Below are 144,179 nucleotides of genomic sequence, written 5' to 3' on the forward strand. Positions count from 1 at the left end.
TAGTCAGTGGCATCAGATGATGCACATGGTCCTCTGCAGAAATTGCACCCCCCTAGACGCCGGGCTCACCTGAGGATCCACTGAGTGCAGCAGGGACTGCCCTCACCCAGTCGGCCATGGCCTCGAGTGGCTTTGCAAAACACCCTCTGTGAGGCTTGGCTCCGTGATTGGCACAGACAGAGAGACAGACAGACACACTCTGCTACACACCTATACCTACACCCTGGGCAAGGATGCCAGAGGACAGAACAGAAAAGGACTCCTTTTCATCTGGCAGCCTTCTGACTCCAGGGAAGCAACTCTGAGCCACGACCTGCTGTTTCCTTGGCAACTGAGGCCTCAAAATAAACAGGATTCTGCTCAGACGGGCCAGTAGTCCATTCGGTTCAGCCATTTGCCCCAAGACAAACCACGCTAAAATAACACCCGGGATAGTTGCTGCCACTGTCTGCTGTCTCAGCCTCCCTCCCCTGCTGGCCGATACCTCTGTGTTCCCGGGCCACTGCTGCTAGCTGTCCAGAGTGGGGGGCACTTAGGGCTCTATGCACGCTTCTGTGCGGGGGGCTGTCTAGAGGCAGGTCCCCTGTGCTGATAAACAAGGCCAGGGAAAGTCCTGGAGGCTGACGTCCTCAGGCCCCCACGCTGCCTCCCTGCCTCCCACACAGCCCTGCGGACTGGTAGCCTGGAGACGGACCAGCAACTTGGTGTGCATGCCACGGCCCATTCTCTCTCCTCACACAGCGTCAGTCAGAGAGAGGGCGCTGGCTTGAGGCTGCCAGGGAAGCACTGCAGCGCAGTGACAGTGACAGACACAGCAGAGGACGCCAAGCGCATTCCCTCTCCCCTTGGAGGGAGACAGGCAGAGCCCTCAGCCTACAAGCTCTAAGGTAAGAATATCAGGTTTCTGTTCTGGGGAACAAGAGCAGGTTACATCGAGATCTGAGGGTGTGTGTGTGTGTGTGTGTGTGTGTGTGTGTCCATCCGAGTGCAAGTATAAAGCTCCATGCAGAGGGAAGAAAAAAGGAAACACTTAAGGCAGTAGGTGTTTTAGGCAGATACCTCTGCAAAGAGCACTCCTGCAAGGGAGCACCCGGAGGCTCACCTCTGGCTGGGTTTAAACCGTGGCTCTGGGGAAAGGGCCTGTGGGTGGCCCAGGCGCCTAGGAATAGGACTTGGAGTTCAGAGACTGTAAAAAACGATCCTGCACCAGGCTGCCCCATTATCTTCATTCCCCCACTGCCAGCCCGATGAGGACTGGAGGGGGCAGAATGTTCTCATTTACTTCAAGTGCTGGATGCGGCCCCTGCGGTTGGCAGAAGCCGAAGGCGGTGGCCTTCTTAAGTGGCTGGCAGTCTCCTGCTGGGTCACACTCACCCCCTGGGGGAGCCTGGAAAATCAGCTGCCTCGGAGAGCTCCTCCACTCAGTGGGAGCCTTCGATTTTAACCACCATTTGCATATAAAAGGTCAGATGGCAAGGTGGGCTTATCTGCATATGTTTTGATAGGGTGGTATTCCGATGGCCCCTGGGTTACTTCTTACCTGACCTTCTGACCTCCTCTGAAAAGTGCATCCTCATCTGGGTGCCCTTCCAGATAGACCCTGGCAGAGAAGGAGCCGGCGCAGATGGGCACATTTCTCTGGCACTTAGGCCAGGCCACACCCACATCACTATTACATGACAAAAGTATGCAAGGCTTCCAGACCGGATTGCTGGAAAAATTCAGACCTCTGGGTGCCAGGGTGGGAATTCCAGACATTTAATCAAGTGCCTGGTTTTCAGAGACCCAAGAGGGCAGGCGCCCACCTTATCTCTCCTCTCAAGTCCAAAGAGCACCCTCTGCCTCAGCAGAAGGCGGACAGTGTGCTTTCTCCAGCCCTTTATACCCACCCCGCCCCTCTGCTGTGCTTTGTGCTTCGGGACTGGCACCCTCCCTTCCATTTGCTACAGGGATTTGATTGTTTATGATTTAGCTCCGCAAACACCAGCAGGAGGACGCGAGCATTGGGCAGAGAGTGAGCCAGGCTCCGCGTGGGGATGAGCCAGCCCGAGGCTGGCAAACGGGTGAAAAGGCATGGGCCTGGCTCTGTGGAGTAGGGTCTGGCACAGGGCTGGCTGCTGTTTACTGGGGCCATTTGTGCGAATGGGTATGGATTTTGGTTGAGACTGTGATTCACAGTCACTAATTCCCTTTTCCTTTGTTTTCTTTATGTTGGTCATTGAGGGCTTCCAAGGAAAGTCCCCTTTAGAGACTGTGTATCTGAAGGCAAGATCACCAACTGTGCTGCTGGGGGCGGCGGGTGGACACAGGGCGACTTTCTCCTGTTGAGCCTGCCTTTCTCAGCAGGGGTACCTGGATTTGCACGTGAAGGCTAGTTGATTAAAGGCAAAGTCAATACATGAAAAATGAAGGGAGAAAACACTGAGTTTCTTGCAAACTCCCTCGCGAACCTGGGGTACACTTGCAGAGGTGTGGCTTGCCTGGTTCAGAAAAAGGAAGCGGAATTCAGCGGATTAAGCAGTTTGACTTTATAGTAGCACCAACCATGGTGATCCTATTTTCAGTGACAATGGCGTATGGACATCCATATGCTCCTCCCACACCTGGCAAAAGGACAGACATCTGATCCCAGGACAGAGTGTGTGCTTGTTCACAAGGCTGACATGTATGCTGTGGGCCCTGAATAAACTGTTAGGGGTCGTGGAGCAGCCAGCCCTGCTGAGCCGGCCTCCAGGACGAGGGTTCCTGCAGAGTGGAAGGCACACGCCTTCTACCTCATCTAATAGACACGTCAGGCTAATGAATACCCCTTGGAGTAAGATACTGGAAAAGTAACGTGCAGTTGTTTGTGCCACAGGCATACCCTGGTTTAGGTAAATCTAACACCTATACATGACACATAAATTGTACGCGAACGAGTATTTTTCCTTAAGAAAGGATCTGCTAATCAATAGATGTTTATTGGTTACGGACAGAGTATTGCATTTCAAGACGTGACAGGATCCAGCCCACTCAACCATAGAGAAGGGAGGGGAACTACCTGGGAGGGCAGGTAACAGAGAATCAGCCTGGGCTGGCAGAGTGTTCAACTCCGGTGGGAAGTAAAGGTGTCCAAGATACAAGAGGAAGGACAGGCACCGGCCCGATGGCCCACAGGGAGAGAAGAGGAAGGGCGGGAATAGAAATTACTTTGATTCCTAAATTTCACTATTTAAGGAAGGCAACATAATATAGTGGCTGAGAGCATAGATTTTGCAGCCAGGCTCCCAGAGGTTCAAAATCAGACACTGCCACTTACTAGTTCTGGGACCTTGTGCCTCAGTTTCCTCATCTGTAAAATAAGATACCAGCCATGTTGTTGAGAGGATCAACTGCATAATACTCTTAACACAGAGCCTCGTGTATAGAGAGTCCTATGTGAGTATTTGCTATTATTATCTATTATTATCACTACTGAAAGGTGAGTTCTGAAAAGGCTGCCCAGAGGTTGATTTGTTGCAAATTCCAAAGTAACATCTATTGAGTGGCCACTAGTGCCATATTTTGGACAGCGTGGAGGAGTCCTTGCTTTGTGTGGGGTTTTGCTTGTGTTTCTAAATATCCAGAAACAGAAGAGCTTCTGTGCTGGTTACTAGTGTTTCTTGAGACCCAGGCACTGTGCTTGGCTTTACACGTGTGACCTTGCCAAATTCTCTTAACAACCTAGGAAAGAGGGGGTGTTGCAGCTGCAGGATTTGAGGCGTGGGGGGACTGAACCATCTGCCGGAGGCTGCGGGTATCCGAGCCCAGCGCCACAGCAGGCTGTGCTCCTAACCGGTATGCCACCTGTGTTTTGGGTGTCTTGAGAGGCAGGTGGAGTTTGGTCACAGGGATTCAACACAAGGCGGTGTTTGAAGATCTAGAAAGCAGGCCAGGGTTTCAAAGCTCTGCCAGGAGACGCAGGACCCCAGCTTGGCCCACAGGCACAATCTCCACCTTGAGGACCTATGGCCTTTGGGACCCGGGCTTCAGAAACAAGGCATGAATGCAGGCATGGAGGACAAGGTGGGCCCGAGGTCTTCCCGGACCCGGTGCCTAACAGCAGAGACAGAGGCACAGACAGTGCTGGGCCTGGGCTCCATACACCCTCAGGCCTGAGGTCACGGGTCATCTTGAGCTAAGCGTGAGGTCAAGACCAGGTGGACTGCAGTTGTGGAGAGAGGAAAAATGGACAATCCGGAACTTAGTGTCTGGGTGCAGTGAAGTTTACAGGGATGTAAAAGACTTGATTTGTCAATGTGATCCCCTGAAATAGAACATTTAAAATGTGACTAACAGAAATTTGTTTTATGTATAATTGCTCAAGACCACCTCCCTGACTTCATCCAAGAAGGTGAGCCCACCTTCCACCAGGACTGTGTGGATGTGGGGGGTCACTAATGAACAGGACTCCTCTCTGCCCCTCCAGGGCCTGTGGTCTGGGCCGGGGTTTCCAAGCTTTCATGTGCGTAAGCATCACACGGGAGCTTGTTAAAACATTGGGGGTCTGAGTCCTGCTTACAGAAGTCCTGCATCAGCCGGGTTCCTGAGGGACACAGGATCCTGCTTTTCCTGGTTAGGCCCAGGTGGTTCTGATGTTTTGGTCCACAGGCCACCATTGTAAACGCCCGGGTCTGACATTCATTCTGGTCCCCTTGTCGTCATCACTGTTAATGAGAACACAGAGTCTTGTGGCCTGAATCAATAGCAACTAGTCTCTTCTTTGTCATCACCTTCATCCTAAGTTACCATTTTCCTTGGATGGGGCCTCTGCTTGTGATAATGACAGCGACAGGGCACCTACTGCGTGCTGAGTTACCGTGTACCTGGCACAGCGCTGAGCCCGTCATGCATGCTCTTCTCTCATTCAGTCTTCACCGCCGTCCTGGGAGTTAGGTGCTATTGTTATCTGCATTTTACATGTGAGGGGAAAGGCCCCACTGCTAGTTAGTGGCGGGTCTGGGAGGTGCACTCAGGACTGGCAGATGACCGGAGCACAGGCATGTAACCTCTAGCCTGGCCTATGAGAGGATTTTCGCTCTTTGTCCATTCAACCCTTCCTTCTCACCCTTGGCTGTTTCTCCAGTTCACATTCCTAACTTGCCCTCCCCCGTTCCCAGACTCCCATACAATTTCTCCAGGAGGTGTTTATTCCCAGTGCTTCCCTACTTATATCTGACTCAGGGTTCGTGGAAAAAGGGTTCGGGCAACGGGCAGGTGGAAGGTAGCTGTCATGGGTTGTATGACAGCCCCCTCAAGTTCACGTGTAGAAGTCCTATCCCCCAGTATTTAAAAATGTGACTTATTTGGAGATAGCTCTTTACAGAGGTAATCACATTTAAATGAGGTCATCGGGGTGGGCCCTAATCCAAGATGAGTGGTGTCCTTATGAAAAGGGGAAATTGGGACACAGAGACAAAGATAGAGGGAAGACAACGTGAAGAGACAAAGGGAGATGATGGATCTACAAGCCAAGGGGAGACGCCTGGCACAGAGTCTTCCCTCACAGCCCTCGGAAGGAGCCAGCCCTGCCGACGCCCTGACTTTGGCCTTCTGGCCTCCACGACTGTGAGAGAACAAGTTCTACTGTTTAAGCCACCAGTCTGCAGAATGTGTTATGGCAGCCCCAGCAAACTACTACTGTAGAGACCAGAGTCTTTTTTTTTTTTTTTTTTTTTTTGGCTTAAATAGTGTTCTTGGGAGCCGCAGGCAGGCCCAAGGCCTAGGAAGGAAGAAGGAATAAGTAGAAAGGATGAAGAGGGAGGAGGGAAGGGCAAGGAAAGAAAAAAGAAGGCAGGAAGAGACATAAGAGAGTGAGCAGGGTCTGGATACTTGGGGGCCATTTGTGACCTCTTCAGGCCTGTTCAGTTATGTTGTGGGGCACCTCCTGTGTGCCAGGGAGCGTGCTAAACTCGGGGCTGCAACAGGGCCTGGAACCCTGAGTCATGACTGGCATAAAAGTGAGAGGCTCAATGGGGATACCGATACCAGTCACACAACAGCTCAGCTGAGCGGTCCCCTGCAAGCGCACGCAGAGTGCCAGGCCCAGCCAGGGGCTCTGGCAAAGCTCCAGTGAGGAGGGGACACTTGGGTTGAGATCTGGAGGGTCAGCAGGCATCAGGGTGAAGGCAGAGTGTTTCGGGTGGAGGAAAGAGTATGTGCAAAGGTCACATGGTGTGAGGAATTGTGGCACTGCCGAGGAAGACAGGCGTGTGGTGGAGGGAGGGGGATTCAGAGCCCTAGGGGCAGGTGAGGGCCCGACCATGGTCGCTACATTTAGGTCCTTAAGCTGAGAGCCATAGAAGGCCAGAGAAGGAAGCCATCCGATATAGGGCAAACTCTCACTCCAACAAAGGCTACGTTGGCATACATATGCCGATGGTGCCAGCCAGCAATGGGCCAGCCCTGAAGCAAGACGTCAGGTTTCTTGAGCCCACAATCCTGCATAAACTCACGCATTCCTGCAACAACTCTAGGACACAGGTGCCACATTACAGGTGCCAGCGGGCTGCCTTGCCTTTAGGGAGTGAAGTGCTAGGCCACTTCCCAAATAGTGTTCCAGCCATGGTCTCCCCTCAATCAACCATGTTGTGTTTGCCATGGCCCCACTGGGAAGGGCCTATAAAGAGGGCCCGTTCTCTCCAGTCCGAGAGGTTAATCAGCAAGCTTGGCCCCAGGCCTGGCTCAGACTGGCGCTGACCCCGCAGCCCCTTCTTTGAGAGAGTCCTTGTGGACGAGCCTCCCCTTTGCCTGCTGTACTTCAGCTAAAGCTGCAGGGGCGGGTGTGCATTCAGGAGGCTAGTTACTCAGCAGGGCTGTCGGGAACAACACGGAGTGAAGTTGCAAAGGAGAATGAGGTGAGGTCAGGAGGCCCAGGTGGACCCCTTGTCCGCACCAGGGGTGAACGTGGGCACAGGCAGGTGGGAAAGCGGGCAGACAGTGCTGAAAGAGGGAGAGGAAAAGACCTGGAGCCAAATTTTGATCCATGCATAATTATACACCAGATGCAGCAAAGAGGCCTGAGGCTGGATGCCGGTGCAGGGTCGGGGGTGGGGCTCCAGCTTGGTGTCCACACCCCTCCCCGGTCCCTCCACTACCAGACACACACCACACCCACCGCTGGGAGGCTTCCCTTCAACGCAGAATGCTGTCGGTGTGATCCCTGTGTGCGTCCTGGTGTAAAACCGAACGTCTTTGCCGCACATCCTGACTTCTACAAAGAGAATTCCCTTCCTTTTTCTCTGAGCAGAGGGACTGCATTTGGCTAACCAAGGATGAGTGAGTTCTTGGGGCAAGTGGGGCACATGCTGGAGAAAAGACTTTGAGGAAGGCGGCAGCCCGAGGCCGCCTGGGGAGCGCGGTCCCCGACTCCCGCTCCTGTCACACCGCCCCGCCCGCGCTAGCTGCCCTGGCCTCTTCTCCGTCCCCCTGCTGCCCCACGTCCTTCCCTGCCTCTTGGACTGTGCCGTCCCTGTTCCACCGGCCTGGGTGGCTTCCCCCCAGTTCTTTCATCCCCATCCCTCTCAATTCCTCAGTGTGTTTCTTTCTGGCTACTTCCTACCTTATCTGTTTCCAGCACTCATCCCAAGCTGTAGCTCTCTTGTCAGTTTTTAAAAACCTGCTATTACCCATTCTCCCCACTAGAATGTGAGCCTCATGAGGGCAAGACCTTGTCTGCCTTGTGCCCTGCTGTGTTCCCAGTGCCTAGGACAGAGCTGGGCCACACAGTAGGTGCTCCAGAAATAATTGTGCGATGAATGAACGAGTGAATCATTTGATCTTGGGAGTGGCAAAGCCAAGACCAAGGACAGCAGTGGGACCGCCCACCCTCTGTTGCTCCTCAGAGCTCTAGAAAAAGGCCCGGGACATCTGAAAGCCGAGCTGACAAGTTTCCATCAAGGACCTCTGACTCTGGCTCAGGTGGGCAGGCCCCTCAGAGTCCCCAGGACCCCCTGTACGTGTCAGATTCTCTGGCTTACTCCTTATTCTCATCCCTCCAGAGGGCTTCCTTTGGGAGTCTGGGAAAATCGGCCTAGTTGTCTTTATGCATGCTGAGAGACGAAGGACTGGTTTCCTGAAAGTCACCTTTCTTCTCCAAAATGTGGCAGATGCGCATCAAAGGCAAACAAGCAGTGTCAGGCGCCCAGCAGGGAGATGTGGGCCCTGGCACCCATGGGGGCAGACAGCAGCTCGCCTCCGCCTCCACCACCAGTCAGCTGGGAGTGGCGGAGGCGGTCGGCATTGATTAATCAATGTGTGCAAAGTGCTGCACGGATACCTCTGAGGATACAGAGAGCTTCTAGAAAATGAGGCCTTTTTGTCCTTCCTCAGAATCTTCGTCAGAATGGAGAAATGGCAACGGGGAGGGGAAGCTGAGAACGAATGTTACTGTCTGGAGTTTACAGAGCAAGCACGCAGCCCCAAGGAGAGAGAGTGCGCCCCTGGTCCAGAGGCACAGGCGGAGGCGGCCCAGGCCTCTCCAGTGATTGGGCGATGTGTATAGGAACAAAGCCTTCCTCCTTAAAAGCCTCCACTTTTTTTGGGGGGGGGTGTTTGAGGTGATGATGGAGGTGCAGGTGGGCTGCAGAATGGTTTCTTCCCACGGACAAAACCTCCACTCGGTTGGCCAGGCCTGTCCTGGGTGGCTTTGCCGAGGGTTCAGGAAGCAGCAGCCTAAGTTCCTTGGAAAGACAGGTGACACGGGACACGGAGAAGTCTCCTGACAGTTCCGACTCTGACCCCTCCCGCATTACCCTGTCTGGTTTCAGAGTGGCAGTGTGTGGTATGGACGGCAGGGCAGCGCAGAGGCTGAGCGTGTGGACTCCGGGGCGAGACCGGGCTTGAATTCTGGCTCTGACACTCGATAGCTCCACTGCCCTGGCCAAGCTGCACAGCCTCTCTGCTTCTGTAGAACAGGGGTAATGTGGCACCTGTATCCTAGAGCTGCTGACAGGAATGCGTGAGTTTATACAGGTGGACTCCATAGTGCCTGCAGGTGTTATGTTATATCATCAGCGTTAGCTGTCGCTGTCCCATAGGGTTGGTTTAAGAATTTAGTGAGATAAGACGTGTAAAGATCCCCAAATTTTTTAGGATACAATGCATAGCACATAGTATTTCCTCATAAAGTATTAATTATTATTCCCACTGATAAGCTGTGCAGTCTGGCCAAAGTCTTTTGGAAGCCTATACAAGGATGCATTTGGAAAAAAAAAAAAGAAAAGAAAAGAAAAAAAAGAAGGTCCTGTGGTATGAAGGTCACCTGCTGCCCTGCTGTTCCCTGGTCAGTCTTTTTTATTCCGGGGGACAGTTATCAGCCTGTGCTTTTTCAGCACTTAAAATCCTCACGTCAGGAACCTAGAACCTGCCAAGGAAGCAAAAGTCCCTAAAGGAGTTTCAGCGCAGAACAGACACAAGCTCCCGGGGCAGCGGTTAAACTGCAGGCTTTCCAACCAACAAGTCAAGAACAGTGAGCTTCGGGCTCCTTTTGCTCCGTTCACAAAATACCTTGGGGATTCCCACCTGTCAGGAGGAGCAGCTCTTTGGAGTAAGGGCTCCTCGAAAATTCTTCCCCAGGGCCCCTGGCCCTAGGGTTTGAGTTTCAATCGTTTGAGAGCTGACTGCAGGGACCAGAGGGGTGGCCTGCTGCCGCCTGGCTGTGAAGCGCGGGCCGGCTTGCCTTCAGGCTGCCGGCTCCGCCCTGCTCGCCCCAGGTGACCTGGGGGAAGACATGGGTCCTCTCCTGCTTCGGTTTCCTCCTCCGCAAGAGAGCTCCTCTCCGGGGGTGGAGGAGGTTCATTAAGGCTGGTGAGAAAGCTCCAGCTGTCTCCCTCCGGACACTTATTTCCTCCCCTTCCCTGTGGCCCTCCTGCCCATTCCGTAGCTGTGGATTAGAGAAAAACTCAGAGGTGACCGCTGTTCCAGGGGTTTGTGACTCTTCCCTTGCTCCAGGTGACCATGAGCACATCCCCTGGCTTCTGGAGCAGCACGGAAAGCTGCGTGGGACGGGGTCCGGGTCACAGTCTGGAGGAGGGGGTGCGGGCAGCCCGTCGAGCAGGCCCGCCCCCTCCGTGCGCCGCCAGGGTCAGGCTCAGGCTCAGGCTCAGGCTCACAGCCTGCTCTCGGACCCTCGGCCTGCTGCTCTCCTGGGTCGTCACACCTCTTACTAAGGTCTGAAGGTAGATGGCCTCCCATCAAGGTGGTGGGCCCCTGACTGACCCACTGCGACCCTTCCCAGATGCCTCCCCATCTCCCACTGAGACCTGAGGCTTAAGTACGCAGCTGGTTCTGGGTGGATCCAAGTACAGACAGTGCAACTGGGGGGAGCCCGTTTCCAAGACGATGACTGAGTTGTTTCTAGTGACCCATGGACCTGACCCTCCCGCCTTCCACTGCCCTAGAATTGAGCCAAGCCTTTGGAAGGCGGCTACACCTTGGGATGTCTGGCTGGGGCCCTCCTGGGGTGGGAGGCTCGGGTCCCACGCTGGGATGGGCCCTGGGCAAGGTCAGGGGCAGGCTCAGCCAGAGCGGCCTCATTGCCTCTGTGTTACCTCCTGACCTTTCCCTCTTCTTCCGACGGCATGGTAGTCAGACGTGGGTGTGGAGGCCCCTGCTTTCGGAATTGTAAAGAACATCTCTTTTTAAAACAGATCTAAACACATCTGACACTCGTCAGACTATTGCAGCCCCAAAGTCAGTATTTTCCCCCAGTCAGGTTCCCTGCCCTTCCTGGCCAGTCCCACATCCTGCTGGGCCTGCGTTGGCCGCTCATGTTTCTCATTATCTCTCCCCCATCCTCTTCAAAGGCTTCTCACTCCAGCCAGGGGGTTTATTTTTAAACTTGCACAGTAATGCTAGGGCTGAGCAGGACACACTGCCCACATTCACGGGCAACTGGGCTGCCTGGAAAAGCAGCCCCCTTTTTCGGAGATTTCCTTTCTTCCTCCCTCCCTCCTTCCCTTCCTTTCGTATTTATCAGGCACCTTCTCCATGAGGGGTCCTGCCTGAGAATACGAAAACAAAGGGACAGATATTGTCCCTGACCCCGAGGAGCTTACATTCTAATGGGGCAGGGGAGTGGGGACAGAGCGCGCACGCACTCACACACACGTATACAAAGTAAGCCAACAAAGAAAGAAAGAAAATAAGTAGAAATTGTGATAAGATCTATTCTATAAAGGAAATAGACAAGGCACGGGAACAAGAGAAGCTGTTAGAAATTAGGTAGAGAGAGAAAGCCTCTCTAAGGTGACATAGCAGTGGAGACCAGAAGAATGAGGGACACCATGCATGTGAAGAGGAGGGGTGAAGACTATCTGCGGAGGGAAGAACACCTGCTGAGGCCCAGGAGTGGACAAGAGCTTGTGTGTTCTGGAATCCAACGGAAGGACACCTTACGCAGCGCGAACAAGGGAGGAAGGGTCAAGATGAGGGCGGAGAGACATGCAAAGGCCCGATCACGCACAGTCCTGCAGTCTTGAAAAGAGTTCGGGCTTCATTCTGAGTGCAGTGAAAAGCCATGGGGGCGACTGGAATCCAGAGGCGACATGCAGTGATTGACATTTTAAGGCCTTCATTTGGTCTCGAGTGGAGAACTGACTCTAAGCGGGGCAGGAGGAAGGCCGGGTGCAAGTTAGGAGGCCCCGGAGCCACGCAGAGGGCAGAGGACAGGGGCTGAGGCGGGAGAGCGGCAGTGCCACAGCGAGAAATAGTCCGGCTTGCTGGGGAATCAGCCTGCTACTCGAGCTCACAGAACAGTCTCCCACACTCACAGACGGAACAGAACACCAAGGCCCAAAGTCACGGAGTTGCTCAGTATAAGCCATAGAGCCTGGATATCCAACTGCCAATAACTAGTCATGTTTATTAGGTTTCCAAATGCAATCAAGTAAGTTCTTGTCCAACACTGGCTCCTGAGATTTTCTGAAAGGTGTATAAACACTCCAGTCTCGCTTTGAACCGCAGCAGGTCTCTCTGTCCTTTACAGCTCTGGCTGGGAGACGGGGCCCAATGGCTGTGACTGAGTGATCTCACTACCCGTGCAACTCAAAGGTGTCTTTATCTGCCTGAATGACCTGAACGGTGGTCCCTGCTCTCCAAGAGAAATACAACTGCGTTATTACTCATTGGGAGAAAAGAGATAGAAAACAAAATAGTACAGCAGTGTAGCCATTCCACACAGAGTAATAACAGTAATAGCTATTATTTGTTGTGTACTTCAAGGCTCTTTACTTCAAGTGACCCATTGCATCCTCCAAAGAGCTGATGAGGTAGACCCCACTCTTAACCCTTTACACGGATGACGGAGCTGAGGCCGAGAGGGAGGTGAAGGGGTGCGCAGGGGTGACGGTGGCAGTCGGGGCTCGGAGGCTGGGCGGCCTCCACTGTCTGCTGTGACCATGGCTATGTTTTTAAAACTGTGTAGAAAATGACCTGAAGGAGATCATCCAACATGTTAGCAGAGCAGGGATTGAGTACATTTCATTTTTGGTTTAAGTTTTTTAATGCTTTGACTACACCATGCTTGATATATAGTGGATACCCCAAAACTATTTGTTTAATGGCACTGTTGAGTTAATGAGTATGTATTACTTGTTTTTATATAATTAAGCAATATTACATTATAGGGAATATAAGTAACAACAGAAAATAAAATTTAAGAAATTTTAATAAAATATTATCTATCAAACAAAAATAATCATTGTTAAAATGTTGGTAGTACTGATGTATTTTCCAGTTTTTTTCCTTTGTGTTTATATCTGTGTACCTATCTATGCATATGTGTACATATTAAAAAATGGGATCATGCTGTATTTATACACTTGTACTTACTTTCTCACTGAGCAATATATCATGGGCAGTTTCCATTTTTCTAAAATAGAAATTTTAATAGTGGCAGCACATTCCACTATAGTGTATTTAAAATGTCCTCTGTTATTGGATGTTCAGTTTGTGGTCACTGTTATTAATAATGCTGCACTGGACATCCTTCCACAAATCATTTATGCATAGCTGTATCACTATCAAAGAGGAAAGAGCATTATACAATATATGAAATACAGAAAGCAGAAAAACACTTATTTTTAGGGCTCTTCTGGGTAGGCCAACCAGCATGTTTCTTGCATCTACCCTTTAGAATCACCTAAAGCTTAGGAGATGTCATTTAGAATCCTTCCCACTTTCTCCTGTCCTTGTCATTTCTTACCTTTCAAATATATTTTTGGTGCAATTCTGCCACGGTGGAAGGAAGTTCAGGAAAATCCCAGTTGTGGCTAAAATAGGGGTGCTGAAGATGCACAGCTGGGTTTAAATTCCAGTCCTGCCCCTAAGAAGCTATGTGATCCCAGGCAAGTTCATTTTTCTGAGCCTCAGTTTCCCCTTGTGTAAAGAGCACACACTTCAGAGGTACAGCTCTGCTGAGCATCTGCCCAGCACGGAACAGATGCTCAGAAAATGGTGATTGTGCTACCGTTATGAAGGTGAAGGAAGGCTTTCCACACAAGCTTGGTGCTTTGGAAAAAATCTCCCTCCCAACCTACATTGTAGGATCCAAGGAAAATGAATTTAAAAATCACTCAACAGATTCTCTGGCTATATTACCTTTGTGCATGTGCGCAGTGAAGTCTAAAGTGTTAAAAAACAATTAAGTCTTTTCTTTCTTGCCAAGAACCAGTTTTGTTGGAGTAGAGATACTATATTTAAATTCTGTTGTTCACAGCTGCACAAGAAATGTAGCCTTTCTTTCCATGTAGCCAGCTGTGTTTTATAACTGTCTATCCTAAAATAAAAACAAAGCAGGCAAAAAAAGCAGGACTGTCTACATCAATTCTAAACTGCTCTCTGTTTTATTTAACAAAATAGAAACTATATTACCCCAGAAACAGAGACCACAGAAGGAGCCAATCTGACTCATGTATTGTATACTATTCATCAATAGACTCACTGCTAGCACATAGTAGGTGTTCACTGAACCATGTTGACTACATTTCTTGAATATGTTTTCCTTACAAACAGCAAGGATGGAAAAATAAATCAGTATATTCATTTAATCTAAATACTGTCAGAGTCTGTTCAGAGGGTCAGAAAAAGATGTTGGTGATTAAATGAACAGATGCCTTTTGAGTTTATAAGTTGAGTGTTGTTGGCAAAATTCTTCCTCCTAAGTCATGGCTCTTGAAATACGTTTATGATCCCAGTGGAACGGTGCGGGTATTTCTCTAAACCGCCATCATGGGGAGCCCGTATGATAAAGTGCTTCCGACAGCGAGGGCAGGTTTTTCCATTTTGTCTAACTATGGAAAATGTTCAGAAAAACCTGAGTTTCTGTGTAATAGTGTTTCAGAATGGCTCTAGAAGTCACAGATAACGGATCTGATTGTTGGGTTGAAGGCAACCCAACGCTGGGCCAAGATATTAATTACAGGGAAAACCCCTGAAGTTAAAGGACTATAAGAATCCCCTGTAACTTCCAAAGACATCACTGGAAGTGGCAGAACCGCCAGCATCTATTGCTTTTTGGTCTTTTTTCTTCATATGCTTGCTCATGCTGGTTAGTGCCTTCTGTGTATAAGAGATCATGCTAAGGAGGTTAAAAGATGAAATCTGTTCTCTGCTTTCCTGTTGTCATAAGCTAGTAGAGGAAAGAAACAAGCCAACAACTCAGTGGAATCTTGGGGAGAATGAAATAACTGCTAGGTAAAGTGCCGCACTATGAGCGCCTGCAGGAAGCGGGGAACCGTCTTAGAGGAGAGCCCGTGGAGAGCTTTGCAGTGGGGGCAGCATTTGGGGTAGGCCTTGAAGGATAAGCGGAGTTTCGGAGTAGACATTGGAAGGGAAGCGGCTGCCAGGCGGCGAGGGAGGGAAGGACACAGGTGGAGGCCAGGCTTTTCTGACCTGACTTGGGGTCACTGAAATGCTCTGCTAAGGACTTGGGGCTTAACGCCAGGGAAGCAATGGTAGGTTTCTGATCATGGAAGTGTTGGTGCAGATCTTCCGGCATGAATGCTGATCCTGGACCTTTGAGGCTCTAGTTTCCTGCCGCTTCTCCTCTAAGACAGCCGGCTGCACTGGGGACCTCTGGGAATGGGGGTGCCCCCCGGGGTGGCTGCCTCTGTCCACCTGGCTCTTCAGGCTCCTAGTTGGTCTCCCTTGAGGATTTCATCTCTTCCTCAGCTCTGATGCTCCCGCATCTGCCTCCAACTCTGGTTTCTCTCCACAGCTCTGATTTGTTGTGTGCCCGCCTCTCAGCTGCATGTTGTTGGGTGACCCTCACCTCAGACGCAGCTGCTCCATCGTGAGCTCAGGCTGTGCTCTGCCGAGTGGGCTTCTTCTGGTTATGTCTGTTCTCTCAGCGAATGGCCTCTCCATCCATCCGTCCCTCTGCTTTCCCCACACATGCCCAAGCTGGCTCTGGATATTCGTTTGCTAAATACACGTCATTTGCCAAATCCTCCTCATTCTCCTCCCCAAGGGATTTAGCCCCCTCCTCTCCCTTTGACTCTCATGTCTCTGGTTTAGGATCCGTTGTCTGTTTCACTTTAACAAGCCTTCACTGAGCACGAGGGACGGTGCTGGGATGTAACAGTGCAGAGGAAGCAGAGGCCCGAGTGCCGTCTAGTGAAGAAGGCAACACTGGGCAAGGCCGTGAAGATGGATGATGTTTTCAGAGACGGAGACACGGAGCTCTGAGCCCCTCAGCCTCTGTGCTGCTCCTGTGGCCCTCCTCCCCCCACCCCAAACCAAGACCTTCCTATACAATAGGACCAGAAGCATCTTCCAAATCCCTTCTCAAAATCTTCGCTGAGTCCCCGCAGCTTGCAGATAAAAGGCTAAACTCAGTGGGGTGGCACCACTCCAGGCCCTTCGTGATCAGACTCTAAACCGGCGCGCGCCAACTGACGCTGTGCACCCACAGGGCCCTCCCCGGCTGCGCCAGCCACGGGCTAGGAGGAGACTGTGCCTGCCCGCGCCCGGGTCTTGGTTCAAGCTGTCCCTTTATTCCACGTCCACAGGTGTGCAGCCTGTGTGTCCATGTGGCTGAGCTGCCACAGCTCCTACCAAAGCCTCCTGGACCCCTTCTTCCCTGGCCTTTGTCACCTCCACTTATCACAGCACTTTTCACAGTCTGCCTCATTTATGATTTGCTTATCACCCTTCCTCAAGGACAGGGAGCTTTTCTTATTTGTCCGGAATAAGCATAACAACAAAAATAATAGCTAAAATTCTCAGATGCTTCATATAAGCCAGGCACCATGCTAAGTGCTTTCCTGCAGTTGCTTCATTGCATCCTTATGACAAACACATGGTGGGGGGGGGGGTGACTACCACTGACCTCATTTTACAGGCGAAGTCACTAAAGCTCAGTCCGGGGAATGGACATTCCGGAGCCACGTCCATGAAGCCTGGCTTCAGAACCCATGCCTTTGACTGCAATTCCCCTCTTTCCCCTCCTGTGTCTTGTCCGGTCCCTCGCACTTACAGTCTTTAATGGGAGCGGCTCAATGAAATAAATGGGGACAGTGAAGCCCAGAGCAGCCCCCTCAGGGCCAAACTGCAGATCACAATTACTGAGATCTGGCACATGCAGGATGCTTGGCAGCCACTTGTTTTCTTACACATATTAACTAGGAAACAGGGGCAGTTTCTGAAGGCCAGCTAAACATTTCAGACTGAGCCAGTGGCGAAGCGTGAGATGGAGGCCTGTTGAATCCAGATTGATTTCCTCCGATTTGGTCTGGGTGGCGGCACGCCTCATTCACCAGGCGTCCAAAGCAGAAAACTTTCCTTTCCCTCACAGCCGCTGCCTCTCTGTCTGAGCCCGTGAGGAGCTATTTAACGAGGGGAACACCCTCTCCCCGCCTCGCTGGATGGGACCTGTTCGTTTCCTTCAGGAAGAAAAGTGGTGTGGAGCCCAGGCCCTCCCCGCAGGCCTGCCCTGCTCTGCTCCAGACAGACCTGCCTTTGTGAGCTCGGCGGGGCAGGCCCTCTGCGGCATCCCAGGGAGGTGGGAGAGGGGCCAGAGGGGAAAGCTGGGACAGGGAGGCTGGCAAAGGGAAAGGGCTGGTTGTCCAGGGGACTGTGCCCAGGCAGCCACCGCAGGGCAGCCAGGGTGCTTCCTCCATTCCTTTCTGGGCATGCACGAGGCAGGAGCTATGCCCGGAGAGCCGGGAGGAGGGGTTCCAAAGCCTGACTGCATCCTGATGGAGCCCCCCCACCCCAGAAAAAAACTAGCAGTGTGGGATATTTGCTAGTAGGAGGACGCCCACTCCTGCCCGCCGACTGCCTCTCCCCAGTGGCCTGGGAGGAATGACAAGGGGTGGCCTTTCCTCTCTTGATTTCTTCACTTGGCTGGAGTTTGACTTGTCTTGCTGTCAGGCAGATATCTTTATAGGCCACTTTGTCATCCACACCCTGGCTTAAATGCCACACATTGTTCTCTGGATGTGTCAAAGGGTATTCAGGCAGGCAGGTGGACAGACCGATAATTCTGTCAGTGTGGGGGATCCTTACACACCGTGCTTTCTGCCCTCGTAGTTAACGGCGCCCTGACGGTGCTGCTCTCCGTGAAATCTTGCACTCACTCATCCAGCACATTGCATCATGTCCTTAAGATGTTTAGCTGAGTAGAAATGAGTTTTGGGGAAGCTGAGATTTTTTTTGGCATGCTTTAGGCCGTGAGAGTCTTTCGGTTGTGTTACAAACCCAGCTGCAAGTCCTAGTACCAGAGCTTCCCTGAGGGGCAGGGCCCAGATGCTGCTCCTGATCCGGCCCCGCGAGACCAGACCTCGAGGGTGAGCCAGCAGAGTTCCAGGTGAAAGTCTGGGCTTTGCTGACCCTGGGTTGGATGTGGCAGGACAGTTAAAAAAAGGTGACAGAGGCAGGTAGCAGAAGGGGGTCTCACCTCAAAAGAGAAAGGTTTGCTAGACCTGGGGAAAAGTCATGGGCTCCACCTTCGGTGCTCACGACATAAAGAGAACAATTAGCACTTGAGGACAGAGTTGGCCAAGCCCATTTAACCGTGAGACTCTGCAGCCTCCCCAGAGGAACAGCCTGTCCCCTGGGCTTGCAGAAGAAGGCTGGGCACTGCCGTCAGGACCACGGAGAGCTTTGGATGGGAAAGACTGAGGGGAATCTGAAGACTCGGCAAGGCTGTGGGTGTGTGAGTCGTTAATGTTATAAACATAAAGCTTGACTGATTTGGATACACAGACTTGTTAGGTAGAGGTAAGGGGCTTTGAGAAAAATATGCTGTTTGCATTTAGGTCACTTGTGTGTACAGGGGACTCCAGCAAGGACAAAGGCAGAAGGCTGGGTGAAGTGATCAAGGGCACGAGAGGAAGCTAGAAGATGAAGGGACAGAGAAAAGCCTTCTTGGGGGAAGTCTTGGGCCGTTAATTGCTTGAGAAAACCCCAGCCAGGGTTTGTGGTCGCCTTTTCCAGGGGAAGTGAGCCAGCCCTCTTTCCAAGGTAAATAGAGCCTGAGGTAATAGGTCCAGAGCCCTGAGGAGGAAAGTGCTGGGCGGATGGAAAGCTAGATTGGAAAGGGGGATCGCAGGGTGTGGGGGGGGGGTGCGTACGGACAGGGGAGGGGGCCGAGGTGAGGCAGTGGGAGGGCAGGAGAGCCGCTCTGGGCCCTGAGCTCCTTGCTCACTGAGAGTCTGAGATGGATGCTTTATGGTGGGGCTCCCGAGGCATTGCGGGAATGACACCATCCCATTTTTTAGAAAATGTAATCTTGTTATATAAAGTAATCTTGTTATTTAATTATTTGTATCATCATCATTTAATGTTTATACAATGCAGCATCATACTAACTAAGCAATTTATATAACTTCATCTCATTTAGCCTCCCAATAACCAAGTGAGCATAGGCCATATTGTTATCCCCTCGCAGAGGAGAGGAAAACGAGAGTCAAAGTGGTGGCCTCGCCCCGCGCAGGTCTCACAGTGAGCAGTGGGCTTGCCCTCAGCGGGGTCAACTCCAGGGCCCGGCTCCTGCCCCCCAGGGAAAAGGCCTAAAGAGCAGGAGGAAACCCCACACGTGGACTGAGCCACGCATCTGGCGCAGGAAATGCACCCACACAGCACCTCAGCTGCCACTTACTGGATGTCTACTTCCACATTCTATCAAATCTGAGATGCCATACATTGTAAGATATATATATCATCATTCTATGTATCACTTAAGCATTAAGAAAAATATGCTGCACATTCTGGTTTCAGAGATGTTAAAATACCAAGAGAAAAGCGCCTCTGAGGCCTGGTGAGCTATTTTAAGTGTCACACTGTGCTAGGAGGTCTGCCTCTGCTACCTCATTCCCTTCCGGCAATAGCCCTTGCTTCTTGCCCCCAACATAGAGATGAGGACGCGGGGCTCAGAGCAGCAGCCCGTGCCCGTGGTCAGTGACACAGAGCTAGGGAGCTCAGAGCCTGGATCTGTCCTTGGCACTGTCCTGCACCAAGATCCCTGTCCGCAACCACAGTGCCACTGAAGGAGATGGGACGCCTTTGTCATTTGTTCCTTTTCAGGGGGCAGCCAGCTGGGCAAAGCAGAAACCCAATGCAGGCACTTGACTTCCAGAAAAAAATAAAACCTTGCCTTGTTCCTCTCTCCATGGCCTTATCCGTGGCTGCGCTCTGGGTCTCCAGCTCCCCCCGAGCTGGGGGCGTACATCCTCTGGCTACCAGTCTAGGACGATCCTTTCAGCTAGGCCCATTCCTTTGCGAGTTCGTAAGCCTCCTCACCCTGGGGTCATTTCTGACCCATTTCTCCCCTGTCCAAACTCTAGTTGGTGATTTGTGCCAAATTCTGTAACATCCTCCTTGACCCTGAACTTTATTCTTCCCACATCTTCCTTGCCTCCTCCCATTTCTTAACTCTTTGGCCTCACCCTGCCTTGCTCAAGGGCCTTCTTTGTGCATTAATCACTTCCGAGCCCCGTTTCACACCTCCTCCTTGTCAAAGACTTTCTAGAATCCTTGCGTGTTAAAATGAAGATAGGGGGCAAACGAGAAGGAATGAGGAGGTTGTTTGTGTGGGAAAAGTCAACTTTCTTGCTTTAATTTTTAACCTCAAGGTCTCGTCACCCACCGTGGGCTCTGGGTCCCCAAGCCAGCCTCTTGGTCTTCAACTGATGTCATCACCGCACCTCTCGCCCTCTGTCTTGACCTCTTGGCTCCCCTTCCCATGGTTTCCCATCATGCAGCAGGCAGTTGTGCTTTAATAAGATCTTCCTCATCTCTTGGAAACACCCTGCTCCCTCCCCTTCCAGCCACTGAGTCACTCTTTCCCTCTGTATCTCTCCTCAAAGACTCCCCAGCACTTGAGATGGAGGATGGTGCATGGCACTTCTCCCTTTCCCGATATCGCTCCCCGCTTCAGCAAGAAATTAAAATCACAACTTGGAAATGCCTCCTAACCGGCCAAACCATTCTATTGGAACACGCCCATTTTCTTTTCTTTTTCTTCCTAATGACCCTTCTTCTGCCTCATCTTCTATCCTTCACAATATCTCTCCTTTTTCTTTGTGTGACTGTCTCTGCTCAGCCTAACTTCCCACAACACCCCACTACGGGAATTTTAACAAAATTCCCACTTTCAGCCTGTGTAAACTTTTACCAAATGTTCCTTTTCAGTGTTTGATCAAAGTGCTAATCCTGCTCAGTAGTGGTTTCCTTTGCTCTAAGTTCCCCCCAGGCAGATGTGTCTGCTTCATTCATGCCTTTCACACACTGGTATTGCTGGGCTTGTGTGTCCTTTTGGGATGGGAGCTCCACGAAGGCACCCATTCAACATGCACTTACTGAGGCCCTACTGTGTGCCGGCCTGTGTTAAGCATGATGGATAGAATAATAAACACAACAAAAATCCCCGCTCTCTTGGAGCTTACCGTCTGGTGGAAAATGACTGTAGAGAAAACCACTAAACTGGTGTCTAGCCACCTAGTCCTGGACTCTAATAAGTGTGTTGGAGAAAATCTTGAAATGACTAAAAGTTAAATTCATATTTGTCCTAGAAGTGCTAAGAAACTGGGAAGGAGTCAGAGAATGAGATGAGAACATTTTTAACTGCTTTACTAAGATATAGTTCACGTATCATAAAATCTACCCATTTAAAGTGTACAATTAAAAGACCTTTACTATATTCACAGAGCTGTACAACTGTTTTTCTTAATTTTTTAGTTTTTGCATTTTTTAGAGAAAGGGGAAGGGAAGGAGAAAGGAGAGGAACATTGATCGGTTGCCTCCCGCATGCCCTGACCAAGGACCAAACCCGCAAACCCAGCCCTGTGTCCTGACTGGGAATCTAACGGGCGACCTTTCACTTTGTAGGATGACACCCAGCCAGCTGAGCCACACTGGTGAGGGCAACAACTCTTGCCACTATCTATTTTTAAGACATTTTCATCATGCTAAAAAACCCCACACCCATTAAGCAGTCACTCCTCATTCCCTCCTTTCCCAGCACCTGGCAACCATTAATTTACTTTTTATCTCTATGGATTTGCCCTTCTGAACATTCCATATAAAGGATCCATACACTATATAGTGTTTTGTGACCAGCTTCTCTCACATAGCATAATGCTTTCGAGGTTCATCCATGCTATAGCATGTTACCAGTACTTCATTGCTTTCTATAACCGAGTAACATTCCATTGTATGGATATACCACATTTTGCTTATCCATTGATGGTCATTTGAGTTGTTTCTATCTCTTGGCTATTATGAATACTGTTGCTATGAACATTAGTGCTCTGTTTTTGTATGATGTTTTCATTTCTTTTGGGTATATCCTTAGGAGTGGGATTGTTGGGTCATGTGGTAACTCCATGGATAACCATTTGAGAACCTCCCAAACTATTATCTGTAGTGGCTGCCCCAATTTTACATTACCACCAGCAGCCTGAGGGCTCTGATTTCCCCACATCCTGGTTGACACTGGTTATGATCCGTCTTTTGATTATAGCCATCTTAGTGGATGTGAAGTGGTATCTCACTGTGGTTTTGATCTGCATTTTCTTGATGGCTGATGATGCTGACCATCTTTTCACGTGCCAATGACAATATCTGCATTATGTTTATGAGGCAGTTATTGACTTGGCCCCCAGCACAGGTGCTCAGTAACAGATGCTGAATGAGCATAATTAAGAATGAAGCAAAGAAAAGTGCCTTGAAGGACACTGGTTCCATCAGTTATGACAGGGCTGGAGAGGGAATGGCTGCATGAGGGAGAGTATTTTGCAAATATGAAGCAATGTATTTTGATCCCTTCCACCCCATCCTGCTGCCTTTAAACCATGTTCCACTTGGAACCGCCCTTCCTAGAGGCTGGGACAGGAGGCCTGTCGCCTGGAGCCAGAGAAGGAAAGGGAACACAGAATAAAAGGAGAAGACAGTGGGCTCAACCACCGAGATTTGCGGAGAGAAGATTTGTGAAATTGCTCGAGCTCCCCTTTAACATAGTGAGGGCTAGTCGGCAGTCGGGCTGTGAGTTTCTACCACTGCGCAGGGCATCTGAGGGCAGGGCGCCTGGCCCTGCAACATGGGGAGCCCCAGGGGACGGGGAGCGCGGATGGGTGTGATCTGAGGGCACGTGGACGAGGCTGTACTCTGGAGCTCCTGCCCTCCCTGTGCGATGCCGACATCGAGGCTGAGAAGAGAGCCAGAGGCCATTGTGGGTGACCCTGCAGCGGGGCCAGGGCAGAGCTGTGTGGGGAAGCAGAGACCCACAGGGGCCCTCGGCCAGCAAGTGCTGGTCAGCCAAGGAGCCGCCCTGGGCCCTGACCAAGCCACAAGACCTCAACTTGAGCCATAAAGGCCACAGATGGGCAGCTGCAGGGCAGGCAAAGGGCTCCACACTAAGACCTCGGGCCCCAGAGGCTGCTGAGTGAGGGGCCTGACTCCTTCAGTGGGAGGTTGAGTCACCCACTCCCTGCACAGCGAGATGAGAGTCAAGAGGAGCAGGAAGGGCAGCTGGAGATGGAGGGACCTCAAAGGCTGGGCAGGACCAAACAGACATTATTTCGTGCACTGAAGCTGTTTCTCAGCTCCCTAAGACATGAGGTGTCAGGAAGCCCATGTTACAGCTGGGCAAAGAGAAACTACAGCCATGCCGGGTGAGAAAACGGGCGTCCCCACACCGGGGCCTGCTTACGGCTGGTCAGCGCAGCAGTGAACTAGCCCAACACAGGGCGGTGGGAGCAGGGTCGTGGCCGCACCCTGGCCTGATAGTGTTGCCGTGTCTGCATCCACTTCCCGGGCCTGCTCTGGAGCCAAGGAGCATCTGGGTAAGAGAATGTCTCCCCTTTAGCCAGAAAAACAGCTCAAAGTCCAAGTCCTCTGTCATCTTTGGCTATAATTTTTTAAAGAAGCATTTGGAGGCCTTTGAATGGGCCAGGCTCAAGGAATATCACTGCTCTACCAGTGGCACTGGCTGCTGTGTGAGCCCTTACTTTCTTTCAGGTGCTGTGCTCACACTTATATGTGTCATTAAATCTTCCCAACCACCCTCTGTTGTTAGTCATGTTTTATAGACAAACCAAGCACTTAGTGAAGGCTCCCAGGACCTTCTGGTCAGACCAGCATATGAGCACAGTGAGCTAGCTGCAGAGGCTGGGTACTTAAGCACAGTGTCCTCTGCCTTTCATTTTTCCTGCCTAAGATGTCCCCTTAGAACTGAAGCAAGATCTGGCTAAGAGCTATTTATTGAAGCCAAATATTTAAATGTTATTATTCTATATTTATAAAAAAAATACTGCCATTTCACAATAAGAATGGTTAAATAGAAAAATGACATGTAGCAAAGTGGTTGGAAACCTGAGTTACAACTCTTTTCAGCCAGTCTTCCCCCAGCACAAGCCAACTCCTGCAAACGCAGGGCCTCAGCTTTGTTGGTTCTGTAATTGTCCCCTAAAGACATCACACCCAGATTGGCCCAAAGCAGTGAGCTCCCACTCACCCATCCATTGGCCAACCTACTTATCTACCTACCCATCCACTCACTCATCCATCCACCCACCCATCCATCCACCCATCCATCCATCCATCCATCTACCCATCCACCCATCCATCCACTCATCCATTCATCCATCCATCCATCCACCAACCCATCCACCCACCTATCCATGCATCCATCGATCCATCGCTCGATCGATCGATCCATCCAGCCATCCACTTTTTCATGTCACAATTATTGAGCCTATCACATGCCAGGCACCAGGGACCCAAATAAACAGGACAGTTTCTTCCTTTGAGAAACTCACAGTCGAGAGAGAAGCACCCCCAGAAAACAACATACAGAGGTGCTAGGCAGTGGCTCTGCATGCGTGGAGTGAGAGTAGATAGAGAAAGGGAATGAAGATAGCTTGTTGTGAGAGGAGGGATTTTGCCTGGAATGAACTACCCAGAACTCTGGACCTCCTTTTCCTTCAGGTCTCACCTTAAATGTCATCTCTTCAAGGCATCTTGCCAGACAGTTATTCTAAAGTTGGCTTTGCTCTTTATTCTCTGTCTTGGTTTCTTGATATTGAACTTTTCTTTCTTTGTCCTTTAATTCACGTGTATGGTCTATAACGTCCCAGGTACAATATGGTCCCATTAGGACAGTGACCACAACGTTTTTCACAAAAGTATCCCCAAGGCCTGACATAGGGTGGGTGTTCTGTTTGTTAACTGAATGAATGAAGGTTTGTGCTTTGGCAAGGAGGCAGTGAAGAATAATGAAGGACGCTTGAGCAAGAATGAGACGTGATCAGATTTGGGGCTTGGAAGGACAAGGCTGGAGTTGTTGTGGATGAAGTAAGAGGAATAAGCTACAGGGAATAAGAAGCAATTGCCTTGGATAGGGATCAAGATTTTGTTGGGCAGACTCAAGACATTGATGGTAGAGAAATAAAGGAATAAAAATGTAAGGAGTATTTAGGTCAGGTCATTAGGAGATGCCTGTGGTAGTGATGGAAAGGGAATATGACTAAGGTCTGTAGTTTGGGTTACTTGGTAACCACTGTCCTATCATTAATTAAGGCAGATATGTTCTGGGACTTGGGAGACTTGGGTAGAACCTGAGGCAGACAAGGCATCCAGGGAGACGAGGAAAGCACCGACATCACTGAGCAAACACCTAGGCCAGGCCCCTGAGGGATGCTGGCCTTCAGAGGGTGCCTAAAGGAAATGCCAGGACAGGATGCCAATCAAGGGTGGTTAAAGAGAAAAAAGGCGACCCAGAAGCCAGCACTACTGTTGAAACCAGATAGAGGAGGACAGTCTAGAATGGGATTAAAAGCACGAAAGTCCACAAGAGAGAGGAGCTATGGAAATCCTAGGCCAGGCTTCCTCTCATCTCCAGCCAAGTGGGAAGGTAGGTGCCATGGGCCAGATATTCTGGTGGCTAAAGAGAAGCCAGACAGTGGGGGTTTTAGGTGAAATCTCCCAAATGGTAAATGCCAAATCAATTCAGAACAACCATGACCAACGGTGGCTCCAGCCAGCCACCTCTGGCCATATCTGGTTCCTAGGTCCCAAGTGTGCAACCTTGGTTTTGACAGAGACCACGGGCTAGCCTTCCCAAGGGCAGTTTTGGTGGAAGGAGGAGGACAGGGGCTGGGGACTGGCTTCCTTTTGGACGCTGGGCCAAGCCAAGCTGAGAGTGGGGTGGGAACAAGGGTATGTGTGTGTGTTGGGTGGGCGGTGGTTCTGCAGGTGAGGGATTTAGCAAGTTTAGGGGCTGAAGGGAAAGACTGAGTACATTCAAAAGGCTTTAAAGGTGTTACTGATTTTTTCCCTTTCCATTAGAAATATAGCTGCAATCTATTTTCACCCACCATTTTACCCCTCTCCAGAGGTAATCATTTTTTTCAGATCTCTATCTACATGTCCACATATACATACGTAATTTTTAAAATCAGTTACAGAATAATCCCATACATATTGTTACAGAGCTTCTTTTCTCCCCACTCATCTATGCACATGTACATCTAGCTCTTTTTTATGGCTGCGTGGCATTCGCTTGGCTGTATAATTTATTTTCTCATTCCATTACTGATGCAACATCGTTTCCAAATTACTGTTATTGCAGACAGTGCTGCCGTGAACCTCACACATTGATCTCTGGGCACTGGTGTGGGTGCTTCCACAGGACAAATTCTTCACACTGGACCCGCCAGTCAAGGGTGATGTTTTCCCAAAGGACTTGTAGAATTTGCCTGCCCTTCCCTCAAGCCTGCGAATGAAAATGCAGGGAAGAGCTATGTCCAAGGAGGCTTGTAAACCGAAAACAAGGCTTTACAGTATCTCCACCTGACAAATATACAGGGTGGGGCCCAAGAAGGTTGACAGTTGTGAATGCATGAAACATATTTGTTGTGTTATTATTTATTAATTAGTGTATTATTTTCCATATGAACAACCATAAACCAACTTTCGCCCTACCCTGTACTTTCGGACCACGACAGACCGTAGGCAGCAAAACTGCAGGTAAGGGGAGACGACTTGCCCATATCTGAGCTGAACGTGAACTACATATCTGAGCTGGTGGTCGCGGCCTAATTAGTCCTTCAAGGAAGCGGACATTCCATGTGAGCGCGGCTGTCATGCCTGAGCCCTGCGATGGAGGGGAGGACCTGATGCCAAATGTGTTTAGATTTATGTAAAACGTTTAAAACCACACGTATTCCATCTAAACCTTTTAATACTAATCTAACTACATGGTCCACTTGCAATATACACAGTGGGGCAAAAGTAGTTTTATAGTTGTTCTTCTGGAGAATAATACAAAAGTTAGTAAATAATGAACTCTGTGTTTCACGTACTCACAAGTGTAAACCTGCTTTTGCCCCACCCTGTACCACTTTCTTTTTAATCAAGACGTTGTGGGTAGGACCGTATTTATTCATAGGTAACTCTTACTCATTAACCTGCTAACCGTGGAACAAATACAGATAACTCGAGAGAGAAAAGTTCCACCTGCACCCTCCTTTGGGCATCCATCTTCTAGGCCTGGCGTCGACATTTGGAGGAGAATCTGATTCCCGAGGGCCCCCATGAACAGCTAAAGCCACGCTGCGGGAAATTTGTTCACAGATTTCAGGGAGACCGAAGGCTGAAGTCCATTAAATTTTTTAAAAACATGATTATTCTCCTGGGATTCGGTATTTAACCTGTGAAATCACCAACTTAATTAAATTTTCAGAAGTTCATTCTTTGTCACAGAGCGGGAAAAACCCTCCGTCTTTCCTACAGAGAACACAAAAACCTGCGGGAGAAACAAGGAGGTGAAAACGGGCTCCCCGCAGGAGCCGGGCTTCCACCGCGGGCGACACATTGAGCCCAGCGCGCCCTCTTCTGGACCCGGGCTCCGCTGCACCTGCGGAGGGGCAGGACTAGCCTGATTTTCAGTGTTCAGAAAGCTGCTCCAGTTCTAACGTCAGCACATCTTTGAGTTTCTTCGGCCTTAGGCGCTGAAACCTTAAGATGTTCTTTTTCAATATTTGTGCTATATTTTCAGGTTACGTAGAACTGTGTCTCCTCTTAAAAAATGATTCCTTTGGTTACTATTTTTAAAAAATACCCTCCTTCGATCTAAGTCACTGGTTTCCAATTAAGTTGGTTAACTGTGGGGAATGCATTCATGATTTTGGAGAAGCAGGCACTAGGTCTAGAAGCCAAAGGAGGAGGCAAACAGTTCCACAGGTGCTTACCCCATGTATTTGAGCAAAATGTGTTTAAGACTGAAGGGTTCCGTTTCAGTCTAGAAAGCTGTCAGAACCTTAAACCTGCCTCATGTTTTCCCCATTCATTCAGTAAATATTTGCTGAGCACCTATTACATGCCAGGGAGAGTGCTAGGAGCAGGGTCACAATAGGGAACAAGATGAGGATAGTGTTACTTTAACGCATCATGTGTGATAACTGGATGGTGTTTTTATTGCAAAATGCCTGGAAGCTTAAGAGCATCATAATGGGTTACTGGAGCCTCAATAATGTGCTTTCAAATTACCTGTTAATCTATCATGTCCTGCCACCATTAAATTTAACTAGGTTAATCCTCTCAACTCTGAAATAGCTTCTTTCTAACTTCTTAAAAGGGGCTATTCAATCCTCCAAGAAACACGTTCATAGTCTGTTAGGATAGGGAGGAGAAGGCAGGATGAAAGAAAACAGCTTTTCCAAATAACTGCCTGTTTTGCTTGGAGCCAGGGTGGGCAGAGCCGAGGCTGGGCCTGCTGAGATGTGGCAGCCTGCGGCCACCTGGCCCCGGCTCCCTGCCCCCCACTGAGGGAGTGCACGCCAGGCCTGGAGCCCACAGCGCACGCCTCACCCTGCTCATCCTCCAGACGGAAGAGAAGCCCCCTTCTCTCTCTTTCTCATTCAGGGGCGTGAGCTATTTGACAGGCACGGGGGCATCGGAAGGTCCTGAAAAAGGACAGCACCAAAGAGGGCCTGCTTCCTGCGACAAGGTCCTAACTTTTGCGGAGCTGAAGGCAGCAACGACAGCACCAGGGAGTGAGCCAGGCAAGGTCATCCGAGACAGATAAGGGATGACGCAAGGCCACGGGCTGCAAGGAGCCAAGTTCCAGCACAGCTTCCAGTGAGGTCCACTGGTTATTTACACCCTCTCTGACTTCTACTAAACTTCAAATGAACCTCAGAGAGGCAAACTGACTTTCTTCCTCATTTCTCTTGGATTTATAACTGTAACATGATGCTTCTTTGGGGAAGTCATGGGTCTTGCTAGTCTGCTATCCAAAGTATATGTCAACTTGGCCTTTTAAAAATGCTAATCTTTCTCTGAAATCACTCCTAATTTCCAAAGGGATGGTTTCGAACAACTGTATTTTATGGGCTCACTCCATCAAAAGTTCTAAACATTCAGGTTCTCTTTACCCAGTTACGCTGTTCAATTAAATCCAGTTCATTTGATTCAACTCAGCAAATATTTACTGAGCTGAGCACTGAGTTAGAAAAAGATCTGGGCACTGCCTTCAGGAAATTCACAGACCAAGGGATGAGACGGGTGAATAAATAAATCATTTCAGTCCAGTGTGCTAAGTGCAATGACAGAGTCGTGTACAAAGCAGCACTTTCTAGTCTCTGTTCTCATGGAGTTATGGTCTGGGAAAAGAGCCAGATGTTACTCGGAAAATTGCACAAATAAAAGTAGAACTTAAGCTCTGACCAGTGCCATGGAAGACAGGCAGGGGGCGCCATCTGAGCTTGGACAGAGCATCTGGCCCTGGGTCCAGCAGGGCATCCCTGAAGAAGCTGCAGTTGTGATCCGAAAGGTGGATCAGGGCGAATTAGCTGTAGGGTAGAGGGAACAACGGTCCAGGCAGAGGGGAGAGTGTGTGCAAAGGAGCTGTGGCAGGAGAGCACAGAGTATATCCAAGGGACCAGAGCAAAGCTGGGCCAGAGCTGGGACTGGAGGGGGAGTGTGGGGTGGCTGGGCCAGAGAGGTCAGCATGGCCACATCCCACGTCAGGCCTAGTCAGCCATGGCCTTCACATCTGTGTGCTCATTTCCTGTCTGTGTCAAGGGGATCAGAGCATCGTCTACCTTGTAGGAATGAGTGGATTCCTTTAGCACTTAGGGGAGTGAGCTGTATCGGCTGCTATAATTATCATCCTCATCATCTCCCCAGGATGAGTCTGCAAATGAGGACCACGCTGGCCCAGGCCGGACATTTCTTTTTAACTCTTCACACCGACCATGTGGACACAATTCCACAGACGTCTCAGAGGCCACAAAAATTAGCATAAACTCCTGTAAGAGTAACCACTGGCTTTCGGGAGACATTCTGAATGAATGACCAGCTGGGCTGCTGACCACAAGTCTCAAAAACAACCACCAAGGCTTTATTCCCAAGTACCCAGAAAAAACCGAGACAGAGGAAGGAGGACAAGGCCTCCCGAGAGAAGGCTGTCTATAAATGGAAAATTACACTGGGAGAAAACAAATCTTATTTGATGTGGACCCATTTTTGACTCTGTCTGGAAATCCAGGGCAGAAGGAAGTGGAGGGGACAGGGAGTGAGCAGGTGTGCCCAGGCCGCGGCCGCCTGCCCAGGGACTGGGGTGCTCTGCCCCCAGGGTGAGGAGGAAGGGCCGCGGCCAGCTGCCCAGGCGCCCACCTCGGGCCAGACACCGAACAGACCCAGCCACTCCTGGGCTGCTTCTGGCCTGTGACACGCGCCCAGGATCCAAATGCTGGCCCACGGCTGAGAGAGGGAGCAGGGAGCTAGGGTGGGGACAGGCAACATGGGAGGAGCTTCGGGGGGAGTCTGGAGAGGGGGCTGGCACTCCTGGGGCAGTTCTGTTGTCATAGTACTGAGTGAAGTACCCTATCTAGTGAACGGGGAAACGTGGGCTTAGAAATCAATCAGTACTCTCTCCTGAGCAACTTAGAGACTCTTTTACCCTTGGCCTTTAGTTCCAGTTCTACAACCCATCTCATTGCCTAATATTTTTCATTCAAAAAAAAAAAAAAGTGACCTTACCATTTAAATGGCTCTCCTTCAAAAATAGTAACAATAATAAGGGGTAACATTTGGTGACATGTTTTCACCTTGTGCCAAACACAGCTGAGAAGCTTCCTGGCAGGGTATAGCCCCAATACTCAGACCCGGACTCAGAATGTCTGGGTTTGAACCCCAGACCAATCCCTTCCTGGATCTGTGCCCATGAGCAATTACTTAACCCCCCTGGGCTTCGGTTTCCTCATCTGTAAAACAGGGATGGTCACAGTACCTGCACCACAGGGTCCAGGGAGAACTAGACGAGGTGGCTCAGAAAGAGGCACTCGGTACAGTGCCCGGTCTCGAGCACTTACTAAGCCTTCCTGATGAACATTATTACGGATTTTCTCATCTGTGCTACCCGTGACCGCTGCACTACAGCCCAGGAGACTGAGGCTAAAGAAAGGTTACATGTCCAAACAATGGAATATTATTCAGTGATAAAAATAAATGAGCTCTCAAGCCATGAAAAGCCATGGAGGAAGCTTAAATGCATATTACTAAATGAAAGAAGACAATCTGAGAAGGCTACTATATGATTCCACCTGTATGACATTCTGGAAAAGATGACACTATGAAGGCAGTAAAAAGATCAGTGGTTGCCAGGGGTTGGGGTGGTGGGGAGGGGGAACAGGTGGAGCACAGAGGCTTTTGGGGCCATGAAAATACACTGTATGATGCGACAATGGTACATACATGTCATTCTACACTTTTCCAGATCCTTAGAATGTACACCACCAAGAGTGAACCCTGCTGTAAAGGAGGGACTGGGGCTGATTATAATGTGTCAGTATAGGCTTATCAATTATAATAAATACACCACTTTGGTGGGGGTGTTGCTAATGGGGGAGGCTGTCCACGTGTGGGGCAGGGGGCAAATGGGGGCTCTCTGCACCTTCCTCTTCATTTTGCTGTGAACCTAGAACTGCTCTAAAAAAAAAAGGTCTATTAATTTTTTTAGAGGTTAAGTGACACAGCAGCTGAGAGGCAGCGCTGGGACTCAGAGCTTGCTGTGTACGAGCTCAGAGCCAGGGGTCTCGCCCGCTGACCTCAGCTGCAGGGAGACAGTCAGGCTCCCATGGGCTGACGCAAGTCACAGAAAGGAAGCAGGCTGAGACTCAGGAGGAAAGCCCCTGGACGCTCCGGGTTACCCTGGTGCATTCACGGGTCTGCAGGCGGCCCCCAACCCTGGCAGCGGCTCCCTTCCGCCTCTGGCCCCTGGCCTCCCTGAGCCCCTGGCCCCGGCCCGATGACGGTGTTTATGGGACGGAGGTGTGGGCTGCTGCTCCACGGCCCCTCCACTCACACACACTCAGCTTCTCAGCGGGGACAACCCGGGCTGGGTGCCCGCTAGGAATGCATGTGTGTGTGTTCAACTATAATACATATTTACACTTTAAAATGTTGGTCCTTCTGACTCAGCCTGCCTAACCCCAACAACGTGGGAAATCCCTATTTTCCCCTTTAATTGATTTCACAACCTGCATCTTGTAGCCGATTGTATGTGTTGATCATATTTTCCCATGAGAAGAATAGAGTGACTGAGGGCTACGTATTTAAGATCTCTATCAATAATGTGATACTAAAACAAAACCCAGTTCCTATAAACATTTGTCATAGTTTCAGACAATGAGGTTATGAGCCAAACTCTAAAATGTTTATGCATTGATTATAAAGGGGCTGAACAATAGCCATTGTAAGCTCATCTTCACTACCACTGTCTTCGTTTAGTGGCCACATAAGAAGTTTCACATTTTGTAGGTCATCTGTCTTAAGTAATTTGATCCTCGCAGAATCTTTGAGGTGGTTAGTATTATATCATTATTTTGTAGATGAGGAAACTGAAGCTCTGAGAGGTTATGTGACTTCCCACAGGCACACAGCCACTAAATAGTGGACTCCATAGACTGTTTTTTTTAATTGCCCTGCTCACTTTGCTGAACTTTTGAACCTTTTGCATGTGTTATCTTGAGGAATCCCATGGATCCCCTCTCCCTCCTACTTTAAATATCAAGCCTAACACAGTACCTGGCAGAGGGGTGCTGTCAATCAAAAGCATTCTCCATCCCTCCCCCTGCACACTCTTTCCTCCACCATCTATCTGCAACCTGCTCAGCCCATATCCCCTCTCAGGAGGAATCATCTGTCAGCTTAGGAGGACTTACCTGGGGAGGTTTGTTACAGTATGGATTCAGCAGGGCTGAGGCAGAGCCTAGGGACATGCATTTTATAACAACTATACGATGTAATTCTGATTTTGGTGTTCCTTGGGTCATATTCTGAGAAACACAGCGTATGTGGGTTTTTAAAGAAAATCCATTTTTCTTACTTAAAACACCTGTTAAAAATTCATGTTGTAAAGAAAAGCAGAAAGTTCAAAAGAGTGGACAGTGAAAAGCATATCCCTCCATGTGCAGGGGTATTTATGGCCTAAATTTGGATAACAGTGAAAAGCTAAAGCTAACATAAACGTCCATCCCCATAGAATATAGGCAAATAAAGTGTAGGGAGTCTTGGTCAAGTTAGAACTTACTTATAGAATGTACTTATATAACAAATATTACAGGTGTATCAAAATGGATAATCTCAAATATGATGTTGTGTGAATAAAAGCAAATTGCAGAACTACATGTACAGCCACACTGTTTATGTCTCTTGCACACACTCACACTCCAGTAGTATGTATGGATATAGAATGTTATGAAAAAGTGGAACTTCAACTTTCTCTCTAATGTTTTATTTCTTTTCTACAAAAAAAAAAAAAAACAACCCTGAACTGAATCTGAGAAAATGTTAACATTTGTTAAATCTAGGTAGAGTGCACACAGGTATGTCTTACTATTTCTCTTTTGTTTTTCTTAAGTACCCGTCTGGGTCAGTTGCCACATTAACAAGCTCAGACATCTAATCTGATTCTCCCCTACCTTCTCCAGGACCTGGTCTTAGCAATTAAATTGTCTTCTGATCTTCATTTTATCCAGTCTCTCTTTCCCTGTAGGTTTCTTCTTGTTGACAAACATCCTTAGGTCTCTCATTCCAGAAAATTCTCCATTCTCCAATTCTCTCCATTCCTACTTTCCCAAATCACGATTGTTCCCTTGGTATGACCCAGCCCTTCCTGGGAGGGCGGTGTGGACTCACTGCCTTCAGCTCTCCATCACTGACTCAAGCCTACCCTTCCCTCCCCAGCTTCCCCATCCACCCATCCGTGGGAGCAGAACTCAGTCATCATTTCTTGATCTTTAGGTCTTTGGACTTTTCTTCAGAATTTGATACTCTTGCTTGCCCCTTTCTTGACCTTGTAGGCTGCTCTGACTTTTGTAAGCATTCTTTATCAGTCTTCCTTTTCTCCTTCAATTCAGCATCCCTTCTCTCACACCCGTGACAGGGGTCCCCAGCGCCAACCAATTCTGTCTTCTCTTCTCTTCATAGGTGACCTCGCCAAGCCCCTGGTCCAACCTCAATGAGCATCTTGGTGAAGATGCTCATTTCCTCTTGAGTTTCTCTTTCTGTGGCTTCAGAACCACATTCCCAACTCTGAGGGACACACCCACCTCAATGTCCTGCAGATGTAGCAGCCTCAACCTGCCACATTCTTCAGGAATTCTGTATTTCTGCTACGTCAGTGCTTCTCAAATATGAATATGAATCACTTGAGGCATCTTGTTAAACTGCAGGTTCTGGTTCTGGAAGTCTGGGGTGAGGCCTGAGATTCTACATTTCTAACAAGTACCTGGGTGATGTCTATGCTGCTGGTCCAAGGATCCCACATCGGGTAGCAATGTGCTAGAGAGATTTCCATGCTCTAGATCAAGGGATCTTAACTCTGTCTACAGTCAGAACCACCTAGGGATTGCACTAATTATAGCATGGTTTTAAAAATGCACATATGGCTAGGCAAAACGGTATGGCGGTTCCTCAAAATATTAAGAATAGAGTTACCATATGACCCAGCAATTCCTCTTCTGGTTATCTACCCAAAAAACTCAAATATCTATTTGCAAAGATATATGCACCCCCAATGTTCATTGCTGCATTATTCACAGTGGCTAAGACATAGAGATAACCAAAGTGTCCTTCGATAGAAGGTTAGATAAAGATGATGCGATACAGATACCCTATGGAATATTACTCGGCAATATGGAAAGGTGAAATACTTATTTGCAACAACATGGATGAACCTTGAGAATATTATGCTGAGCAAAATAAGTTAGTCAGAAAAAGGTAAAACCATATGATTTCACTCGTGTGTGGCATATAAAACTGAAACTCATGGACACAGAGAACAGTATGGCGGCTACCAGAGGGAAGGGGTGGGGAGTAATAAAGGGTGAAGGGGGTCAAATTCACGGTGACAGAAGATGGTGTGACTTTGGGTGGTGGGAACACAATGCTATATACAGATCAGGTATCATAGAAATGTACACGGGAAACTCTAATGATCCTATTAACCAATGTCACCCAATACACTTAATAAAAAAAATAAAGTAAAATACCACAAATAAATCTGAGGAATTCTCTGGCATCTTGCTGTTTGTATTGCTGGACAACTTAGATTTCATTTATCAGCCTGTTGAACTGTTCCTTTTTCAGAAACATAGATACGACCCCCAAATATTCTGATACCCTTCTTTTTCACTGTTGTGGCTCACTGAATTAAAGCGGCTCAATTTGATACAACAAATTTAATGTCCTTTCCTTTAAGAATTAACTCATCTTTCTGGGCTTGAGTTACTGAACAAGCAATGCCTGACCTCGTCTGAACCCTGCAGACCTATTTTTGCCCCAAGAAATTTCTGATTTCAACAAGAAGATCGTTCTCCTAAATGAGGACGTTAAGGGGAAGTGAGCATACACAGGCCTCATCTTGTCACAGAGGCCCAGGGTCACACCCTTGACCATGTTCTGTCCACGGCTGCAGATGGTACAAACGGTAGCCAGCTCCTTCCTACCTTCCCCCCACTCATCAGCTGGAGCCCCTTCTTTGTCCCTCCACGGAGTCTGAGTTCTGCAGCGGTGTGCTTGCAGTCCTTCCGCAGGGCGCCTCTGGGACCCTTCACATTAACTGCATAGCCCCTCAGAATGACACTGGCATTTTCTGGAATGTCGACAGTCTGACGCTGAGAGGTCTTCGTCCTTGCAGCAGATGCAGCAAAGCTTATCTTCATATTTTTAAACTGACTGACTCTCTGTATGGTGTTATTTGGCATAAATCAACAAAAGAGTATTGGTGGGGTTGGGGCAAAGAAGACCAAACCAAAAAAAATGTGTACATGGTAAGAAAAAAAAAAATTCCCCCCCTTTTTTTTCCTGGTCTCAACCCAGATAAATGAATCAGAATTTCTGGGTGTGTGGCTCAGGCACCTGCGTTCCGTAAATAACTACTGAGTTTCCATTGGCTAGGATTGTGCTAAAGGATAAAGAGATGGTAGTAAATAAGACAAAGCCCTTGTGGAGCTTACATGCTACTAGAAGTCGTGGTGATAAGATAGGAAAATAAACAAATATTGGAGAGCATTTCAGGCAAGCGCGTAAAGGAAAAATTTGAGTTCTGAGATAGAGGAAAACTGAGAAGGGGCAACTTTTGTTAGGATGGGCAGGAAAGATCCTTCTGCGGAGGGGACATCTGAGCTGGGAGGTGAGCCATGTGGGGATGGGCACACAACAAGGGTCTAAGGGAAGAGAGGCATTTCAGGCTGAAGGGTCCGTGTTTCAGGCAGAGGAAGCAGCAAATGCATCGAGGCTGAGCAGGCCCATGCATGGTGAGATCAAGGAAGAGAAAGGAAGACAATGGTGTAGGTGGAGCACAAAGAGCAAGGGAGGAGAGGTGTGAGATGCGGCCGCGGGGAAGCCGGGGCCTGAGCACGCAGGACACAGGAATGGGGGCATGTGAAGAATAAGATGGTTACAAATAAGGCACCATATTTTAATGGGAGTTCCCAGGAGGCACAAAGCGTTGATGATGGCGATATTGGGAAAGGAAGGGTTACCTGAGATGGTTTGTAGACATGATTTATGGTCTCAAAAGGCCAGGATTAGCACTTACGCTGGACAGAGGGCACCATATGGGTAAGGATCAGAGTTGGTAAAATGCAATGTGAGAACTGGAAACAGTACACTTTCACTTAAGGATAACATATATAATGAGTTCATGGAAGGGGGATGTGAGGCTGGAACGATAATTTATAGCCAGATCTTCTAACACACTTCCTGTTCAACATCTCCACATGGCCCAAAATGAACCGCCGATTCCTGCTCCCCAGCTCCCCAGCTTTTCTTTCTCAAATATTTCAAAACTTAGAAAATGTCCCCAGTGCCTCAGCCCCCAGGCAGAGAAGTCATTCTTTCTCTCGCCTTCACTTCACCCCCTTCAATTCATCAACAAGTTCTATTTGTTCTATCTCCAAAACGTATCTTCAGTCCAGCCCCTTCTGTCTTCTCTGTTACTGCCGCTCCGTTCCAAACCACCATCATTCCCGGCCTGTCTCCTTGTTTTCACTTTTGCCCCCTTCAGCAGAGTGCTTACGTCAGATTACACCCCTGGTTTGCTTAAACCCTTCTAGTGGCTTCCCGTTGCTCTATCCACAGGAAGCCTGTGATTTACTTTTCCCATAACCTTATGGTAGGTACTATTATTTAACCCATTTTGCATATGAGAAACTTCAGGGTCAGGGAGGTTGAGTAACTTATACTCAGGGCAACAGAGCTTGTTGGTGGAAGAGCCAGGATTCAGACCCAGGACCATCGGCTGCCAAAGTCTGTGTTCATAACCACTATTTTATGCCACATTCTGTTAGTGACAAGGGACATTTTCTACCACTATGCCTGCTGTAGGGTCAGAAACTCGATGTCTTTCAATGCCCCCGGAAGAGCAAGGTGCTGGGCGACGAGCTGATTCGCAGGCGCTGTGACGGAGCTGTCTGCCCGGGCTGTGAGCACTCAGCGGCGGCGATGCTCTCTAGTCACCGCCAGGAATACTCACTCCATTGTGTCGGGCCCGCCTAAGTGTTGTTTTATTGTCTGCCCTTCTCCGTGAGTAATGCCGCTTTCCATTTTAAGCTGGGAGCTCCGGGAGATGACCACGCTATAAGCCAGGGGTTAAAGCTAAGTGCTGCCTGGGGGATTACTCACTCACTTCAAGACGTGGCCGACCTCACACCCTCCCACTCAAGACGCTGCTGGAATATCTTATTCCTTGCCAAAGAATAAAGGAAATCTGGTTTCCCTGGAATCAGACTAGGAATGACGCCAGGTTATCAAAACGCTGGCGAGTTAGCTGGTTTTCCGAGTGGAACTGTTGTGGTTGTGCATTCTTCCATCTAACGTTTGCAGAGGGCCTACTATGTGCCAGGCACTCTACTCCACGATGGATATAATGCAGTGATCAAGACGGCCTGAGGGTGCTAACAGTCTAGGGGAGGATAAGCAGGCAATTATAATAAAATGTTATAACCAGTGTAACAGATGATACGCCATGGAAGCTCCGCGGGTTTGGGGAACCAACAGCTGTAGGATTTATGCCAAAGTTGGTATGAAGAACAAAGAGGGAGGTTTCTTAATTATAAACAGCCAAAACTGACTCTGACTGATATAAGCAAAAAGAGGATTTAGAGACACTGGGGTTGCCGACAGAATCACTGGGGTGGTGTGGTGGCCTAGCATCATGCTGTAGGAACAATCCAGCCAGACCAAGGCGCGCGCGCGCGTGTGTGTGTGTATGTGTGTGTGTGTGTGTGTGTGTGTGTGTGTGTGTGTTGCGGGGGTGAGTAGCCCTCAAAAGTGGGAGGGGGCTTCAGATGCTGGGCAAAGGGATGACAAACGTCCAGGACAGCAGGTAGAAGCAGGGAAGGTGGGGAGGAGAAGGCTGTCTCAGCATGACCTAAGATGTTCTGAGTCAGCAAGCCCAAAAGGAGCAGCTTAAAGAGAGCGCTGACTTACTGGGGCCAGCAGCCTGGGGCCGGCAGCCTGGTTCCCAGGAGCATCCTCGGTGAGTGCGGTTCGCTGCTCGGGCAGAGACTTCGAGGCCTCTGCGGGGAAACACGCCTTGTGCCAGCAGGTAAGTAGGAAGCCTTCCCTTCCATTTGAGTGTTCCTGAGGCCCTTCTGCAAGGCCATTGTTCTGGGTATGGCTTGAGATTACAGAGTATCCTCTAAGTCAGAAGAAATGTTCTCTGCCAAGTAGCTGGGAAGGATGGTCAGGATAAGTCAGTGGGGTAATGGTCATAGCTGTGCTCACATGTGCTTACAGGCATTAGTTCATTTAATCCTCATAATAAGCCTGTTAGTTTACAGTTGAACAGAAGGAGGCACAAAGATTAGAAATGACTTGGCCAAGAGCCAACGGTTAGCAAATTGCAGAGCTGGGATGCAAATGCAGACATACTTCATTGTAACCAAGGGTCTGGTGACAGAAGACAAGAAGAAGTGAGGATCAGATTTAAAAAAAAAAAAAAAAGGCCATCACATAAGAGAAACTTTATTTTTTCTCTGCTGAGTACAAAATAAGGATTGGAAGCTTAATCCCTTAGCCATTGCCTCCCTCATGGGTACCATTTTGAATCTCAAGGTCAGCTGTTGCTCCCTTCTGAGAAATGTTCCAGCTTTATCCAAGGAGAAGAAGCTATCTTTCCCTAGAGGGACAGTTGAGTGAGAAACTTTTAGCATGAACTCAAGGTATGAACTCTAGGCTGCAGCAAGAGGTATGCACAGTATTTTTTAATGGATTTTTAAAATAAGAATTTTTCTAACTATACAACTAATACATGCTACTTATAAAACTTAGGGAAATACTGAAAAATATAAAGAAGAAAACAAAAAAATCATTGTAATGTTATCACCCAATGATGGTTGTTACCCAACGACATTTTGGGGGAGAGGGTTGTAATCTGTAGTCTCTTTTTGCAATGCATATGTATAGGAATCATCTTTTAAAATCACAGTTTTTAATATCTTAAATGATTTTTTTTGTCTTAATTTCATCACTCTCCTCAAGGGAGAATTTTATCACAGTATTCAACTTTGCAATTTACTAAAAGAGTATCCACAGGGTAGCGCCCAAAAGGGAATGAAAGCGCACTTGTCCAGCCGAGGGGTCAGATGACGCGCCGCTCCCTGGCAGGCGCCGGATACAGTGCATGTGCCTGGTTCTTTAAGGAGGACTTGGTGTTTCATTATTTATTAATATCTCCAGCTGGTAACATTACCTGAAAAATGTTGAACATAATGATTAACCTAATCAGGCAACCCTTTATTTATTGGGAGACGTTTACTCCACAATCTATCACATGGATGATATGCAGATCACAGCGATGTTAAGCAGACAAAAAGTAGAAGAGCCATTTCTGTGGCTGAGCGCCAAGTGGAATCTTAGTTCTGATCCCGCTTCCCCTCCTCTGGCCTGGGGGACCCCATCTCATTCCACGCCCCGGTCAAAAGGCAGTGCAAAGTCCTGTGGTCCAACACATGCAGCGACTTGGCTTTCTCCAGAAAGGAAGCAGCCCGGACTTCACAGCCCCTTGGAGCTCCTCCTCCGCAGACCAGGTGGCTCAGGCCAGCGCAAGGCTAGGTCTGTGTAGTCCCTGCTGCCGTCAACTCTCGGCACATCCAGTGCCACTCCATCTCCTTTCGTCTTCCCAACTCATCAGAACAAATTCCTACCAGTTCAGGAGCCCCTGTATTTTCTCTGTGCTGCCCAGACATCTGTTTCGTGTTGGGAGTCCGGGGCCGGTCAAGTGCTTGCACAATGCAGCTGGATTTGCTGATGTAAACAGTTACTTGCATGTGAGTTTTCTGACCTTGAAACAGCCCCTAAGAGCTATACTCAAGCCTCCAGCAGGACTTTACTCCCAGCCCAAGAGGATAAGGAAAATGAACCTGAATTTAGTTAATAAGTTACAGCCAAGAGGAAAGCAAAGCACCTGGTTCCTCTCTTTCCTTCCAGGTCTTCACAGAATCCTTTTCTTACTGGGCCATTCCTCATCCTAAACTGAGGTGAAGTCACTGCCAAGTGCATCCACGTGGTGACCCGGGAAGCCAAGGGGCCACAGCTGATGCTCTCCCTGACGCCCGTAGTTCAGAGCCTCTTCCTGCCCTTGCTTTTTTCCTTTGTTCTCTCACGCTTCTTCAGATTTTATCTTTACTTTCAAAAGTATATAGTTAAACAATACATTAGTGTCTATTTTAAAAATTAATAACCTCCAGCCTCACTTTCTACTTTTTAGCTCCAATAGACCATTTGCAAACAACAAAAGTAAATGATCATTCAGATTAAAACACCTCCTCACACTTCTTTCGTCTGTGAAAATGAGAATAACAGTATCTATGTTGAAGTGCTGGTATATAAAATCAGGGGCTGACATCAGAGAAGTACTTAATATGACATACAGATAAATTAGATTTAATTAGTTATATAACTTTTTTATTTAAAAAATTTCATAATATAGTTTATTTTGATCCTATTTCTTTCTACAATTACCTTCTGTGGCAAATGATACTGGTTTTATAGTCTCTGTGGTGATACTGCTTCCATTTGCTATGAATTCTGGATTGAACACTGATTCAATTTTTAAAATACCAATTAAAAGTAACAAAAAAGACATTGTAGCTGCATAGACCTAGATTACTCAGGATAAAACATTCTGTGTACAGAGAAAATAAACTCCCTTCAAAGAAAGAAAGTGACAGAGGAAACCCCAACCAAATCCCAAATCAAGAAACTGACCAGACAGACAGCAGAAATCTCAGAGCAAAGATGAACTTCGGTGGCAGAGTTTTGGACAGAGCGTGCAAGGTGATTTTCAACGGCTTTTTACCACCACTGACCCAAATAGCCAAATGCCCAGCTGGTCCTCCCTGCCTTGCCTTCTTTTTGCACCCCCACAACTTCCTTCCCTTATCTGGACCCCTCCCCCGAGAAAGCCTTGAGGCATTCAACATGCTCCCCTAGCACCACCCACGTGCAGGTCTCCTGCAAGAGTTCTATGCTCCAAAGCTATCACTCCCGCACCCCGCATCAAAACTGTTTTAAAAGTAGGTATATTTACAAAGTATTGGCCAGGAATCTTATTCAATTTGATAAATGTCGACAAATATTCACTGAGCATCTACTAAGTGCAAGGCAGAGTGTGTGTCGATGGGGAAAGGGAATGTGTAAGATCCAAGCCCTGCCCTTGAGGAGTTGAGAATTCACTAGTGGGGCCAACCAGAGAGTGTAAATGACTAATTACAGGAGGAAACAACAGCTTGGCTTGGTAAGATCAGGACAGGTTCGGAATGGAGGCACTGCTGGTCCTCGGAGAAGCATCTGTCCTTTAATAAATTGCATTAACTTTTGCGGGCCCCGAAATGCTGGATTAATCTGAGTCCCCTGCCTGTTCTGGGCTAACAAATAGAAGATGTTTAGACAGCCTGACGCTTCTCCCCTGAAACGTGTCAGCTCCTTGTCCTTGTTCATGAAGACCAGGCCATCTCCTCCAGCTGGTGAGGGGGACTTGGGAGCATGTGGCCCTGCACAGCCCCCTGAACCCACCTGCTGAATTCCTGCTTGTCCCCAAGGTCTCAGCTCAATGTCACTTCCTCAGAGACGCCCCCCTGGCCACACCCCAGTGCCGGGCGCTCTCCTCCTCCCGCCACCGCTGACTTCTGTCTGTCCGACTTCAACAGAAAGATGCAGGAATTGGCTCAATTTCACATTTTCCTATTCAGCTGTTGACTTTTTTAAAACTTAAAAATAGACTATGAAAACAGGGGCTTTGCTTTTTTCTGTTTGCCTCAGTGCCTGATAAATAATAGTATTTAATAACTATTTGTTGAAAGGATTAATGAATAATAATATACTGAGTCAACCTCATTTCTTCCCTACTCTCTTCATCTCTCTGGTCTGCTTGTTGGTTTTGTGGGGAGGGATAGATGGCTTTAGCAATATATAGAATTAATTTGGGGTTGATTTAATCAATCAAAATACTCATACCTGGGTTTGGTATGACAACTGGCAAATTAGTATAGTTTCTCCGGCTTCGGTTCCTAGGGGGACTTCTAAGTGTAGAGCTGCCTTTTCAGCAAAACCAGTAAGCTGCATAGCACGGCATGGATCAGCACTCCCCGCCCATCTCCTCTCCCCTCTACATATACTTGGTAAGCACATTTTATGTACCAGGCCTGTGCAGGACACTGGAAGGAAAAATGGGCGAGGGCTCTGCCCTAATGGAGCAAAGTCAAGGGGGAGGAACAGTGCAGTAAGAGCTCCAGTGAAATACAGGGGAGTGACGGGCAGCAGGCCGGGTCTTGGGCCCAGACCTGGGGCCGGCAGGCACGGCAGTCTTGTCTGAGTGAACCTGAGGTGAAGTGTGAAGGAGAAGTAGGAACATCCTGGGGGCTGAGAGGGGACTGGCGGCAATACTGGCAAAGAGAGGTCCAGGCCGAGGGAAAAGCAAGTGCAGAGGTCTGGAGAGGAGAGCAAACCTGGCGCATTTGCAGATGGGTTCAGTCTCCTTACAGACCACTGATGGAGTCGATGCCAGGGAACTCTTGGGCCTTCTTACTCAATACTAAGGCCAGGAGAGCCTGGGGCAGCGTGGGCACTGGCTGCGCCTCAGGCAATGGCTGGACTATAAGCTCCATGGCAGTGAGACTCTGTAGGCTTTGTTCACCATGGGAGAACAGGCACAGGAACATAGATTCTTAACAACCATTTGTTGAGCGAATGAATGAAGTGCCCTGAAAATGACCTCAGCCTCCTCCTCTGGCATCACCAAGCCCCACCAAATCACAGACCAGGAGGCAGACGAAAGGCCACTGTTCCTCACCCCCCACCCCTCCTGGGTGTCTGACCTGCCCTCCAGCCTCCCACGGATGACACGCCTTGTAGGTTTTAGAGAGTATAGTAGCATGACTCGGAAATTCAGTTCTTAAGGTCAGACGCAGGCAGCTGAGGGACAGACGATCTGTCCAGTCATCTGGTGAGTCAGGACAGGATGGAGAAGAGCAGGGACAAGAGTCCCAGTGCCCAGCCCGGCGGGCCAGGCAGAGAGGAACTCTGGCTCCATAGCACTACTTGTCATCTACTAAGTCACATGGTGCCTCACTGCCAAATCTGCTACTGAAAATTAACAAGCCCCATATTCCCAAAGTGGCACTCTCTCACCTGGGAATTCTATTTCCTGGCATATTTGGTGGTGGAATTTTTAACACCAAGTTTAAATTCTTGGTACTGTGCACTGGCTAAATGCTGCTGACTCCCTCAGAGAAGGCTAGTGAGTCCAAGATACCCTGGCCGGCCACGAGGAGTGGACGCCACATTTGGCCTGCACCCACATTTACCATCCTAAGTAAGGCCCTGCTACCTTTACAGGGACCAGTGCCTCTAGTTTCCTGCTCCTGCCTCTCCTCCCTTCACTCAGTAGCCAGAGGGACATTTTAAAAATGAAAATCTGACCACGTCTCACCCCAGCCTGCACTGCCCAGTGGTTTTCCACAGTCCTATAGACAAAGGCCTACAGGGCTCTGCATGAAATGACCCTCCAGTGTCTCCAACAATTGCTCTCTCTCCTCATCCCTGGTGGATTCTTTTCAGTCCCCCCAAAGAAACATGCTCTTCCTGGGCCCAGGACCTTTGCACATGCTCTTTCTGATTAACTTCTCCCTCTTAAGAAAATGTAAATGTCCCTTCCTCCAGGAAGTCTTCCCATCTTCCAGACTCCTCAGGTCACCTATTATCTGGCTCCCATGGTGTCCTGGATTTAGGTTCTGTAACATTCCATTCACTGGAAATCCATTTTATGGTGCGTCTTCCCTGCTAGAATGTGAACTTCAAGAGGACCTCATCGAGTCTGTCCTGTTCTCTCTGCTATATTCCTCACATCTGGCACATAGTAAGTGCTCATTAAATATGTGTCAAGTGAATGAATAAGTACTCAAATTTTTGAACAGCTTGGAACAAGTTTACAATAAAATAAGAGGCAGAGAGAAACAGAAACATAACAGAACCTCATTGAATTCTGAGCCATATGACCTTCCTACCCTGGAGGCCTGATTCTATCTTATTATGGGCTCATATACTGTGATTAGGCGCCAGTTAACTCTTCAGAACTAGCCTCTAGCTTAGTTTAGAGGAAAGTGGGCCTTTCCAACAGGCGCCACCATAAAGAGCACACCAGAGCCTCAGAGCCACACAAATTAAGTCAAGACACGGTGACAGGCCTGCAGGAGGCCGCGCCCTCTCTCTACAGAGACAGGAAGCCCTCCGGCCCCAGCCGCACACACAGCGGGACAGGGCGAGGGGCCTGGAGCCTGCGCTCACTGCACCTCAACCTGTTTTATTTCCTTCCCCCCAGCAGGGACAAACAATAATTCAGTAAAGGAAATATGAGTAATGGAAAGAAAGAGAAAAAAAATAAACATATCAAAATGGGCAGTGTCCCCGGGCCACTGCTTTTAAAGAAAACAAGGAGGGTAGATTTGGAGAGATTTCAGTGACTTTGCTAAAAGGAGAAAAATAATCAAGCTGGTCCTTCCCTTCCAGGCTGAATTCCTCTCCTCTCTCTTGATATAGAAAGAAAAGGTTACCCAGACCAGGGGCCGGTGCACTCTGGTGTGCCCCAGGGTCCCCTAGGAGACTTGCTGAGGCCGCAGGTGGCAGCCCCACCCCAAACCCCATGCTTGTAATACTGACAAGCAGTGCACAGCCTAGATGCTCAATGATAGGGGATTAGTTATCACAGCGTCCCACGTCCACATAGTGTGCTCCTGTGCAGCCACTGCAAATGGAGGTGTGGATTTATGTTTACCTACGAGGGAAAAAATCCTAGTGTACTGAATAAAGTCAGGTTATAAATGATCAGATTGTCAAGGAATATATAATATATATTGTGCAATGAGCCGTTTGCTCAGGTGTTGACCTATCAGTGGGGGGACAATCTCAGAACAGGATTCTGAGCCTGCCCAGATAAATGTCGCTGGGAGGCCGACTAATGAGGGAGGCACCTCAGAGCAGATAAAATTCCTCTGCAGTGTTTGCCCTGCGGAAAGAGGCCCTTTCACAGGAAGATGGTCAAGTCTCGTCTATTTTTGCAACAGCATTTCAAGTGGTTAGTGGACTTATTTCCTGTGGTTCTCAGGAATCCTGCAGCAGCCTCTCAGGAGGATGTTGGTGATAGGGAAGAGGGACTTCATGAGTGAGAATCAATAATTATCTCTATATTTGCTCCACTTTTTTCTATAAAAATAATCTAGGGGAAAAACACACACTTTAGAGGAGCAAAGTTCATTATGACAGAGAGCAGAACGGGACACGGAAGTAAGTCTCCCAGTGTGTGGCTGCGTCCTTAGGTCATGATTTTACAAGCTGAAGGCTGACTTACTCACTCATGCCCTTCCCTCCCTCATTCATTCAACAGACGTTGGCGCATCATCTCTGTGCCAGGCAGGGTTAGGGACTGGGGAGACGATGGTGACTAAACATGGCTCTGTCCTCCAGGCATTTCCAGCCTAGTGAGGGAGAGAGACATCAAGTTCACACATGGATGGGTATTTATTTATTGCAAATGATTGGGCACATAACAGTTTGTATGGAGGAAGCTTTGTATGGCTAAGACCACAGTGGACCAAGGATCTGAGAGGAGAGAGCGAGGCAGGAGTGCAGTGGGCAACAGGAGGGAGTGACGGGAGGTAAGGCTGGGCCACACGGGGTCTTGTAGGCCATGGGCAGGGTTATGAAAATGGAAAGCCACAGAAGGTTTTAAAGTCGGGCGTGACCAATCTGAGGTAGGTTTTTCAAAATCCCTCTGGCTTTGTGTCTAATGAGTGCAGGGAGCCACGTACAAAAGAGAGGCCATTTCAGAAGGTAAGCCCGGAGCTGACGGTGGACTGCGCTGCTGCTGGCCACTCAAGTTGATGAGTATGTCAACTTGATAGCCCGCGACTAGAGTCGAAGGGTTCAGTTTTGAGAGGTGAGAGAAACTTGGACTAGTTAAAAGGGCTGGGACTAGGCTGGGATGAGGGATGTACTTTCTTCTGATGCAAAATTTACTCAGAAATCAAGATGAATAACATTTCAATGCAGTATTTTTTAAAAGTCACATTTCATGCAAAAAACCCCATGATAACAAAATATCAATTTTTTTAAAGATTTGCTTACGTTTAGAGAGAGAGGTTGTCTCTCGTGCACTCCCAGCTGGGGACTTGGCCTGCAACCCAGGCATGTGCCCTGACTGGGAATGGAACCAGTGACCCTTTGGTTTGCAAGCCAGCACTCAATCCACTGAGCCACACCAGCCAGGGCAAAATATCATTCTTTTTTTTTTAAAAAAAGACAGGATCAGTAACAGTGTTGGGCCAAGCCATATAAGGAGTCTGAGGCAAAAGGAAAAAATCAGTAGTATTCAAAATTTGGGTATTTTGTTCCTTTCCTCACTCTTGTCCTGGCCTGCTGGCCCTGCCCACCTGTAACATGAAGAGGCCACTATGTAACCCTCTGCTCTGAAAACAGATACTATGGAAAGAATGCTGGTGACACAAATCATCACAAATCTTTTCTCCATATCTGGAGGCTCTGAAAAAGAAGGTGCATAACAGTTGCTCCATAAATATTTCTGATAATAGTGTTAATGGCTAGCATTTGTCAGGCACTTACTATGCCAGGTACCTTGCCAAGAGCTGTTAAATATAGTGATCTCATTTGAGCCTTACAACAATCCTGTGAGGGGGGTGGGTGTATTATTACCCCTGTTTTACTATGCCTGGTATATATTTGATTAGCATTTAGTAAATAATGGAAGAAAAAAAGGATAGATCAAGAGAAGGGAAACTAAGAGAAAAAAAAGCGGCAGGCTTCCCACGATTCCTTATCTGCACTATGTGGGTGACCAGTCGTTCCAACCCTTTTCCCTGGGAAACACAATTCTCAGCCAAACACTATTCCCCAAACTTAAAAGGATCTGCCGAAGATGGAAAATAACCTTAAATATCACCTTTTTCCATGGGGATTATTTTTGGTTATTTTTTTTTTAACCCAACAGGTTTTTTGAGAACAGGCTTCTTGAAATCACTCATTCCCAAACGTTTATTGAGCAGTTATTATGTGCCAGGCCCAGATCTAGAAGCTGACATGTAATGTGAGCAAAACAAATCTGACCTGGGTCCTCATGAGGCTTGCAGTCCTGCGTGTGTGTGTTGGTGGGTTTGTGTGTGCGCGTATGTGATATATTGGAGGGAAACAGACAGTAATCAGGAAACAAATATACCAATGAAATAATAGTTTATCACAAATATTACACAAGAAACACACTTGGGTCTGAGATAGAGGACAGGGGAGTGATACGAACTCCCCCAGATACAGTGGGTGCGACACGATTAGACTCAGAGAAGCTCATGATAATCACGCTGCTGGAAATGCCGCGCCAGCCCGGCCAGGGTGGCTGTCGTCCGGGTGCCATCCCAGGAACCGAAAGGCTGTCAGTTCGGGGCGCACGCCTCGGATGTGGGCTCAACTGCTTTACGTTTCCTTCTCTCGCTTTCTCCCTCCCTTCCCCTTTCTAAAATCGAAAAGAAAGAGAAAAGAAAAAGAAAATGCTCTGCTAAAAATTTCTGAAAATCAAATCAAACTCCCTACAGTGTGTGAAATTTTACAACTCCTGTGAGGGCAATTTTGGAGAGCAATACCCATTTATTTGTTAATTTACTCTTATATGAATATACCTATAGAAAAGTTATTTACCATGAGGGGTTCAAGAATATATCATGAAAACACTGGGCAATGTTCTGCCTTTGTCTGACCAACCCGTGGGCCCATCCAAATGTCCAGAGTTAGCAAATTCCAGAGGAGCCCCTTCAACCTGACAGCACCAGGGAGGAGCCAAGGAATGCAGGATCTTTAGAAGTTGAGAGGAATTATGTGCAAAAACATGGCAGCCAGAGAAGTTGGGAGAAGTCACTCTGACATTTCTTCTTGCTTTTGTTGCCTAATCTGCTTTTGAAGGCCAACAATGCAGAAATTCTCCATTTTTCAAACCACTCCACCCACTAGAGTGGTGCTTTGATCTATAAAACATGAGGCAGGAGTAGTGGACAGTGGGGGATATAAATGGCTTTGAAAGGTCAGTTAGAAAAAAGACATAAACAAGGAGGAAAATCACGTGGTGTTGAAACCATGCTTTGAGCCACCTGCCAAAATTGAAGAAAATGGCTGTGAGAGGCCGCAGCTGACTGATGACTGTGCTGTCACAGTTATTGGTACCTACCTGTCCTTGTGACTTTTCTGGTAAATGCCATCTTTTCTACACTGTGCACCTTCCTGGAGAAGCTAGATACTTAAGGCAGATTTCCTAGCTCAGCTTCTTGGATACAGAATTTCGACTCACTTCCAAGCTCTTTCATCGCTTATCAAACAGCAGTCATTTCCCGGAGCCTTGGGTCATGTTCTCTTGCACCATCTCCTTCCCATAAAACAGGCCTAGCTCCCGCCAATGGCCGGGTTGTGTGCAGATCAGCGCGTGGAATACCAACGCTGCGGTCGCAGGACCGTGCAAGCCCCCAGGCACGCCGAGCCTGGGCGGACAGTGCGAATGGGAGCGCCATCCCTTTTGGACTTTTCGTGTGAGGTCAAGGAGAGTTGGCAAATAAAACGAGGCTCTAAAAATAGCCAAAGCCCTTAAAATGAAAGAATGCAAAAGGAAACAAGGTTTATGCTATCCTGATGTAGCTCTGCAAAAACTAGTCACTGGAAGGCTGGCTTGGGGCAGGTGACTATTTTCTTCCTGCCCTTCGGCTGTGACTCTCACTGAGTCCCTCTGCAAATCCTGCACCCCGCGGATTCCCACCTGCTGCTGGATGTCTCTGCAGGAATGTAGCTCCCGAGGCAGAGCTGGGGCTTCGGTGGCCCGCTTTCAAGAACCAGAATAGACTCTGACATGTGGAATGAGCTCCGTGGAGTTTACATTCCTCTTCCGTATCCAAGTACCTTAAAACACAAAACTGCATGCAGGGACTGCTAACCATTCTTCCCGAGACGGCTGGATAGCATCTGTCTGGCAGAAATGTGAGTTTTGTCCTTTTTATTATTTAATGTTTTGAGTGAGCCTGGGACCCTGGAAATATGAGGCTGCCCTACAGAGGGGCGACACAGTAAACTGACGTTTCAGAACTGAGGATTTTATTCTTGGCTAAACCGCGGCTTTGCTTTGATAAGCTGCTCAGCTCCTGCGTCACAGTTCTCTCAGCTGGAGGAAAAGGGAAAGTGTGCATCTATCCGTAGAGTAGACGGAATAGCAGATACAAAATGACTGTAAAATACTTAATGTAGTGTCTACACAACGGGCACTCAGAGATGCTTGTTTACTCATATAAAATGCTTCGTAAAAGCCCAATTGCTATAAAGATGTAAACAACCAACACACTGAAACATACGCCCTTATTAGCAACAATGCCTTCTATCTCCTACACACTCACTGAATGCAGGGCCCTTCTGAGGCCTTAATCTAGTCTTTCCTCGTGACACTGTGACCAGACCAGTTCTCGCTAACAGCTTCAGTTTACAGATGAGGCAGCTGAGGACCAGAAACAGTAAACAACTTGCCTGGTCACTCACGTAGTTAATGAACCAACAAAAGACAAAACCCAGGCATAGGGCCCTCAGGCTGTGAGAACTTGCCTTTGTCCTGGGGCTTCTAGCCTCGCAGGACATTCGCGCAGTGCCCCCAGTGGTCTCTGGCCGGGCCTCAGCCCTTTTAGAAGCAATGGCAAGTGACTGTGCTGTGACAAAGATCAAGACAGACTCGCATGATGCTAGGTCATTTGGGGGAAGCAGCAGAGTGACAATCGGGAGGAGGTCACGGTGCAGCTGTGAAAGAGGACAGTTCTGTGCCCGGCTAGGGACTTGCCAAGACTCCGTTCAGCGAAAACAAGCGTCTCCTTCAGAACACTGTCACCAGGCTACGTGGCCACAGGGGCTGGTGGGGTGACAACAAGAGAAGCTGAGGCTCGCTCAGTCCAATGGGCGTTTTCTTCTCTTTCCCATGTTTCTTGGCAATTAAAATAATGAACTTGAGAGGCAGAAAATCCTCCCTTCAGGCCTCGGCTCTAACATTCATTTAACTGTGTGACCTCGGAGAAATTATTTAAATTCCCCAAGCCTCTGGTCCTTAGCTGGAAAATGGGGGATAAAAAGTGAACGCCTTGAGTTCAGTTCAGGGCAGTGTCCCTGTTCTGTTCATTAAACGTTGGGACTTTGAACCAGCTAGGGTAAATGATTGGCTAGAAAATTTTATTCATTTACCTCCCAGGCTAAAAAACAAAGAAAGAAAAAAAGAAAAGTAATGCCTACCTAACAGAATTTCTTTGAGGGTTAAATAAAACAATGTATGAAAACACTGTAGGCCTATACTTGGTACAGAGTAAGTTTTTGAGAAAAGGTTACTAGTTTATAATTTATGGACGTATTTTATTATTAACGGGTATGCCCAAAGCAGGCTATTGGGAAACATAAAGTAGAACAAGCCCTTGGCATTGCCAGAGACGTAACAAACACGTACTATGAAAGAATGAATTTGGAAAAGCCAAATTTTCTGCATCAGGAAATAAAGAAAAAAAAAAAAGACCAAGCAAACAGACTATCTTTTCTATGAGCTGGAAGGTCTGCAGACTCCGAGAAAGACATGTCCTTGCCGGGCTGGTTCTAGAGATTGTAACCTGTGCGACAGAGTCGAAGGATTTGTGGAGCCCTGTCAGTGAGAAGGTTGGAAGAAGGGGTGAGTGCTGCTGGGGCCTCTGCAGAATCACTTTGCATTTGGCTAAAGCTCCGGGCTTTAACGCATCAGTCTGCAGGAAGGACATTTCTGTTTGAGATGTGTGCAGGGCCTTGGGACGGTGGGGAGCCTGCGGGATGCCCTGGACTGGGGTGTAGCACTGACGTTCAGGCAGAACAGAGCAGCCGCTCCACCAGCGAACGCCCCGCCCGGTTCCTCCACTCAGGCTGGAGGCTGTTTTCTCTAAACTCTTAAAAGAATTCCTGACCTCCGAATGAATAATGCTCGAGGGGAGGAAGTGTTCTGGGGGTAGAAAAGCCAGATTGCAGAGAATTAAAGATCCAGAACCAAGGGAAGAAATAAAGGGTACTGGAGGAGATCCTTGGGGGGGGGAGGGGAATGTCTGCTCACATTTTCTATTTTTCATTAAGGAGCATGAGAGCTAAGGCTGGGATTGAGCTGCTGGGTGACCACTTCCTGCCAGCTACACTTGCTCCAGGCTTCTAGGCCCTGCTTTTCTGAAGCAGAAAGAGCAGCTTGATGAGCCTGCTGTGGCCAGAGAGTGACCTCCTCAAAGGCAGGCACTGTGATTCTGCTGCAGGACCAGAAATCCCTGATATGAGAAGCCTTGGGGCTCCACATATTTGAGAATCCAGAATTTGGGGGATTTTAGAAAGGCAGAATGGTACATATATTGTATATTATGGAACATACCAGTGGGGTATGGGACAGTTTTCTATAGTCGAATACATTACTAATTCTGCCCTGGATTATATAAATATTAACACTAAATGGAATAAATAAAGATTTTAGTCGCAGGACAGTTTGGGTCAGTTTTTGCCACAATTTGAGTTATGAAAGAGGTCTAGTGTTCAGAGTCTTTTGCACTTTATAATTGTGGACTAGAAGTTTCAGGTCTTCCTTTTTCCTTTTCCTTTTCCTTTTCCAATTCCCAGGACATCTGCAGGATTCTACCCATGGCAGGTACTGAGTAGAGGTGGTTGGTATTCTAGAGTATGATGCCTTGATCTTCTGCAAATAATATTTTATTCTGGAAGCCAGGGGACAGTTTATTATCAGTGACTTGGGGAATTTTTAGGATTAGAAGGACCCTGAATTAAATAAGAGGCAATAAAAGACTATTGAACCCCAGGTTCTCTGTCATCCTGGACAGTAACACACAAAAATCAATGAAATATACTGAGAACTGGTCACTAGTATATCATAGTCAGCAACCAAGCAAATGAGAAGAGAATATCATTACACATAGGCGATAATGAACATTTTTAACCTATATATAGAAAATGATATTTTCCAGTATTGCCAACATATTGCTAAATGTTTAAAATCATGTTTCCTCAATCCAAAATCAATAGCACAGATGGAAAAAGCTAAACCATGTGATTCATAGAGAACATTAACCAAACTAACAGCTATTGAAAGCTTATTTAGTTATCAAGTATTGGACTCAGCACTTTATACAGACTATCACTTAATGCTTAAAGCTATGCCGTAGCGACTGTTGTGGAACCCTGTTCTGCAGAGGAGGAAACTGAGAGTCTGTAAGACTGAGTAACTTGCTAACAAGTATCTGGCCAGGACTTAAACCCAAGATTAGTAGTATGTTGGTAAACCAGTTATCAGAGGGGGAAAAAAGAAGTGGGGTGGGGAAGGTGGGAAGGTAAAGGAAAGCTAGAAGTAGAGGGGAAAAAAGCCCTGATTTATACTGTTTGCCTATTTCTGTGCTGTTAAATAGTCTCACTGGGGCTGATCTCAAGCAGGCTCAAAAAAAGAGTCCCAAATATTTGCATAATTGGCTTTTACACGCTTGTAGGAGCCACCACCTGTGCACACCACCTTCAAGTCCGTCCCATGGCCACATCCACTGTTTACTGCCAACTTCAGAAGGTGAGATCTCGGCTCTTGGATCAGAGCTGGCAGGGGAGCAGCCTGCTGAGATGCTCCCAGCCAGGCTGGCCTGGCTGCCCTCCTACCTCAGCCCATCCCGATCCTGGAGGGCGGAGGGCGGAGGAGAGGAAAGAGAGAGAGAGAACACACTGCCTCCCTTTCTCAGGCAAACGTTCCTTCCCCAGAGGGTGTGAAGTGGGGCCCTGCCAACCTGACACTCAGCGGAGGTCACGAAGCCTGGAACTTCTTTCCCCGATCACACAAACTGTGTCTTGGTCAGAGAAGAAGGCTAGACTTGAGCCCGGAGGGTCTGATACCTTCCTTTAAATTTTTACATGCCATGATACTTCTTTTGAAGAAGTAAGGAAGCGCACTATCTTCTTTAAGATGAGAGCCAGGTTTGGGCCTGCTTTAAACCAAAGGTATGGTATTCAGCCCAATTTTTACCCAATTAAAATACATCTAGGCTCATGGCTTAGTTTCTCTACCAATACCTGAGGATTAAATCTCCTGATAACATTTCCACTAGAGGGTCCCGAGAAGGAACTGGCCTGGTAGTCAATCAATGAATACCCCCAGGACACTGATTACTGCAGGCATTTGCTAAGTACTGGGTCTGGGGTTGGGGGGGGGGGGGGGGAAAGCATAGGGGGAGTCTTAGAGACTAATGAAGGAGATAGCCGTGTAAACATAGTGAAATTATATTCATTCACTCATTCAACAGATATCTATCAAGTGTTTATTAGGTACCAGGCATTCTTCCTGACACCAGGACACCATGGTGACCAAGACACTGATTTATACTACCATGACGCTGATAGCACAGTCATGAAGAGAGGTATTAATTAAATGATCCAAAAAATGAATGCATGATTAAAAACTGAAGTAAGAACTCTGAGGAAATGTTAAATGGTCCTTTGAGAACTGGGGGAGCCTGACCCAGCTAAGGAAGTCAGCAAAGGTTTCCTTGAGGATTTGGCAATTGAACTAAGACTTGCAGAAAGAGCAAGAGTTAACCAGGTAAGTGGGGTAGAGAGAAGGTGAAGAGGAACAGCACTCCAGCGAGAGGGAATGGTTGGGGTAAAAGTCAGGGGTGGGGGAGGCAGCGGTTTCCGGGAAATGAAAGGCTAGTTTGGAGAGCGAGTGTGGTGGGAGATGAGGCAGGGTCGGGAGCCGGGGCTGCACCTCAGAGAGCCCCGCAGTTGCTGGGACGTCAGTCATGTCCCAGAGTGACAGAAAACCGCTGAGGGTTTCAACAGGGACTGCCCATGGCGGTCACTCCCGGTGCTGCGCTAGACACAGCTTGGCAGCGGAAGCATTAGGGAGTCAACTGATTGAAGCCGGCTTGTGTGGTGTGGAGGAAGGTCAGGGAGGCCAGGGCTGGGGGATGTGTCCAAATCGGCTTTCTGGAGGAGAAAATACCTGAGATACATTTTTGGGGGGGGTGTATGACTTAGCCAGGGGTGGAGGGAGAGAGAGAGAGAGAATGCTCCTGGGTGTGAGGCTGCCGGGGGGACTACAAGAAAAACAGGTCAGTGGGAGAAAAGGCAGCAGGGCTAGGCAAGGAGCCGAGGACGGAAGCCTCCCAGGTCACCGTGGAGCCTGGGTGCCATTTATCCTGAGGGCGGCAGGAAACCCACTGTCACAGGCAGAGAGCTTTAGCAAGAGAGTGATGATCCGATTCATGTGCTAGAAAGGCCACAGCAGCAGGGTCAAAGGGGGACTAAAAGGGAGCCGCACTGGAGAAGAGAGACCGCCCTGCCGGCCTCAGCCGCCCAGGGAGGGAAGGTGTTGAGTCTGCACCAAAGCAACCCCGGTGGGAATGAAGAAGATTGTTTTTGGAGATATTAAAAAGGTACAGCTGAAAGGGTTTTGTCGCCAGCGGGATGTGTGGGAGTGGTTTCTACGCTACCAAAGAGTAGTCTGAAGAAAATGGATTCTTCTATTTGTGTTGTCTTGCTTTTTGAATTGATGCATGATCACTTTTTTGAAAATGCTCCAGATAGCCTTGAGAAGAACGGGGTTCGTTAATAGTTGGGTGCAGGGTTCTTCAATGCTCATTCATTAAGTTTGTTCATTGTGGATTTCGATCTTCTATTTCCTTATTACAGTTTTGTCTGTTTGCTCTATCATTTAGGACAGGAATGTATTGAAATCTCTCACTATCACTGTGGATTTGTCAATTTTTGTTTTATATATTTTAAGGCTATGCCATATTTACACAAGTTTAGACTTTTTATATCTGTTCATTGTTTCATTTATCACTATGCAGTGATCTCTTTTATCCTTGATCATTCTTTTTGCTTTAGACCTACTTTATATATTAAATAGTCATATCAACTTCTAATTTTTTTGTTAACAATTGGTATCTATATTTCATCCTTTTGCTTTTAACTTCTGTGTCCTTGTGTTTTAAATATGTCCTTTGTACTCAGGGTATAGGTGAATTTTTTTAAAAACCCAGTAGCTAATAAATGTAGCCCATTTACATTTATTGTAACTATAAATATATTTGGATCTATTTCTACCAACTAATTTTGAACAATTTTAAAAAATTTTCTACTTATTTCTTTTTCTGCATTCTTTTGGGTAGTACAGTTTTATTTATTTTGTCTCATTTCCCTCATTTTTACCAGTTGCTGGTTGGAATTAATGTGTTCTGTATGTTTTCATAGTTACCCTTAATATTTAACATGCATCTTGACTTAGAAAGACCTAGGTTAATTAACATCAGTAAGGAATAGTTAAGCTTTGAGGTGATACCATTAATAGAGACAGGAGGCAAGGGCTTAAAGCATATTTGGAGCCAAAGTTAAAGCCTGTTTTATCTATGCTGGATTTGAGGACACATCCAATTATCACCTTAACAGACACTTACATGTCTACCTTCAGTGGCTTTATACACTTTGCAAAATATCTCCCTCTATGGATATTCTGCATTGTGTAATCAGTGATAGAGGTTAAAAGCAAAATAAAAAATTAACACTCACTTGATTCTTAGAACCATAACTCTTCCCTTCTAGCTATGTCACCAGGGCCAAAATGAGCACCAATTTCCCCTCTATATAACAGGCTTCACAAATGACACTTCATAACAGTGGATGAGCTGAGAACCTAGCCTGAAACGGTGACCTTTGTCTCCTTCATTTCTCTGCTATCTTGGCAGCTTGAATGATAGGGGTGGGGGAGAAGCTTAGCTAATTTCTACCAAATGTGAAAGAAAATAAAAAATTCTAGTTTCATACTAACTGAAAAATTATTTTAAATTAAGCCTCAGTCACAGATGACCTAGACCTCATCAGGTTTTGACTAGTTCAGCATAACCAGGTGCTCCTGTCTCCTCCAGGTCAAGTCATATTTTCACTCTTTCCAAGCGCTGTGATGACTCGTGAGCCCCCTTAACCCTTCAGACAACCCTGAGGCAGGCAGGGTGGTGAACGGGTTGAGTGGCCCACACAGGATGCCAGAGCCAGTTGGTGTGTACAAGGGGCTGCACAGCGTGGCTCACTGTACCACACTGAACAGTGACTATTGTGCTCCTGGACGAGAGTGTATGCTTGACAACCTGTCCGTGTGCCAGGGTTCGCGTTCTCGTCCAGAAGCTGCAGCTGACACAGCATGTCGGCCTTACCACAGATGTTCCAAAAGGCTTGGTGTTCTCCTCACTTTGGTGTCACTAATAAGGTGAGAGAGTCTTCAGGTTTTCCCAAAACCTCACCAGTGTCCCAGGTTTCCAAGGGCTGAGCTTAGCACTCAGCGATGACATAAAGGCCCCTGGGCTTTATCTCTTCCATCTCCCAAAACACACACATGGAGGAGGAGGGAGAGAGAGAGAGAGAGAGAGAGAGAGAGAGAGAGCGAGATAGCCCCCTCCCCTGAGAGCCAACAAAAAGATAATAACAAGAAGCACAGTTTATACATTTCCATTAATGCTTAATGTCTGATTTCGTGTAGTTAATGGATTCATTTTTTAGAGCAATTTGTGTAAATATCCAAGGGCCTGCTGAAACTGCTGTCTAATAGTTTTATCACATCATAGACTTCCTTTATTCCCATCCTCTAATAAATACTGGATTGGCAAGGAATTGTGTAATAAAGCAATAATAATAATAATAATAATAATAATAATAATAATAATGGCTTTTTGTGCCTCTGGCTTTTCCTTCAGCAACAAAAGGGATTTCATTTTTTAAAGTTTCACCTGATGCATAAATGCTGCTTCCAGAGTCTGTCAATTTCACATTGACTCAAGGCTTATTTTTAGGAGTTGATTTGTCCCCTTCAGGTTTCCATGTATGGAGCTGCACCGAAGGGTGATGGGAACAACCTGAAGTCACCCCAACACCCCATTCCTGACCGTCTTACTGGGGGGGAGCAGGCAGCAAGCAGAGTCGTGGCCTTGTGTAACTGCAGGGGGCTGCTGGCAGAGGTGGTTTTGCTGGGGAGAGCCCCGCAGGGACAAAGTCCAGGAATGGGAGCATTAGGACAACCCCTAGCCAGAGCGGGTGTGTCCAACCTCAGTCAGCCTTCTTGGGCATCAGTCTCCCTTCATCCCAATGGATGGGAGCAGGAAGGCAGGTAGATAGAACCAAGTTAATACCAGACACCTAGAGAACATCTTAATGGAGACTTTCCACGGACGCTGGATCCAGAAGGGAGGCCGTCCCTAACATGCACAATTGGGGGCACAGGGACTTCCTCTGGAGAAAGCCCAGGGACAGCAAGAAACAAAATTCTGCCCACCAAAGACTGACAATATAAATGGCTATTTGTACAGTTAAATGGCAACCACTAGTAAATAATTATTATTTTCTGCACTGAATTAAGGACATAGTGCTTGGAAAAAATTGATTAAAAAAACATTGATTATCTTTTAGTTGTATTTTAAGGAAGGTGGATCTTGCAATGTTATTGGATGTTGTATGTTATTGGAAAGGTGATGGGTGAAAAGAACCATGTTTGGAAGAACGGAATTGCTCCACTTCAGAAGGGATCTGGAAGCAAGTGGGGTGGGAGGGAGATTGAGAGGCTGGGTGGGAAAAGGGCTGAGTGGAGAGACAAAATGCGAGAGAGAGGGAGGGAGGGAGGTGGACACAGAGAGGTCGACACAGAGACTTAGCGGCTTCTGGGAGAAAGAGGCGGGTTTGGAAGAGACTGAGGGTTTGGGAAGAGGAGGCACTGTGCTGAGCAAGGGAAACTCTGCCGTCTTCCCTGTGGAATAGATGGAAACACAATTTTCCACCTGTTTCTGTGCTGTGTGAAAAGAGCTGGACAGAGTTTTGCTATATGTAAAGAGGATATTTGGCGTGGTCTGACTTTAAATATAGTTTATAGAGTACATGCAGAGTTCTCTTCAGAGGTCCTCGGAGGGACCTCAAACAACAACTGAAACTGGGGATAGCATGACGGTCCCATGCGGCTGCCGATGGGGAGGGATGTATCACACACATGGACACGCCTGGGGCGGAGGCAACAAATGGAGGCGTCCAACACAAATCCTAATTCCAAACTCACCAGGACAAGTTATCCAAACGGTCGCCTTCATTTATAGCAGAATTAATTTCTATGAGCAGCTCCGTGAGGCTGTCCCAGGGACAGACAGGTGGACGGTGAGTGTGGAGGACCCAGGAGGCTGGCTGGCCTCCCACAGCATTCACAGGGCTAGCGGCGTGCGTTCTCCCGGGGATGAGGAGATTCCGGGGTCCCACCGCAGGGCTCGCACGGCGGCCAGAGCCCTCACTGTGGGTGGGGGGAATGACCGATGTCTGGGTCGCAAATAAATAACTTAATTTGTGGTTGAAACCACAGATAGTACCAAAACCTATATATTACATTTTCCTATATATACATACCTATGATAAAGTCTAATTTATAAATGAGGCGCAGTAGAAGACTAACAACAATGACAATAAAATAGAACAATTATAACAATATACTGTAATAAAAGTTAGGTGAATGGCTTTGGGGCCCTTATGAAGTAAAATAAGGGTTCCTTGAACACAAGCACTATGACACCGTGACAACCTGATAGCCGAGATGGCTGCTAAGTGCCAAACAGGTGAATACAGTGTGTATACGCTGGAAAAGGGAGCTTCGTATCCCAGGCAGGACGGAGCAGGACACAGAGCGATTTCATCAAGCTACGCAGAGCGCTGCACAATTTAAAACTTAGGAATTGTTTATTTCTGGGATTTTTCATTTAATATTTTCAGACCACAGTTGACTGCAGATAAGTGAAACCACTGGAAGGGAGACCGTGGACGGGGTCGGGGGAACTACTATAACACTGCAGTATCAGTGAGGTCGCCGAACTTTTTTTCCCGGTGATTAAGGGCACATTAGGGCTTTGTTTCAAGAGACCTATCTTGAGGCTCATCTCCACCACTTACTGGCTGTTGACCTTGGACACGCCACTGCACATCTCTAAGTTTCGGCTTCATTTTATTAAAAAAAAAAAAAAAATGGGGATAACATTAATGTCTGTCTCAAAGGGTTACCGTGAAGATTACATGAACTAACTTGTAGCCCAGAATATGTTAATGATGATGATCATTATTATTATAAGCCCAATCAATAACCAAGTGACAATCAGCATCTACTCACGCTTACAAAGGTCCCATGCTGCTGTCCTGGTCTCTTTGCCTCTGTCTTGTTGTAGTTAACCCAGCATGTCATTCTCCTAAGTGGTGGAAACAATAGATGCTTTTTAATCCTTGGAGGTATAATTGATACATTTCTGTACTAGTACATTATCCATTTGTATATAGGGGGTATATACAGCATTAGAGCATTATAATATGCAATATGGTAGTTTCTGAGTCATAATAAGTATGCCTCATTAGACAACAATTAGGCTGAAGATGGCCCCGGTACAAGGGACCGCCCTCTGTGTGACGTGCGATGTGTGGTGAGCTGTGGAAGCAGGCGATACCGGCCTACCCTTCATAAGGACGTCTCCGAAAGTTTCCCTTAGTACAGTGTCTGCCCTTTAAACCCCCAAGTAACGCCCCCACGTGCTGTTTCCTAGTTCCAGTTCCATTCCTACAGCAAACCCAGAATTTTCCTTTCCACACGAGCCCTCGGCCGCCTCTACCGTGGGAGGCCAGAGAGGCCCCGTGCGTGTCCGCCAGTCCCCAAGCGCCCGGGCCCCCTGTGCTACCTCTGCACCTGGGCCTGGCGGCGCCCAGTCCAAGCAGTGGGAGGGGGGAGGGCAAACCTCAGCGCCGGCCTCTCGGCTTTTGTGGGTTTCAGCCTGACCCCGGGTGTTATTTTAGGGCAATTTCGGTATTTAATTTGAGGATGTGTGTGGATCAGAAGGAGGGACCAACACATTATTTTTTTCCCTTGGCCAAATGATTAAATTTAAAGTTCTAAAAACCGCACAGCTTGATCCGCAGCTGTGTCCAATTGGGAAGTGAGCAATGCCCCGACAATCCCTCCCATGCCGGGGCCATCCTTCCTTAACCACTGGCCACCGCACGGGCCCCACACTGTGGGCATCACCTGGCCAGTCGGTGGTCCCCAGCCGACCAGAGCCCTGCACCCCGAGGCTCTCGTTCCCTTCCCGAAAGTGTCCCTTGCACCTTTGCTGGGAGAACATTCTACAGGTTTGTTTGATTTCTTTCAGCCGTGAAAAGACCCTAACCAGCAGCTGCTGAGCCATGGCTGAAGGGGAAGTCACGACGTTCACAGCCCTGACTGAGAAGTTTAATCTGCCTCTGGAGAATTATAAGAAACCCAAACTTCTCTACTGCAGCAATGGGGGCCACTTCCTGAGGATCCTTCCAGATGGCACAGTGGATGGGACAAGGGACAAGAGCGACCAGCACAGTAAGCACCCATCTCCTTGGGGCCCCTCGCCTTTCTGGTGTCTTCCTTAGTGAAGGGTGGGGGACGGGAGGCTGTCTAAACACTGGGGCCCTCTTCCCCAGGGTCCTGTTCAGGCGTAGCACTCTTGGAGCTGGGGCAATATAAATGTGCGAAGGGTCTGGGTGTGGAAAATAGAGTTGCGAGGGCCACCGCTGACCGAAAGGGGACTCTCAGTTGACTTACACAACTGCTTTGAGATCAGAGGTGGCGGCCAGCGCTTCCCTGTTCAGATTTCTGTTGCTAACTAGCGGTCTGGCCTGAGGCTGGTCAGGGTCCTGATTACTCCATGAGGGGCAGAGGCGGTAAAGCCCGCACCAAGACATGGGCTGGGGTTCCGGTGTCCTGACTCTCTGGGTTACCTTTCCACTGGGCTTGATTTGTGAAATCCTAGTTCAGATTGCAGTCTTACACATCATAAATTACGCAGCTCTCGCTCTGCATATCAGGCTGACGTGGTCATTGTAACTGGGAGGGGTGAAGTCCTTCCCCAGACCTTAGAGGAACTGGAGAGCCATGGCAATTTGAGCCAAAAGCTGAGTGTCTCTTCCAGGCTTTGCTGTCAGCCCAGGTCTCAGGAGGGTTCTATCTAACTTTGGAGAAAAGAACCTTCTTGATTATCTAAGAATAATAGTGTCCTCCTTCTGCTTCAGTGCTTCTGGTGTGGAGAGTGTGTTGACATTAGGTGTCTGGACCCCAGTGCCATGTTATTGGGGATCCCCTGAGTCGCCCTGAGGCATTAAATGTTGTAGAGAAGCCAAAAGCCAGGTCTGGTCCCTGCTAAGTGGATCGAAAGGGCCAAGCATGTCAAGGACTGGGAGAAGGAAAGTGGGGATGGAACCAGGAGACAGAGGCCCTGGCCGGTACTCAGTCAGTCAGAGTGTCGTCCCAGTGCGCCAAGCGTGTGGGTTCCACCTCTGGTCCGGGCTCACGCAGGAAGGCTGAGGCTGGGGCTTGCAGCTGCAGAGTCAGATGTATTGGGCCTTGTTTCAATGGCTTGTCTTCAAATGAACCTTCTGAGTACCTGATACCTGATGAAAAATAGGCACCAGAGTGAGGCAAAAAATACTCTATTTAGCCTGTCAGCTGTACAGAAGCAATGTTTACCGCAGATAAATCAACTTAGATTGCAGTCTGTTGTGCCAGGCAAGCCACGCAATTTGTGTGATCTGACCCACTCAACACGGGGAGCAAGCTTTAATCTCTCCAAGGTTCTAAACATTTCTAACAAGTTTTATCAATTTTCTGAACCAATGGGAATGCTCTCTGGTCCTCAGACTCTCAGGGGAAAGATGATCGTGGTGATGTGTTCCTCAGGGTTCAGCTGGCTCTTTCTGGAAACTTTGCATTCTGGGGTTACAAGAGGTCACAATTACAATTTCCAAACACTGGAATTTCTGTGCACATGGCACATGTCTTGATTGCTGTCATTCCACCATCAGCATACAGGCTGCACTCTGGGTAGGTAATATTGGGACTTCTGAATGGTGCTGAGGATTCGGCCGCCTCACCTGCGGTGTCAGGGACCCTGGGAATGCAGGTAGCCTTAGGGGGCTGTGTGAGGAGGTCTGCGTACCAGTAACCTGGATTAATTATTTGCCAAGTGAACTTGGGCAAGTTTCTTAACCTTTCTGGTCTCACTCTTCTCACTTATAAAATAATAATATTACTTGCCTCACAGGTTTCTTGAGAGGATTAAGTGAGATAATGTAGTGAAAATTCTTGGCACAGTCCCTTGGCCCAGAGTAAGCACATGTTGGTTAATATTGCTATTGACCTTGTCGTTGTCATTGTTGTCATCACGAAGATTAATGTATGTTCAACCTGGCATATGGGAGTATAGTATAATACTTAGGACCGTCCCTAGGTTTCTCTCTCCAATACCACTGCCTTCCAGGAAGGCGGGGAGGGGGGCGGGTCTAACTTCAGGTTTTGACTCAATGCCTCTCTGGCAACATTCAGAGTCGGTGCGTTGGCCTACGTACTTCTTGTAGGATGGACTGAAAACAAGGGTCTAGGAGGACAGAAATCAGAGTACGTGGGGTGAGTGAGCAGAAGTCCGCCCCTATGCCTGTCAGTGCCCGGAGAACTGAATGGCCCGCACGCCCTCTGGAGTCAGGGGCCGCGGAGGAAGGGTCAGGAAGCCTGAGTTCATATTCCTGCGTTGCCGCTTTCTAACTGGAGCAACAAAGGACAGTTACCGCTCTCTCCATTTTGCATAAAGTGCTCTGCAAAAGCAGCTTCAAGCCCCAGCCCCATGACCTTTCCAATCATCCTCTCCGATCTGGAACTGTAGATGTGTCCAGTGTTCCCAGCTGTCTTACCTTGTGGAAAATATTGAGACTCAGTTTCCCTGCCTGTGGAATGGCAATCGTGACACTGCCATGTGTACTCGACAAGGCTGAAAATGCAAGAGATCCTGCAGCCAAGAGGACTCCTTGGCTTGAATGCATCCACTGAACGTGGTTCTGTCGCCCTCTTCTGCTTAGCGGCGGTACTGCCACAATGCCTCTCAATTTCAAGGATAATTCAGAAACAATCAACCTGGACAGGCATGGAGTGGCTGAACCCTGACTCACTGATTAGCACAGTCTGGTGAGGGGATGGTTTAGATTCCTTGATCGCTAGTTTGAGCATGATCAGGTAGAAAGCCACACTCTTAGACTTCCTTCAGGAGGAATTATTTCTAAAAGCCAATCAAACATTTAAAGACATCTACATAAATCATTCAAGATAGAACTGTATGCCTGCCAGCTCTAAACTGCAAAAATAAATTTTTAAAAAAAAAACCTCCTTTCACAGCTTATCTTTATCCCCTTGGCAAAATTGGGAAGTTTTCAAAATTTGTCTTGTCCCTCCAGGATAATAAGTTCCCAAGCACCTAACAGGAGGCCTGTCTGGAAGTGGCATAAACCTGCAACGGATGCTTGTGCACAGGCTTCGTAATGCAGCCCTGAGTAAGATGTGTCCACTGATGGGACTTTCTGGCCTGTAGAGACGATATTTTGGTTTTTGCCCCTTTACAGCTCCTCACATTACCGTGGCAGGCAGTCAGCACCACCGACCGGGAGCACTTGTTCCAATGCCGTATTGCAAACGCCAGGCAAAGGCAGAGAGAGCAAGAGCTGCAGGCTGTGAGAAGGGGCCAGGGTGCCGGTAGTGAGAAGATTCCTATTGACTCCCAGGGGCTTATCCTTGGGAGACGGGTAAATGGAGACGTCTCAGGGAGGATCCTGGAAGAGGGACAGGTGCAGGGGAGGCGGCCATTCGAGGAGCGCCCCTTGTGTACCAGGCAGCTCTCCTTCGAGCTGGAATTCCACCTTTGTTTGTGTGATTCTTTAATGTTTTTCTCTTGCCATGGCCTCCCTGCAGATGGGGACTCAGAGTCCTCCACTGCAATTTTTGCGGCTAACGCAACGCCCAGCAGTTGGTATGATGTCTGATAAACATTACTTTGATGAGTGAATGAATTATATTGGTGGCAGATAAATCCAAATTCATCAGTATAGTAAATAAATACCAGCTGAGCACCTGGATAAGCCAGGCTCTGACTAGACCGTTATGTTTCTGCCTAGCAACAACCCCGTGAGGTTACAGATGATCATCACTCTGTGAACGCTGAGTGAACAGGGCAAGTCCCTGGGAAAGCTCAGCACAGAATCCCCAGCTGCTGCTTCCAAGACTAAAGCTCTCTCCACAGCCCACCACCACCCCCAACATCCACACCACAGCAGTGGTTTTGCCCCACAAACTGATAAAATAAATGCACTGGATTTGCACAACCTGTCGTGGGGGTCAGATGGACAAGGGCGCAGGTCCCATTACCACTTACTGGTTCCAAGTCACTGTGGGGAAGTTACCTCACCTCCATGTGCCTCAGTTTCCTTGTTTTAAAAACAAGGATGATAAAACCATCAGCAAAAGACAACCCACTGAATGGGAGAATATATTTACCAATGATATATCTGATAAGGAGTATATATCCAAAATATGTACGAGACTCATACACCTCAAGAACAAAAAAATAATCTGATCCCCCAAAAATGGGCGGAGGGCATGAAAAGACATTTCTCCAAAGAGGACAGAGAGAGAGCCAACAGGCACATGGAGAGATGCTCAGCATCACTACTCATCAGGAAAAGGCCCATTTAACCCACACTGAGATGCCATCTCGCACCTGTCAGAGTCGCTATTATCAAAAAGTCAACGGATACCACACGTTGATTAGGATGTGGAGAAAAGCGAGCCCCTGTGCACTGTCGGTGGGACCTCAAATTCGTGCAGCCACTATGGAAACAGCATTGAGATTCCTCAAAAAACTAAAAATAGATATACCATATGGCCCAGCAATTCAACTTCCGGATATTTATCCAAAGGGGGAAAAAAGCTCTAATTCAAAAGATATATGCACCCCTATGTCCACTGCAGCCTTATTTACCATAGCCAAGATATGGAGGCAATCTAGGTGCCCATCGGTGAGTGAATAAAGATATGGTACCTATATCCAATAGAATATTAGGCAGCAATAAAAAGGACTGAAATATTGCCATTTGTGACAACATAGACGGATCTAGAAAGCATCATGCTAAATGAAATAAGTCAGAGGGGGAAAGGCAAATACTGTATGGTTTCATTTATATGCAAAACCTAAGAAAACAAAACAAAACAAAGGAACAAAAGCAAAAGAAAACAAAACAAAAAACAGACTCATTGAAACAGAGAACAAGAAATGGGTACAGGAAGAGGGGGGACAGGGGATGGGTGCCAAAGGGAAAGGTAATGTAATCATAATACTGTGATAAGTTCACACAGGGACAGGTGATTACTGGAATTAGTGGGGCGATCACATTGTAAGGTATGAAACTGTTGAATTGCTTTACTGTACACCTGAATATGATATAACTAATATAATAATTATACCAACTATACTTATATTAACAAATTTAGATTAAAAAAGAAAACAAGGATGACAAGGGTACCTGTCTCATAGGAAAGTAGGACTTTTAAGTATGATGATGTTTGTAAAAGCCTTTAACACGCTACCAAGCACACAGTAAGTGCTCAGAAATGGTGTTCATCATCGTCATCATCATCCCAAGCGTCCTTGGCCTTCCTCCACTAGCCATCTGATCTCCGGAGTCCATGAAGTGAAATAGCTGCTACGCTTGCTCACCATACTGAAGGTGACTCTTCATCTCCGTGTGCCTGGGGCTGCCTGGGTTTGGCGCCCCCGCAGGCGGGGCATAGAGGTCTCCTGCGCCCAGGCATGGACCAGGCAAGCCCCGCCCTGCCTCACGTCTCCGCTGAGGCAAGGGAAAGCTCCCTGTTGGATCCTGCTCCTTCTGCTGGAGCTTCCCCTCGGGCAATGGGGACCATGGCTTATTCCTCGATGGGATTCATAACAGGAACAGTAACCGGAGAATAAAAATAAGCTCACGCGAGTCCCCCACCTGCAGCCCCCTCCTGCATCCCGCACCCCTGGCCTCCCCAAACACATAAGAGGCTGCGTGCGGAGCAGAATTACCGGCACCACTCGCCACACAGATGGAAATGTTCTGAGCAAAGTGTGTGCCAATCAAATATTTATAAATCAAACCACATCCTAAAGGCACTGGGGGAGTTGGCTGGTCAAAAGAATGCTACTTTGCAGCCCTTTCTAAAGGGCAGGCTCCTTCCCCTCAGTGAAATCCCACCCGCCCCCTGGTTTCCAGGCAGCCCGAGCTTCCTCTCTCTGCCTGCTGTGACGTGGGCCTAATGGTAAAGGTGCTCAGCTCCCCACCAGTTTGGGCCAAAAGTCAGAACAGCTTTTCAATGACCAATGTGGGCAAAGCGGCCCTCCTGCCAGAGGCTGAGAGCAGAGGGGACCCGCAGGCAGGAAGGCTCCCTGCAGTGGGGTGTCCTCACCTTGGTCGGATGTGATGCCAGAAGGCCCCCCGCCCCTCTTCCCCACGCACCCCTTATCTGTTTATACAGATGGGATTTTTCTAGATAAACTTTAAAAAAAAATCACACAGTCCATGGACTGTAACAAAATTTTCCAGGCACCTTTTTCAGACTCTAAAGGGGAAGCAGACGCCTTTACACATTCTAAGAAAAGTCTTTTTCAGATATATATGTATTCCAAACCACTGGAATTTTTTTTCCATAAACTCGATTTTCTTCCCTCACCGTCTTTCTCTAATGTTTTACGGAGGCCGGCTTGTGGCCGCGTTTTAATTATAAACGCCACTGACATAAAGCAACCTCACAGAGCTCTGAATGAGGCTGGCCTCACTCTGGGTAAACACGGGGAAGGACGGGAAGTCTCGACCCAGAATAAACCGGGCACGTAATCTCTTTTGGCCTCTCTTTGGAGGGCAGAGGTGGAAAGCACGCTTAAGGGCCACGGGTGCTACAGCGGCAAAACTTCCCTCTGCACATTTGTCTCCCTAAATGACCGGTTGTAATCATATTTTTAAAAATTCCTGGGGCGGGACAGGAGGATGGGAGTGAGGATGAGCTGGGACTCGGATGTGAGGGGCAGCCGCCCTGACAGGCTCAGGACACCTTTCCTCTCTGTCCCTGGAAAGTAGGAATCACGTATCCTACGGCAAATAAACTACTGCTAAGAGCCAATGGAAGGCTCCGAGGAGCAGAAGAGAAAACCAGGGATACATACTGACAGTTGCTCAGAAAAAAAGGTGGAACACCTAGTTAGGGGGCCAGCGTATCCACTCAGAAGCTCCGAGCTCCCCTTTCCAGAGGTTCCTCTAAGAGCCATGGAGGGGTCCAAAGGATGAGCCGGGGACAGGGAGGAGCACAACCCACACGGCAATCTTGTACCTTTCAGTATTTTAAATTTATTGTTGACAAATAGGCCATTCCCAAACCAGCACATCCTAATGCAGCGGTCCCCAGCCTTTTTGGCCCTGGGGACCGGTTTTGGGAAAGACAGTTCTCCCATGGACCGAGGTGGGAGGGGTGGTTTTGAGACGATTCACGCGCTGTACATTCAAGCTCACCTCCTGCTGTGAGGCCCCCTCCCCACAGGCCCAGACCATGGCCCGGAGGCTGGGGACCCCTTCCCTAATACGTTCCCAGTAACGGAGCACGCAAGCCCACCACGCAAACACTTCCAGCCTTCTAGCACATTTGCACAATGCTTTGTGAATCTGATTCCTCTGAGAAATTTTTGTCTAACACTAGAGCACCTTTTAAAATACTGCTTTCCATTTCTTCTGCTAAGTTGAAAGCTGCTGTCCCCAGTTCAGAACTGGGGAACAACAAGGGCCCTGTGGACCCAGTGACTTCTGTCATTTTTCAAAAAGCACTCCCCCCTTCAGGCTTGGGGTGCTTCAGAGCCACGGGCCTTCCTGCCCCCTGGTAGCAGGTCCGAGCTTCCCGACGCACAGGAGGCGGCCCTCCTCCCCGCCTGGTGCTGCCCTGGTGGACGGTGAGGAGGAAGGAAACAGAACAGAGAGGTGTGGCCTTAGTGGTCCTCGCCGCTGTCCTGCCTCCCCGGCTTTCCTGGCTCCCTGCCTGCCCCAAACACGTTTCACCTGTACAGACGCCTGCGTTCAGAACGACGCGGCCCCTGGCGTCAAGCCTGCGCCGGGCCATGAGCGCCACAGGGGGCGTCAACTGCCAAGAGCTGGGCTTCTATGTCAACCAGCCCCCAAAAAGCACGGGCGAGAATTCTACTGATGCCAGCAGCCCAGTCACCCCGAGTTACCCAGGGCTGCCAGCGGGCTGTCCTTGCCTCATAATTGTGTTTTTTAAGAAATGAAGAGTTAGGATGAAGAGGAAGTTCCCTCAAGTCCCCTCCCCAGTCTTAGTCCTCCTTTTCTTCCCCACCAGAGCAGCTGCTGTATGAATTGGATAGAGTCCATTTTTCTGTTTTACTCCCTTTACATTCATGAGCAACGCATATTGTTTTGTGGGGTTTTTAATACAATTTTCATTAAGGATCTACTATATATATTCTTTTGGAATTTGCTCTTTTCACTATACATTATTTTCTGCTTCTCCTTGGAAGAAAATATGTATTCTCTCCCCCTGCCCCCAACATACACACAGAAAGGGAAAGTGCTTCGGTTGTAGTTGTTGTACTTTTGTTTGCTTTTAGCTCAAAAACAAGTGGGTTTTTTGCTGTTGTGCTGCTTTAGCATTCATGGGGTCATCTGCGCCCCTGACTGGGTGTGAGCCCCCGGGGGCAGGGTCCTTGCCTGGCCCTGAGCTCAGCCCCCAGCACACACCAGAGGGTTCAGGAACATGCGCTGACTGAATGGCTTTGCCCCAGGTTCCGAGAAGGAGGGGCCCGGCTGGGCCGCGGCTGTGTGGCCAGCTCCTCCCTCTCCGTCTGGGCCCCTTGCTCCTGCTCTCCCCTTTCCACTCTCCCCATCGTTGGCAGCTGCAGGAGGATGTAGGCTTGGGAAACTGGGATGAAGTCACACGAGGGAGCGGGACACCTCGTCAGTTACAGGAGCAGCTCGGCCTGGGTGTCAGTCCTTCCTGCCAGCCCAGCTCGCAGAAGGATATATGTTTAGGAAACTCCGCCAGAAAGAAATCCAGTGAAAATGAGCTATGAAACTTGGACATCCTGGAGAAATAATATTTACAGAGGAAACTCTTGAGACGAACTCTCACCGGTGTAACAGCCCCGGTGCTGGGGCGCGGGCCGAGAACGGACTCCTGTGCCGGTGGCGCTGGCTCGCGCCCCGCGAGGCCTCACGCAGCCGAACGGGGCTCCGCGGGCGGCAAAGTAGCTCTGCTCACCCCCACAGCAACGCGAAGGGGGGCCATTTAAGGCACAGAACAGAAATGAGCTAGGAAGTAAAAAGCTTTATAAACCTTCCTTGGTGATAATGGTGTGTGAACGCGGGTTCATCAGTTATAACAAACGCACCACTCTGGTGGGGAATGCTGACAATGGGGGAGGCTGTGCTTTTAGGGGTGGGGGGTACTTGAGAAATCTCTGTGTCTTCCTCTCAGTTTTGCTGTGAACCTAAAACTGCCCTAAAAGATAAAATCTATTTTAAGGAAACATCTTTGATGACCTAAAAGGATTTGCCCTTTTGGGATTGCTGTTGCATCTATAATGGGTTTGACCCAACACCCAAGCATGGGCATGGTAGAAGGCAGAACGTCCCAGGGAACTAACATCACTCTGTGTGCCCTGCTGCAAAAGGGATTCTGGGTGACCATCTGCCATCTTGCACGTGTCTCGCCTTGAACACAAGAGCGTCTAAGAGGAGGAGTGAGTAGGGCTTGATTTGGACCAATGTTTCCAAGAACTGGAGCTCAAGGTGTTTTATGAAAGAGAGGACAAAGCAGGATACTTGGGATGCTTAAACCCAGGTTCTGGTCACGGTCTTACCTTGATGACAACAGTGGGTACGTGGTCTTCTCGGCAAGCTTCAGCCTTCTCGCCGGTGGACAGAGCCGGTGCCGCCAGTCCCGGGGGCGCTGTGAGGGGCTGTGATGTCGCCTAAGCACAGAGGAAGTGATAGTTAGTACTGGGCACCGGCCATGCGCTGCCTCATTTAATCCTCACAACAACTCCACGAAGCAGGTACTACCAGTAAAGATGAGGAAGTAGAGGTGAATAACTTGCCCAGTGATCACACAGCTCACATAGAGCCAAGCCAGAATTTAAACTCACGCAGCTTGGTATGGAGCCTACAATCTAGTTTTACACTATTTACGCCAAGATAGGACCTAGCATGCTCGCTGCCTGGCACACTGTAGAGGCAATAAATGGTTATCCCCCTCCTTTGCTCTCTCTTAGACATACAAGATTACACTGAGAAACTGATTTTAAAAAATGTATGTGAAAGTTTTATGAAAACACAGAGAATTTTTAAATATGCTTTATTGAGATAAACTCACATGCCATACAATTCATCCATTTAAAATAAACAATTCAGTGTTTTCTTTCTTATATTCTGATAGGCAACCATCTTTACAATCAATTTGAGAACATTTTCATCAACCCCCAAAAGCCCGACACCTTCTAACCATAATTCTCCTTTCTCCCCCCTCCCACCTCCACCTCCTTCCCCTCCTCAGTCCCTGGGGTCCACCAATCTATTTCCTGTCTTTATGGGTTTGCCTATTCTGGACATTTCATTTAAATGGAGTTACGAAATACGTGGTCCTTTGTGACTGGCTTACTTCACTTAGCATGTTTTCAAAATTCATCCATGTTGTGGCGTGCACCAGTCCTTTGTTCCTTTTTATTGCCAAATAGTCTTCTACTGTGTACTGTATTGTTATCAACTGTATTTGCTTGCTTCATAGGCTATTAGAGCTGAAGGAAAATTTAGAGACTGAATCCAGATGCTTCTCATTTTACTGATAGGAGACTGTGGCCTTGAGGTTCAAGTGCCACGGTCACCATGTAGAGGGTTGGTGGCCGAGCCAGCCGGGACCCTTAGAGCTCTCAGCTTGGTCCCACCTTCACTCCACAAGGCGATGTTGGAAACATAATTGAGAGCTCACAGCTTACTGATGAATGGACCAGCAGAGTCATCTCTGCAAATATTAGCAAAACATTTTGCATTCCGTAATTATGTACGGGCTGTTCCCAGAGGGCAGGACATGGCGTCAGGCGCTGGAGACCCGATCGGGAACAGGCCAGACAAGATCCCTGCCCTTTCTCCCAGGGCGCATTCTCCTGGGGAGGCAGAAATAAGTGAGTAAACCCCTAAGGGATACGAAATAATTGTACTTTGTATAAAGTGCCATGAAAGCAACAAACAAGGGCCAAGAAAGATGATGACATGGGGACCAACGAGGCAGGAACAGGGGGGTGGGGGTGGGATGGGAAGGGTGAAAGGACCTACGATATGGATTGCCATGGGGTGCTTGGGTGGGAAAGGCCTCTCTGAGGCGGGGTGTTAGGCTGGGGCCTGCAGGAGGAGGGGGACCAGCTTTGTGAGTACTGGAGTGAAGAGGGTGCCAGGCGCAGGGCTGAGCACATGGGCAGGTCCTGAGGTGGCAAAGTGCTCGGTGTGTTGAAGGCGCTGGATGGGTGAGGTGGTGACTGTGTGAGCAAGTGGTGTGACCTGAGGCTGGAACGGGGAGGCCCCGGTCACAGTGGAGGCCCTTCGGCTGTTCTCCCACAGCTAACCCGGGTTGGGAGCCCGGGGGAAAGGAGATGGGGCGGCTTCCTTTCTCCTGCCTATGAATTAGGTACACTCCGTGCACCACGAGAAGGTAGAGGAGGCCCTGAGTCTCTGTAGCAGAGACTTCCAAGGACAAGAAATTGCATCTTCAATAGGGGGATAACTATGTATCTCCCTTAGAATGAATCAGAAGATAAGGAAAATAGAGGGAAATAAGAAAATACAGGCATATTCATAGGAAAGTGGTTAAATGATTGTGGTATAGCCACATAATGGAACACAATTCAACTGATAAAAAAGAGGGAGGCTACCTTCTTCACTAATGAAGTGGAAAGATCTCCAATTGATTGTTAAGCCCAACAAACAAACAAACAAAAACCAACGTGCAGACCTGTGTGTATAGTAACTTACCACTTGTGTAAAAAATGGCAGGAGGGAAAATATGTATTTGCTCACATATGTATACAATTTTTCTAGAAGGATATATCTGAAACACCCCGAGGAGGGGATCACTTGCTCGTCTCTGTCTCTCCTGGAGAAAGTGTCCTGGGAGGGCGACAAGGGTCTCATCCGCCCTGTTTACTGCTCTATCCCCACTAAATGCAAATAGGAGGCTGGGAGGGGTGGGGGGACGCTTTATTCTCTCCTCTTACATTGTTTCCGAATTTGAAACATGGGGTATAATTCTTATGCAAAGAAATTAAATAAGAAAGAAAAATAAAGAAAAAGCAATGAGGGGTTGAAATGTGCCAACCAAAGCTTGGTGTTCTTTCCAGTCCCCCTGCCCCCTGACTTCTGACAAAGCCAACCCTCAGAGAGGGCAACTCGCCTTCTGTGGAACCACTGAGTCTCGATTCCACTCCTAGTCATAACAGTGGTTGTGACAGTCCAGTGACCAAAGACATGGTCCAGGAGAGTCCAAAATTAATTTTGATTCCCAAATGTAAACCATCAAAATAACCCCCTCCACACCCTGGCTGGGTAGCTCAGTTGGTTGGAGCGTCATCCCATACACCATAAGGTTGCAGGTTCAATCCCTAGTCAGGGCACATACCTAGGTTGCAGGTTCAATTCCCAGTCGGGGTGTGTATGGGAAGCAACCCATGGATGCTTCTCTCTCACATCAATGTTTCTCTCTCTCTCTTTAAAAGAATAGACATACCCTTGGGTGATGATTGAAAAAAAGAACAAAGCACCTCCCTCTAGAGCCACGCTGGGGAGAGTGAACAAATGAATAATTACTGAATGGGTATTGGACTCCAATTTGATATCCAGCAGCGCACACATCAGTCAGTGTGAATGGGGAGAGGGTGACTTTGCATCCTTGTCCTCAACCTCAAGGCTTCTCAGCCTCGACAATAGTGACTCTTTGCGCTCACCAATTCCCTACTGTGAAGGGCTGCCCTGTGCACCGTAGGATGTTCAGCAGCATCCCTGACCTCTACCTACTAGATGCTAATAGCACTACCCAACTCCAGGTGGGACAACCAAAAAAAGTCTCCAGACATGGCCAAACGCCCCTGAATAACAAACTCACCCCCAGGCGAGAACCACAGTTTTCTATTCTTGCAACTCCAGGTCAGTATGTCATTCTCCCAGTCAGAAGCCAGGGTTTCCCTCTGCCTCTACCCAGCCGCACTGCCACAAAGGGTGGGGTTGATGCACTCTGTCCACGAGAAGCCCCCTCACCTAGAAGGCCCGGGCTCTGAAAAGACACCCCCCAAGGCAGGTGATAACGGAGGGAGAACACGTGCAGGCTGCCCCGCCGCCCCCTCCACAGCACCCAGCATCACTGGACAGGAGTCCAGGGAAGTGCACGCAGCTCCTGCCCCTGGTTATTTCCCTCCAGGTGTCAAGAAAGAGAAAGGAGGGAGGCACAATGCCATGGTGTGGGGGGTGGGGGGTGGGGAGGTGGGGGAGTGGGAGGTGGGGCTGGGGAGGTGGGGTAGGGGTGGGGAAAGTGGGTGGGCACTCCTGCTTTACCTCTCCTCCTCTGAAAAACATAATTCCCAAGGGACAGCTTTCTTTGGAGGGCAAAGAAAAAGGAACTGTATTTCTCTGTTTTGATTCATCCAAGGCTCATCCTTGAGGGCTCCGAAAGGAATGAGCAGAATTTTCCGTGGCTAACTGTCCTGGCCGCCGGGCCCTGCTGGCAAAGGCCGAGTGTTTATTTACTTTTGCTCATGTTATTTTTATTTCAGTTCAGCTGCAGCTCAGTGCGGAAAGCGTGGGGGAGGTGTATATAAAGAGCACCGGGAGCGGCCAGTACTTGGCCATGGACTCCGATGGGCTTTTGTACGGCTCAGTAAGTATGAGGCTGACAAGCTTCCAGACTCGGCCAAGGTTTGTGGTCTCCAGAAATCTTGTTACGTTGAGTGATACACACTATAAAGCAACAATTAGTCTCTGTTTGTTATTTTTTCCAGTAGGATTCCCACCCTCTACGCTACCTTATTTTAGGCACAAACATAAAAAGAGTTTCTTGCGGTATTCTCTCAAAATACTCAAAACGTATTATCACATAGACATAGAGGAGACATTGATTGAAATTTTGGTAAGTCATCTGTCAGTCATTTCAGAATACCTAGTTCCACTTCATTCATTCTAAAAACGTTTCTTGAATACCCACCACGTTGTTATAGGGGTATTCCTTATGCTTTTTAGAAGAACTGCAGAGCCCAGATTCTAGTAGCTGACATGTCACATGTAAAACTTTGAAAACAGCCCTTTCATTTTGGAAGGCTCTCCTAAATAAAAAGTTTAATAACTCAATTCCACAAGCATTTATCAAATGCCTCCCCAGTCTTAGTACAGTCAGGTACTGCCAGGGATGTAAATATGGATGAGCCACGTCCCTGCCCTCAGAAGCACAAAGAATTCATTCACAAGCTAACATCCTCTACATTTCTTCTCTATCCCTCCTATAGCTAATGCTTTGTATAGTTTTGACTCCATATATGGTGGTCTTTGTGGGAGAAGAACATAAATACAGGTCATGTGATTCTTCCCTTACTATACCTCTGGTAAAAGATTCGTCTAGAAAGAGAGCTGAAGCCAGTGGCCCCAGGTTTTGAATGATCCTTTCTCTGTATCCTAACAACTAACAATGAAATTTTAGCTATAACTCATAGCCCAAGCCAAACCCCTTTCTTCACTTGTATTAAGATGTACCATTACGGAAAGGCAGCAAGGAGGGGATTTTGGTCCTGGGCTCCCTTTAACTTGTATCAAATTGTCAAGAGGCAGTGGACACAGGAAACCCTTTCTTGACACTGTCATCTCAGCCAGAATTTGGGATGTGAACACAGTTCAGTTTTTTTTTTCCCCTGTGGGTATGAGGGGTCGGGAGATGAGGTCATCAGAGTTGTAGGTACTGTAGCTTCTGGTAGGCTGCCTGCTGAAATGGATCAAGTGGGATAGCTTTAAAGGGTTTGGAGCCAGGCAGTGACTGCCACATAGGCGGTATACTTTCTTTTTTTTTTTTTTAGGGTAGGTCTTCCAATTGGTAATACAATCAATTGACCAATCAATCATTCAATCTCAGGCTCATAACTCAATCTCATGCCTCTGCCACTTTGGCAAGTGACTTCTCCCCACTCTGAGCCTTGTCTAAAATGAGGAGAGTAATGCATGGTAATGGCCTGCATACAGGCTTAGAGCAGTCAGAGAGACAGTGAGCAGAACCCGCACCCAGCGCGCCTGGCACATGGGAGGCGCTCCATTACGGTAACTATGAAACAAATAATCAGTTTACACATCCCTTGCCCTGACTATTTCTTAGGTTAAATATACAGTTTTATGGCTTTTCCTCCTTTAAGTCGGTTCTGATGTTTGTTATAAACTTCTTTGACTTGTATAAAAATACTGGGGGAGAACCTCCCAAACCCGATTTTTCCCTAGGCTCCAAACAACCCTCCTGCTTCTTCCGCCATAGTCCTGGCTGTCACTGAAATTCTCCTGATATTTCCAGGGGGAGATCTTAATATACTATGCCTTATAGTTTTTATATTTCCCCATTGATAAAGACAAGTTCTAACATATCTCAGAACTCTGCCTTGTACTCTTAACCGATTTTAGGTATCAATCCATCCTGATACAAATTTGTATGTGTGTGTGGAAAGGACATATTTATTTTTAAAAATAAGTTTGAAAGGCTATAAAGCAAAACATTAATTTATTTATCTCTACGGGTAGTCAATGGATGATTTTATAATATGCAAATGCCTTCCTGTATTTTCCAAATTTTCTACAGTGGGCATATGTCACCTATGTGGTGGGGGAAAGCGTGCTAAATATAAAACAGAAAATAACGAAAACAACTGCCATGAATCAGCTGTTATGCCCCAGGCCCTTGGCATTGCTCCAAATGCGTAAGACTGGCTGACAAATCCCGGTTGGGGGACAGATGCAGCACCTCCGATCTGGCCTGTTGACTCAGCCTCTGACTCAGCCATTCTCCGTGTATCTGCTGCTGTCGTGTAATAGAGACCTCGGGTGGGGGGTGTGGCCCTGCTCAGCTTTGTCACAAAACACAGGCCCCGTGCCCACTGAGGGGCATCATGGGATGAGCAGGCAACCCCCACAGGTCCAAAGCTGCCGACCCCTGACAAGGAACCTCAAACACTGATGTCTGGATAAGTTCCTTTAGGGGCATCAGAGTCACCCAATTAAATAGTACATCTGTGACTCGCCTCATTCTAAAATGACCCAATGTCTCACCCAGCTGTCGCTGCACTAGACTACAAATGAATAAGCAGCAGCAGGCTGCCTGCTGCAGCGCTCCTTACTAATAAAGATAACTTTACGGAGGGCTTTACATGATCTCAATAGTCAAATTACTTACAATCACCACCTTGTTGGCGAGCACCTATTATATGCAAGGTTCTACATCCGGGCTAGACAGAAGGCTGACAAGACTCCATCTCTCCCCTCAGGGGGGCTTACAGCCTAATAGACAAACATGCCCACAAATGGAGAATACTGAGCAACAAAACAGGAAACCACCCAAAAGGGACTCACCGCTACTGTGGGTAAAGTGATAATATAGAGACCACATGACTTGGAATTGAAGCAAAGTCAATATACAGCATAAGTATTTTAACACACCAATTGGTTTATATCCAAATATAATGAAGCAGATTCTAAAATCCTGACAAATATGAAGTTCTATTAACCGGGGTTCCTCCCACTCTCTACAGATGCATTCCAAGTTAAAAAAAAAAGTTGGTAGACTTTTTAAAAGTAGCTGCCCTATTTAATATGTTATAGCTATCTTTCCAGCTTAATAAATTTATAACTGAGTTGGACTCCACTGTATGTATGTACCACTGTCTACTTAAGCAATCACCTTTCCATGCATATTTAGGTTGCTTCCAATTTGTTACCATTATATCCAAAGATCATCCTTGAAAATACGGGTTTACACTTGCTCAGCTATCTCCTAAGGATCCATTCCTAGAAGTGAAATTGCTGGGTCCCAGGCAGTGCATGGTTAAAACTTTGATACATATTGCCAAACTACCCTCAGAAAGATCCCACCAATATACCTCAGCAACAGCGCATGAGAGTGCCTATTTCCTCCACTCTCACCAATACTAACTCGTAAATCTTTTTTTGCCTTGCAGATATCATCACCAACATATGTTATATCATTTTTTTAATTTGCATTTTCTTGCTAGTGAGATTGAATGTTTTCATCGGCTTACTGCCCATTTTTAAAACAACAGACATAGCATGCCATTTTGATAGCATCACAAGTCTATATCCATCTGGTCTTTTCTACTTCTCTCTGTGTGTACGTACACGAAAACGTGAGGAAGGACGTATGTCACCTGCTAACAGTTGCCTATATCAGGGTGGGTGGGCTTTGGGTTGTTCTTTTTTCTTTCTTTTTTTACAGTAAAATTGTAGTTCTTAAAAAGTACAATTTTTTTCTTTTTTTTAAAGAAAGATTTTATTATTTTCAGAGAGAGGGGAAGGGAGGGAGAAAGGGAGAGAAACATCAATGTATGGTTGCCTCTCATGCGCCCCCTACTGAGGACCTGGCCCACGACCCAGGCATGTGCCCTGACTGGGAGTCTTAACAGCGACCCTTTGGTTTGCAGGCCAGCGCTCAAACCACTGACCCACACCAGCCAGGGCCAATTTTTTTTTTTTAAACTTCAAGTTCCATGATATGTTTTAAAGTTAGGGCACATTTTGTGCAATTGTTTACATGCTTAAAATGCTAAGATAAAAATCCTGCTATTGTTAGTGAAAATCACCAGGATGAAAAGTAATATTAGTAGGTTTTCATTCATTCTTTAAGTCCAAACTTAAATGCCCCTGCTGCATCACAGTCTGCTTTTACCTGCTTTGGACACTTTTCATGGCCACGCCTCTGTGCCGGCCAGGCCTCTAGAGAGACAAAGGCCCCTGTGCCACCCTTCAGGTGCTCGCAGTCATTCAGGATCTCCTCGCTGGCAGACATCGGGTCCTGAAGACAACAAAATAGGAGGGGAGCTTACAGTAACAGCAAATGTATAGTGAAGGCTCGTTATGTGCTGGGTCCTGCTCTACGTCTCATCACCAGGCCCAGAGATAGACCACATTATCACCCCGATGTTACTGAAGGAGGAACTAAGGCACAGAGAGCCTCAGAAATTGGCCCAGGGTCACACAGCTTTAGGCAGAGGAGCCCGCTTGAAACCACTCACTAACAGTTCTACTCTCTTCTGGTTTTATCTTTTTAGCAAACACCGGATGAGGAATGTTTGTTCCTGGAAAGGCTGGAGGAAAACCATTACAACACCTACACGTCCAAGAAGCACGCAGAAAAGAATTGGTTCGTGGGGCTCAAGAAGAATGGAAGCTGCAAGCGTGGTCCCCGGACTCACTACGGCCAGAAAGCAATCTTGTTTCTCCCCCTGCCAGTCAATTCCGATTAAAGAAATCTGTTCTGGGTGCTGACCGCTCCAGAGGGGTCATCACCAGCTGACCGCAGGTTGTTCCCCTGACCATTGGCTGCACTAACCCCTGGCCCACAGAGCCTGAATTTGTAAGCAATGCACCTCTAAAACGCCCCATTCATTTTCTTGCAGAGCCCTTTACCCCAGCACAGTTTGGAACAGAGGGGACCCCATCGCTTCAAGGGGCCAGTTGGCTGGGTAGTTTGGGTCTGTTCTGGAGGTGCAGTTGCCTCTGGGCACCTGCTGCAGGCTGAGCTTTTCAATGCAAAGGTGGGGCCACAAGAAGCGTGTCTGTGGGCTGCCGAGTGGATCATTAGTAACTGCATTTGATTTCCTCGACTGAGTAAACCCTGTCCGCATTCCCCCGAACATCCGGCGTGACTCCCCTTGGTCCTATTGATGCCCCACAAACATTAGCAGAAAGGCTTATGACTAGGGTAGAGAAAGGCAGCGTTCCGTGAGTAGAAACAGGGATGAGGAAATCCTTTCTCAAGACCAGAAGGGATTACAGTGGCAAGGGGAGGCTGGGCTCTGGTGGATGGTTTGGAAGGACGGCATCTCAGCGCAGAGTCGCTGAGGGAACGGGAGGCTCAGGCACAAGAGAGCCGAACAAACGCAGAGCCGCGGCAGTCCTCCTGAGGCCTTGGCCCTCCGCAGGCTGTCGGGCAACAGGAAGCCCCTGGGTGATGTCCGGTGGACAGCCTGAGAAGTGGGTCCTTGAGCAACGACGTCGATGTTGGTAAATTCATCGGGGTCCAGGAAGTGAGTGCGGGAGTGATGAGAAAGAAAGGGAAGCATGGGCTGAGGGGTCGTTATCCTCTAAACAGGATGAGTCTAGGAGTGAGAAGGAGAGAGACAGGGATGCCATGAGCTGAGCCTCGCCACCAGGAAGCGGAGGCTTGTGGGTCCCAGCAGGGCTGAGAGACCACACGGGGGAGTGTTTTTGAATGTAGGTTCTGGTTCAGTGGGTCTGGGGTGCAGCTGTGATGTTTCCAACAAGCTCCTGGGCACTGTAGATGCTGCTGCTGTCCCCCACCACTCTTTCAGTGGAGGTCTGAAGGATGGTAGTCAAATGGAGGTGGCTCAACCCTGCCACCCGCCCCCTCTCTCCGCACCCCTAAGAACCCTGTAGCATTCAGGCAGCATCGGTGGCCATTACGCCTGCGCTGAGGTGCTTTGGCCCATTGCCTATAAAATGCCCATTTAGAAGATAAACAAAAGCATACTTCAAAAATGTTAAACCCTCACAAACAGCTTTTCCCAAAAGACCGTTTGTGTTACGATCACTTGTATAAATATGCTTCCTGCTTAAAGTAAACTTGACCCAAGTGGCTGGCAAATTAGAAACACCATTCATCTTTGACATACGATACTGTTACCCTGTAAAGGTGTTTAATAAGCCATTTAAATTTACTGTGAGACTGTATGTTTTAATCACATTTAAAAATATATAGCTCAAAGGCAGTTAAACTGATTAGCATGCAGCCACTGACAATGATAATAGGATATGATGTATAAGCTATTCAGTTATCTACTACTTATACTACATTTACTTGTAAAATGAGATTTTCCTTTGTTTTCCACTGCTGTTAGAAATTTTTTCTTGGAAAATGGGGATTCTTAAGTAATGATGTGATAATTGTGGATAAAAACTGATGAGAGTGTTAGTTCATGTTTTCTAAAAAAATGAAGTTATTAATTGCAAAACAATTCCTAGTTGAACTGTCATATTGAGAATGGAAGAAAAATGACAATTGGTGAAAGTTTGAAGCAATGGTACAATTGAGGAACTGAACCAAGTGAATGTGATTGTGAATAATACCATCTCACGTTTGTTTCTACAGCAAAGCGATTACATAACTTTTTTTGGTAACTTGGATAAGACAATTTTATTTTATATTAATAAATCTTTGCAGGCAAGTTAGGAGTAGTAGAGTGTGGCATAACATCTCTTTACTACAAAGATTTGGCCAGAAAAAGGCATCCATAAAGGAAATCCAAGATATTTATAATGGTCCATCGTTTTCAGTGTATGAATCAAATTGAAGTATAACATTGGCCAAGAAAATGTAAATACCATTGCTAACAGATGAGACAGAAGTCTGTGGGCTCAGGCCTGGAGCATTGTGGAAGAACACTACTGTGACCGTGACACCCTCGGGTCAGTTACCGCTCGTGTACTTGTCACTGAGTATTTATGAAGTGTCTACAGTGTGTCCGGCACTATCCTGGGCACTGGGGCCCCTGAGAACCTTGGCCGTCTGGTTTGCTGCTGTATTCTCTCCCAGGGCATTAGATGCATGAAGAAAGATGCTGTGGATTCATTTCTTTCGGTCAAGTAAAAAGAGACTTTTGGAGGTTCCTGTTGAATAAACAGCAAGTCTCAGAAATCCAGGTGTGGGAAGAGTTAGCAACCCCTGGCATAAGACAAAAACCCCTATCCAAGTGTCAGAGGACAAGGCAAAGCAAGCCGAACATGGTCAACTGCAGAACCAGGTCAGCTCACTGTCTAATCGGGAAAAGAGCCTGTCAGATCTGGGAGGAAGGGAGTGGCCCCCAGCCCTTCAATGTGTCTTGAACATGCTCTAGTTCCTTAAACATGGAGCATCCCTGTTGCCCTCCCTCTTCCTTGGGTCAGCCTTGCAGCCATTTGCCTGTCATGTGGGTTCATTTTCAGGCCAACTGTTACGAGTTGCCTGACGTTCTGTACAAAGCTTCAGGAGTGTGTATGCTTTTGTTTCCAATGTGCTGGTGGAGACGGTGGTGACCTGTTTCCCGGAAGGGATGATAACGCCTCCTATGGCCAACAGCATGTACTTATAAAAACTGCCAGCGCATCACATGGTACTGAAGATCGGGCCCTTGCTTTGCATTGGAGGCGACGGAGCCCAAGACCTCAGCCTTGTAGAACATGATGCCTAAACCAACCAAGCTCCTGGGCTGCAGAACAGAATTCTGATGAAGAAGATGCCTGTCAATTCACATCACTGTCTCTTTTTTTTTTTTTTTTGCACCTTACAAGTATTAATAAATGTTCCAATAGAGAATAATATAATGTCTCTGAGTTCCTCTGCATCATGGTATCTCATTTTCCTATGGAAGGGCTTCCCTGGCACCCGGAGGTGTGGATGCTTTGTTTGCTACACTTAGCTTGTCACCAGATATGAAATCTTAAAGACTGATAGGAAAAAGTAAGGTAGCAACGTTTTTCATTTTGTTTAGAGACCTAAGGCAATACTAATGTTTTCCTAGGGATCCACTTGGGAAATATATTTGGGAACTTTGCCCCCTGAAGAGCCAAGCACCATAACTAACTCACTTGACAATTTCTGTTCACAGTAGAAATCATACAAAATTATGTTACTATTGTAAAGTTGACCAGCTTGTTCTTAGGCAAAGGTACTATGATCTAAAAAAATTCAAGGACTGATTTACAATTTTAAGTCTATGGTAAGAGGCACATCTCTTACATCTCAAGACCCTTAAAGTGCAGCTTATAGTTCCCCCAGCAGATTTCCTGAAATTATCACACTAAGCAACATCTCCTTAAACTTCTGAATCTTATGACTTCTTATTTTCAGGAGAAAGTACACTGTTGCCTAGATGTCCTGGCAGAATCAGATGACACACATGCACGTTCACACACGCCCACACTCACATATGCGTGTGCACCAATTAAAAAAAGAGTTGGGCAGTGTTTGCTCACTCTGCTAATTACAAACCACAATCAACCTCTCTGTTTCCTTTTAAAGCGGCCTAAAGCAATATTTTTCTACTTTTTGGAGCCTGTTCACACTAAGAACAACATTTTCCATCACAACCCAGCAAATACATGCTCTTGTACCTATGTACGACTGAAACAAAAAACTGTCACAAAACTATATATATATGAGATGCACTTATATTTTTCTATTACATTTTACTAAAATATGCTGGTCAAGATCAATTAAATTGGATCACAACATTAATGGGTGACAGCCAAAGTTTTAAAAATGGCTTAACGTAAACATTCTCCTTTCCAAAAACGAGACTCAGTTAAAATCCTCTATTATGACATTAGTGTTTTCAAAGACACAATTCATTCTTGAAGAAACAAGGGGGACATCCTATTTTCCAGAAACCACCATTTCTAAGGGCCTAGTGAATTCTTTCGGCTGGTCTGCTACTAATCGTGCAAAATGAATGCAATGCTGTCGATTCCCGGGACACCCAATGCCCCTCCAACACGGGTCCTGGCAGACTCCTGCTCTTAGAGCCCTGGGAACTTGGACCCCTCACCTTCCTCGGAATTCTCAGCACTTTGGGTCATTCCCTCCCTAACGCCCACAGTCTCCACTCCATTCCTCCCTTTTGTGCCGTCCCCAATTCCTGCTTCATAACCATTTCTAAACAAGACATGAAAAGGAGACCGAGCCAGGAAAAAGCTAGAAACCCAGCCCCCAACAATTTCTAGAAATTGCTGTCTTCTCTACCCTCTTATCTACCCAAAATGACTATCATAGGATAAACACCCTTGTTACTGGTATGCCCCTGACATAGGGATTTAAAAATTCCCATCTTTTCCAAATCAACTTAAAAAAGCAGCTCCACGTTCTAAATGTTTGAGGGGCTTAGGGTAGCTAAGAATTGGCCTCTCATGGGTGAGTTGGATCACAAAGAGAAAAATATAAATAGAGCCATCACTTTTCATATACATCCAAGGGATGTACTGTCTACCATGGGGTGGGTAGGGTAGGGGAACCCTAAACCCTTAGCATTTTGGGGTTATTATATCAACGAGTATGGTAAAAACATGTCAAACGAAGATGGCCACCCTGGCTGCTGTGGCTCAGTGGATTGAACGCCAGCCTGCAAACCAAAGAGTCGCCAGTTCGATTCCCAGTCAGGGGACATGCCTGGGTTTGGGGCCAGGTGCCCAGCAGGGGGCGCAGGAGAGGCAACCACACATGGAAGTATCTCTTACTCTCTCCCTCCCTGCCCCCTCCCTAAAAATAAATATTTCTTTTTTAAAAAAGATGTGCTTTCAACTGCACTTTCACAAATAAATATTATTGTCAGGAGTAGTACTGCAATGAAGGAATACTTAAGTCCAACCAAGCAGTCGGACTTGTATGTTCTCCCTTTCAGAATTACCAGGGATTTGACAACCATTAAAATTGAAGTGATGGCTCATAAAAAGTAGCATCTCCCTTTCCTACTCTGCTCCCTAAACCTGTCCTCCACCTCTAGAAAGAAACTCCTTCCGCCACTGTACGTAAGATTTATTCTAAAATCCAGAGAACTCAGAGCCTGCCATGTGGGGATCTGGCATCAGGTACTCCCTGTCCCCGGGATTCACCTAACAGTCTCTCCAATTACCAAGGAAATTTACTAAATGACTATTGGGATCTTTCTGTAATATCGTACTCACTTTGTGGTTGACATATTGACCATGACATACTACACTGTTAGCTTTCCTCACTAGTTATAAAATTAAAAAGAGAAACCAGGTCACACATGGCCTGAAGCTAAGGGTGGGAGGAAGGGTTGTTTTATAAAATACTGTAGGACCTAGTTTTGGGGTCTTCTGATGGGTCTAAGGATTCTTGTGATGTGGTAAGGAGGTATTTTCTAAATTGCTTCCTTCTCCCTTAGCTTCCCACTGTTACACTGGCTAAATTTACACCTTCAGCAGCTAAACATGGGTGTCTATTTTATTACATAAACAAGCAAAACCTCACCATGTCCTTGATGTACTCTTCTATCAGCCTTAATGAAGGGTTGGGCATTCCCTGTTTGGACCTGTGTACAATTTCAGGCCTGGTCCACTGGGCTGCTGTGCTGGAGGTGTAGGCAGGTAATCAGTGCAAGTCATCACAGAAACACACTTCATTATGATTTTCATATCTCATGTTTTCCTGCCTTAGAAAAAAGCTTGGTTTGAGTCTGACCCAGAGATATGTAAGAGCAAGACGTTAGATTATTTTACTGATATGCCTTAGCCCAAAACTTTTTCTCCAAAATACATTATAGGAATGTTGTTATATGCTAACCTGTTTTAGGTGGATTGTAAAAGGACTGTTTATAGCCTGGGAATGTCAACTAACTCTGTTAAGAATTGAGCACTTTTGTGTAAAAATGAACAAACAGTAAAAATCTATGACATTCTCAAAACAGATCACCTGCATTAGAAATGTTGATTCTGACCTGGGAAACGGCTCAGGTCTTAGGGCTGGCCAGATGATTTCTGATAGTACATGACAAAATTGCAAGTCCAGATCAGTAGTGCAGAGAAGACAAATGAGAGGAAAAACTTGTTTCTTTATTCTTGGTGCTATCGGAATCTGTCATATGATATTTAATTGATGTGAAGAAGAGAGATGGATTTTGTAGGTTGCTTGAAAGTGTTTAAACCTTTAAGTCCCAAGCAACCTGAGCATCTTGGAAGTGTCTGATAGGGCAGGGGGCTATGCCGGACAGTCCGGTTCCCAAGAATTAACAGCAGCAATGAGGTGGAAATGAAGCCCCTTCCATCGATTCCCCACTGACTCACCCATTCATTCATCCTTTATGGAGTATCTGCCGTTGTGTCAGTCGGGGTCGACTCAGGGGATAGAAACCACAGCAAACTTTGAGTGGGAACATTTTAGGGGAAACATTGTTGACCACTAAGAGGGGTAGAGGGACCGCTAAAGAACACTGGAACGGCAGGTGTGAGGGGGCAGGTATTATCCCCAAGGCCGAGGAAAGCGCTGGAGGAAGGAACAAACTTAAAAGCTGGTCACGTCTCGAGGAGGAGGTGCAGACTTCACGGGACAAGGGTTGGCTGCGGCCCCCAGAACCGTGGAGGACCTCACTGCAGTGCTCCAGGGAGCTTCCCCCCGGGGTCCCAGTGAAGCTCTCTGGACGCGACTTGCCGGGGCTGTGGACCACGGGGTCTCCCACAGGAAGCTGCCCACTGGCCACTGTGTCATAGGAGCAAGGAGCAAAGCACAAGAGCCTCAAAGAAAAGCCCCTTCCTCTTGCAGCGTCCCTGCAGTGCCCTCTGCTGACAAATCTGGAGCTGCATCAGCTGGCAAAGGAGAAACGTTTACAGGGTCCAGCTTCAGGGTCACAAAATGTGGCAAAGAAGATGGACTTGGAGTAGAGGTGACACATTGACAACTGGCCGAACCGTGATTTAGATACTCTGCTAGACACAGTATTGAAAGATGGATAAATGCGGTCCTTTCCATTAAAAAACTAACTATCATAGTGAAGAAAGTCTCTACATGAAATTCAGGACCTATTTTTTTTAGCTTTGTTTCCCTTTTAAAAAGCTACTATCTTTCTAAGTGCTCTGAAAACAACCATGTATGTTCAAGTATACATTGTTACATCATTCCCTAATTTAAATCAACCCAAATCAATGTGATACACATAGAGAGAAGAAGACAGCTTTGGAGCCAGGATGTTCTAAGTCTACAAAGCTCCAATCTGTCTCTACTGTGTGCAATCCATATGGATGAGCCTCAAAAGAAACCTCACCCTTCTAATTATCTGATCTATGGCTGCCCCGATGTCACTGGAAGGGCCCTTGTTGAGTCAGTAGACTGTTCACTCAGTCACCTGTCCAGTCTTTCAGTTAATGTTCCTTGAGGTCTACATATGTGCCAGTCCTACTGGGTAGAATGGGCCACAAAAAAAGCTCTTTCCTGGAGCTTACAGTCTAGTGAAGGGAAATATATTAACCTATTTCCCAAATTTTAGTCATCCGCGTACTGCTTCTAAAACATTGCCTGTGCGCCCACTGCCTGACCACGGCACATCTCACACACACGGCTGTGGAAGGCAGATTTGCAGCTGTATCTACTTAGGCCGACTGAGCAGAAATGTTCACAAAATGACAAGCTACTCACTATACAGATTTTTTTTCCTAATATGCATTAAAGTAAACACATAACTATTTTTTAAAGATTTTATTTATTTATTTATTTATTTATTTTTAGAGAGATGGGAAGGGAGGGAAAAAGAGAGGGAGAGAAACATCAGTGTGTGCGAGATACATCAACCGGTTGCCTCTCACGCTCCAACAACCAGGGCCCTGGCCCGCAACCCAGGCATGTGCCCTGACTGGGAATTGAACCAGTGACCCTTTGGTTTGCAGGGTGATGCTCATTCCACTGAACCACACCAGTCAGGGCTAAACGTGTAACTTTTAAAATTAAAAAATGAACACCTGCATATTATTTGTGTCATATACATATACCACACTTTAAGAAGCAATTACACAGTGCATAGAGAATTATAAAGTTGGAAGTGTGACAAGTGCTTACAGAAGAGATGTATCCACTGTCCTCAGAATATATAATAGGGAGATTGAACTTACTCAAGGGTTTCCATGAGGAAATGAGCTGGTATCTGACAGAAAAATAAGGCTTGAGTAGGTAGAGAGGTGGAGTGTAGGTTGTGAAGAACATTCTGGATTGAGGCAGCCGCATGTGCTAAGGCCCTGTAGCAGGAGGGAACACAATGTCAGTGAGACTCAAGCGAGGAGAGCAGGGGTTGGGGGGGAAGGTGTGAACTGAGGCCAGACAGAAAGGTAGAGGCCAGCGACGGACAGGGAAGTTAGGTGGACTCCATTCTCCAACAGCTGTAGACAACCAGGTGCAAGCTATATATACATAATTACTTTCTCTCCCCACGCAACTGAATTATAAAACTTTGCTAAACCCTCTGCCAAAGGACACAAATAATCAGTATCAACATGCATGTTTCTGGCTTGGGTTCAAATCTGAGACTGTGAAATGTATTCCAGACTTGAAACTTTGGGGCTGAGGTTCTATTTGCTGAATATTTAGATCTTTCCCTGAGGCTTTCATTCATTCCATCCAGCAGGTGGAGCACAGGAAAGTGCTTTCTCTTTCCAACAAATTCCTTATATCCAAAAGGAAAAGCGAGGTTTGCCAGCATAGCCAAGGGTGAGAGATAAAATAAGGAAGAACTGATTGTGTATTTGAGTCTCATTCACATAGAAAACATGAACTCATTAGCTTATTTCCGTGCTTCCAGAAATTCTGAATTTTGATATTTCTGTCCAAGTTTGGGTAGCTATGCTATTAATCAGTCCAAAAATAAATGAAGCGGCTTAAAAAGAATCACACAACCAAAAACCACATCCTTCACAAGATAGAATAACAGAAAGGCAACTATGAAACCCTTCGGAGATGGTGCCAGTCTCAGGGTTTTAGGAGGGATTTGGCTGGCTGGAGATGTCTTAATGTGGTGATGAAATAGATACTATAAACATGTTTACACAAATCTAAGAAGAAAAACTCAGTAGCCCACATATCCCACAGATATTGGCTTTTTTAAGTCCTATGTTCAAAAAGTGACCTCCTATATCCCTGGCCATGTGACTCAGTGGGTTGGAGCATCATCCCATATACCAAAAAAAGGTTGCAGGTTCCTGGTCAGGGCACACACCGAAAGTCGTAGATTCGATTTTCTACGAATCAGGGTGCATATGAGAGGCAACAGATCAATGTTTCTCACTCACATCCATGTTTCTCTCTCCCTCTCTCTCTCTCTTCCTCAAATCAATAACTCCTTGGGTGAGGATTTTTTTTTTTTAAGTGACCTCCTATAAAGAACAAAGAAACCAAAGAGACAGAAAGCCAAAGAGACAGAAAGTAGATAGAAATAGAATAGGTTATTTTTAGTATTCAGGATTCTGTAAGAAACATGACAGATGCGATCTGACAACCACTCTGAATTGACCTCATTCCCTTTTCTAGAAGGTCCAAAGGCCTACCTGCCTTCCTAACAACACCCAAAAGAAGATAGTTCCTGAATCCCTGCCATGGAGGAGAGAAGGTGACCCAACTCCCAGGAATGAAGGAAGAAAAGGGCTCTGCCAGGGAGTCCCCAAAATAGTGGGGAAGCAGGGTCTATAAACAAATCATTAGGATGCAACACAGGAGAGCACCAAGAGAAATTCAGGCAGGACCCAGGCGGAAGGAATGCTTATTATTATTAGTGAGAGAGCATGTGTCAGCACAGGGACGTGCAGAGAAGAATGGAGCATTTCAAGGACAGGGAGCAGCATCGCTAAACAAGGGTGAGGCTGCTAAGGACAGCTCTGGAGAATCTGTGAGGTTCTTGATCGCAGAACTGAGCTTCAACTCTGCCTTTAGGCAAGAAGAAACCAATGGAGCCTTTAGCCAGGTAAGTCATAACTCCACATTTACATTACACTCAGAGCTGTAGTGGAAAAGAAGATGTGAAAACCAGTCGGGAGGCTTGGTTTTGAGAGAATAAGAACCTGGATTGGTGGTGGTGGTGAAGATGACGACGACAATGACAACGACGACAACAACGGTGTTGAGAGTGACAGAGATGATGTTCTTAGTGAGGATTCCGCCAAAACAGACCCTGAGACCACAGCGTGGGTACAGACTGGGAGGAGATGCTGAGAAGCACACAAGAGAAAGGTAAGGCAGGAAAAGGGCCAACAAAACGGTGCATCACTGAGCAGGCCACTGCACGACCACGTGGGCCCCTGAGGGCTCGTGGAGGAGACACCCCAGAGCTGCCCCAACCAGGGAAGTGGGGTTCTTATCCACTGGGGCCGTCCTTCCCTCGGCGAGGGCTTCCACTGGAGGCACTTCTGGGCGGCTCTGCCTCCGGACCAAGCAAATCCCTGCAACACCCAGGGAAGTCCTTGGGCAGAGAAAAAGGGAAAGGCAGGCCCCTGAGGTAGAAGCAGTCAGTTTGCATGGGGACTGTCCATCAGGGCGGCATGTGAGCTCGGAAGTGGCTGGGGGGATATACAGCAGGGCCTGAAGATGATGATGATGATGATGATGATGGTGATGGTGATGATGATGATGATGATGATAATCTCAGTTGTAATCTCAGTTTTACTGGGTGCTTACCATGCACCCGGTATGGCGCTAAGCATTTCATTTAAACACATTCTCACAGTCTTTCCTTAAACCTCTGGGAGGTGATGGTGCTGTTAGTGTCCCCATTATATAGATGGAGGAACTGAAGCAATGAGAGGTTGTGTGACGTGCCCAAGGTCGCACAGCAGGTGAGGGATAAAGCCCACACCGGAGCCCCTGTGGGCTGACTCTGGGGCCCACACCTTCTGTCACACTCCTTATCGCCTCTGAGAGGATGGCAAGGGGCAGGGAAGGAGGTGTGGATCTGGGAACGATTCACGATTCACGACAGTGCCGTTCAGTAGAATTTTCCGTAACAATGGAAATGACACCTGTGCTGTCCAACGTGGTAGCCACAAGCCCCATGTGGCTATTGAGCACTTGGAAATGTAACTCGGGTAACTGAAGAATCAAAGTTTGAATTTTATTTGATTTTAATTAATTTAAATAACCACATACGGCTACTACAGCATTGGACGGTGCACATTTAGGAGGTGGAATGCTCTGTCCCTGAAGAAGGTGAAGATAACCCAGAACTTTACCAACAAAGTGATATTATGAAGCAGTGTGATGCCGAATTACAAAGAGTATTAAAGTGCTGAAATGAATGAATTTTCAATTTTTATATTTAAAACTTTTTTTTTATCAAACAAACGCAGGTAGACAGTTTAAAAAGTCGTAAAGCAGTACAAGTCTTATAACCAAAACAGCAGTCTCCTTGCCCACCACGCCCTGTCCCGCCCTCCAGAGGGCACCCCTTTTGTTTCTCCTGATAATTAACTCTGTATTTCTCAACAACATGTTGATATTTCGTTTCTTGATTTTTCTTCAGTATTAAACAATATTTATTGGCTTCGTTTTATGAAAGACAGGAATTCAGCTTTTTACCCTTTTCACCAGCCACCTATATACGAGTACAGATGCAGCCTGCATCCCTCCCATCCCAAGGCCCGTCGCACCCTCTCTAGGAAGTGCACCACTGGTTAGTTCAGGATTCAATGTTTACAGGAGTAAAATTACACAACTATCAGTTAGCTACATATAAGCCACATGGATGACTGCACGTCTTTTCTTAGACATGTACTCGGTTTTCGTTTCCTCCATTTTCAACTTATTCATCACTAATTCAGCTCCAAACTTTCTGAGAAACTCTAAAAAACCTCTAAATACAATCAACCACATTGCTTATCGGTTCGATTTCTCACAGAGATGCCCCTCCTGGACCCACCCATCCAGTCGGTGAGGCAGTTCTCAGGGCCTCCTGCTGAGCCATCACCCTGAGGCTTCTCTCCACCAGTTTCTTCAGATCTCTTGTCCCTCTTTCCCATTTTATTTTTTCTAAAGATTTTACTTACTTATTTTCACAGAGAGGGGAAGGGAGGGAGAAAGAGAGGGAGAGAAATATCAAAGTGTGGCTGCCTCCCACACGCTCCCATACTGGGGGCCTGGTCCACAACGCCGGCCTGTGCCCTGACTGGGAATCGAGCTGGTGACCCTTTGGTTCATAGGGCAGTGCTCAATCCACTGAGCCACACTAGCCAGGGCCCTCTTTCCCATTTTACATGTGCTATCCCAAGGTCCCATGCAATCCCCTTTTTTGATTTAGCCCCTACCCCCACTTTTTAATGGAAATTTACTCCCTGAAAATGTCTTCATTCTAATCTTACCCTTGTGACAGGTTAGCTGGATATCGAGGTCTCAGGAAATTACCCTCCATCAGAAACATGGAAGCATGGCTCTTTTGTCCCCAAGCCTACAGCGCTGGGGTGAGGAACTGTGACACCATTCCGATTCCTGATCCACTGAATGTTGCCTCTTTTCCTCGATGGCAGTTTTCAGTATCTTCTTTAGCTCCAAAGTTTGAAATATTATAATAATGTGCCTTGTTTTAGATTTGTAGTGGTTCTTTCAATCTAGAAATGCATGACCTTTGGTTCCAGGAAATTTTCTGGTACAGTTTCTTGGGTAATTCTCTCCTTTCCATTTACTTAGTTCATTTTCTCTCCTATTTCCCCACCCCTCTCCCCCGCACACAGACATTCACAGAGAAAGAGAGAAAGGGAGGGAGATATACATTCTATTGGTTCTATTTCTCTGGAGAACCTTGATTAGTACAATTTGTTAAGTATGAAAATAGTAATGGTTTTGTAAAGAAAAGCCTCATTTTTTTGGCGATGCGTGTTAAAATATGCAGGAGTTAAATGTCATGATGTATATAATTTACAATGCTTCAACAAACACACATACACACACAGATAAAACAAATGTAGCAAATGTTAACAACTAATAAATGTAGGTTAGGGATGTATGAGTGTGTATTGTACTTTACTTTTTACTTTTATGCTCAAAATTTCCCAGAATAAAAGTGGAATTAAATGAGAAGAAGACAATCAGAGCAGTAAGTGGGAAACGGCAGATTTGGGGTTCATCATATTTCTTATGGTAATCATGTAAACAAGGTTTTAAAGCTCCTGGAGGGGGTGGGGGGCACCGGAGACTAAGTCTTGAATTGGAGGTAAGCAAGTACTATAACTGAGATTACTGCTAACCGGGACGTTCAAAGAGCTCTGCTGTGTGTAAAGGGATGAATCGGGGGGTGGGGGGGAAGTCTACCACTGGCCTAGGGATATGGCTGTCCTCAGCTCTGTGTCATAAAAAGGAAAGGTTTCCCTCTTAGAATTTATAATCATGAATCTGTCCTCAAGTAGAATTGGACTATGAATTTATACTATCTTCCTGGCCTAGGAACCCCTTGCCTTAGGAATTAAAAACAGACAATGTCCGTGATATTCTTTGGACACCAGGTAAAAGCAAATGAAAAATTGCTGCAGATTCAAAATCCCACATTAGGAAGTATGGTTTTTCCCTGTTAGAACACTCCTAATCACTGCTCATAATCCAAAAATTACCTATAAAAAGTTGAATGAGAAGAGTCAGCAGGTACAACAAATGGCAATGTTGAATACCTAAGACCTTCAGATACTGGAATTATTAGATAGCAACTGGATATAGACCATAAAAAAATAAGTATATTTAAAGTAATCAAATATTTTCCAAAAGCAGTTATAATTTGAGAAATAAAAAGACTATCATGAACACAAGGCATATTTAATTCAGAAGGGAATCAAAAAAGATGTTCAAATGAAAAAATAGAGATATTTAAATTAAAAATCTAATGGGTAGACTACTTCCAAAAATGTCAGAGAAGTGAAGTGGTCATGAAACCCTCCCAGAGAAAACAATGACAAAAAATAAGATTTAAAAAAGTTTTCTGTTGTTTTTTTTTTTAAAGAATAACTATTTAAAGACCCTGGAGAAGATCCAAATTCAGACAGAAGCAGAAGGGAAGTTTAATTTCAAAAATCTGCCACAGGAAGGGGTAAGAATTGAGAGTTTATGTCTTCCTGGCTTGAAGGCGATGCCCAACTCTTACAGCTATAGCTACAAAAAATAGTAGTGGAAAACCACAGCCTTACCAGCTATGGTACCAGCTATCAGAGCTTAAGGCTGTAAATGTATCTAGAAATCTACAGGAAAAGTACTGGCAGCAGAAAAGCCACAGAAGGAATATTAAACTCTGAGTATGAACTCAATCCAAATCCTTGCCCAAGAGTTAAACCATGCATGTGTGAGAGGAGGCCTTAAATGGCTTGGTGAAAAAGTGGGCAGAAACCAGAAAGAAATTTACTTTTGAATAACAGAGCTATGCATGACCCTATCTGTGAATTCACTGCCTTTAAAAAAAGGGTTTTTTTTTAACTAAATGAACTTCCCAACCATACACAAATCAGGTGCCAGAAAGTTGAATCTTCCAGGCTTGAAATGTCAGAGACAGAGCCCAAAACCAATGAAACAGCTAGAAATTAAGGAGAGGGGAATCTCTAGAAGCAAGAAAATAAAAAGAGAGTGATCTTCATCTCTGTTGAAATCCTTCAATAACCATCAAATTACACAGAAACATGGAAAACTCCCAGAGGGCCAGGAGAGAAAAAGTAGCAATAGGAAACCATAGGACAGAGATATTAGCTGCTGCATATCAAAAGGGTGACAAAGTTTGCAATTAGGGTCCAGGCAAGTTACTTACCTATTAGAACAAACAACAACAACAACAACAACAACAACAAAAAACAAAAAAAAAAAGCCCAACCAATAAACCTCAGAAGAATATCACAGACTCTAGAGTTGCCATATGTATTACCCACATGGCCAAATTTTCAACCAGAAGTTACTAGACCTGTAAAGAAACATTAGAGTGCACTCTATAGTTGGGAAGAGGCAGCCAATAGAAGCTGACTCTGAATGGCTCTAGATACTGGATTTATCAAAGATGTTAAAACAGTTATTATACACATGCTCAGAGAAGTAAAGGAAAATATGGTATCATGTTGAACGAACAGCTAGGAATTTTCAATAGTTAAAGAAACTAAATAAAATAAAAATGGAAATCCCAGAGCTGAAAAGTACAAAAATTGCAACTTCAGAAGTTCACTAGATTGGTTAACTATATATTGTGGATATGGCAGAAGAAAGAATCAGTGAATGTGAAGATAGAATTGTCCAATCCAAACAACAGAAAGAATAAAGATTGAAGGGAAAAATGAAAAGAACCTCAGAAACCTGAGGGAACACTATCCAAATGTTCAATGCATACATAATTGGAATTCCAGGGGCAAAGGAGAAAAAGAAAGGATGAGAAAAAAATATTTGGAGAAATACCTAGTGAAAACTTCCCAAAGAGGCACAAGAAGACTCTTAGTGGTGGTGGAAATGTTCTGTATTTTAACTGTGGTGGTGTTTTCCAGCATGTATACATTCATCAAAACTCATCTAATTATACAATTTAAATGGATGTGCTTCATTGTACACCAATTATAGCTCAATATAGTTGATTAAAATGGAAAATATGGGATACATCCCTCCCTTACCCTCAAAAAAATCCTAATAGATGGGTTAAATATTATATTGGACATGTCTGAAGAGAGAATATAGGTAAAAGGAAAAATTACCCGAAAGAAATTAACCAGAATGTAACATGGCAAGGTCAATGAGAGGTTGAGAAACACACACACAAAAATAACAGAATGCGAGAAGGACTTGTAATATAAGAGAAGATGGTAAATATGGACCTATGGGGCTGGGAGAAATTTTCACTGAGAATGTTTCAGTTTTGATGAAAGATATGAATCCTAAAGTTTGTGAAGCACGTGTATGTATTATCTAGTACAAATTACACTGTATCTAAGTCTAGACACACAGTTGTGAGAATGGAGAATGCCATAGTGAATATCTTAAAAACAGCTGAAGGAAAGAGAACAAAACACTACTTCAAAAAAAAAGATATATGCACCCCTATATACATTGCAGCATTACTAGTAAGAGTAATATAGATATAAAAGCAACCTGGTTGTCCATCAATAGATGAATGGATAAAGAAGATGTGGTATATACAATACAATGGACTATTATTCAGCAATAAAATAGAATGGAATCTTTGGGCTCTCAACAACATGGATGGACCTAGAGAGCATTGTGCTAAGTGAAATAAGTCAGAGAAGATAAATACCATATGAATTCACTTATATGTGTAATCTAAAACACAAAACACGACAAAACAGAAACAGACCAACAGATACAGAAAACAAGATGGCCGCCAGAGGGGAGCAGAGTAGGAGATGGGAATAAAATAAACGGAAGGAGCAATTACCTATAAAGTGACATTTATACTGGCAGCAGACTTTTCAGCTCAACAATAGTGGCCAAAGAAGAAGAACCTGGTCTTCAAGGTGTTGATAGAAAATAAATGTCAACCCCCTCCCTAGTGGTATCTCGTAGCCAGCTGCAGAGCCATTACTGAATAGCACCTTCTGTTTTGAGCCTTCACATTACCTCGTCATTCCCAGTCTATCAAAATATGTCCAGTCTCTTAAACTATTAAGGGATTTTATTTAAAGTAAACAGTGTTAATGTGTTGAGGGTGTTAATGACTTAATACTGCAGACTGCCAGTGTTGACCTAAGCCATTTTTATTATAATATTACGTAAATATGCACAAATACATAAAACTAAGTATAAACTCTTATGCTTATAGTTCTTATACAAGTATTAAAATTTATAAATGATTTATTTATAAAAATTAAAAACAAAATTACAATGCCAATAAAATACAAAATATTGATATAAGTGTGACAGATGATGCTATTTTGCTGAGATTAAACAGCTGAAATTGTGTTTAATAGCAGAAAGATGTAGTTGTGTGTCTTCTGTTCCACAGAGGGAGGCTCCGACAGATGAGTCTAGAGTCAGGCTTCCAGTGTTGAAATCCCGCTCTGTGATTTGGGAACATGACTTAACTCTGTAAGCCTCCATCCTCCCCTGTTAAATAAAGGCAGTGGGCACCTACTCATAGGGACGCTGTGAGGATTAAATGCCACAATTTAAGGAAAGTATTTAGCCCAGTGGTCCAGCACATAAAAAAGATCTTTACATGTTGTTATTGTTGTTGTTGTAATTTGTCCCTTTTGATAAATAAACCAATTTTAACTCCTATTCCATTATTTGGAAAGGCTAATCAATTTGATGAGGTACCCACAAGTATAATACCAAAAAATTTCCATTCAAGGAAAAAATCCTAACGAACTTGGGACCTACGAAGCTAACTCTCTGCTGCACCTTCATGTGCAAGGAAAAAGGGACCAAGCGCACCGGGCTTTTGGGTTTGGATCGCCTCTGTCAGTGGGAGCCCCCTAATGGATCCATTTGCAGGCGACGTGTTCTCTTCAGGCTGCCCTGCAGTGGGGTGTCACTGGCCTTTCCCTGTCCCAGAGTGAGCGTAAACTCCCATGCCAACCGGGAAACCAAAAGAGTGTGGCCAGGCTGAGTCGCTCCTAAAGATCCTTCCTGAAAGAGAAACACACACACACCCATGCACACATGTGTGCGCCACTCTTAAATTTAATAATTTCCTGGAAATGAAGGGTTTTAAGCCAAAGGGGTTGCTCCAACAGTTAGAATGAAACTTGGTGGTGGCAGGCAGGGAAGGAGGTTGGTGAAAGGTGAGGCGGGTCACCCTTTAGGGGCAGAAGGATGCTTATTAACATTTTTTTTAATCCACCATATAGTCTATCTACTGAGAGAGCAAGCCAGTCTGTACAGAATAAAACCTTAAAAGTTGAGTTTTCATGAGATGGCAAATTTATGATAAGAAAGGCAAGACTGAACTATCTCTACAATGTTTATCAAGAGAAATTTAATAAACTAGCAACACCAAAGGAGAAACTTTACACTGCTTAAAAATACAGCCATTTTTAAATGACATTAACCACTACTGTATACAAAAGCAGCCGCTTAAAAATAAATCAAAAGTATCTCTTAATTAAAGAAAGTCTATTAGGCTCTTAGTCCCAAGGGTATGTCCTTGAAGGTAATCATAATCTAGTCCCCAGGTCTCTCAGAGTTCAGGCTCGCGCTATTTCCAATTATCCTAAGTGGGGGAGGGATTAGCTGGGTTGTCTGAGGTGGGTTCAGACATATTCTACAAATAGAAGCAGATCCTGCTGAGTGGGAAAGTTACTTCCCATTTGGAACTTTTTGCCCCTATCCTTAAGTCCTCTCCTGATGGCACAGCAAACTCTGGCATGAAACGTATAGACCACATGAAGTACTTATCAAAGACCATCCAACCCAAGAGACCCATGACACTGTGACCTGAGAACACTGCACACGCAGAGGCTGGCTCCCCAGATGGGCCCCAGCCTGTTGGAGTCCACTGCCCCACACCTCAAGTGTGACTGCCTTCCTCCTTCTCCCAGGACACTGATGAACAAAAACACTGGTGGAATTCCTCAAATCTTTAGGAACATCAAGTACAAAGAACTATGACAAGATTTAGATGAAATACAAGATTCTCAGAAGTGAAATTTCCAGACACATATGCCCCCACTGATCAATTTAAATTAAAAAGTGGAGGTGACCAAAAAAATTGAAAGCAGGGACTCAGCTACTTGTAGACCTATGTTCACAGTATTATTTGCATTAGCAAAAAGGTGGAAGCAACCCAAGTGAGTGGATAGAGACAATGTGGTATCAACATACCAGGGACACTTGTTATTCAGCCATAAAAAGGAACTGCCATAACAAGTGCCGATGCATATTACTACATAGATGAAGCTTGGAAACACTGTACTAAGTGAAATAATCCAGACACAAAAAGACAGACACTATATGATTCCACTCATACGAGATCTCTAGAACGGCCAAATTCACAGAGACAAAAAGTGGATTAGAGGTTACTGAGGGCTGGAGGGAGCGGGGAGCTGCTGCTTCTATGGCTGCAGTTTCTGTGTGGGGGAGGGAAAGATTTTGGAAACGGGCAATAGTGAGGGTTGCACAACATTGTGACTGTCATTAATACCACAGAACTATATGTATAAATGGTTAATGTGGCACATTTTGTGTTATACATATTTACAGCAATATTTAAAAATGAGGTACTGAAATCACTGGAAACAACCCAAATGTCCTTCAACAGGTGCACGGACAAACAAGTTATGGTATATCCATACATTCTAATAAAATGGAACAAACTATTGATACATATGACAACTTGGATTAATCCCCAGGGCATTATGCTGAGTGAAAGAAGCCAGGTTCCAAAGGTGACACAGTGTGATTGTATTTGTACATTTTCGAAAGACAAAATTATAAGGATGAAGAACAGGTCAGTGGTTGCTAGGGTCTGCGGGTACAGGGAAGAGTGTGTTTACAGAGAGACAGCACAGGGAAGTTTGGGGTGGGGGTGCTGGAACTGTTCGGTACCCCGAGTGGGGTGGTGATTACATCAACCTCTACATATGTTAAAATTCATAATTTCAAAATTTTTGAAAGTCAATTTGTTTAAAAAGTGGGGTACACCTATGCTCATTGCAGCATTATTCATGAAGGCCAAGACATGGAGACAATAAAGTGCCCTTCAATAGAGGACTGGGTAAAGAAGATGTGGTACATATGCACTATGGGATACTGCTCCGTCATAAGAAGAGAGGAAATACTGCCATTTGTGACAGAATGGATGGACCTTGAGAATATAATGCTAAGCAAAATAAGACAGTCGGAAAAAGCTAAGAACCATATGATTTCACTCATATGTGGGATATAGAAATGAAACGCATGGACCCAGACAGCAGTGAGGTGGTTCCCAGAGGGAAGGGGGTTAGGGGTGAGGGGCAGTGAGGGTGGAGGGGCCTGATATATAATGACAAATTGTCTGACTCTGGGCGGGTGGGCACACAGTGCAATATACAGATCATGTATCCTAGAAATGTCCACCTAAAACCCATAGGATCCTATTCACCAATGTCACCCCAATAAATTTAATTTAAAAAGTTGGGTAGAAAGAACAATGGCACTAAGTGCTGTCACTGGTCTTATAACCACTCTCTGCCTCACTCTCCAGCCTCCTGTGCTTCCCATGGATTATTCTAGCTCTTAAAATATCCAGAGATCACAGTCTGGGAAACATGTTTTGTAAAATGATAAAGAAGGGTCCATATTTCTATTCCTAGGAGGGACTCTTTTCCCTGCACCTCATCCATCCACAAAGAGTCACACTGTTTGTCTTTCTAGCCTTGATGCCTTTCCTGGACAACACTTGATTCACTTGGGAAACAGAAATGTGGCTGTGTCCCAGTGATAACGTCCACAGGGTCCTGGAAATTATTGGAACACACATCCATCACGATACAATTAAGGGAACAATCAGAGTGCTTCCTCTGAGCAATAAACTTGGCAAAATCTATGTTCTCCCAGTGAAAGTCTCCAAGCTTGTTTAATAATAATGGCCCCAGACAACCTTCTGGTTTCGTGACTGTGAGTAGTACCTGGAAGTCGCCAGTCCCACAAGAGTCCAAATCTAAGGCTTCATCTAATAAACACACAAAAACGCTGTGGGAAACTCTGGATCCAAACCCATGGTCTGCAGAAAACTGGTAAGCTCCCAGCTATCTCATGTTTCCATGGCAATTCATGTCACCCTGGCAGCTGTGGCCTTTGAAAGCCCCTGGAAGCCCCTGGGACGTTATTTATGGCAGCGACAGGCCCTGGATGGGAGCTGGACAAACTTGGGAAAGAGCAGAAATAGATGGACGGTCCTGCTTTATCTCATCACCTACTTCCTCACCTCTCCTTTCTGGGCAGGGTGTGACCCAGTGAAAGGGTATTTATGAGCAAGCCATTCATCAGGACTCCTAATTAAAAAGCTGGAAAGCGTTGCACCGACACCTCGTTAACCTCATCACTGTTCTTCTGTCGAGGGCAGGAGTCTCAGGAATTACTACATAGGCTCTGTGCCGACCTCTCAAGCAGAGAGAGATAGCAACATCTGGCCTGTGAAAGGACCCCCCATCTGACCACAAGAGTGTGCCAGATCACGAGCAAAACAGGAAGGACATGACAAGGAGAGGGCGATCTGCTTCCACTTACTAAATTGAGGGATACTTGTCACCTTTACCCAAAGGAGAAGACAGTAGGAATAATAAGTAACTGACTTTTCGTAGGTCTTTCTAGTGAAAGGAAAGATGTTACCCAAGGTCTCTTTGAAGGAGACAGCTAGGGATTTGAACCACACTGTGTACCAAAAACTGCACATTTTGTGAATTTTGAACTGAGTCCAGGTATTCCTTTTATTTTTTCATGTAATGGAAAACTAAACTTATGTTTTAAATGCATAAATAAACCGTAGGAATACAGTTCAAATGGAAACCATGTCCATTTATTTTTGGTGACTGCTGAACCGAAGTATAAAAATATTCATCCAACCAAACCACTATTGCTATGTGTGTGAGTCTGTCTCCGGTGTCATGGAAATGGGAGCAAGGCGCTTGCTCTGTTGGAGCAAGGCATCCAGCTCATCTCCTTCCCGGTGGAATCTGCTGAGACTTAGGGATGCAGCCCCAAGTGGTCTCACAAAGGCCAAGGGCAGGATCCAAAACTCTAGGTCTTATCTGAATCTCTGGCATTCTCACTTGCTCACAAGAATTCCTTCCTTTGTTGGTTCCCTACAAGGAGAAGGTCACAGAGCCCATTTTTCCCCCTATCAGAATGAGAAATCATGAGTCCAAAAGATAGATTCTAATGCTTACCTATTTTCTTTGGCCTAGAACAAGTTACCAGGGCTGTGGCATGGCTATCCAGTCCCTTGGATCCCTTCCAAAAGGTCAGATGGGTATTTCTGTCAATCTGCACAGAACGGAAGGGATGCTAAATGCGGCCAACACAGCAAGGTCAGATATCTATCTCACCTAGTTAGCAATGAATGGTGCATGTGGATAGATTGCTAGACAAGCCGGAACACTATTATATCCTGGAAACGTTGATGTGCTAGACACAAAATATCAAAAACTGGTGATCGTGAAACAGACAGAGGGCATGTGAGTGAGCCAGAGCTGACTCCTCAGAGAGTAAAGGACAGTGACACAGGCCTGGCCCACAGCCCTGGCCAACTTTTGCAATCTCTCTTGGCTGGCTTTTTCTCCTCTTTTCTTGCATAAGGGTCTGCTCTTGGCTTCTTCCATTCTCCTTGGGTGACTACAGCTGTTCCCACACTTTAGAAGAGAGCCTGCTCTTGATGACTCCCATGCTGTGTCTGTACTTCTCTTGGGGGTTGTGGGTCAGTAAGTTCAAGTGCCCACTGGACATGGCCAGGTGGATGGTGGCAAACATCCTGAAAGTCATGAGCTGTCCCTTCCTCAGTCCTAAATCTATTCCTCCTCCTATTTTCACACATGAAAATTCTGAGCTCTGAAGCAAAAATTACTCCAAAATGATCCCTGGGATGCTTTCTTAGTCTCAAAACAAACAAACGTCTGGCAAGGAGAAGGTGGCGAGAGGGTATTGCTCTGCCTGCCCTTCCTGGGGCTAGGTGGGTGGGTGTGGGGAGGTAAGGGGAAGAGGGCTCGGGAGCAGTTCCCATGAGACAGGCGTGATTCCTTGAAAGCTGAGGAGCTTGGCAAAACAATACACAGAACTCTAAAAGCTGTCAATATTTATGCTCAGTATAATTGTTTATAGGACCTACTTTATTGGTTATAAAGAAAATTACAAAATTTATGTGGAATTTACTTAAGTCTTAGGATACTAGGGCTTTACTAGCTTCCTTCAGTAAAGTCACCATATGCTTAAATAAAATACAAAATCTTCTAAAGAAAGCAAGGAAAATCTTCCAGAATGAATGAATGTTGAGCACCCTCTGACTCCTGTCCCCTCTTTGAGGGTCTTCTGTTGGGCCTGATCTCCGCCTCTGATGGACAGACTCTCCTTTCTTTGTTTTCACTGATAACATCTCAGAGCAGCTAACAACTTTACAAAGAACATTACCAAACAAACAAGCAGACAATAATAAAGAACACATGTCCTCACATACAGTTTTAGGACTTGGACTCTAGACATAATCTAATCATCAACGTCTTTAGCTTTCTTTTTAGATATGAGGAAACTAGGGCCCAGAGAAAGTAAGTGAAGAAAGGCCAAGGCGACAAAACTATAGTGTAGCAAAGGCAGAACCTGAACTTGGTGACTTACCTCCCTACCTTATGTACTTTACATTCTCTCGAGCTACTATGCTTAAAAGTGAGGACTTGATTCCTTCCCTCCATCCTAAGCTTCACTCCTCCTGGACTTTCTGCTACATGGCTTCCCAGCACCATCTTGGTTCCTTGGCTCTTGAGAACTGGTTTATCCAAATATCTTGCTATACTCACAGTCAAACTCCAACTCCTCTAATAAACCAGCCAATGTTTCCTGAAAACTTTCCACTCAGCTCTGGTTTCCCATCTGAGCAACATGCCTGGTTTACAGTGGCGCTACCTGGTGGTGGGGACTGACATCCTAAAGTCTCTGTGAACGGCCACGGTTCAGGCAACTCATTCCGGAGTCTGCAGGAGTCTGCGGTGAATCTTCCAAGAAACAGGGAAACACACTCTCAAAATTCTCAAGCTACTAATGCCTTAATCAGGGGATGACTATTTTAGCTGCACATGTATGTGTGTATATACACACAAACTCACACAGTAAGAATTAGAACCTATATATCAAGGAAGATGATTCCTGCTGTAATATTTAGCCAAAAGCAGCAACAAAGGCACTTGAAGGCCATGGGTTTTTATGGCATGATGCAGTGAACTCCATCCTGGGCTGGAAGTCATCATAATGTGTTCCTTGTCCCGACTTTGCTGGCCAGGACTCTGAGAGCCCAATCAACACGCCAACTCAGGGTATCTGGGGAATCAGCCTAGCTCAGCAGGAATTTTATTTGCCTGGGACCCCCCCAAACCGCATAAAAGAGTAGTTTTCAAATATCTTTGGCTATGTCTGAGGGATGGAGATGAAGAACAGCCTTCACATTTGTAAAGGATACATAGCTGAGGAGAGACATTATAAGATGTGTAAGATTCCTTCCCTGGAAGTTTATAGATGGATCTAAATTTTCCTTGGTTTGATAGAAAATGTTTAAGGGGAAGACTAACTTTTTTCTTGAATTTTTGCTTCTGGATACTTATAAAGGAACATGGAGTGTCTCCTTTCCCCATTCTACTCGCAGGCAAGGCCTGACTCCCTTTCTTAAAGGTGTGAGCATTCCTACCCCTCTCGCTACCCCTTTCCCCTTTCCTAGCCCCTTCCCTCTCCTTTATGCCTCCTCTTACAACCAAACTGCTGTTTTGGTTCAGGAGGATTGTACTAGATCATCTCAGAGGGAGGGTGGAGATCTCTGCCCTGTACCAGAGAGGCAAAAGCAGATGGACTCAAGAGGGAGGCTGAAATTCTTTGAAAGTTCAGGGTTTTAGGGAGTTGGCATATAGCGTTTGAACATTTATGCCCCACTGACATGCCCTACCCCAAACAGGAATGGGGAATTGCTGCCACTCCTCAAAACCCCAAGAGCCCTCCTCTGCATGAAAACTCATTAAAGGACATCTCTGGGCCTCTTGGAGAAGCAATGCCCAACAAATGGCCAAGAAAAGCTGTCTGGAAAAGGCAATAAATGTCCCAAACACTTCCCAATCCAATTTATGAGATCACTATCACTCTGATACCAAAACCAGACAAAGACATTTAAGAAAACCAACATCTCTCATTAATATAAGTATAAAAATGCATAAGAAAATGTTACCAAATTTAGTGATACAGAAAAAAATAATAATTCTGGTATATACATACAATACAAACCTACTCAGCAATAAATAAAAATAAATTAAAAGGAACAAATTACTGATATACATGACAACATATATGAATCTCAAAAACAATACACAGCCCTGGCTGGTGTGGCTCAGTGGATTAAGCACCAACCTAAGTACCGAACGGTCCCCGGTTCCATTCCCATGCAGGGCACATGCCTGGGTTGTGGGCCAGATCCCCAGCTAGGGGTGCATGAGAGGCAACTGATCAGTGTGTCTCTCACACACTGGTTTTTCCCTCTCTTTCTTCTCCCTTCCCCTCTCTCTAAAAAAAATAAATACATAAAATCTTTTGAAAAAATTACATAAAGTTAAAGAAGCCAGACAAACGTGTGTGTGTGTGTGTGTGTGTGTGTGTGTGTGTGTGTGTCCTCCCTGGATGAAATAAATCAATTGTATCATGACAGAAAGCATATCACTGGTTGCCTAGGGTTGAGAAGATGAGGGGTTAGGACTGACTGGCATGAGGCCCAAGGAAATTTGGGGGTGATAGAAATGTGTATCTTAATTGTGGTGGTGCTCACACCGATGTCTAACTCTTTCAAAACATCAAAATGTACACTTAACATAGGTGCTTTATATTATATGTGAACTGTAGCTCAATAAATTTGATTTTTAAAAAACCTGCAAAAGCAAACTTGTCTAAGGGAGGCCCTATGTTTCTAAAGGCCATGATGTTTGGTGGACCTGGCCACGAGAATGATGATTATCAGGGTGAAAAAGCACTCACAGCACCAAGAAAGTGGTGGCAGGATGGCCTGGGGAAAGGTGTGGCCGTGTGAACAGCATAAAGTAGTGAAGCCAAACGCCAGCACCAAGAACGCTGGAATATTCCGTAACTCAACACAAGAAGCATTATGTTTGAAAGCCATGGGCTTAAGGTCCCTTGACAGTCGCTGAGACTTCAAGGCTTACAAGGGTTAAGGCCCGTCCTTCAAGTTCTAAAAGCCTTTTTGTTGCTGTTGTTGTAGACAACACTTCCTCATGAGAGGTGCCCAGGATCCCAGGGAAGGGCCCAGAGGACAGGCAACTGGGAAATGGGGGCCTCAGTCCTGCAGCCACGAGGGACTGAATCGTGACAGCAACCGGAATGAGCTGGAACCCAACTCTTGCCCTGAGCCTCCAGAAAGGAGCTCTGCCCTTGATTTCAGTCTGTGAGTCCAAGAACAGAAGATTCAGCCCACTCAGGTTTCTCACCTAAAAATCTGTGAGATAATAAATTTGTATTGTTTTAAGCCTCTAAGTTTATAGTAATTTGTTACAGTACCAAGAGATAATTTAATGCATGTTATAACAATAGTAACCATGTACAGGAACTCTATAGACTTTAATAGACTAAAAAAAAGAGAGAGAGAGAGGACAGAATCAATGTCATTATTTTTCATTCACATTTCATGATGAAAATAATTTAAAATATGTATATCTCTTGGTCCATGTTGCTAACATTAAACTCTCAATTTCCCCTATGGTTCTACCTGAATAATTCCAAGTAGTGAAATTTCACATGGAAGAGACAATAGCTTTATATTAGATCTTATGTTTGAGTCAAAAGATTTGAGGTTTTCTTGGTTACAGAATGGAACTGAACTTTGTTAACAGGCTTTCTATGACTTCTGAAGGAAAGCATATTTAACATTTAATTCTACCTACAGAACTCACTTTGATTTTAAAACTCTTTTGCACTTCAACCTTATAAATATACAACAAAGTCCCTAAGTTAAACTAAGCTTTCAGACACCTGGAGAATCAAGATGGCGAAGGAGTGAGTGGAAGGCACACTGACCTCTCTCCCAGGACCAACCTGGAATTACAACTAAATTGTGGAGAGATCACCTGGAAGAAACAACTGAACAACAGCAAGAGAGGAGCCTTATAACCTTGGAGACAGAAAAATCAGCTTTAGCACAACCTAACTGGTAAGGCGTGCAGTAGAAACTCAAGAAGGCAGGCAGGGCACCTACGGGTGGCAGCACCAGAAGGATATTGAAAGGGTCAGTTGGATCCCCCTGAGAAGAGTGGGGTCTAAACCAACAGTGGGGATCTCCAGCATACAGCACGAGAGCCCAAAAAAGTACACAGATAAAAGCCAGCTGTGAAAAGCGGCAGGGTTGTTCTCTGCCAGAGATGGCCTGCTGGAGATGCAAAGGGCTGTTTAAAGGGCTAACGTATAAATTTTTATTTGCAGCCACTTACCCTGGTCTCCGGCAAAGGCGGGGGCAGAGTGGGCTGGAGACACCTGAGGAGAGACTGGGGAAGGAGGCTTTGGGGAGAGAACTGAGAGAGTGGCTGGCAGGATCCCGATGCTGACTCATCCTCCATGTGGCAGCAGCCATCTTGCTCAGGCAGAGACCACTCCCCCTGAGTGGCAGCAGTATCAGAGGACCCAATAGCCCCACCCCCAGGTGGGATTCTGAGCCACCCTGTGCTATTTAAGCTGCCTGCTGAGTGCAGAGTGGCAGCCCCAGATAGTAGACCCTTGGCCAAAGGGGGCACAGAGTGGTCTGGAGACACTTGAGGAGAGACTGGGGATGGAGGCTTTGGGGAGAGCATGGAGAGAGTAACCAGAGGGATCCCAGTGCTGACTCCTCCCCTATATGACAGCCATCCCCTTGCTCAGGCAGAGACCACTCCCCTGAGTGGCAGCACTGTGAGAGAACCCAATACTCTTCTCCCAGGGAGGGACTCCACCCTGCCCTGAGCTGTCTAAGAAGGCCTACAGAGTGCAGAGTGACTTGATTAACAGCTGAAGGAGACAGCCACAGTAGATTCCTGAAGTCTTGGACAGATTGCCTAAGGTCCGACAGGGACAACAGATGACATTATCAGAGGCAGATCCAGAAAGTAAAAACAGCGGTCTCCTACCATAGAAGTTCACACCACAAAGTCAGGAAATCAAGACAGATCAATTTAATAAGCTGAAGCAAAAAAGAAGAATCTCACAAATAATGGGAAGACAAAGAAATATCCCCTACTCAAAGGGAAAGGAGGAATCCCCACAAAGAGAACTAAATGAAATAGAGGCAAGTCAACTATCAGATATTGAGTTCCAAACATCAGTTCAAAGGAAGCTCAATGAGCTCAGTGAGCTCAGAAAGAATTACAAAAAACTACAGAAAAACTATGAGTAACTCACTGCGAACTATATCAGCATGAAAAAGGACATATAAACTATCAATTATGGACAAGAGGAAATGAAGAATACACTTTCTGAATTGAAGAACACAGGAGAAGGAATCAAAAGCAGGCTAGATGAAGCTGAGGAAAGAGTCAGCGAGCTGAAGGATAAGGTAGAAAAAAGCTCCCAGAAACAGCAAGAAAATGAAAAAAGACTCAAAAAGAACAAAGAGGCATTTAGAGAAATGCAGGACAACCTGAAATGTAATACTATCCATATAATAGGGATATCAGAAGGAGAAGAGGATGAGGGAGGGATAGAGAACCTGTTTGAAAAAGTCATGATGGAAAACTTCCTTGATTGGAGGAGAGAAAAAGTCACACAAGTCCAGGAAGCACAGAGGGTCCCATTCAGGAGGAACCCAATGGGGCCCACTCCAAGACACATCATCATTAAAATGGCAAATATCAAAGACAAACAGAGAATCCTAAAGCAAGCAAGGAGAAAGGGGTAGTAACATATAAGGAAGCCCCAATACGGCAAGCATCTAACTTCTCAACAGAAACATTGTAAGCCAGAAGGGAGTGGCAAGAAATATTCCAAGTCATGAAAAGCAAAGGCCTGCAACCAAGACTGCTCCACCCAGCAAGGCTCTCAATTAAAATGGAAGGTGAAATAAGGAGTTTCCCAGACAAAAGAAGACTAAAAGAATATACCTCCACCAAACTTTAGCATGGCAAAATATGCTAAAGGGACTGCTTTAAGATGAAGAAAAAGAATCTATGAATACCCAGATCCTTTCACCAATACTTGATATTACCAATATTTTTAACATGTATTAATCTGATTGTGACAATGATGTGTTATTTTATCTGTTCTTTTATTATTTGTTGAAACTAAGCCTGTTTTTGTATATTTCTTGCCTATTTCTGTTATTTTTAAAAAGCTTTCAATGACTTTTTGGTATTCTTTATCCATTTATTGGTTTAAGATTTGTTGAATTTTTTCCCTAAAAAAAAAACAAAACACAACCATTAACCCTTCTTCAGATGTGTGGCAAATACTTTCCCATTCTATTACTTGTCCTTTAACTTTCTTTATATGTATATTACTATATAGTCTTAAATGTTTAATATAGTCATATTGTCAATATTTTACTTTATATCTTTTGGGTTTGAATATTTTACTTCAGGGTAAGAAAAATATTAGTTTGTAGCATCTCCTAAAACTCCTTAGATTCTACATATTGATTTTTAACTCACCTGAATATTTGCATAATATGTGAAATAGGGCTTTGTATTTGTTTTGTTTTAAGTAATAGTGGTCCATGCACCTTATTTGTTGAATAAGCCTATTTTCCCCATTGATTTGAAATATCAATTTAATCATATATTACACTGTTAGACAGATATATATGTTTTTTTCTAGAATGCTCATTATATTTCATTGATCTACTGGATTATTTCTGTGCTGGTATTATGTTGTTTTAATTACCGAGACTTTATAATGGATTTAAATTTTTAAATATTTTATAATTGACTTTGACATTTAAAAAATAAATAAAATCAATCTGCATTTAAGAAAGAAAGAAACAAACAAACAAGCAAACTCCTACCTTTTGTGGCAACATGGATGGAATTGGAGAATATTATGCTAAGGGAAATAAGCCAGCTGGTGAAAGACAAACACCATATGATCTCACCTATAAGTGGAATCTATTCAACAAAATAAACTAACGAACAAAATAAACCACAGGCATGGAAACATGGAGCAGACTGAAAGTGATCAGAGGGGATGGGGAAAGAGGACAATGGTGGAAAGAAGGAGAAGGGACTAGACGAAGAACACGTATGAATGACCCATGGGCATGGACAACAGAGTGGGAATTGACTGTGGGAGTGGGGCGGGGGGAATAGGTGGAGGAGGGTAAATGGGGAAAAATTGAGACAACTGTAATAGAATAAACATGATTTAAAAATTAAAAAACAATAAAGTATACAACTCAAAAAAATTAAACTAAGCTTTCACTTTTAAAGATGGGATTTTCCAGGTATAATCAAAATGGTTTCTTAGTAATCAGTAACATATTCTCCCTTGACTCTTCACTATGTGTTAGCAACTTATTAAATATCTTTTTTCCCCTTACAAAGTTTCAAATAAAATATTTTGCTTAGAAACTTGACAGTATAATATCCAAGCAGAGACTGATACATCGCTCTTTGAAAGTCAATGGAGTTTATAACATTCCAAGAGTTATCTTTAAAACTATTTGAGTTGTAAACAAGAATTTAATGAATTACACATCTTTATAATACAATTGTCCAAAAGGTTTTCTTGGTTTTGTTTTTGCTTTTATATCCAACTTTGAGAAATGATGGCTGTGGTGCCAGCATGTCCCACTGATCAAGGTGTCAGGGACGTGCCTGGCCACGGGCTGTGTTTAAGTCTGCACTGGGAGAAATGTCACTTTTAAAAGGTGAGCTGGGAAGACCCTGTTGTTCCCTAATTCCAGATGACAATTCCACAATACAAAAGCAAAGTGCTTCGTATTTCCTAGATCTTCATCCACTCCTCAGCACCTAGGATTACTTGCAAAGCTCCCACACATTCAAAGTTTTTAAAAAGAATTCTTGCACTAGATTTTCATAAGATAATTATCTATAGCACATCCAGGTCTTTAGTTTTGTTTTCTCCCTCTTTATAGTTGCTATATCTAATTACAATTGTCAATCATGGTTCATTAATAAGACAAGATGCATCTTAGAAAGCTGCCCTAAGGCTTCTATTGGGGAAGTCAGTCTTAGCTACAGGGTAAGGATATGCATCCTGGAGGACAAAGATGATGCCCAAACCAAGAGCCCTCACCACCTGCGGCATGTGGGTGGGTCCTGGATCTTCCAGCCTAGATGCAAGCGCTCAGCAGCCACACGAATGAACCTACACAAAACCAGCAGGGGAACTGCCCAACCAGTCCTGGGAGTGGTGAGAAATATGTGCTCAGAGAGGTTAAATAACTTGCTCAGGTCACACAAGGTGTGAGTGGCAGAGCTGGGGCTTGAACTCAGGTCTGCCTGGGACCAAGTGAGACTTACATACTTCACTGCTCTCTTGACTAGTTAGTTGAAGATAAGCAGCTTCCACATCTAAAAAGCAGGAATAATACAATAATACTGACTGAGTAGGAGAGTTAGGAGCCTGAAGAGGTGTGTCAGCCTCTTAAACATTACAGCTTTGGAGTCATCAGTTCCTACCAAAAGAATTCCATATTTTCTAAAGTGGAGAAAGTGAAGCCATTGGTCATGTGATGGAATTTTCTCCACTCCTTCAAACGTACTTGACAAGGAGTGGTCATTTAAAAAGATAGGACAGCACTTCTATATGCTCTAAGCAATAGACTACATTTTTAAATAATAATAGTTAGTGCTTCATTGTTGTGGTTGTTATCAGTGCATTCAGTGTGTTTAGATTTTCAAGCCAACAGCTCTGAATAGTTAAGATGCCCCCTTGAAGGTTCTGCCTCTCCCCGGGTGGTGTCCTAGGCACGAAGGGAAGGGGAGTGTGAAACGCTGTGAATTGGGAACTGTGAACTGTCACTGCCACGGCCTGGAGACAGACGTTCAGTGTACATTTGTTCTAATACGCTTCAACCTGAAAAGAACCAGCCTAGGCACCACAATTTTAAAAAGAGACTGCTCATCAAAATAGTACAAAGCAGACAAGTTTTCATTTATTTTCTTTGGAACATTCCTGTTGGCAGCCGCACCCCTTTGGTTAATGGAATGTTCCTGACTCATTAAACAGCCTCATTGAGGAAAAGGAGCCACTAGGACCGGGATGGCACAAGGAGCCACCCTTGCTCTCCTGTGGAACATTCTGCCAAAGTGGAGCCTTTTTGATGCCTCTCAAAGAGAATATGTTGACATGATAGTATTAGAATCATGATGAAAGACAAGAGAGAAAGCAGCACGGAAACAAGACTGTGCGTCTCAACAGAACGAAGATAAAGGGTGGAGTCTCTTTCACACACTTGCCTGGAACCTTGGCGGGGTTGGGGGGAGCGTGAGGCCCCAACTCCGGCTGACCACTTTTACATTAGGACCTGGCCTTACCTCCGCATACCTCACCCGCTCCCGACTGTTTATTCCAAGAGCAATCATGGCTCACACTCCGGGACCCTTAGGTCCTCAGTCTCACTCCTAGTGCAACTTAGGAAGAGCAGGCTCCAGAGCAGGGAAGAAGCTCAGAACACTGATTCTCTGAGCCCTGGTAGAGAGGCCGTGGCCAGGAACTGGGCCTGTCAACAATTTGCTGCATGACTTTAGGCCAAGCCTCTCAATCAGTGTCCCGGGTCTCTGAAATGAGAACTGGACAGTTCTTCCTATCATTCCCCAAAACTACTGTGAGTGACAGGTAAAGCCTTTGATAGACTGTGAATTTTAACGAAGCTGTGTTGGCAGGAAGGTCTGGTTCCATGTAGACCAAATGCTGTTACACTAGTAACAACTGCAACAAAAATAATCCCGAACCCTAGCCAGGACCCACTCATTTCTAGCAATATTTACTACCGTGTAACTAGTACCACCCAAGGGTCTGGTAATCCCCTAGAGTATTTAAATGTTCAATTTGACCTATTAGTACTGAGGAGAAAAACTCTCCAGCCAAATATTGAATAACTTTTTTTTACACATTATTCCCATAAATTACTGATAATTGTATAGCATTTTGAGACATTTAATATCAAGACTCACTTCTCATAAATACCTTATGATCATTTGTTATTTACATGTCATCACTCCTCCCACCTTAATCTTCCCAGCCCTCTATCCTGATACATGAACCACCCCAAATGGGATCTCTTGGCCCAAAGACCCTTTAGGAGATTCCTGGGTGATAGCTGATGACTAGATTTATTGTGGTGATCACTTCGCAATAGATACAAATACCAAATCATTATGTTGTACACTATATAATGGTACATGTCAACTATTTCTCAATTTTACAAAGGGTTTTTATGGTATGTAAATTATACCTCAATGAAGCTGTTAATAATTTTTTTTTAACCTCTGAAATTCACCTGGGAAGGACTGCCTGACCCCACGGCTGTTTCGTCACTCTGGGTTCGGGGAGAGGCGCCGCTGGAGCTGGTGAGCCCTGCGGGCTGTGGCAGACGTCGGCGGGGCGCGGGAGCGCACAAGGAACAGTTTTAAGTACTCAGCTCCACCAATTCGCAGATTCATCCCAAGACTTTACACAAACACAGGCAATAACGGCAATAAAATTTCCCAACTTAAAGTAGAAACAATATAGTTAACTGAAAAGTGATAAGGAAGGAATTAGGTTTTCCAAAACTAATCAGCTTCCATAAATATGAACACAAACAACTCTGCTCAAGAGAAAACAATCTTTCCTTTTCCTTCCTGCATGGGAGCTTCGCCCCACAGTATTATAAACAAAAAAGGAATAGCTATCCACAAGGAAGGAGGAAAAACCCTATAGACTTTGCCATTTCCCTGTTTTGTTTATTCTACCCCAGAAAGAGGGGCATGAAGTCACATAAACTCCTGTACCCTAGGGGCTAAAACTTTTTTAAATTGCACTTTATGTTAAATAAACAAACTTTCTGAATCACTGCCATTTGTTGGAGAAGAATGTAAATCTGGACTTAATGGGCCTCAGATGTCCTTCAGGGCTGTCTGAACATGACCATGAATGGAAAAGCACTAAGCCCCAGAAGGTAGCAGTGTTCATGGCTATGGATCTGCTCAACTGGAGACTTTTTTCCTTCCTTTGGACATGAATTCTGCCCCCTGTGCACCTACCACTCGAAGGGAATAGCTGTAGGGCTATCCAACAGGGGCAAAAAGGGAGGGTTCGGGATGATGGTTGACAGAGCTTCTGACGTTGCCCAGAACATAATAAAATAAGAAGCAAGAGTTACCAGTTACTGCCCTGGCCCGTGTAGCCCAGTTGGTTGGAGCATCATCCTGTAAACCAAAAGGTTGCTGGTTTGATTCCCAGTCAGGGCACATTCTCAGGTTGCAGGTTAAGTCCCCAGTCATGGTGCGTACGAGATGCACCCCATCAATATTTCTCTCCCTTCCCTTCCCTCTCCGTAAAATCAATAAGCATGTCCTGGGGTGAGGATTAAAACAAAACAAAAAGAGTTCCCAGTTACCAAGCTTACTACGAATACATCACATTCCCCCCCCCCCGAGGACACTCCATTTTGCCCACATATCTCCACTCTGCCTGACATCAACATACAGAACCCATTTGCAAGTGGGGGCTTCTAAAAGGACCTCCTCCGAAGGCAGCTGTTCACCTTCAGAGGGGAAGGACCCAGCTAACCTCCTTTGATCAAATGCTCTCTGCTCTTGTCTGTGCTCAGGAGACTCTGAAAAAGGGAGAAGTGACATGGACTCACTCCTTAAAATGGTCAAGGTCATGAAAAACAGAAAAAGACTGAAAACTCTTGAAGACATGACCTCTGAATGCAGTGTGATAGCCCGGACTGGGTTTTGGAGTTTAGTTCATAGCGAGGTACCGGTGTCCCTTGGTTTTGACAAATGTACGTGGTAATGCAAGACTTAAAAATGAAGGAAACTAAGGTAAGGGTTATACAGAAATTCTCTTTATTTTTTTGCAGCTTTTCTTTTTAAAGCTAAAATTATACCAAAATAAGATGTTTTAAAAATGTAAATCTGAAAAAAGAATCCATGATGATGGCAGAGCATAAAAACCTACCAGCAACAGGAATAGCCGACATTTAGCAAGCATTTCTGATACGCTAGACTCTGAGCCAAGCACCTGAGAGTAGATATCAAATCCTCCCAACAACTCTATGACATAAATTCTAATTCCATCCCTATTTCTTAGATGAGGAAACCGAAGCTTAGAGGAGAGGTAATGGCCCTGTCACAAAACTGGTAGGGGCAGAGGGAGAATTCAGACCTAGACAGTATAACTGCAAAGACTGTTTCTTACTTGCCAGGCCATACCACCCACTGTTCTACAGTTTCTTCTCTTCACAACGAGGGAACACACTTACCTGAACAGTAACTCAAAGAGATAAAAGAGCATCTACTAAAGGAGTACAAATATTAGGGCTGTCATTTAGAAAAAGGGAGATGGAGCCCCCGATGGGCGTGGCTCAGTTGGTGGAGTGTCATCCTGAAAAGCAGAAGGTCACTGGTTCGGTTCCCTGTCAGGGCACATGCCTGGGTGGCAGGCCGCCCGCTGGCTGGGGGCGTGCGAGAGGCCACCGATCTCTGTTTCTCTCACACGCACATTGATGTTTCTCTCCCTCTCTTTCTCCCTTCTTTCCCCCTTTCTAAAAAGAAAAAAAGAAAGCAAGGAAGGAAGGAAGGGAGGGGCTCTGTTTCCCCCCTGTCAGTTATCATAATTTGTATTCATGTTTTAAATAATACAAGGAACAACTGAACATGGTAAAACTGTAAAGAAGGATCTAATCAAATGAAAATCAAAAACCCTCCCTGAATATCCAACCTCTCATTCCAATGATCAGAGTAAGAAGGGCTATGTTTAAGGTCCATTAAAATCAGAGTTAATGTACAGAGAGAATATTGATTTGTTCATCAAATCCTTGAATGTGAGAATCCCGATAGCCTTTGGAACTTTATAGGGATGAATTTAGAAATAAACAAAAGCCATATTCTATGTAGCAGGAAGTGAACTCCTAAAGCTCTCTCTCAGGGGAGCTGGCACGCAGAGCAAAGGTAAAAGCGTTCAGGGAGGTGGAAGATGAAGTCTTGGCTGATGAGCTACTAGTAGGCTGTTGAGGGAAGCTGGGGAGGTTTAAAAGGCATCTCAGTGTTTTAAAATTAACATGAGACAGGTTGGCCTTGCTTTCCCTGGGAATCAGTATAATTCAGTGAAGAAATAATGAGGTTCCCTATTAGTTAGGAATGTTTTTAGCTGCAAATAACAAAATGTAATAAGCAGAATTACCGTATGGACATTTTTTTCTTTACTTAACTAGAAGTCTGGAAATGAGTGATCTCAGGATTTCAGCAGCTCAGCAGTGCTGTAAAGGTTGCAAGTCTTTCCATCCTTCTGCTTAATCATGTTCAGTATAGAGGCTTTTTATGCATAAATTTTGTTCACTTTACGATCACAATATAGCTGCCATAGCTCCGGGCATCAACATCCCAAGCTGAACAGGCAAGCTTGAAGATAAAAGTTTTTCTTCACAGGGGCCTGTTGATATGGGAATAAAACCCATCCTAGTAGCACCACGTTTAAATCTCCTTCCGGTCTCGATTGCCAAACTAAGTTTGGTTCCTGCTATGAGCTGAATGGTGTCGGGCCCCTCCCCAAATTCGTATGTTGAAGTCCTAAGCCCCAGTACCTCAGAATGTCATTACATTTCAAGAAATGGCCTTTAAAGGGGTGATTAAGTTAAAATGAGGCCATTAGGGTGTGCCCTGATTCAACCTGACCGGTGTCCTTAAATGAGGAAATTTGGACACCGAGGGAGACACCAGGGGTACATGCACACAGAGGAAACACTGTGTGAAGGCACAGCAAGAAGGCGGCCCTCTGCTCGCCAAGGGGGAGGCCTCAGGCGGTGATCTGCCAACATCTTGATCTTGGACTTTCCACCTCTGGACTGTGCGGAATAAATTTCTGTTTTTTCAGCCACCCAATCGGTAAGGTTTTGTCATGGCAGCCCCAGCAGACTAATGCAGGCCCCTAGCTGCAAAAGAATCTGTACAAAGGAGACTTAGCAAAGGAAGTGGGATGGCCCGATGGTCTTAGGCTGGGCATTCTCACCCTGTACTGAACTAGTGTTCATAGCAGGTAAAGGGTGGGGAGAACAGCTATTGGGTAGACACCTGACAATAGCCACCACGGCTCTTAGGTGGGAAGAGCTGGGTTACAATCCTCCTTCTGCTCCTTAGCAGTGAGCATGGGTAAGACACAAAACTTTAGTTCCGTAAAATGGGGACAATATTGAATAGTTCTCCTTCCTACTCCCAACTCTGAAATTCTGAACCTGAGGGGGTGCTCTCCTCAGAAAGTCTTTGTTACTAAGACACACACAACAAATACTTTCCTACAGTGCAGGTACCTTAAAATATCTGCTGATGTTCTGTTCCAACTTTCAATTATTCAATAGCTTATTTCTCAAAAGAATCAATTCAACACATATGAATCTCCTTTTCTCACATTTCCAAGGCCCCAGGAAGCCAGGGCACATTATAGAACTGTAAGTGCGCAGACACACATGCACACAGGCACACCGGCACACGTGCACTTGTGCACACTGCACACATGGGTACATGGGCACATGTGCACAGGCACACATGTACACAGCCACACATGCACACAAGTACACATGCCTCCACAAAATGGAAGACCTAGCACTTCCCTGTTAGATTATAAACTTCCCAAGGGTGAGCACTGTTCTCAGGCATTTCTGATGCCCCACAGGTCACTGCACCTGGAGGCCATGAGTGCTTCTTTCCCAAATGGATGGAAACCACAGCCTTGGAAACCCATCTTATTAATCGCACATTTCCCAAAGACTTGTCAAAGACTAGCAATTACTCTGTGCTTCTTTCTGGAAGATGGGTCTCGACATCTCCAAAGTCAATCCAGGATCAAATTACTTTCTTCTCTAAAGAGCTTCGCAGAGTGGGAAAAACATCATCATGAAATAAGTGTTTCTCTTACATTAAGAAGTTTCATTTTTCAAAGTGCCAAGAAAAAAGATGCACTAATTAATACACAGCGTAAGAACAATGATTAGGGGAATGAAAAATAAAGTTGACCTCTATCGCATGGTTGATTCTTTCCCCCAAATTTTAGTTGGAGTAAGGATTTAAATGTATAAAATAGAAAATGTGGGTCATTAAAAAAAACAAACACCTCAGTTAATGGCCGAGTTTCTAAGCAAGTAAAGAGGCAAAGAAAGAAAGAATAAATTTGCCACTGAAATAAAATTTCAAACATTATAATGGGAAAAATATCATAAAATCAAATGACAAGTGATAACATGGAGAATTAGTGAAAATACCTATGACAGAAAAGGGCTCTTTTCCTTTATGTATAAAGAGATTCTCAAATCTATAAGACTTAAAAATACAATCAGGAAATGGTTACATTTACATGAGCAGAAAATTCACAGAAAAAAATGGTGATTATTTGGGAACAAGGTTGGAAACTTACTCTTCAGGAAATATTGACTTAAATAATGACAAACTGCACTAACATGAAGACTGGCAAAGTTGAAAGTTTGATGGTACACGTATGTGTGATAGCATGCATAACTGGGCATTCTCATACATTTCTTTTGGAGTCTAAAATGGCATAATCTTTTGGAAGGGCAATCTGACATCTGTCAAAACTTCCCCGTCAAAAAATACAGCTCTAAGTGGAAGTAATTTTAAAAATATAAGTTATACATATAACTTATAAATATAAGTTATAGATAAGTTTAGGAATATTTATTGTAGCATTGTTTGCAATAAAGCAAAACAAGTTAAATATTCATTAATAGCAGGCTGGTGAAATACATTAAGTATATTCCCAGAACTGCAATTTTTTTTTAAATGAGTAAATCTAGATTTATTGAAATGGAAAACATCCAAAATGTACTAAGTGAAAATAGCAAATTGTAGAACAAGATGTCCAATATGCTCCCACTTGTGTAAAAAATATATACTAAATATATATATACATCTGTATGCTTGTATGTGCCTAGAACATTTCTGAAAGGATATACAAAATTCTGTTAACTGTGGTTATGTCTGGAAATGATTCTGTTTGAAATTTTTACCATGATTGTGTATTGCTTTAGTAATAAAAAAATATAGTTAAAATACAAAAAGCCCCATGCTGCTTCCTCTGGAATTCCTCAAATGGGGAAAATTAAGCTCAAAATGTTAGGGTTTTTCACTTCCTCTTAAGCACTTTTGGAGACAAGGGGAAATGCCATAAGGAGAGGAATCTCTTGTGCGAATTTTAGGAAGCTCAGCTCGAAATGGAATGTTGAGAAAGTCTCCGCATCTGGGTGTGGAAGGGGCAAAAGGGCTGAGGAACTGAGGCAGGACTCCCGCCGGCCACCTCGGGCCTTCAGCGCCACACTGGGTAGGAAAAGCAGCAGGACTCAATTCCCTAATCTCTTCCTGACTTTAGAATTAAAACCAGCTCAGGAGGGAAGGAGAAGGGGTGGGTGAGGGAAGGCCCCCTGGGAAAGACATCAAACGGAATGGAAGCATCTCTGACCTCCGGGTCACAAGCCACTTAGAACAAACGCTGCCCTCTCCTCCAGCCCACCCTGGGCGCCAGCGCTGGAAGCCAATCCTGAGTGATTTAGGAAATCGCCCCAGCCCCGGGGCTGGGGCGGGCAGGAAAGGAACGATTAAGGGCGAGAGGGAGAAGTGAGGCTTCCTCGGGAATGAGCACATTTGGAAGCAAGGCAGGAAGGGGGCAGGAAGCTGCCCTCATAAAACAATCTGACAATTATGTGTCAGTCTAGGAGAAGGGCTCTGGAAATTATGGGGCTGCCGGGCCGAACTCCCAGGCCCTGCCCCCTGGCGATTTCCTCAGGGCTGCAATGAGCTGCAAGAGGAAATTATATTCGGGGCCAGGTGTTTGTTCCTCTATGTTTGGGTTCAATTTGGGACTGAGAATATTGCGCTCCCATGCGGGGGACACAAATTGCCGTTATGCTGTAAAGCTTGAAGGCTGCTCTGATTCCCAGTGGCCTGGCACATCGGTTTTGCCGTTATGTACCTGCCATTTCCCAAATGTTCCCTCTAGCCAGATGCTCCACCCGCATTGCCTCTCAGCACCTACAGTGGATTCTGAGACCTGGGGAGGTTCACCAGCTTGACCCAGATGAAGAGCTGGGAGTGGCTAGAGCCTGAGCCCAGATGTTCTTTGGAGCTCCAAACTCAAAATCCAGTTGATAACATATTTTATGGAGATTTTCCATAAGAGCAACCCGAACCATTATTTTATATACGTATGCAGAAGAAAGGGGTTCCTGAGCAGACTGCTGCCCAAACACAGCGGCTGCCTTCGCCTTGTCCATCATTCACTTGCTCGTTTGTCCCTTTGTTAAGTACCGATGGTGCAACCAGCAGAATTAGATACTTTGAAATTACAAGACCCATTCCTGCCTCTGAAGATAAGAGGTCACATTTTACAGACTTAGAGTCCAGACATATTTGCAGCCTTCTCCCGGGCCGTGATGTGAGTCTTCGAGGTCCATTTCGGGTTAGCCTGGAGCAGACACACGCCTTCAAACCCTTAGGAACAGGAAGAGCCTTTCCCAGCACACACATCTGGAGGATCCGGGAAGATTCCGGCCCTCCTCTTGTCCCCCACCCCATTCAGAGGGGAACCTCTGGAGGTGGTGGTGGGACCTTTGTTCAGAGGCCTGTGGGACAATCTGACCCTTCTCTGTTGGCCTGAGAGAGTTTTGCTGTGAGAGGGCCCCCCAAGGCACCTGAGAGGAGTCCAGGGGAGCAGCGGTCGAGTGCCCTGATGAACTCCACCCGTCACTAGCTGTGTGATCCTGGGCATGTGGCTTCACCTTTCTGAGGCTCATCTGTAAGGTGAGGTTGCCGTGGGGATTAAATGAAACAATCAGGTTTCATTTTGAGCGAGTGTGCTTCCTGAACACAGTAAGCATTCATTAAGCCTTGGCCCTGACCCTGAAGGCCTGTGCTGTGTGCTTTGTTAGGGCGGCCAAGCCTGCTCTCACGGCCTCTTCCAGCAACAAAGCATTCCCAAGGCACCAGAAATGCTTCACTTCCTCCCTAGCTCAGTTTTGTGATGCCCAAATGACATTAATCTTTATTAAATAAACTATACTTGATAACATGATTATTTCCTTAGTCACACATTTATTAATTACTTGCAAATACTAAGGTAGACAAAGTGCACGTAGATGTGAGCAAGGTGTCTAGAGCTGGTCATCCGGGTTCAAATCCCACGCCTGCCACTTGGCAAGTTACGTCTTGGAACTGTTATTTCCTTGTGTAACAATAGAGATAATAATGCTAGTTTTTATCCCATCAGGTAATAGTAAGCATCAGATGAAAGAATGTAAAGTTATTATGTGCCTGGCTTCAGGTAAGGATTGGGTGATAGCTATGATCATTTCTTTTTTGTTATTGTTGCATTGAAATTGAACAAGCAAAATGGACATAAATAATTCTTAATTCATAAGACAAATAAACCATGCCCATGGTCTTTATCATGTAGACGGAGTTCAATAAAGCAGAACTTGTATGTGCCATTAGAATAAATGTTTGGATTAAACAAAGTACAATCGAATACTTAGTAGACATCTCTTAGTTTCCTGCAAATTTCTCTGGGGAACAAATGCCTGGAGAAGGTGGTGGTAGAGATGTCCTGAAGGCTTCAGATTCGCAGTTTTGTGCTAACTGGCTCCATAAAAGAACCTTCCAGGACATCTATTTTCCAGAGACTACTTCTTAGAGGAGGGGATTGACCCATCCTTTGGGCGACTCCTGCCTTAGTATCTGAATTTCCTGAAGAGATCCCTGGTCCCAAACACCATCTCACCGCTCTAGAATTTCTGACACTTGCGGAGCCCCTTCAGCACTGTGGCTCTCTTGTAATTGTTTAAGATTAGTATTTCTTGTGCATTTAGTTATTCACTCTCCATATTCCTTATCTATACTGACTGCAAGCTTTTATTTCCTTTCATTCACCCCCCTGTCCTGATGTCCTGAGCATAGTAAGTACTCAAGCTCTGATCCCCAACAAATCTTACTGAGAATCTCCAATTTTACTCCTTTGGATTGGCAAGTGGCTCAGTGCAGCATTCAAATAAAAAATAGAAGGGGCCAGGAGGGGGCAGTGATGGGGCAGGGCTTGCTAGAGAAAGGGAAATGCTGTTTATTATCCTAGATGACTTCAGGACAAATAGAAAACATTTGGATTTAGCCCAGGAGAGGGTGCTACCTACTTCCAAGAGAGCCCCGCCAAGGATGACAGCATGGCCCGTCCCTGGGGTGAGGCAGGGGCTCGAGCTTCTGGGCAGCCCTTTCACCAGCGCAGGGAACATACTCCAACTCCCCTTGGCTGCCTTTGATACAAGGAACTCTTCTTCTAAATTAAACAGACAACAGGCAGGAAACTAGGGAGCATGAATATAGCAGAGCAGATGCAAAGCTTCTTTTGTTCTAAGTATTTATGCAACCAACTCACTGAGCACTGGAGATAATGTGAAAAAAAAAAAAACCCTCCACCACCCTACTCCCGGTGTATACTCTAAAGTTGTTTTTAAAAGATTCTGAGAAAAGAGGGGAAGTGCTAAATGTAGGGATGGATGGGTAGTTAGAGATCACAGGATCCTGAATAAGCCCTAAATTGGGACCTTCTCCCAGCCTTTACATAAGGTGCCTGTTTCCAATGATATTCAAAGTCTTTGTGATGGAGTAACTTCTCCGGAACTTGCGGTCTGGAAGACTGGCCCTTATATTCCTAGTTGCATCCCTGATTCTTTCTCCCCAAAGCTCCCCAGCTTACTCCTTCATTTCTTGAGCACTCATATGCCTATATCTTAAATAAGAGAAAGGACTAGAACCTTTTCAGCAATAAGATGGAACTTTTGCTCAGCATGAAGTTTAAACAATACACAGCATTATAGTGAAACAGATCACTCACCTGCTTCTCATTTGCTTTTGAAATTGTCAGATCTTGGGCTTTCTCTGAACAGAAACCCAAATAACCAAAGTAGTCAGTGAATAGGAAATAAAGTGGATGTCAACTTGTGGCTCCTGGTGGGAACCTGAGTTTAAAAAGCAACCTGGATACTGTTGGTGGGAGTGTAAATGACCATGTACATATTTAGCATACCATTTCACCTAGCAATTCCCATTCTATGAATTACTTCTACAGATATACTGATCCATATGCACAAAGATATACATGCAAGTGAATCTGTTGCAGCAACATTTATAATAGCAAAACTCTAGAAACAAATGTCTGTTAACAGGAGACTCGTTAAATTAATTCTGGTACATCAAATGTACAGCGGGATAATATACATCAGGCAGAAGTCAATGTGTATATGCTATTTGTAAGGATATTGAGATTATTATTACTATTTTAAAAAGCATGTAATTGTGTATAGCATTCTCCCATTTGTGTTATATATTTATACTTTTTTTTTAAAAAGAGGGGTTCTGTGCACATGGAAAAGTTCTAGAAGGATATCCCAGAAGCTTTTTACTTAGCGGTTTTTAGGGAGAGGGACTGGGGATATGGGACACATTTTCCCTTACATAGTTTTGTACCGTTTGAATTTTTTACACATGTACCTTCTGTTACAATAAAAACCAGCGTCAAGGAGCTGTAGGTGTTCCTCTCATCTGCCGCTAGAAACTTTCTTGGCTTTAGAGTCCAAGCACTAGAAGAATAAAAGTAGAAGATAACGGTGTGTGTTGGGACCAGTCCCTGTGGCTGAGGGGACATGTGAGTTCAAATCACCTTAGATATGAAACCATTATTTCACTCTTTGATATTCAGGTAATAAGTGATGCTTTTATGAATGACCTTGACGACATAGTGCAATGTCTTACAGTGACTAGGGATTCCATGACTTGTTGGGACTAAGGGGCACGTTGCTCTCATCAGCTGAGAATGACACTGTGAGGCACACCCCTGAGCACTCCAATCAGAGGAAAATTTAGCTAGTTGTATCAGCTGTGATGACAAGCCAATTTCAAAAAATAATGCCTTAAATAAAAGGTTTTTTTTTTCCTCCCGTATAAAAGGCCTAGGAGATAGGATATGATGTACTACATCTTCTCTACTCCATCAAGCATGGCTTTAACTTTGAGGTCCAGGATGAAGGTTTCTACATTTTAGGAAGCAGAATAGAGGAAGACATGAAGAAGAATGGGGAAAGTGTATACATAAAAGGCCTCTTAAATATAGTTTCTAGGAGCTGCCACTAGACAATTTTACCTACTTGCATTGGTCAGAACTCAGTTTCATGGCCTGCTGAGCTGCAAGGGAAGCAGGGAAGTGTAGTCTTAATGTCAATGGGCTATAGGCATAGCTTAAAATTGGGAGTTCTATGTTATTACCATAGAAGAAGGGAAGTGTAGATACTGGGAAATGACTGGTGGTTTCTGCAACACTGACCTAATCCATTTCCCCCACCCCGACTGCTTTCCAAAGATAAATTTGTTTATCATCTCAGCATATGGCATAGATAAGGAAAAGCATCCTGCTTTGCAATATACGCATCTTTGTGAACTTCGGAAAACATTTGAGAAAAGTTTTGCTTTAACACTGAAAGGAGAATGAGACACCCTAGAATTTCACTCACTTATGTTTCTCCCATTTCTGCCACAGGCTCCAGAATCTTGAACGTGGATGGTATATACTAGGCAGTGGGACAGGAACCATGTCATTCCCATAATAGTTCCACAATAAACGTCAGCAGAATACAGAACTGGCTTGTGATGTAGTTCAGAGACTATTTCCTGTGAATGGAACAATATGCACTGGAATAGAATTCTATTTATGCTATGGGAAAAACCCATGGGGCTTCTGATTCAGGTTCAAGGAAAAAAGGAATTCACCAGCCGATGGCACTGGATCCCTGGGGACTAAGGATAGTAGTTTAATAGTTATAAAGGAATTAGAACTTCTGAGATTCCCAAGATTAGGAAAGACTAAATCCTGTTTCTGAGTAATCTTGGCAGGCGTTCTGAGGATTCCTACTGGACACCCATCTTTGAAGCCACCAAAGACAGCGGTTCAGTAAGTCTCTGCAAAGAAGGGACCTGAAGCCTGCCATACTTATCACTCACCGCAAGCTCCCAGACCAGGGTGGCTCCTCACTGGGAGTTAGCACGAGGGTGCTTTCATGTGTTCCAGCCTGCGGGTCACCACAGAGCCAGTATAAAGCCAAATGTTTAGACCCTGGTCTTCTGTCTTGTGAAAAACAAGTCGCCTTACGGTTCTTTGATCATTAAATAACATAAGGGTTTGGAGATAAAGGAACAGAACATTAACATGAAAGCAACAGACTAAACAAGGCCCCTGAAGATGACTCAGAGAGGTGGGAGTCAGAGACTCCTTGACAGAATCTCCTGATAACCATGAAGGAACATTGCTCCTCCAGGGTCTGTGAGGGTCTGTGACCACTTCATGTCAGCACCAGCAGGGAGCTTGACATTGATCCCCACTCTGGCCCTGTCCTCCTGGACCTTTGACTGGTGGGGTCTCTATGGTCATCATGCCAATGAAGGTCTCAAGCTAGAAATCCAGCCTCATATGCAACTGCCCACTTGGCCTCTCCCCTGCAGGTTCTACCAAACTGCTCAAATTAACATACAACTGCAAATCAACCCTTTTATATATTTTTTAAAATTTTTATTTATTGATTTGAGGAGGAAGGGGGGAGAAATATCCATTTATCGGTCCACTTATTTATGCATTCATAGGCTGAGTCTTTTACGTGCCCTTACCAGGGTTCAAATCCACAACCTCAGTGTATCAGGATTACTCTAACCAACTGAGCTACCTACCAGGCCAAATCAACTCTGAATTCTTACAATCAACTCTCCCCAAACCTTTGTCTCCCAGCCTTCTCCCTTTAACTAAATGGCCAGGGTATTCTGTCAAGTACTCAGCCTGAAAGCCTTGGGGCCTTCCCTGGGTCCCTCTCCTGCATCCCGTCTCCAAACCATTGGCACATCCTATTGGCCCTGCCTTCAAAGCATATCCAGAACTGACCATTTCTCATCACTTTCACTGGCCCACATGACCATTCCCTCACCAGGGTCACTGCAAAGTCTCCTAATTTGTCTTGCTGCTCCCCTCTCACCAACCCACCCAACCCTATTCTCTCTGCCTTTGAAAACCACAGCTGAGTTCAGGCACCTCTTGGTTCCAGATCCTCTGGGGACCTTCCTATTTAACAGAGAGTCACAGCCCAAGTCCATACCACACCGTCAAGCCCTCTGTGACGTGCCCTGCCTCTCCCACCTCATCTCCCACACCTCTCCCCCGACTCTGCTCCAGGCTCCCTGCCACCCCGCCAGAGGCAAGGGCTTATTACTGTCCATACTGCCCTCACTGCTCTTCCTCCAGCTACCTGCCAGGTCTGCTGCTTTGCTTCCTTCAGGTGCTCTCAGATGCCCCCCACCTCCTTGATCAGAAACCTTCCCTGACCTCCCCTTTATCCTACTTTACTTTTTTTCATAATACTTATCCCCACTTGACAAGTATATATTTATTTTTTACTGTTTGTCTCTCCCCACTAGGATGTAACTTCCATGGATATAGGGTTTTTTCTCCTGAGAACAGAGCAGACAGTACTTTACAAAACATTGCCCTGTTCATGTGCAGCGTAAGGCAAAACAAACACCCACTAGTACAACAGAAAACCCTGTCACCTATTCTGACATGTGTAATGTTTTTTTTCATGACTAACCTATCATTTAGTTTTTTAATAACTAACCTATTAAAAATCAAAACAGAAGGAAAGTTTTTATTTGTTGGCTGAATGAGACGGAAAATCATTTATTGAGCACGTACTATGTCTCAGGCACTAGTCCACCTCAGGAGGTATAGCATGAAGACAGTTGAGCTCCCTGTTTTGTGCAGTTTATGCTTCAGGGGGGACATGGTTTACAGAGGGAAGTAGAAGAAACTGGGAATAATACCATAAATATACACACAGATAAATGAACAAGATAGTTTCAAATAGTTACTAATCATAAATATTTTCAAGAAATCTTCCTGAAAATTACCAAGAAGAATATACCTGTTTTATGTATGGCAATTCACTTATGAGTCTCTTTCCTCAGCCTCCCCAATAAAAATCCTGCACTATAAATAAAACATATATATTTATATTTCACATATATTAATACAACCTACTTTATAACCTCTTTTAAATGACGAATTATACTATGTCAAAGACAGTATCTCTTGTGTATGGATTTAGCAATTTATCTTGTATTCTGCCATGTGCCTAAAAGGTACCCACTGAAAATTAGTTGATTTCTCACAGATCTTCGAAAGTGAATGTCTGCAAATCTCTCTGACCTATCCTTAAATCTTTGTGGGTATTTCAGTGCACCGCTGGGAAGTTGAATGCTTTTATTTTAGTAGAGTTGGTGAAAATTCCATATGGATTCCTCTGTTCACAAAACTAAATGAAAACCCAGAACCCCTTAAAATAAAAATAGATGTGTTGGGAAATCACAAGGGAAATGTTACTTATTCTCTGAGCTTCCAGCTTCTGCTATCCCTAGTGGTGGGAACTGACACTGTCATTCCAAGATCCTACAAACTTGGCAGGACTCTGTGTCCATTTGGAATTGCAATAGCCCGGATTTCAGTTTGGGGAGAAAGGAAAGAGGCCTTGCATTCCACCGAAGAGTCCTCCAGCTGAATCTCAAGAAGCCAAAGCTTAAATGTCAACATTCTCCCAGCGGAAAGCGGTGGCTCCATCTAATGAGTTTACCTGGTTAACGCTCACTTTTGCTTGTCTTTCTTGGGTCATGTTGCTCATTGCAGAAAATTTTGGTTCTTTTATAAGGTGTTTTGGGGTTTTAGAGGTTTTTGGGTTTTTTGCAATTGTACCATAATTTTTCATACTAAATTCCCTGCTGCTGTGTCCAACCTTTTGGCGTCTCTGGGCCACAATGGAAGAAGGGCCACAATGGTCTTGGACCACACATTAAATACATTGGGACACGTAATCACAAAAAAATCTAATAATGTTGTAAGTAAATTTACAATTTTGTGTTGGGCCGCATTCACAGCCGTCCTGGCCTGCATGCGGCCCATGGGCTGCAGACTGGACACCCCTGCCAGACATTTCAGACCAGAAGTTCCATCCCCACTCCTGTATACTTCCGGGATTGAGAATGTGTGAACTGCAAGGAAAGCCAACCACCTCTCCCTCACCACCCCCCTACCTCTAATCTACTTGTTACAGTCAGACAAAGGAGCAGGAAACCCTTTATGGGGAGGGAAACCCTCAGACCGGGTGGGAGGCAGGAGATGCCTCTAATGGGCTTTGAAGTGGTCCAGGTGAGAGAGGCTGCTGCGGGAGCAGCAAGATGCAGATGCTTGCTGACTGCTGATCAAGCCCTGACTCTCTGGCTCCTACTTCCTACTTCCCTTTCCCTCACTTTTGGTTCCAAATAAGTGACTTGCGTGCAAACAGTTACATTCCACAAGCAAGCCATTTCCTCTTCCTTGGGGGGAGGCAACAGAGAGGACTGGGAGGAAGAGACACACACCATTTAGACAACTAGGATTGTGAGATCTTGGGCTCTTTGTTTAAGGTTCCATCCTCTCCCGATGATGCAAATGTACGACCGAACACTCATACCCCATGCCAAAGACGTATGCTTCTTTCCCTGGTGAAATTATGGAAGGATTTTTCAATGTGGCTTTTACAATTATTTGGCTATAAAGAATTGATGGTATAAACAATGCTTGGGAAATGAGAAAAATCTAATTTCAAAATGGTTTTCAAATGATAGAAAATTTTAAATTAACAGTAAACTTGTGATTTAACTGACATGATGTTAGCTATGGTAGACATCTCATCAGACATTTACTAATTTAAATTTTGTGGGTTTCTTTTCATATGTTGAAATATATATTTTGCTATCTATATATCATATACATGACTATAAATACACCATATATAATATTTTTCCATATTAAATATTGCCATAGGCCCTTAAGCCGCTGTGAGCTCTAAGCCCTAGGCTAATAGAGCCTAACGGATAGATGCAGCAGAGTGGGAGGTATATAGTACTCTCCATAGCCAAGAAGAAATATTACTGTAACACGTTATTGCAAACCCAGGTTAGTGAATGAAATAACAGGACCAGAAGGCCAGTCCGGTTGAGGCTCCCTTGCCGTCCCCAAGGCTCTGCGAGAAGCCCTGGTTTTTACACCCACTCCCCTCCAGTCCTGCCATAGGAAGCAGCAATCCCACCCCAGAGGTTTCTATTTCAGACCCACGCTCAGCCCCTTGGGACTCTCCTCCAGTCTGTCCTTCCTAAACCACTTGAATCTCATTTCTCCTGCAGCTGACTTTTTTTTCAACATGTTAATTCTGTGGAACCATCTGGATGTTATTAAGAAAGTGTCCCAGGTCCTCTGAGGCAGCTGGCTGCGGCCTCTTGCCTTATTTCCTGTGTCCTGGACGTCTAAGTTGACTTTCATAAGAAATTTGGAATATTAGCTTAAAAAAAGAAACAGTCAATATTTTTTAGGCGGTGAGCTCTTGCAGCTTAATTTCCCCGGCTGGGACTTTGCATTTTGAGTTCCCATCCTTGGCCCTTGCGCTGGGAAAGATGAAGCACGTCTGTTTTAAAAACAGAAGGTGCTAATGGTCAGGGGTAAACCAGAAATCCAGTTTTCCCCGTCTCCCCAGTCAGGCTCACAAAACCTTCCTTATGTTGTTGCTGCTGCTCAGCCACTTCCATACTCTCAACAGCTGCTCCAAGCAGAGACCCCAATCTTGGTCCAAAATTAAACACTAGTTAGTTCAACTCTATCAGACTCTCTCCTAGCATCCCTGAGGGAAAACTAATCAAACTAAGACAAAAAAAAAAGAAAAAGGAGGCTAGGCAGATGACAATGATTCCTTGTTTGAGAGAAGTTACCTGAGTCGGTAGGACAACAGAGGACACGAAATAGTTGCTCTTCTAACCACCAGCAGAAGTCGCTGGGCCAGAAAAAGGCAGCTCCCAAGGATCAGTTTTACTATTCAGTCTACACGCAGGGCTGGGGTATCGGCTCGCCTTGCTGCCTGCACTCAGACTCAGCGACCAAGCTTTGGTTGCTGGCCTTGACCATTCATCTTCCCCAATGGAGGTGTCCATCGTCACCCCTTCTTCCCTCTTTCCCTAGCTCCTCACCCCCAATGACTTGCATCACATCACCCTTTGTTTTTCACCAAGCAAGTTCACACTAGCTCTCTGGAAAATGTCAAGACCTCCACCAGTGCTATCAAGTCACACTATACAGTGGGGCACCCACTTTACCTCTGAAGTCTAAGTATAGGAGGGCTTTCCTGGGAGACAGACAGCCTGACCATCTGTCTCTGATGCTGGTTGGACCATGAGAAGTGTTGAAGGGAAGCACAGAATTCACTCTCCAGTGAGGATGCACTTCGGGGGAGGTGGAAGGGCTACACATCACACTCCTAATTTCCTTGTCACCGTCTGTAGAAGTCTATCATCCTGTATGTGGTGTGCAAAAAACACTAACTAGTTCCCCCTTCACTAATCTTCCTAGTTTGAAAAAATTCAAGTTACAGAAAAGTTAAAAGAGTAATACAACAAACCTCTGTATATCCTTTACATAGACCACCAATTGTCACAATAGTACCACATTTGCTTTCTTCCAATACTTTGTTTTTCTGATTCATTTGAAGGTAAAATGCAAATATCTTGACACTTTATCCCTAAATACTTCATACTTAAATATATCCCTAAATATTTCCTACAAGGTAGAACACACTCCCAAATAGCCATAAAATACTATTATCACATCTAAGGAATCCAACATTAAAAAGTATTATCGGATAGCTCGTATTCAGACTTTCCTAACTGTCCCAGTGTCTTCACAGCTTTTAAAATTGAGATGCAATCCACATCTCATAAAATTCACTCTTTTAAAGTGTACAATTCGGATTTTTAATATATTCGCAGGGTTGTGCAACCATCACCACCGCCAACTCATTCCAGAACAGTTTCACCATCCAGAAAGGAACCCAGTAGCTGGTCGACAGTCCCTGCCCCCAGCCCCCCCGCCACCTGTACTCTACTTTCTATCTCCATGGATTTGTCTAGTCTGAAAATTTTGTAGAAATGGAATCATAAAACAAGTGACCTTTTTTTGTCTGCCTTCTTTCCCTTAGCATGTCTTCAAGTGCATTCATGTTGTAGCATGTATGCTACATTTCTTTTTCTGGCTGAATTATGTCACATCGTATGGAAATACCATATTTTGTTTATCCATTCATTAGCTGACAGAGATTGTTGCTTGTTGCTTCATAGTTTGGAGTTTTGTTTTGTTTTTTTTAAAGCCACAATCCAATCAAAGACTATACACTGCATTTACTTGTCATGTCCTTAGTTTCCTTTAATCTAAATTCTACAATGTTAATTCTAGAATATTCATCTAGATACTAGAACATTCTTACCTTTGTTTTTCTTTTTATCTTTTACAACAGTAAAACCTTTGAAGATTACAGATTGATTGTCTTGGAGAATGTCCTGTGGACTTGTCTGATTGTTTCCTATGATTTGATTCAGGTTAGACACTTTTGGCAATAACAACACATGGGTGAGGCTATATACTTCCTGCTGCGTCGCGTCAAAAGGACATAATGTCGATGTGTCTCACAATTGGCGATGCTAAACTTAGCCATTTGATTAGATGGTATTTACCAGATCTCCCCATAGGAAAGTTACACTTTTCTTTTTATATAATTTAAAGTAAGTAATATTAATACAAGTGATCTTTAAGACTGTGTAAATAACTTGTTTCTCAACAGCATTTAACAAAAGGTTTTAGCTTCCAACAATGATCCTTGCCTCAATCCATTATTACAATGGTGTTACAAAACAGTAATTTTCTGACTTTTTCAACTCTTTAATTCTTTCTACATATGTTGCTGGCATTTTGTTTAAAAAAAAACAAAACCTTTTCCTGCTCTGGCCCACCTCTTAAATAACAATTATAAACTCATGGATTTTTTTTAACTCAGTGTATTATGGTCAACATCAGTATCATTGTTGTCATTGTTATTATTATTATTATGTATGCTTAAACTGTCCCAAATTTGAGAAGTGGGAGCCATTTTGGGTCAGCTCAACCACCTTTTCAACATGTCCCCATCAGTCTTTAAGCACTTCATTACTTTGTGAACCAAAAAAAACTCGAAATTAACCATGTATTTTTCCTTCTCTGGACCTTAAATCAACATTTCTCCAAGGCCCAGTTTCTATTAGTGAGAAATGGTATTTAGAAACCAAGATGTGGGTGCTAGATGTGCTCATTGGCACCGGGTTATCCCAAATGTTTTTGCCTGAATGACTCACAGTATTTATTTAAACCTCCCATGTGTAACATCTCTTATGATTTTTAGGTGGGTTTCAGGTAGCTGGCAACACTATCGTATATTCAGTGTGTCCTAAATATTATAGGTATAACAGCTGCCATTTTGTTAGTACTTAATATATGCGCCAAAGCTCTTGGTGCTTCACATGCAGAACTTCATTAATCTTTGTAAAACCTAATGACATGGGCATTATTATTTATCCTATTTAATAAATGAGGTAACCAATGTACAGAGTGGTTAGGTAACCTGTTCAAAGTCACGCAGCTAGTACAGTAGTCCTGGTATATCCAATAAGTCTATGGGGGACATGTTTCAAGACCCCCAGAGGACACCTGAAACTACGAATAGTGCTGAACCCTGTACATACTATGTCTTTCCTCTACATACATACTATGATAAAGTTTAATTTATAAATTAGACGTAGTAAGAGATGAACAACAATGACTAGTAATAAAATAGAACAATTATAATAATATAGTATAATAAAAGTTACGTAAATATGCTCTCACTCTTTCAAAATATCTAAGCACTTACTACGTACTGTGGCCATACCTTTTTCAGTCTGAGGTATGACAACAAACAAGAACTAATTTCTTCTCTTTTCTTCACAATTTCACAGATAAAATATTTATTTCTTAATCTTTTTGCTTAGCAATTCTTAATTGCTAATGTAGAGCTTAGCAACCTCAGCATATGATTTTTTTTTCTTTCCTTATAGTCAAGAACTCTCACCTTTTCACTTAAAGGAACCACTTGATGGCTTCCCTTTGGCATGTCCAGATGGCCAACACCACTGCATTTGTGCTTTGGGGTCATTATGGAATAAAATAAGGGTGACTTGAACACAGGTGCTGTGACACCACAACAGTTGGCGTGATAACTGAAATGGCTACTAAGTGACGAACAGGCAGGTAATGTATACAGCATGGAGACACCGGACAAAGGGAACGGGCAGGATGAACCTAAACTGTACAAAATTTATCATGCTACTCAGAACGGTGCACAATCTAAAACTTACGAATTGCTTATTTCTGGAATTTTTAAATTTAATGGTTTCAGACCACAGCTGACCTTGGGTAACTGAAAGGGCGGAAAGCAGAACCAAGTATAAGGGGCAACTATTGTAAGTAGCAGAGGTGGGACTAGACTCCAGGTCTGCCTGCAGACCTGTTGAACTATTGGGTGACGTTATGGCAAGAACAATCACTACGAGGGCACTGTAAGTACACCTTCAAGCTACCAATCCACCCCTGGGTGTATACAGCACATTTGTCAAGTGGGTATGGTCACTGTCATCCACCTCTGAGGAACAGTGATTAATGGGTAGTGTCAGCTATATCACCTGCAAAAGTGGAATAATGACACTTAGCATGTGTATCATGTAACGTTGCAGAAGGGATTAAAGGGTACCATAAGCAGAAGCCTCTGCCAGAATTAGGAAGCGCCCCCTACTGCAAGGAAGTAGCCTTCAAGTCAAACTGGATGTGTGTAAGAATCCCCTGCGGGGAAGGGTGTGCGCAGAATTTAAAGTGCTGGTTGCTGGGCCCTGCTCCTAGAAATTCTCCTAGGAATTCTGAGTCAGTGGCCTAGTGTGAGACCCAGGAATCAAAATTTCTAACATGCTTTCAAGTGATTTTGATGCAGGTGGCTCACTGATCGCACTTAGAGAAACTCCCATGGAGTCGGTGTAAAAATGATGAGCTCAGGTTTAGAAAGCACGTCTATACCTTTTCACATCCATTCCTTGTACCCGATTGCTTTTTATTCTTTCTCTCGCCCTTGTGTCCTTACCTATTCACCCTTAGTTTCAGCTCAAATGTCACTTCCCCAGACAAGCCTTCCCTGACCCTGTGGACACAGTCAGGTCCTCCTGTTACCTGCTTTCGTCTTGTCATAGCGCCCATCAACCTGATAACTATATAGCTTCAGTCTGTAATTAGATCTTTAATCTCTGCCTCTCTGGATAGAGCGTAAGCATCAGAGAGTAGTAACTAGAACCTTCTCAGCATGCCCAGTGTCCCAAAATAGGGGACAATCAATAAACATCTGGTAGACAAATGCACGAATGAAGGCACAAAAAGTAATACTAACTTTATTACTAAACAAAGATAGGCCAGAATGCAGAATTCATAAATAATGAACACAGAATAGAGTTCACTACTGACGCGAATAATTGGATACCCCACTTCCTATTTTCATCATCTTTCCTGGGGTCCTTGGAAAGACAGTTTTCATAAAGGAAATTGCACATTTAATGACAAATTTGGGGACAATCTGCTCAGAATAGGCAGGAATTCATAATGAAATTATGGCCCTCTGCTCAGGCCTCTCCTCCCACTTCCTTCCCCTCCTGGCTTCAGTTGTCATCTTCCCCTGAAGCAGCAGCGGCCCCTTCTTCCTGCCTCCTGCCGATTCCCTCCCCCCTCCCCACCTCCCAGAGCCACTCCGGAGACCTGCGGGGCCAGGGCAGAGGGTGTTCCCTTGGGGCTATCGTTAGTTGTGTGTGTTCCCCCAGTTATGTGAATTTTCATTTGCACATTTATCTCCATCCTGCATAAGGCCCATAAAACTCCTTTATGATTTAGCCTCAGGCCAAATATGCATTGAATTTCACAACCAGAGTTTATACTCATGTCCTCACGGCAAAGTGGGAGGTGGGGTTGTTTTGTCTTAAATATTTGTTTCTCCAAAGTGGTTGCTTACTCTGCCTAGAAAAGCTACAAAAATATATACAAAGTGAACAGGAACCGCTTCTATCCATTGGTGGAGTTCAGGACACACTACCCCAAAATACAGCACTTCGGCATACTGGATATTTCAAGCTGAAGGACTCTGAGAAACCGGCAAAAGTAGAAAGATCTCTTTGACCATCTCCTTCCTCCCCAAAGCAGGTCATAAGACCTTCCTGTGAGAGATGCCCTCTCTGTATCCAGAGGAAAGAAACATCGTCAAGACAGAGCGACACCAAGGAGACGCTGAACACACAGGCCTTGCCCAGTTTCCCCTCGTTTACTACACTTACCTCCTAGTCTCCCCTCTATTCTATATATTTCTCCACAACTGTCCGCTCTTCACCAAACCCAGCATAAACACAGGGTGCTTCAGGTCTTCGCTTCCTTATGAAGGCTCCTGTGCCAGCAGGTCAAACTTAGTTTCCATAAATCTGTGTGCTTTTCTCCTTTTAATTTGTCTCAGTTTAATGGTCAGACCCAGCCAGGGACCCTAAAAGGGTCAAGAAAAACTTCTCCCTCCTTCACAAGGTTTCTAGAGCTTAATAGCAACTGTAAACTCAAAGCAGCAGCACAGCACGAAGTGGGACCCCTGGGCACTGAGTTTATGTGGCATTTTTCCGTCGGGACCCAGTTCCCAGCGCATCAGGGTAAAGGAGGACAACGACACAGAGCATTTTCAAATTTAAGTAGATAAAAGAGCATTCTAGTGTCTGAAACCTGCTGACCTTAAAAAAAAATGTTAAGAGAAACCTGCACAATGATTCTTACAAATCTGGTCAACCTTATTTTCCTGGGAAATTCTCTTTGCTTTTGGCACACACTAAGTTCAGGTCTGAGAGGGGCTGGTGCCGGTGCTGACCCAGCACCAGGGGCTGAGCTTCAGCCCAATAAACCTTTTTGCTGGTCTCCAAACGGGGCTGCGGCTCATTGGGCTCCAGTCCACGCTCCACCACTCACTAGCCAAGTGATGTAGGACATGGTACTGCTCCTCCGTGCCTCAGTTTCCTCAATTATAAGATGAGAATAACAACACACACTGAGGACAACAGTAGACACAGCACAGAATTGTTTGAAGTCTAAATGGAAGAAGCGTGTACGCAGCTTAGCACAAGCCCTGGAACGGAGTGAATGTTAGCAGCTATTATTTCAGTGTCTGGATTCGAAGAGGTTCTCAGCTTTAAGACACACACTTATGTGACGAGGTTCAGCAGACTTCCTCAAGTCAGTTTAAGTAAATCCATACAGTGGTCAACTGTGCCAGTGTGTGTGGTCATTCAGCCCCTTCTGGGCGTGCTCCATTTCAGGGAGCTGCCCACATAGCAAGGCTTGCTTCCCAGAGGTGGAAGATGCCTGCCCACTCTGCTGGCTTCCCTTGAAGATGAAGGGCAGGTGTGTGACTGGTCTCCAATCAGACAGAGCTGGGGAGCTTCCTACTTACAAGAGTAACGCACAGGGTCCATGTTGTGGTAAGGACGGTGGCCTGAACATCTGGAGCTTGGGTGTAGCCATGGAAGAAGCTCAGGTATCCCAGGCCCAGTATCATAGTGTGAGCTGCAGTCCGTGTCTGGCTGTAACCACCCCGGACAGTTTGTCGGTGCGGCTTCGGTCTTGTCCCTGGCCTCAGTCTGACACTCCTCAGCCCTCTGGAGGACCTGTGAACTACCTCATTGCCTTTAGTAAGTTTCCATTTCTGCTTCAGCTAGCCAGAGTGGGTTTGGGTACTGGCAACTAAGAACCTGCTCAAGGTCTCTGTCCACTGGGTTGGCCAAATACCAAGGCAATGAACTCGAAGAACCCATCACAGCTCTTTTAATTCAATGGAAACTTTGATGTAATGTTTAGTATTTGGAGAGAAATGGAATACTAACTGGGACTTGGAAATCTTTTTTATTGAGGAGATTTTCATCTTCATGGTGTTTGTTATAACTTTGCCTCTATTTCTAATGGAATGACAGTAGCAGAGGTGGGAGGAGCTTTAGAAATGATCCAGGTTGCCCCATCAGTTTCAAATGAGGAAGAGGAGTACCAGAGAAGAAAAGTGACTTCCTCAAGGTCACACAGCAACTGCTGCATCGTGTAAAAAACACCAGCTCAGAAGTCAGATCATACGATCTCGATCTAGTCATGTAGACTCTACACCAATTTTCATGGATTCCTCATTTGCTAAAGGAAGAAAATAACAGACTATATCCCACCATGTTATTGTGAAGAGTAAATGAGATAATGTATCTTATATTGAATAGTAACTATTCAATAATTGTTAGCTGATATGATTAGCCTATCATTAAACAAATATTTAACATGATCCACTCCGAGCTAGGCACTATCCTAGAAGTTGTGAATCTAAAGAAGATTAAGACACTCTCACCTCCCAACAAATACAAAATCTGAGACTATACAACTTCATTGGTGAATTCTACCAAACAATTAAAGAAGAATTAATACCACTCCTTTTCAAACTCTTCCAAAAAAAGCTAAGGGGAGGGAACACTTCTCAACTTATTTTGAGGTTAGCATTACCTTAATACCAAAATCAGGCAAGGATACAACAAAAAGGAAAATTTCACTAAGGAATACATATGCAAAAATTCTCCACAAAATAAAACAAATTCAATTCAACAAGCTATTAAAAGGATCATATTCAATGATCAAGTGAGATTTAACCCATGGATGCAAAGATGCAAATCAAAATGAAGAATAAAAATCATGTGATCATCTCAATAGATGCAGGAAAATTTTAGTATATCCATTTATGATAAACACTCTCAACCAAGCAGGTGTAGAGGAAATGAACCTCAGCATAGTAAAGGCCATATGTGACAAGCCCACAGCTAACACCACACTCTCTGGTGAAAAGCTGAAAGTTTTTTCCTCTTTCAAAAGAAAAAAGACAAGGATTCGCACTCTCAGCACTGTTATTCAACATAGTAGTGAAAATCCTAGCACGACAATTAGGCAAGGAAAGGACATAAAAAGCACCCACGTCAGAAAAGAGGAAGTAAAACAATCACTATTTGCAGATGATATGATAACTGTATATAGACTATCCTAGAGAAGCCACCAATAGCTATTAGAACTAATGACCAAATTCAGTAAAGTTGCAGGATACAAAATCAACATATAAAAGTCTGTTGCATTTCTATACAGTAATAATAAACTATCAGGAAGAAAAATTTTCAAATCCCATTTATAATCACATCAAAAAGAACAAAGTACCTAGGAATAAATTTAACCAAGAAAATGAAAGACCTGTACACTAAGAACTGTTCAATGTTAATGAAAGAAATTGAAGAAGACTTGAATAAATGGAAATACGTCCCATGCTCATTAACTGGAAGAATTAATATTGTGAAAATGTGTATACTACCCAAAGCAATCTACAGATTCATTATAATTCCTATCAAATTTCCAATGGCATTGTTCACACAAACAAAACAAACAATACTAAAATTTGTATGGAACCGCAGAGGACCCCAGAGAGCCAAAGCATTCTTAGAAAAAAGAACGAAGCTAGAGGCACCATGTGCCCTGATTTCAAACTATATTACAAGATTATAGTAATCAAGAGAGTATGGTATTAGCATAAAACAGACACATAGATCAATGCAACAGAACAGATAGCCCAAAAATAAATGCACACATACATGGTCACTTAATAAATGCACACATACACGGTCACTTAATTTATGACAACAAAGTCAAGAATATACAATGGAGAAAGAAAAAACAGTCTCTTCAATAAATGATGGTGGGAAAACTGGACAGCTGCATGCAAAAAAATGAAACTAGACCAGTATCTGACACCATATACAAAAATTAATTCAAATGAATGTAAGACCTGAAATCATAAAACTCCTAGAAGAAAAGAGGTGGTAATGTCCTTTTGATCTTGGTAATGACTTTTAAAATTTGACACCAAAAGCAAAGGCAACAAAAGCAAAAATTAACAAATGGGACTACATCAAATAAAAAAGCTTTTGCACAACAAAGGAAATCATCAACAAAGTGAAAAGGCAAACTACCTAATGGAAAAAAAATATTTGCAAAATCACATATCTGATAAGGGGTTAATAAAATATATATAGGACTCATACAACTAAATAACAACCAAAAAATTTTAAAATGGACTGAGGATCTGAATAGAAATTTTTCCAAAGACACACAGATGGCCAACAGACATAAGAAAAGGTGTTCAACAACACTAATCATCAGGAAAATGCAAATCAAAACCACAATGAGCTATCACTTCACACCTGTTAGAATAGTTATTATCAAAAATACAAGAAATAACGTGCTGGTGAGGAAGTGAAGAGAAGAGAACTTTAGTGCACCGGTGGTGGGAGTATAAACTCGGACAGCCACTACAGAAAACAGTTTAAAGTTTCCTCAAAATAATAAATATAAAACTACCATATGATCCAGTAATTCCACTTCTGGGTATTTATTCAAAGAAAATAAAAGAACACAAACTCAAAAAGATATTTGTACCTCTACGTTCACTCTACATTATTGATAGTAGCCAAGATATGGAAGTAACATAGATGGACAAATAAAGATGTATATGTGTGTCCAGAAAGTATCCAGCCAGGTACTATGAAAAATCGAGATATTTATTGAAGAGGGTACAAGATACAAGGAACATTGTACATAGGACAATGATGCCTCAGTCCCCTTCAAAGTAGGCACCTTGGGACCTCACACAGTTCTCCCAATCACCATCAGCTTTCCTGTCATATTTTCCTGAATTTCATTGATGTCCGAAATTTAATCCCTTTCAAAAGTGATTTTAATTTTGGGAAAAGCCAGATGTTGCAGAGCACCAACTCTGGGCTGTAGGAGGGCTGAGTCCTCTGAGTGATCTGATATTTCACCAAAAAACCCTGCAAGAGACATGACAAATGAGCAGGCGCATTGTTGTGATGAACCTACCAGTCACCAGTTGCCCACAGCTGCAGCCTTCTGAATCATCCAAATAGTTTCTGTAGATGAATGTTCAAGCTTACTGCAAAATTTGATGCAGATTTGTTGCTCCACTCTAGTGGGCTCCGACCTTTTTGGCACTAGAGACCAGTTTTGTCTAAGACAAATTTTCTGTGTACGGGGTGGGGGTGAAGTCCGGTACCGATTTGCAGCCCAGGGTTTGGGGATCCCTGCTGTACTCGCTCAGTCATTTTGAATGTGACAGCCACACAGTACACATGCTCACTCAACCGTGTGTACTACCCCCTCTGACTAGTACAGTGTAGACATCATTGTTCACACATATATACACTCCAGTCCAGTCTCCTTGGCTGCCAGTTTACATTGATGTCATGCAAAACATTCTCATTATATTAACAATGGCTGGATTTTTCCCTGACAGACCACACACACACACACACACACACACACACACGTATATTCAGCCATTAAAAAAGAAGTAAATCTTGCCTTTTGTGACAATATTGATGGAGTTTGAGGGCATTATGCCAAGTGAAGTAAGTCAGCAGAGAAAGACAAATACTATATGTTTTCTTTTATATGTGGACTCTATTAAAAAAATAAAACAAAACAAAATATAAATTCATACACACAGAAAATATTGGTACTTGCCAGAGGTAGAGGGTTAGAGGTGAATAAAATGGGTGAAGGTGGTTGAACGGTACAAACTTCCAGTTATAAAATAAATAAGTCACAGGGATGTAATTAATGTACAGCATGGCCATTATAGCTAATGATACCATATTGCACGTTTGAAAGTTGCTAAGAGAGTAGATCTTAAAAGTCCTCATCACAAGAAAAAAAAGTTATAACTATTTATGGTGACCGATGTTAACCAGACATATTGTGGTGATCATTTTGCAATATATACAAATATTGAATCATTATCTTGTACACCTGAAACTAATATAATGATATGTTCATCGTTGCTCCATTTAAAAGAACAAGGAATGAGTTAAATGGTGCTGTGAACCGGAGGAACACAAAGAGGGCAGATGGAGCAGTGCGGGCCTGACCATGCCCATGGGGAGTGAGATGAAAACGGAAGGAAAGAGGGATCAAAATAGTGATGATGGAGAATGTAAGTGTAAGTTACACTGTGAACGGGAAAGAAATGGGGCAGTGGCTGAAGGAGAATGTAGGTCAAGGACAGCTTTTTTAACGTCATATTGCTATTACAAGAACACGTTTGTCTACTGGTAGAGAAAATACCCTTGTCTTTATTGCATGAGCAAAACTGGATTCAAATGTAGCCTGCCTATTCTTGGCCTCCCTCTTCTTACTCCACATCTCCCCAAAGAGAGGGAGAGGATACATTTCACTGTCTTTAATACAGATAAGGACTGGTTAACTGTGTCGTTTATCAATGGGAACAGAATCCCACTGTTCTCTGATTATCAATAGGCACCTTGTGGTCACTGATTTCAACAGTTCTATATTTAACACCCTGTGAAAAGAGTTAACCCTTTATATATGTATGAAAGCTCCTACATAAAAGATTGTTTTCTCTGGGTGATATGGTCAGTCAATCCTTTTAATGATGAGGTTATATATAACCTTTCCTATAATCCCAAGAGGAGTGATACAGTTTAGTAAGAATACAGGCTTTGCTATCACTCAGACCTAAATTCAAGTTCTGGCTCTATCTCTCCCTAATGCTGTACCTATTTTTAAAATAATAAATACTAAATCACTAGCCAAATATTTGTGTGTCTTCTAGACTTCATTAACACATCTGGCTTTCCATTCTTATATTCAATGATTGCGCCACACCTGTATCCCTAGGTTATATGTACTGTCAGCACTTTAAAACCTACCTCGGCCCTGGAAAACTGGGCAGGCAGGGGACCAGAGACCTCCACTCAATATCTGCATTGCAGATGTGAATACAGTCCATACTTCCGAGGGCTTCCGGCCACCAGGGATCACTACATTGCATAAGCAGGTGTCCGTGCAAAGTCCAAGAGGTTAATAATAAACAACTCTATTTTATCTGTGGCTAGGGAGGTGGACTCAGAGTTATCAACACCAGACGAACACACAGCAAAGCATTTCCCAAGGGAGAGCCAGAAAGATAAGTCAGAGAGAAATGCACCTGTTAGAAAGATTACCCTTTTCCTGGGACTTCCTACTGGTTTTCCAACAACTGGTCATATTTGTCCACATGAGTCAGTCTTTTCCCCTCTGCTTTGCTTATCAGAGCTAATACTCAGAACAAAGACGAAACTTATATTTCCCTGTGAAACCTATTAAAAGACAGGGTTACCCTCCACATCAGATTTCCCATCTAGAGTCACAGGAAAAGCTCTGAGAGTGATAACACTGGGTGTCTAGGAACTATATTGAGAGTCATTTATTCAAAGATTAAATTATCCATTGTTCTAATTTTGGTGTCTGGAAGTTGCCTGAAAATGAAGAAACAGGGAGAATGGATGTTTCCTAGTGGTTTGCATATATTTGGCATCGTATCCTTACAGTCAAAACCATCACAGTATCAAACTAATAGTATACTTCAGAGTGAAAAAGAGAAAACAGTGCCTCTCTTACAAGTGAAATAATAAGTATTCCAGGTAAGGCTTTGAGTATTCATCTAGTTGCACACCCTGTCCCAGGAAATGGAGCTCCTGTACTCCTGCATTAAGAAATGTTCCTTCTGTGGCCTCTTTAACATTTGAAATGTGCAGACAAGCCTTTGTTACCATCAGCAACTCATCCACATTGCCCTCCACACACATACATGCCAGTATGGGAAACTCAATCTTCCTGCTTCTAAAACATGAAAGGCCGCCTCAGCCGTGTGGTGCCAAGGAGTCTAGGTATCCCAAGAAAGGGCTCGGATCATGCGCCACCCAGCCCCTCCCCTGGGAAGGGCCTGCTGACAGCAGCAATGGAAACCACCACCAATGGTGGATACTTACTGGTGAATTCTTATTATTTTAACTGGTATTCCAGATTGTAAAACACCTTCCAGGTCTCCAACCACAGTGAACAGCACAGATTCTACAGGAAACAGCAAAATTGCCCAGAGAGGAGTTAATAGCAGGAAATATGCATGATGGTCAAATTGAGCAGAAAACCAGCATGTCCTATGGATCTCCAGTCTCTCTGACTCCTAGCAGTTCGTTTTCGCCAGCCTAACAAAACTATCTGGCTCCCTTAAGAGAATTAAAGTGCCTAGAACAATCACCACAGACAGAGATTTGGAGTTCTTCCCACTTTCATCAAACGAATGGGCAGGGCCCTTTAACAGATAAGTGTAAGAGTGTGTGTGTGTGTATAGAGGAGAAAAATCATATCATTTAAGCTGGGTCCCTTGGAAAAGGTGAAATATGGAGAAGGAAAAATCAAACTTACTGGTACGGAGGGCAGGGTTTCTTGGTGTGTTCTCTAGCCATGTGCATCAAATTCAGCTGGGGCATTTGTTTAAAATACAGATTCGTGGGCTCCCTCCCTTACAGATTCTGATTTAGGGAACTGGGGTGGGTCCCAGGAGTCCGCATTTTCCATCTACCGCCCTCGTGGTCCTTTGGTGTGCCGGGGTTTGAGAATCACTAACGGAGTATGGGACAAACTATTACAGGGTTGAGTCTCCTGGAATAAAACAAATAAGATCTCCTTCACTCCTACTTTCAAATAGGCCAAGGTTACTGCATAGCACATATTAAAGATACATAATAAAGGAGAGATTATTCAAACATGGGGTCAGGAAAACTAACCAAGCCATGTAAAAACATAAAAACTCAATTATTGCCTCACATAATACACAAAATTTATTCCAGGTGAGTAAAAATTCTAAATGTGAAAACTCAGCTATCCTTTACTTTTAAAAGGAAAAGTTTTATTTTTACTTTATGGTAGAGAAAGATTTTTTTGAACAAGCTACATAAAGCACTAACTATAAAGGAATGACACCAATTTGGCTATATCAAATTTTAAAAATTCTTTATGTAAAAGACTTGAAATATAAAAGATATGCAACCAACTGCGAGAAGATATTGGGGACACTCAGATCTGATAGAAGATTATTATCCGTACTTAATAATGAACTCCTACAAATCAGTAGGAAATAGATAACCTAATATAGAAATGGACAAAGGATATAGACAGGCAATTCACTGAAAAGAACCAAACTGCCCAATAAACAAATGAAAAGATGCTCAATATTACCAACAATCCAGCAAATGCAAACATTTAGAAAATTAGATATTATTTTAATACACATCAGATAGGAAAAACATTTAAAATTTGATGATATTGTTTGTGAGAATGTTAAGAAATGATAGCTCTTATGCACTGCTAATCATTTTATAAATTCGTTTAATCAGTTTGGAGAGCAATTTCTTGATCTCTAATTAATTTTAAAATGTACATTATGACCCATCAATTCTACTTCTAGATATTTAACAAAGAAAATATCATATATGTGCACAAAGAAATGTGAATATGGTTGTTTATTCTGGCATTGTTTATGATTACATATAAAAATTGGAAAATGTTTCCCTTAAAGGCCAAAATATCCATCAATAAGGTAGTGGACAAACTGTATTATATTCATATAGTGGATTATGAGCAGCAGTTAAAATGAGGCCAGCCTTTTGAATGAACAGAGATAAATCTGCAAAACATAACAACAAAATAAAATCATATTTCCAAAGACTATGTACAGAATACCACTTAGGTGCATTATTAACATACAAAGAGTATTATACTTTAATACGTGAATGATTAGCTCTAATGAATAGTATAGAGCATATATGTGAATGGTGCACACCAACATTCAGTTAATTGTTTCTTCTGGGCAAAGAGGGGGAACACTTTAGCTATAATGTTTCATGTCTTAAAAAAATGATGATCTGAAGTGAGTATGACAAAATGTCAACACATATTAACCTGAGTGGTGAGTAAATGAGTGTCTTTATATTCTTTGTGTAGTCTGAAACATTTCATAATTACAAAAAATAAAAATAAAAACAGAACCCAAATCAATCACAACAGTGTTACTAGGTTAGGC

The 144,179-nt window shown here is 45.2% G+C and overlaps 1 protein-coding gene and 1 pseudogene across 8 annotated transcripts; both read left to right on the top strand.

Annotated features, from left to right (window-relative positions):
- The first annotated feature begins 729 nt into the window (after nt 1–729).
- Nucleotides 730–82,086, top strand: FGF1 (fibroblast growth factor 1). 8 transcript variants are annotated; one of them, XM_054568257.1, is made up of 6 exons: nt 50,974–51,259; nt 53,091–53,164; nt 53,889–54,002; nt 60,792–60,994; nt 74,337–74,440; nt 78,867–82,086. In XM_054568257.1, exons 4-6 carry the CDS (start codon nt 60,826–60,828, stop codon nt 79,059–79,061), a joined length of 468 nt encoding a protein of 155 aa, XP_054424232.1. In that variant the 5' UTR covers nt 50,974–51,259; nt 53,091–53,164; nt 53,889–54,002; nt 60,792–60,825; the 3' UTR covers nt 79,062–82,086. The 8 variants fall into 8 exon arrangements, with proteins under 8 accessions (XP_054424227.1, XP_054424228.1, XP_054424232.1 ...); XM_054568256.1 differs by lacking the exon at nt 53,889–54,002; XM_054568258.1 differs by lacking the exons at nt 50,974–51,259; nt 53,889–54,002 and adding an exon at nt 52,226–52,240.
- Nucleotides 50,682–50,803, top strand: LOC129066807 (uncharacterized; annotated as a pseudogene).
- Nucleotides 82,087–144,179: the final 62,093 nt, after the last annotated feature.

The sequence above is a fragment of the Pteronotus mesoamericanus genome, unplaced genomic scaffold, assembly GCF_021234165.1.
Source record: "Pteronotus mesoamericanus isolate MK-2021 breed Mesoamerican mustached bat unplaced genomic scaffold, CSHL_Meso_final contig_2, whole genome shotgun sequence".
Taxonomy (NCBI): Eukaryota; Metazoa; Chordata; class Mammalia; order Chiroptera; family Mormoopidae; genus Pteronotus; species Pteronotus mesoamericanus.

Bases quoted from the DNA above. Each gene is read 5' to 3' on its own strand.
- FGF1 (XM_054568252.1), top strand. From the start codon at position 60,826: ATGGCTGAAGGGGAAGTCACGACGTTCACAGCCCTGACTGAGAAGTTT. The intron at 60,995-74,336 runs GTAAGCACCCAT...TTTTTATTTCAG, and splicing joins GGACAAGAGCGACCAGCACA to TTCAGCTGCAGCTCAGTGCG. The intron at 74,441-78,866 runs GTAAGTATGAGG...TTATCTTTTTAG, and splicing joins ATGGGCTTTTGTACGGCTCA to CAAACACCGGATGAGGAATG.